At 35.1% G+C, this 142,084-nt stretch overlaps 5 protein-coding genes and 2 pseudogenes across 7 annotated transcripts; 4 read left to right on the forward strand and 3 right to left on the reverse strand.

The window, feature by feature from the left end:
* Positions 1-7,536: 7,536 nt before the first annotated feature.
* On the forward strand, positions 7,537-18,336 carry NECAP1 (NECAP endocytosis associated 1). The gene is made up of 8 exons (XM_016121327.2): positions 7,537-7,668; positions 12,287-12,387; positions 12,535-12,639; positions 13,326-13,407; positions 14,194-14,302; positions 14,402-14,585; positions 16,034-16,136; positions 16,451-18,336. The coding sequence occupies exons 1-8, from the start codon at positions 7,574-7,576 to the stop codon at positions 16,497-16,499; spliced, it is 828 nt and encodes a 275-aa protein (XP_015976813.1). The 5' UTR covers positions 7,537-7,573; the 3' UTR covers positions 16,500-18,336.
* A 17,469-nt stretch (positions 18,337-35,805) lies between these two features.
* LOC107498332 (C-type lectin domain family 4 member A) lies at positions 35,806-50,593 on the forward strand. 2 transcript variants are annotated; one of them, XM_016121326.2, is made up of 7 exons: positions 35,806-36,675; positions 36,995-37,188; positions 38,734-38,850; positions 40,392-40,493; positions 47,035-47,186; positions 48,282-48,397; positions 49,403-50,593. In XM_016121326.2, the coding sequence occupies exons 2-7, from the start codon at positions 37,107-37,109 to the stop codon at positions 49,542-49,544; spliced, it is 711 nt and encodes a 236-aa protein (XP_015976812.2). In that variant the 5' UTR covers positions 35,806-36,675; positions 36,995-37,106; the 3' UTR covers positions 49,545-50,593. The 2 variants fall into 2 exon arrangements, with proteins under 2 accessions (XP_015976812.2, XP_015976811.2); XM_016121325.2 differs by having other exon boundaries at positions 35,806-37,188.
* Positions 50,594-50,775: 182 nt separating this feature from the next.
* LOC118614224 lies at positions 50,776-50,894 on the reverse strand (annotated as a pseudogene).
* Positions 50,895-56,317: 5,423 nt separating this feature from the next.
* On the forward strand, positions 56,318-72,610 carry LOC107498336 (C-type lectin domain containing 6A). Its single transcript, XM_016121335.2, has 6 exons — positions 56,318-60,858; positions 61,627-61,719; positions 62,011-62,112; positions 64,507-64,658; positions 70,030-70,145; positions 71,242-72,610. The coding sequence occupies exons 1-6, from the start codon at positions 60,828-60,830 to the stop codon at positions 71,384-71,386; spliced, it is 639 nt and encodes a 212-aa protein (XP_015976821.1). The 5' UTR covers positions 56,318-60,827; the 3' UTR covers positions 71,387-72,610.
* A 13,841-nt stretch (positions 72,611-86,451) lies between these two features.
* On the reverse strand, positions 86,452-87,197 carry LOC107498328 (annotated as a pseudogene).
* Positions 87,198-99,437: 12,240 nt separating this feature from the next.
* Positions 99,438-108,685, forward strand: CLEC4D (C-type lectin domain family 4 member D). 2 transcript variants are annotated; one of them, XM_016121340.2, is made up of 6 exons: positions 99,438-100,781; positions 102,312-102,401; positions 104,533-104,655; positions 105,371-105,522; positions 106,574-106,689; positions 106,944-108,685. In XM_016121340.2, the coding sequence occupies exons 1-6, from the start codon at positions 100,754-100,756 to the stop codon at positions 107,098-107,100; spliced, it is 666 nt and encodes a 221-aa protein (XP_015976826.1). In that variant the 5' UTR covers positions 99,438-100,753; the 3' UTR covers positions 107,101-108,685. The 2 variants fall into 2 exon arrangements, with proteins under 2 accessions (XP_015976826.1, XP_015976825.1); XM_016121339.2 differs by having other exon boundaries at positions 99,439-100,781; positions 102,309-102,401.
* A 2,327-nt stretch (positions 108,686-111,012) lies between these two features.
* Positions 111,013-116,579, reverse strand: CLEC4E (C-type lectin domain family 4 member E). The gene is made up of 6 exons (XM_016121321.2): positions 116,435-116,579; positions 115,476-115,568; positions 114,772-114,861; positions 113,689-113,840; positions 112,913-113,028; positions 111,013-111,326 (listed from the first exon to the last, which is right to left on the reverse strand). Exons 1-6 carry the CDS (start codon positions 116,469-116,471, stop codon positions 111,140-111,142), a joined length of 675 nt encoding a protein of 224 aa, XP_015976807.2. The 5' UTR covers positions 116,472-116,579; the 3' UTR covers positions 111,013-111,139.
* Between the last annotated feature and the right edge of the window lie 25,505 nt (positions 116,580-142,084).

A 142,084-nucleotide genomic window follows, 5' to 3' on the forward strand; every position in this document is an offset into this window, starting at 1 on the left:
AATGTGCATAGGTTATATGCAAATACTATGCTATTTTATATAAGAGGCTTGAGAATCTGAGGATTTTGGTATCCTTAGGGGGTCCAGGAACCAATCCCCTGTAGATATCGAGGTATACAACTCTACATCCAGTCCCTGGATGTATGTTTGTACCTAGTGTATATCTGCAGGAGTTGCTCTTCTTAAATCCTGTGATAAAGTTTGAACATGTTCAACTTCACTAGGTACTGCCAATCTCCCACCAGTTCCCATTGCCCAACATCCTTGTCAACAGTGGGTATTAACAGATTAAAAAAGTTTTTCTGACCGTCTGATGTGTGAGAAATGTCCTCTAAGACTTTCACTGAATAAGGAGGTTATTCTAGAAATCAAATATTTCCTTAATAAATCATCCACAGACTCAAGTAATTACAGTAGGGAGTAGAAATTCTTTGTGTTGTGTTTGCATTTGATGATGTAGTAGAGTAGGTCTTGGCAGAGCTGGGAGGGAAAGCGGACATCTTTAATTCTAGTGTTCAATTTTTCTCTTAATTACATCAAACACCTGCCACCTGCTACACGTCCTCAGGATGGGTGAATATTCTCAAAAGATGAGTTATTGCTACACATTACACATTCATTCTAAACAATACATATTCTGCAACTCACTTATAGCCTTCAGTGATTTATCAGATCATTTCTTCATTATTTAATTTTTAGTTTTTATCTCTTGGACTCTCATTTTTCACTTTTTTTATTATGAAATATTAAGAACACACATAAGTATACAAAAATATAATTTACATCAGCTTTATCAAGTTATAACCAATCAGCTTTATTAAGATCTTAATTTATTATTCGATGTATTTACTTCAGATATTTTTTTAAAGCCATATACTCCTTTCTCCAATTTTTTATCTCCCTATTTCCCCAGAGATACTTTTCTTTCACCAATTGCTCTATACTTTTACTACATATGTATGACTCCATAAGCAATAGTTTCATTTTCATGCTTAAAAATTTTATATGAATAGTTTTTGATTTGCCGTTACAAGTTATTACTGTTATTATAAGAGTAACATCAAGAAAGGTATGAGTTTCCCTTCCCTTCTCCTCTCTATTTTCCAGAAGTAACAGCCCCTGTTAAGAATCTTAGCTAGTCTCATAACTATTTTACGCCTATCAAGCCTATTTTATATTCATTTTTTATACAAATGACCTAATATTATATTTTTATTCTGTACTTTACAGTTATCACTTATCAATTTACCTTTTTATATGAGAACATAGTGATAAATCTCAATTTTTAACAGGCACATAGTACTCCATTGAAAGATACACTGGTTACAGATTGATGGACAATTAGATTATTTCCATTTTTAAGTAACAAATATACTACAATAAATATTCTGCATATCTTTGTATACTTGTGAAGCTATCTATATGGTTTATATTAAATGAAAAATATATAAATGTGCATACAAAACTACACAAGTATGTTACTTTTGAACCAACATCTTGGTGTTTCCTGTGTTAGATAGTGCGGTGTGGTGAAAAGAGTGTTTGTAAATCACAAGACATGAGGTTCCAATTCTCACTCCATCACCAACTGTGTCTTTGGACATACGATTTAAAAAGTCCAGGGTTCAAACCTCCCACATGTAAAATGTGGGATTTCAACTACAAGGGCACTAATGTTCATTCTAAGTTATAAAGATCTGTAAACTATGATTCCAATCTTTATTACATTTCTTATCACTGCATTTGTAGAAATACCAGGATTTAGAAAAATACTTTAACAAGTATCATTTTGATAGATAACAATACCTTACGCAAAGGTAAATCAGAATTTTTAAATCTGTGATAAATAACTTTGTGTATGTGAATAAAGAAGAGATGGGAAATACATTACCATTTCATACTACTACTATTTCATATACATACTCGAAATGTATATGAAAAATACATTTCATATACATCTCTCATCTGTGGAGATAAGTCAAGAAAACCATTACTTTTTTTTAATGTTTAAATTATATCTAAAAGTAATCAAAATTTGAGACAAATGAGGCTTCTGTCATTTCCAACAAAGGTGCTTTTATTGAACTTGGTTAAATCACATTAACTTAGTCACAAGTATGAGAAAATTAGCTTAATTTAATCTATTCTCCAGGCCAGAACTTTTGAATTGTGTAGCTGCTACCACCTAGTGGTGAGCAGAGGTGAATAACTATTATATTCTGGAAATTGTAATAGACATTGGGGAAATTAATGTTTCTTGTCCTTGGAATACAGTTGAATGCAATGTAATAAGAACTGAAACCAAAGTATTAAAAATGTGTGGGAGCATAGAGGAGGGACTTACTAGTTCTATCTAGGAAAGTCGAGGAAAGCTTCTCAGAGAAACTGATATTTAAATTATATCTGAAGGCATTTTACCAAGAAATGAGTGGGAAGAGCATTTCATCATGTGCAAATATGTGCAGCGTGAACAAAGATGGTGTGTTTGGAAAATTATGGCAATGTGATCAGTTAAGTTAGAAAGGACATTGTGGCTAAGAGTGAGGAAAAGGATGTGAGAGAAGTGATTCTCGGTGAGTCTGGTAGAAGTTGGGGCAAGATTATGAAGAATCATCTAGGTAATGATTGTACAGCCAGAGGAGGGTTTATGACTCTTCTAAAAGCAGAATAAAATGTATATAATGATCTTAGTATGTGATCTAATTATTAGAAATACTTCTGGTCTTTCTTTATTCTTTCTTTTTTATCTTGTAAAATGGTGATCAGTGTTAGATCCCTTTTTATTTTTTCCCTGTGAGTCAAGAGGTACTATTGGGTATTGAAATTAATTTTATGAGTTGAGAACAACATTAGAATAGAATAGAATAGAATAGAATAGAATAGAATAGAATAGAATAGAATGAAAACTAAAAACTGTCATCTCATTTAGTAAGGGTAACATTTTAGGAAACCTTTGTTTCAATTATATGAGTATATATGAGTACATTGAGCTCTAATATAAAATGTGTTCTTACTGTGTGTCATAGTTAAAAAACAAAAAACTTGAAAAAGACTGTATTAATGTCTAAAAGTCTCTCCTAATTCAAAGTTTCTAATCATCTACTATCTTCTAATAATTCTTTGGAAGTAAACATCATTAATTTAATTTACAGGCAACTTGAAAAGATTTTATAGGTAGTCTTTCAATGGAATGTATAAAACATTTTAAAAGTTTGAGGTCTACCTATATGTACTGACATAAAACGGTGTCTATTGTTAAGTAAAGAGCGAAATCTGAATAGTATGTTCATTTGTGAAAATTCATTATACTCATAATACACACACTTATAAAGGCATAATGCACAGAAAATGGGGGAAATATACAAACCATTGATTATGGTAGTTAATTCAATGGAGAATAACAGGAGAATGGATCTTGAGGAGCAGGAAGGTAGACTTAAAATTTTTTTAAAATAAATTTTATTTAGTTATAATTTACATACAATACACCCATTTTAAGTATATAATTTCTTAATTTTTGACTAATATATACATTTTGTGTAACCAACACCACAATCAATCAAGATATAGAACTTTTCCATCACCTACCCAACCCCAAATAGCCTTGTATCTTTTCCTATTCAATCCCTACCTTTGGCACCAACCACTTACCTAATTTATTTCTATAGTCTTTCCCAGGATTTCATATAAATAAAGTCATACAGTATGGACTCTTTTAGGCTTGGCTTATTTTGTTCAGAATGTTTTTGGGATCTATCCATATCATTGTGAGTTTTAGTGGTTCAAATCTTTTTATTGCTATCACTGAGTATTAGTAGTTTAATCCTCTTTATTGCTATCCTATATATTACAATCACATATCAATATGACTCTACCCTATTATGTGGATACACCACAATTTGTTTAGCCATTCATTTAGTGTTTTTAGTTTTTGGCTATTGTAAACAAAGCTTCTATGAACATTTGCATATATGTCTTCTGTGGACATATGTTTTAAAATCCTGTGAGTAAATATCTCAGAGTGGAATGCTGGGTCATATAAATGTTTAACTTTTAAGAAAATACAAAACTTTGTTTTCCAAAATGGTTGTGCCATTTTAGCTCCACATTAACAATGTATGAAAGTTGCTCCATATCCTTGCCAGCACTTTGCTGTTTTCAAGTTCTATTTTAAGCCATTCTATTAGACGTGTTATCTTGTGGTCTCTATTTAATTTATATATTTTCTGAATAGAAGTCATTTGTCAGATACATGTATCGTGAATATTTTCTCTCAGTCTGTGGCTTGCATTTTCTTGTCTTAGCATTTTTGTCAAAAATAATTTGACCATACAGATGTAAGCCTATTCTGGATTCTCTGACCTTTACAGTGATCTATGTGATTTATATGTCAACCCATATGCCAATACATTACACTCTTGATTTATGTATCTTGATTCTTGATATGAAAGGCAAATTCTCCATCTTAGTTCTTAACTGTCAAAGTTGTTCTGATTATTCTAGAACTTTTGTTTTTCCGCATGCATTTATAAATCAGGTCATCGATTTCTAAAATAAATAAATAAATAAAAAGCCTGCTCAGAATTTGATTAGGAGTGCATTGAATGTAGGAGTCAATTCGGCAGAACAGACATTTTAACAATATCTTTCAACACATGAACATGGTATATCTATTTGTTAAGGTCTACTGTAACTTCTCTCAGCAATATTAAATTTATCTCCAGGTGTCATGGTTTTTGATGCTATTGTAAATTTTTAAAAATTTTAATTTCTGATTTATTGCTAGTTATGCAACTGCAATTGATTTTAGTGTATTGACTAACTTGCAACTTTGTTAAACTCAGTTGTTTTCTTTTTTCTTTTTCTATGTCTCAGCATTCTCTTTGTACGTAATGATGTCATCCATGGGTCAAGGCAGTTTTCTTTCTTTCTTTCTAATCCATAAACTTGTTCTTTTTCTTGCCCTATTGTATTAACAAAGACCTCAAGCATGGTAATTAACAAAAATGTTGAGCGCATAACTCTTGCCTCATTCTTCATTTTAGCAGAAAGGCATCCAATATTAAGCATTATGTTAGCTGTAGGTTTTTAATAGATGCCCTTTATCAGACTGAGGAATTCCCCTTCTCTTCCTAGTTTGCTGAGTTTTTATTATGAGTATTGAATTTTTTTCATATAAATATATTTTTGCTTCTTTGGAGGTGATTGTGTGATTTGTCTTTATACTGTTAATTTGGTGTTATATTTATTGATTTTTGAATGTTAAACTAACCTTCAATTCTTAGGAGTAAATCCCAATTAGTCAATACATTGTGTCCTTTTTAACACATTATTGCATTTAATTTGTTAAAATTTTGTTAAGATTTTTTGCTCAGGAGGAAAAATTAGTATATAGTTTTCTTGTAACATCTTTGCCTGGTTTTGGTATCAAGGTAATGATTGTCTCATAAAAATTGGTTGGAATTTTGATTTTTCCTCTTCTATTTCCTTTGAGAGTTTGTATAGAATTTATACTATTTCTTTCTAAATGTTTGATCAACAACAAAGACATCTGGGTCTGGAGTTTTCTTTTGGGGAAGATTTTCAGTTATAAATTCAACTTTTTAATAGATATAGGGCTATCGGATTTTCTATGCCTTCTTGAATTATTTTAGGTAAGTTGTACATATCAATGACCATTTCGTTTATATTTTTGATTTGTTAGCATTAAGTCGTTCATATACAGAGATGTAGACTTTCATTTTTAATTTAATACCCTTCTATACTCTTTAAATTTTTTTGCAGATTACATGTAAGGTCCTGAAATTGGGGGATATGGGGAAATGGCCAAATTAATGTTAAATAATTAGTTTTAAATAGAAAGTTTGTGTATTCAACAACAATCATTGTCTACTATGTGAAGGGCATTGTGCTGGGTGCTGAACAAGCAAAGTTCTTGTCTTTATGGATTTTATGGCATAGTAGGAGCTGTCTGAAGTATAATATCACATTAGGTATAATAAAAAGGTATACCAGAAGCAAGTGGAAGCATTAGAGAAAATTCGTCTAAAGGACCTAGCAAAGTCACAGAGAAGGTATTATTTGAGTTAATATGTGAATGTATCAGTTTGCCAAATTGACAGGCTAGGGGAGAGCACTTAAGGTAGAAAGCATAATGCATGCAAAGGTATGAAGAACATGGACAATTTAGGGAATCAGAAGTAGCTGAGGATACTGAAATTTTAAGTGAAAGTTTCCTGGAGGTTTTTGTTGGTATTCTTTATTTGTTTTAAATCTTGGATCTCTTTCTATAGCTTTAATATTGAAAATATTATATATATAATACATCTCAAGGTAATAAATATGCCATTAACCATTTCTTATTGATAGTCATTCACGTTGTTTCCATTTTTTCACTATTATAAACAATGCTATAATAAACATAGTACATATTATATGCATATAAGAATATCTCTAAAATATCTATTAGTGAATTTGCTAAAATTAAATTTATATGCAATATTTTGGTCAATTGGGCTAAATTGTCCTAAAAAATACTGTACCGATTACCATTCGTGTAAACAATGTATGAGAGTGGCCAATTCCCCACATCCTTGCCTTAGACAGATATTTTAATTCTTTTTGAATTTTAAGATATCACAGAGCTACCTAGATAAATTAGAGACAGGTTTTTCAATAGACAGTATAATGAAGTGGTGAAGATAGCTACCGTTGGGGACAGACATACTTGTGTTTATATTTTGGTTTTGCCATTTTATCTGTGCTAATTAAATCGTTTTACGTGAGTGTCGTGCTAAGTTTACATTTGGAATATACAGTAACATATTTATAGAACGAGTTCAGTAAGATTTATAATAGAACTGGAAAAAATAGCCATTAAATAGTTCATTACGCTTCCTGATTTTTTCAGTAATTGGGTAATCCCACTTAAGAGTTTAAAAAGGTCAAGTTTTCCAAAAGATAACCAGCATACACAACTGAAAGTGAGGAATACTATTTTAACAGGTGCTGTTGTGGAAAATATAAGAGAGAAAAAGGTGCTATTAGGCAACTAATCAGGCTGGGAACTTTTAACTTTTAAACTCTGAAGGGTTAAAAATCCACCATGTCTATGACTTGATCACACATTTCCTGTGTGATCTCAGTTCCAGATTACCGACGGATGGAGACTCCTTTTCTGCCAGGAAACTACGGTTAAGAAATTACTCTTGGAAGAAAAAAACTTCGCCAGATTTTAAGATGGTCCTCGTCCCCCCAGGGCATCGCAGGAACTTGCCGGGAGCAAAATGGCGGCTTTCTCTCTACCTCTCGGGGATGGAGATTTCCACAACGTGTGTCAAGCACTGGGATGGCATCTTTGCCATTACCCAAGATGGTGAGCCGCGTAGGCTCACCGTTTCCAGGTTTCAGTATGGCTTCCCCAACCCGCGCCACCCGAGGTTAATCTCAGGAACCAAGATAAACTGGAGCGGGAGCAGCGAAAGCGGAAGTTGTCGTGCCACGCAACAGTCCGCTCCACGCCCCGCCCCCGTTTCCACGCCCCGCCCCCGGCGGCGCGGAGAGCAGAGCCAAGATGGCGGCCGAGCTGGAGTACGAGTCCGTTCTGTGTGTGAAGCCCGACGTCAGCGTCTACCGGATTCCGCCCCGGGCCTCCAACCGCGGTTACAGGTACTAAGCCCGAGGCACTGCAGCGTGTGCGTACCCGGTCGGGGATGACAGTTTCCTTCTCGAGTAGCAGCTGCTCGTTCCTGCCACTGCCACCTCTGGGTTGTCACCTTGCTAGCCTCCCCACCTGGGCTGTTATTGCCCTGTCCTCCTGCTCTTCCCCCACCCTGGCTGCCATCATCCTTGTTTCCTCCGCTTTAAAAAAAAAAAAAAAAAAAATTACCATCCTGCATCTTGCCATCCCTCCCCCGCTTCCTCAACTCTCTCTAGGTTATACATCTCTGCTCTCCATCATCCACATCCATTCCGCCTGCTCTTTCGTTAGTCACCTTTCCTTCGCCCTTCCCTGCGTCCTTCAGTTTGTCACCCTCATCCCCACTTCCACATTTCCAGTACTCCGTGCACGTGTGAGGCTAATCGTTGTGTTGTTGGCCCGTCTCGGGATGATCTAATTTATCTTTGTGCTGTTGTCAGCCTTGCCACCAATTATCATCCTCCATTGGGTTTTCCCTTCAGCTCTTTTGTCAGTGGGCAAAGGTTATGATTGCAGGTTTTCCAATGGTTGTCCATTCTTTCTTTTTAATATATTTTCTTGATGATGATATAGTATTGTCTATCTTCCTTCCCTCCCTCTCCTCTTAATCTCCCCTATAGCTTTTCCCTCCAGAGTTGATGCAGCATTTTCTCTGTAGGGCTAACTAACCACCTTGTAATTCAGTGACCATGAGGGTCTGAGGATGCCATAGGAAGTCATGAAGTCGTGTAGTGAGTGGTAAGAGTTAACATGTAACTCACTGGGTTACATGTTAACAAATATGAGTATTAATTACCCTTGGCAACTTAACAGTTGTATGATTTTGGACGAATCTATTAAGCTCTCCAAGGCTCAGTTTTCTTATCTGTAAAATAGAAAAAAAAAAAAAGTTAATGATAATAAAACCCGCTGTAGTTACGTACCTCACAGAAGTATTTGAAGGGTTAAATGAGATCATATAATAAATGCGAAAGCATTTAGGAAACAATAAAGCAGTATATAAATATATGATACTGTTCTTATTCCCCTTTCTGACCTATATCATCATCATGATTTTTCTTTTGGCAATTATTACTACGTTGGCCGAAAGTTTATCCTCTCCTTATGTCCATTATTTTGCCTATTTACCAGAAGGTTATTCCTCACTAATCAGTATCTTTGTGCTTGGTGACCTGAGCACTAGACCCTGTGGGTTGTACCTTTTGGCAAAGAGGTAGTCCTCATTTCATCCTTTCAATCAGACCCAAAATTGAACATGAGTGAAAATCTACATGCTTTTGAATGGTAGTATTATTTGCGTGACTCATCTGAGACGTTACTTTCTTTGGGAAGCCCTCCTGGACCCTTCCACTCTGGCTCAGGTATATTCTCTGTGCTTCTACAGCACCTACGCTTGTCTCTGCTACAGTGCATCTCGGTATTGTTATTGATTGTTTTGTCTCCTATTTCTCCAGACTAGACTATGAACAACTTGAAGTTTTTTTAACTTTATATTCTAGGGTCTAGCATAATGTCTGACACACAGTGGACACTTTGTAAATATATTTCTGAAAGAAGAAATTAGTAGATTATACTTCATCATGTAAATTAGCATCAATCTGTTAAATAAGGAAAATAGCTCATGCCTTTCAACTTTAGGTGTTAAGACTTCCCAAGGGATGTGATACACATTGAAGTGGAGTTTTGTTCTTTTTCTTTTACTTCAAGACCTTCCTTCTCTCACTCATCTGAGTTCTCTACCTTCACTTACTTGTTTATCCACAGCCTTTATCCTTGTCAGTTAAATACACTGAGCCATCAAAGCAGTTTCTTAATTTTTTTTAAATTCTTTTTCTCTTTGTCGTTCTGTTTTCTATGCTTATCATTGGTATTTTCTATCCTCCAAGAGGCATTTTATCAACCACTCTTTTAGTATAGTGAGTGAATAGAGCAAAACTAAGTTTGAATAGTGATTCTCATTTGTTTTCTGGGTTACCTTTGGCAAAACACTTAACCCTTTTGAGCTTTAGTTTCCTCATCTATAAAAATGGATATAATACTACTTACCTTACCAGATCCTCTTACTTAATTTTCACACGAATGGGCATAATACCTGGCACATAATAGATACCTGATAAATATTGCTTTTCTGTTTTTTTTTTTTTTGTCTGCATAATCTTTTCTTTTTATTTACCAGAACTCATTTTACATCATAAGCATGATTTCTCTGGGCTGCCATTAGGGAAAAAACTGGGCTTTTTAGGAATCAGGAGAAATCCTTTTTTTTAGTGACTAAGAATGTTAGAGGGAATAAATGACTTCGATTAACCTAGTGTAAGCTGTTGCTTCCCAGACTTTTACTGACCATACCAGTGGAAGGAAAATTGATGAGAAACTTATAAATAATTAGAAAATGGTTTCTCAGTCTCTAAAACTTTTTTATTCATTACTACCCTTCTGCCCAGCTTAATTAATATTAAATTCCATAGTGTGTTTTAATGTAATGAAAAGAATGCTAGACTTTGATGTTAGGCATATTACTGTGTTATTGTCCTTCATTTGGGGTTGAGGTGGAGAGAATAGGCTTTTCTTTCTATTTTATATGGCTATTGTAAGGATTTATTGCTAAGGTAAGTGAAAATTTGTGAGCTCAGTTTGAGTGTTGTCTGAAGACAAGCAAAACTAAGAGTTCTTCAGGCTGGGTCTTGGAAGTGGGAGAGGAGCTAAGGCTGAGGGCTGAGGATTGAGGGAAACTGCTGCCATGAATTTGTAACTGAGAATTTGTTAAATATTAGCCAATAGACTCACGATAAATAAGACAAGGAACCTGTCCAAACAAACACATCTAGTAGGCTTGTTCCTAATATTTTCAGTAGCTAATTTTACTATGTCTGGCTCTTTGTGGTATGGTAGCATCAGTAACAACTCATTTAAAAAATTTTTTAATAGATAAGGAACCTCTAGAGTGCTCTATTCTGGATTAGATTCAGGTACTTGAGGGTTTTTGAGAGCAAGGCATCAAGAAAGAAGGGTATGACAAGGTTTATCTTTAAAATCCTGTGCAAAATCTGTACTAATTTAAATTTTCACTTTCCTCCTTTCCACCTTTTGTTTACCTGGTTGTTAAACTCATTCTTGTTCAGATTCCTGTTGTTACCTTTCTCACTTGGACATATTAGTCTTCAGATTCCTAAGAAATGAGTTATTAATAACTTTGCCCTCCTTTTTTATACTCCTGGCAAAAGAAAATCACAAATGCAATGTTTTTTAAAATTGGCCATATTTAAATAAAGTCTTAAATTTCATTCAAATTCATTTATAACACAGATTATAAATATTTAGTGTTTTCTAGCGTTTCCATGGACATTTTGATCTTTACCCACACGTCTTTCCTGAACTCTAGACTCATATATTCAACTGTCTATATGTTGTCTTGAAATCTGTTAGACATTTCAAACTCAGCATAACCAAAACCAGACTCCTGATCTTTCTTACCAGTCATGCCTTCCTCATCTCAGTTATTGGCAACTCCTTTGCTAAGGCTAAACACCTTGGAGTTATCTTTGACTTTTCTCTTTCACCTCACAGCTATTCCATTAGAAAATCCTGCTGCCTTTACCTTAAATATATCCAGAATCTGGCTGCTTCAGCTACTTCGGCTTCCTAGTCACCATCATGACATTAGTATCACTGTAATAGTCTTTTAACTAATCCCCCTGCTTTAGCACTCGTATCCTTACATTTCTTCCACACACAGAAGACAAAGTAATTCTTTTAAAATACAGTGGAGACCATGTCACCCCTCTGTTTAAAACCCGTAATGGCTCCTCTCTTTCACTCAGATTAAAACCCAAAATTCTTACAATGGCCTACAGAGCCCTGCATAACCTGGCCTTCTGTTAGCTCTTCCACTTCATCTCTTTATTCTAACTACAATGGCCTCCTTGCTTGAGGGCAGACATTCCAGGAATGCTCCGACCTTAGCATCTTTGCACTAAGCTGTTTCCTATGCCTGGTATGCTTTTCCTCCAGTATCTACGTGGGCAGCTCTCACTTTCTTCATATTTTGCTCACATTTCACCTTGTTGATAAGGCCTACCCTGACCAACCTCTTGCATGCTGCAACCTGTTCACTCTCCCACTGCCTTCCCGTCTTCTTCTGCTTCTGCATTTTCTTTTTACCTTAGCACTTAACACCTTCCAAGATACTAATTATTTTACTTATTTATTATGTTTCTTTTTTATTGTGTATCTTCTATTAGAATGTAAACCTCACAAGGGCAGGAGTCTTTGTTTTGTTCACTGAAGTTATCCCAAGCACTCAGAACAGTGCTGTGATTTACTGTGTACTCTGTAGTTATTGGTTGAGTTCACTGAAAGGTAATATTATTGGAGTCCAGAATCCTCAAATGGTAACATTGTCTTCTGTTTTGGACTGTCTGCTACATGAGTTATCTATATAGAGGGGATCATGAGTTATTATTTAATAGGTTAGAATAAGTAATCCAGGACAGGGAAATAGAAATATGGCAAATGATTTTTTTGTAGGTTTTTCATAGATTAAAGACATGGACTTGAGGCCTGAGGCTTCCCGTTTTCCTATCCTAGGGCATCTGACTGGAAATTAGACCAGCCTGATTGGACTGGTCGCCTCCGCATCACTTCAAAAGGGAAGATTGCCTATATCAAACTCGAAGATAAAGTTTCAGGTAATCTGTGTGGGTGGCTCTATAACATATTAAGGATATTGGCGTGGTGTGCTTTTGTAAGAGGGGGATTGAAATGGAAATAGTTGTTAATTGGAGTTTTAGAATTTTACTTCCTTCACTGACATAAGTCTTTGTCCTATCTGTCAGGTGAACTCTTTGCTCAGGCACCAGTAGAGCAGTATCCTGGTATTGCTGTGGAGACAGTGACAGATTCTAGCCGCTACTTTGTAATTCGTATCCAGGATGGTACTGGTAAGGGAGCTGGGCCTTGGAATGGGATTAAATTAGGAAAATAGTTAATGCACTTCATTGTGTCCTGACTACATTTATCTTACTTCAGTTTACTAAATTTTTCCTCCCCTTTCTCCAAAGTTAACTATAGTAGCTAAAGAGAAGGATTAACGTAATTTGTAATAGATTGGAACACAAGTTTAAGATGTAATTAATAGGTAGGTGTAAATAAATCAAAATGTACTTTTAACAAAGGAGTTTACACATATCGCCATTCGTTGTTTTGGTGGCTTTTGGTGGGACTATCTTAAATCATCCATATCTCGTTTAATCATTATCTCTTTTCCATAGTCTGGGTCAGAGGTTGGCAAACATTTTCCATAGACAGATAGTAAATATTTAAAATTTTCCTGGCCAGCTGGTCTCTATTGCAACTATTCAGTTCTCTTATTGTAGTGTATAAGCAGCCCTAGATAATATGTAAACAAATTGGTGTGGCTGTGTTCCAGTAAAATGTCATTAAAAAAAAAAAAAAAAAAAGGTATGGCAAAATTTGGACCATGGGCTGTATGTAGTTTGCAGGTCTCTGATCTTTGAGAAAATGAGTCACATTCCCAGACTTCAGATAAGGTAATTGTTAGATTTTCATTAAGTAGAACTTGCTCTGGGACACTTCCTATTCTGAGTATTCCTGTCTTTTTCCTTAGGACGTAGTGCTTTCATTGGCATTGGCTTCACAGATCGGGGTGATGCCTTCGACTTTAATGTCTCCTTGCAAGATCACTTCAAGTGAGTGAAGCTTGTCCTAGTAACTAGATTAAATGGTTTGGGGAAAGCTGCTTCTTAGCTGAGTGGGTGCTATCTCTTTTACCTCCTGGTTTCTTTATTTGGTAAACTAGTTGTACATTATCTTTGTATCTATTTTATTTTTTTCTTATAGCCCAGAATGGGTTTTTGATCCCTTGTTCAAGGGTTTGAGATGATACTTTTGTTTATGCCTCTAGAAAATATGTCCTTTTTTTTAGGTGGCTGACCGAGGCATACAGGAATAGCAGGGCTGTATGTGAGCTATATGGGGAGTTACATACCAATTTTGTTACTTCATGTTGCTGACATGCTTTGTGCCTGTCGCAGCATTTCTTCAGCTCACCTGACTTTGGTGTAGCCTGTGGTGGACAGCACCATTCACACTGTCAGCTTCCTACCTTAAGGGCACACATACCTCTGCTTTTCTGCCTTAGCACTCTCTGAAATTGAGGAAGGCCACTCAGCACAGGGGTGCAACCTGGAAGGAATGAGGAATTAACACCTCCTCGGGGGTAGCCCTCAAACAGGGGGAAGTGAATTGATGGCTAAATGTACTCCTTTGAAGGGCCTAGTTTAATACACATTCTGTTAAAGCCCAATTACCCTGTTTCTTGATACCCTCCCCCCACCCGCCCCCTCAACTCTTCATATTTCTTCACTCTACTTTCTGGAATCCTATTTTATATAGATTAGCTACATTCAAATTTGTGTGTCAAACTCTGCTTTCAGGGAATCCCAAATTAAGATAACTTAACTCTTTTACTGAAGGTGGGTAAAACAAGAATCTGAGATTTCCAAAGAATCTCAGGAAATGGACACTCGTCCCAAGTTGGATCTGGGCTTCAAGGAGGGACAGACCATCAAGTTGAGTATTGGGGTAAGTATGGTTTTTTCCCTCCCTTTGCTGTATTTCCATAAAGCCTGTGACGTCTCTTTTTTTCTCTCACGCTCATTCTTTTTTCTTTTTCTTTCACAGAACATCACAACGAAGAAAGGAGGTGCTTCTAAGCCCAAGACTGGAGGGACTGGGGGTCTAAGCTTACTCCCACCCCCACCTGGAGGCAAAATCACTATTCCCCCACCATCCTCCTCAGTTGCCATCAGCAATCATGTTACTCCACCACCCATCCCAAAATCTAATCATGGAGGTAGTGATGCAGGTAAATCTCTCTAGTACTTTTAACTTTCAGAAACCATATCTTTTGTTATAATTGGATAACACCTGTTTGCTAAGGAGAGTGTTGATTTTTTTTTTTTTTTTTTTTTTATTAAATAGCACTTGATATTGACAGGGTGATTCTGGCAGCCTCTAGCAAGGGATCAGAGTTTTTCTAGTGGATTGAGAGTCATGGTGTCTGGTAGATTCTTTGGCAGAAAATGGATGGGTATTAGACAGACTCTTTTCTTCATTGTACGTTGGTTAGATGCTGGTAGCCCTGAGAGTCAGATGGACCAAGATTTCATTCATAGCTCTGCTACTTAATACCTGAATATATTTGGTAACATTACTTTAGTTCGTCAAGTTTCAGTATCCTTATCTGCAAAATAGGCAAAACTACCCCAGGATTGTGAAGGTTAAATGATGTGAGGGCGCCTAGCACAGTACTTGGAACGTAGTGGCCATTTAGTAAATGCTCTTTCTTAATTTTCTTTTCATTTCTTTATGAAGGCATTTGGGAAAAAATGAGACATCTGGTTTGTGAATGCATTTTTATTCTTCTTAACTGGTGGAAAAAAGAATAGATATATTTACATTTAAAGAATGAGAACATTATAACTCGGATAGGAATTTTCCTAGGAGTTATAAGTGTCACCAGAAGGTACTAGAGATTATATCTAAGATTTATTTTTTATTTTTTTAATTAAACTTTTTATTTTGAGGTAATTGTAGATTCACATACAGCTGTAAAAATAATGCACAGAAATCTCTTGTGCTCTTTACCCAGTTTTCCTCAATGATAATGTTTTGCAAAAGTATAGTCTAATATCTCAATCAGGAAATTGACATGGATACCATCACTTCTCTTACTTAGATTTCACTAGTTTTACGTGTTCTCATTTGTGTGTACATGTGTATTTCTGTGCAGTTTTGTTGTGTGTAGGTTCCTGGGTCCACCACCATGGTCAACATACAGAACAATGTTATCACTATAGAACTCCCTTGTGTCTCCCTTTTATAACCACACCTTCCTCCTTCGCAGCCTCTTGCTAACCTACCCACCTTCCCAATCCCCCGAATTCCTAACCTTTGGTAATCAGTAATCTGTTCTCCAACGCTATAATTTCGTCACTTGAGGAATGTTATATGAGTGGAATCATATAGTATATAACCTTTTGGGATTGGCTTTTTTCACTCAGCATAATTCCCTTGAGATTTATCCAAATCGCTGTGTATATCGATAGTTTCTTTCTATTTATTGCTGAATAGTATTATATGCTGTGGCTGTACCACAGCATGTTTAACCATCACCCATGTATAGACATCTGGGTTTCCAGTTTTTGGTTATTACAAATAAAGCTACTGTGTATAGATTTTTGTGTGAATATCACGTTTTTATTTCTAAGATTTTTCTTCTTCTTCTTTTTTATTCTTTCACATTGTATTCAGATATCCTTTTAGATTTGGATTCCCCTGCTCCTGTCACCACACCAGCATCAGCTCCAGTTTCTGCAAGCAATGACTTGTGGGGAGATTTTAGCACTGCATCCAGGTATGAGCATAATGAAATCAATATAGATGATATGTACAGTCAGGTGAAATCTTTGATCTGGGAAAGCAGGGTGTCTATAGGTCATATAGAGTCTTTGGCAGGGATTTTGGGAATGGAATTATAGGAGTGCTGGGGTTGGTAAGATAAGAAAATTATAGGGTGAAGTTTGAGTGGGACATTTCAGGCCTCAGTAAGTAGAATTGCTGTGAAGTTTCAGAAATTCTGGGCAGCAATTTCTTTGAAATTATTAAGTAAAGAATAGAGTAGCTCTCCTAATATTATGCCTTTGACTTTCTCTCTGTTATGTCTTGCAGCTCTGTTCCAAATCAGGCACCACAGCCATCTAACTGGGTCCAGTTCTGAATAGCATTGGCAGGACAGTAAGGACAGACTTGAAGAATGAAAATGACCTTGAGGGCACCAATCTGTGAGGGAAGTTAGGAATCCCTTCTCTCCCCAGAACCAAAATTACTGGACAATCTTTTTCATAGTTTCTTCATTGCATTCAAGCAGGTTTATGTCACTCCCCTATGTTGTTACTTGCTCTACAGCCAAAAAAAAAAAAATAAAAATATCTCTTATCTCCCCTTCACTGTCAAGGCAGGGGAATAGTGGGTCTTTATTATACTTGTGGCTGACTGTGCAGGGCTTAAAAGGCCAGGGTCTCTGGGGAAAATGACCTCTAACATCTGTGGAATTTTTTTCCATTTTTTAAATTCTTTAACATATTTCAGAATCATCTCACGACCCTTGTGTGCCTCTTTGGGAAGCTCTTTTTAGCAATTTTAGGGGAGACAAAAACTTTGAAACTTTTTTTTTTCGCTAACCCAAGACTCTGAAAATGGACAGACTGACCTCAGTGTTTACAAATTCAGAATTTCGATAGGGATAAGAATAAAGAAAGACCTGTTTCTTGGGTCTCTGCTCTATCTCCCTTTTCAGGCTTATCCTATTGAGTGAATATTCAGTGCTGCGTCTAGCTCCATTACCCTCTCATGTGTTTACATGTCTCTTCCTATAAGAGGGTTGTTTTGGTGGCACCTCCACTATTCTCGTTTGTTGAATAGTGCAACGTCTTTGATCAGTGGGTGTCTCTTGGATGAAGGAGGTTCAAGGAGCTGTGTTTTCCAAGTTATATTCTAGACAAGTGTTTACAGTAAGCCCTCACTTAATCTCGATAGGTTTTGCAACTTTAAGCTACACGACTTATGACAAAACCAGTTTTATCATAGGCTGATTGATATAAATAAGAGTTAAGTAAGTTCCTCAATGGTATAACAAAACGACATTGGAGGACCTGCTGTACTTTTTTGCAGCTCCTTCTAGTTGCTGCATTTGAAGCACAGCGTTACCTTAGATTTGTCCCATTATTTGACCTAAAGTTGAGGGTTTAGAGTTTTTAACCTGCTTTGTAGGCAGAGGTTGAAAGCACTTAACTCTTGTTCCATACCCACATTGCCTTGCTGCCTGGGTATCTGGCCCCTTTCCATAAACATTTATTTTTCAGTCCATCTAATTCTTCAATAGAAAAGCTGCTATTACATGTATCCTCATTTAGAAGGAAGCTAGAGAGTCACAGTTTGAGCTGTGATAGGTTTTGCCCAGGTGACAGCTTTGATACCCTTCACCCTGGGTATCAAAAGCAAGTTGTTCTCCCACTACTTTCCTTTCCTTATGCCCCACCATTCCTTTTACAATGCTGTGAAGAGTTCCCTTTCTTGGATGATTGGGCACTGTCTATTTTGTTTGTTAATGAGCAATTTTGAGGATGAAATGGGAGGATATCATTTCTTCCCTTAGCACCTGTTTGGATGTGTTCAGTCTGGCTAAAGGGAGTCCTTATGTTCAGTTTCAAAATATATTCTCTCTCCTGGATTTCCTTCCTGACTCTTTTTAACTTTGGGTCCATTTTTTTTCATCGCCTCCCCTTCCAGGCAGCTCTATTCTTACAGAGCCATGGCAGGGCATTTTAAAATTTCAGTAGAAAACACTAAAAGGAGAATCTCTAGAACACTAGTGACTAAACTATTGGGAACCTATTTTCTCAACCTTCCTTCATGTTGTGTTCTTTGTATTCTTAAGATGATAATATATTATGTATTCGAATTGCCGAAAAATTGATAATGAAGTTTAAGATATATGTATATAAAGTGTATACTGTATTGGTGCAATAATGGAAATTAAAAATATGGAAAAAGTAGTATCTCTTTTACTTTTTAATTTGCCAATTTTATTACCTTTTTCATTTAATTGATCCAATATAAATGGGCCAGTAGGTAATAAAAGGACATTTTATAGCTATTCTTCTTCTTCAAGCAATAGAGGCTTTTAAGAAGTTGAGGCTACACCTCTACTCATGGCTCTAAACCCACAGAGCACTCCTTATAGAAATTATGTTTATTATTTATTTGCTGGTGTGGTAATTTCATTTGCTCCAAATTATCTTCATGATCTAGGCCAGCAGTCCCCAACCTTTTTGGTACCAGGGACCGTGCTCCTATGAGAATCTGACGTCTGATCATCTGAGGTAGAGCTGAAGTGGTGGTGCTAGCGCTGGGGAGCGGCTGCAGATGCAGATGAAGCTTCACTCGCTTGCCCACCACTCACCTGCTGTGCGGCCCTGTTCCTAACAGGCCACAGGCTGGTACTGATCCATGGCCCAGGGTTTGGGGACCCCTGCTCTAGGCCACCTTTAACATCCTAGAACTATAATCAACATGAATGAAGGGAATCAGTGTAAGAAATAGAACTAAAGTCAGAGTCATAGACTAAGTCAGAAGGAACTTAAGAGTTCACATTGAGTGATTGTTACAGGAGAAGAATCAGATTGATATGGGTACTTTTATTTTTGTAAAGTAACACTGCTCTCTCCAGATATTCTGATATACCTCCCCGCTTGCCCTCCCATGGTAGGGTTAGGTGGCTCCCTAGCTGTGGACTTTCTTACGTTACTGAGGTTGAGAGGCACTGTCATTGATAGAAATATATCCTAATCTTCAGGGTTTTTAAGGGGAGAAAATGTAGACAATTGTTTTTCTAGCTCAACCTCCTCAGTTATACATTGGCATCAGTCTTCACGGTTGAAAAGTGAACCTTTATTCACTTCCAACATTCTGATAACCTAGGTAGTCAGGTTACCTGTAGCTTTCTTAGCTCCAATTCAGTTTACACGTTGCCACCAGAATAATCTAAAACCAAGCCCAGTTCATGCCATTTTTTCTTCTGTTCATTGCTTTTAATGATTTTCCTTCACTTATAAAATCAAGTCCAAAGTATTATTTCATCCTCAACTTTCAGCTTTCCCTTTCATTCACAGTATGCTCCAGCAAATCAGAGCACTAGCCATTCTTCAAATGCCATCAGCACTGTGAGCACCGAATACTTGCTGAAATTCCCTTTGCCTAGAATACCTTCCCCTCTGTGCTTGCCTGTTAAAATCCTTCCCATCCTGTAAAATAACTCAAATAACTATGAATCGTTACTTATCCTCCCACTCTGTGAGATGATTTCTCTTTTGTCGTCGTTTTGGATGTTTATTGGATTTCTTATTAGTTTATAAGCTTTTTTAATATCTTCATTTTTATCTACTCACTACACTTCCCATATACCTTTCTAGATAGTAGGTGTTTGTTAACTACTTGACTTAACAGTGATTTCAATAAAGAGGGACTAGAAGTCAGTAAATTGGGTATTTTCCTTCTTTTATTCATTCTCATTTGGGTTCTAGCTACATGATAAAAGTGTTTCACATATGCTTTGTCAGTTATAGAAAATCTCATTTATGTGCTCCAGAATCAGTCAGTATTAGGGATCAAGAAAGCAGTGGTGAAGACAGATTTTACTTTGATACATAGATTCTTTGACCAAGGAAAAGGATAATTGGATATTGTGTAGCACAGCTGCCAATTAATGTGACGGGGCTAAAGATGACATTGTGCTTTGGTGGTATTTTAGTCATTTTCTAGCTTTTTAAAAATTTTTCTGTTCTTGCTTCTTTAATTATACATGAAGAAAATAATACACCATTTATGACTATACAACTCAAACTCAAGCACTCCCCTTCAACCACGTTCTCTTGAGAAAGGCAAGCAGAGTTATCTTTATTTGCAGGTCTCTTAAGCTTGGGTTTTTCACAGCAATTTTATGATTTGGCATTTATTGCAAAAATTTGCAAGAATTATTATTTTTGGACCCCTTTTGAAAGCTATCAAGATGGTGTAAAAAGCTTTGTCATACTTGAATTGAGTGAAGAGTAAAATATTTGTCTATTGCAACCTCATGGTACTAGCTAAGGATAGTGTTCACCCCTCAAACACAGTAATGCATTAAGACCCAATATGGATTTTTAAAAATTTGCTTTTTAATATATATATATATATTTTTATCATATGCGCTCTGCCACTGAACCTGTAATAGGAAAGAAATGTCATTGGAGCACTTTCTGTGAATGTTTTATCTAGCTGCATATCAGCTTGGGGCCACTAGAGGGCGTGCTCCCTATAACAACTAGCATAACTAGGAAATCCTCAGATTTTCAGGAGATGGGAAGCATTTTTAAAAAAAGGTATAAATGAAGACTGTCAAGATATAAGTGAAGATATTTCATCTCTGGAATCTGAATGTGCACCTGATCCAAATTTTGTTGGGAATGTGGACAAATAGCTGTTTAGATAGGCAGAAAATGAAGTGCAGAATAATAAATATTTAATCATGCTGGCTACCCTCATTTTTAGTCCCTGTAGGTGTTAGCAACAGTTTTGGTAGTGTTTGCTCAGATTCCCCTGGGGCTCCGTGGAGTTCAGGCTCGAAGCGTATAGGGGGAGAGGCGCTCTGAGTTGGGGGTTGGGGTCTGTGGCTCAGTCTTGGTTTTGCAACTCCGGCTGGTAAAAATCAACTTGTTTTTCTGCCGTCCCACTTCTCTACCTTCAGCCCTGATGACTAGACCCTACCACCAGCTGTGTGGAACTCACAGCTCTCCCTCCTCTCCCCCTACAGATAGCTCCAGCTGCTGTGAGAGGCAGCTTCTTTATTTGTCCTAGTCTACTACCCAATACTCAGGGTTCTGACCGGTGGTAGTTCTTATGCACAGATCCCACACTCAGACATGCTGGTGTGCAGTTTGGGTGTTTTTTGTTGAGTTTTAGATGTTCAGCTTATTGTTGTTTCAAGGGGAAAGATCTGGGGATGTCTCTCCACCATGTTTCTGAAAAATGAAGTGCAGAATAATACTTTCTTCAGAATTGAAAACTTAAATATTTGATGGGGAATAAATGTGTTAATTTTAATGACCTCCCCCAGGTCCATCAAAATAAATGATTATTGGACAGTAAAGAACAGTGATTATGAGTATGGATTTGGGAGGAGACAGATTGCCTTGGTAAAAAATTTTACTCTGCTACTTATTAGCTTTTCGATGGATAAGTTATTTAACCTTTGTTTACCTCAGTTTCCTCATATGCAAAATGAGGATAATAGTTCCTATTTTATAGGATCATGATGACAATAAAATAAGTTAAAATTTTTAAGTGCTTAGAACAGGGCTTGGCACATAGTAAACTATATTACTGCTACTACTGTTGCTCCTCAGCTTGGCATTCTAATTCTGGCTATCAGAGTGTGCAATAAGATGGTGAGTATAAGGGAAAATTATGAGAGTTCCTTCCCTTTTTTTAAAAAAAAAATTAAGTTTTGCTGCATCCAGCAAGTGGTAAATTCTGCCACGTCCAGCACGGCCCTGGAAAAAAATCCTGAGTGGGACCTGTGAGAGACTGAGAAAAGAAAGAAAACAGAATGCTGGGATCAGGAGGCCCAATATCCACTGATGATGGAATAGAGAGCGATTTTATTTTTGCAAGTTGCTTTGATACAAGAGCATACATTTGCTGGCTAAAATGAGATTATCCCCACCCAACCTCCACATCCTACTATAATCATTTGCATTTCTGTAGGGTAACCGCCCCCCTTGCCCCTACACTGCCTGCTAAAATCATTTGCATTTCAACACTTGCGTTGTTTTCCTATTCCCATTCTTAGGAGGATTTGTGGAGGTGTGGCAACCCTTGGTTGGCCTCACAGATTGCAAAGACCTTGTCAGTTTACAACTCTGCTCTCCACAAATTTTTGAGATAAAGCTGACATAACATCGTATACATTTAGATGTTGATTTGATAAATTTATATATTGCAATATGATTACCATGATAGTCTAAGATAACACTTTTATCACATCATATAATTATCTTTTTTTGTGGTGAGATCAATTAAGATCTAGTCTCATAGTAACTTTGAAGTCTGTAATATGATATTGTTCGTAATGACTTTGCTGTACTTCACATCCCCAGGATTTATGTACTGGTTGCAAATTTGTGCCCTTAAACCACAGATCCCCAATTCTCCTACCCCCCACCCCACCCCAATCTACTCTGTTCCTATGAGTTTGACTTTTTTAGATTTCACATATAAAGGAGATTATATAGTATTTGTCTTTTGGTGTTTGACTTATCTCACTTAACATAATGCCCCCAAGGTCCATCCATGTTGTTGCAAATGGCAGGATTTCCTTCTTTCACCATGGCCAAATAATAATCTTGTATATGTATATTTTATCTTCTTTATCCATTCATTGTAATGGACACAGGTTATTTCCATATCTTGGTTATTGTGAATTATACTTTAGTAAATGTTAGAGTGTGTATATCTGTTTGATATCCTTTTCATCTCCTTTGAGTATATACCCAGAAGTGGAATTTCAGATTTTATTATAGTTCTAGTTTTAATTTTTTGAGGAACCTCCATGCTGTTTTTCATATTAGCTGCCAATTTTCATTGCCACCAACAGTGTACAAATGTTCCCTTTTTTCCACATCCGTGCCAACACTTAATCTCATGTCTTCTTAATGATCGCCATTCTGACATTTGTGAGGTAGTATCTCATTGTGGTTTTGATTGGCATTTCCCTTTGATTAGTGATGTTGAACATCTTTTCATGAGTCTGTTGTTCTCATCTGTATGTCCCTTTTTCAGTTGAATTCTTTTCTTGATGTCAAGCTGTATGTGTTTTATATATTTTTTGGATATTAACCCCTTATCAGATATATCATTTGCAAATATTTTCTCCTATTAAGTAGGTTGCCTTTTCATTTTGTTGATGGTTTCTTTTGTGGTACAAAAGATTTTTAGTTTGATGTAATCTGATTTGTTATTTCGCTTTTGTTGTTTTTGCCCTAGGATAGCAGTCCCCAATCTTTTTGGCACTAGGGACAGGTGCTCCTATGAAAATCTAATGCCTGATGATCTGAGGTGGAGCTGAGGTGCTGATGCTAGTGCTGGGGAGCAGCTGCAAACACAGATGAGCTTGCCCACCACTCACTTGGTGCTGTGTGGCCCAATTCCCAACAGACCATGGACTGGTACCAGTCCACGGCCCAGGGGTTGGGAATCCCTGTCCTGGGAGGCATAACCAAAAAAATACTGCTAAGACCAATGTCGAAGAATTTACTGCTTATGATTTCTTCTAGTTTTATCATTTCAAGTTTTACATTTAAGTCTTTAAACTATTTTCAATTTATTTTTGTGTATGGTGTAAGAAAGTAGTCATGTTATATTTTTACAAGTATCTGTCCAGTTTTTCCAACACCATTTGTTGAAGAGACTGTTTTTACTCCATTGTATATTTTGCCTCCTTTGTCATAGATTAATTGACCACATAGGTGTGAGTTTACTTCTGCTCTGCCCATTTTTTAAAGTGGTTTGTTTTTTTTTTTCTACTGAATTGTATGAGTTCTGTATATATATTGGATATTAACCCCATACCAGATCAGATATATACTTTGAAGCTATTTTCTCCCAATCTGCATATTGCCTTTTCATTTTGTTGATGGTTTCCTTTATTGTACAGAAGCTTTTTAGTTTCATGTAGTCTTATTTTTACTCTTGTTGCCTTTGCTTTTGGTGACAAATAACTACTATATTACATACTTGAACGTTAAGAGAGTAGATCTTAAATTCTATCACCACACACACACACACAAATGGTAATTATGTGAGGAGATGTGTTGACTAACTGTATTGTAATCATTTACAATATATCAAATTACTTTGTATGCCTTCAACTTACATATGTTATTGTTAAGGGTGGAAAATTTTCAAAGTGAGCCAACTAGCTAAGTCAGCTACAGGGAAGAAATATCTTTAGATACCAGAAGTTGTCCTACTTGCTTGGGTGTGGGTTTTAGGAAATGTATAAGATATGAAGATGGCCAGTGTCTGCTTCTGTAATCTGCTCACTTATTAACCAGCGTGTGTTGGGAGCTGCGCCCTTGGTTTCTCAAGCCCTCAGGCTGTGAGAACCAAACCCATGATAAACAAGTCTTTCCGAGAAGCTGGCTGACCACCAAAGGTGCTGATAGTCTCCTGCTCTCCCCCCCACCTCGTACTTCCCCCTGTCCTTACCGCTCCTCACACCACCAGCTGAAGACCAATCATATTGCAACAGGTACCCTTTGCCTGCCCCCCTTTGTTCTTGCCGTATAAATATGTTTGTTATCCAAAAATAAAATTTGAGGCTTGATCAGAACACTGTCTTGCCTCCACTCTTTTCTCTCGTCCGTGTCACCCCTCTTTTCTTTAGGTTGGGTTCTCCTCGGTTCTCCCACCAAATAACCGGTCCCGCTGGCGGGGCAGGTGGCGCCCAACGTGGGGCCCGAGTGCAGAACCCTTACCCAGGCGGACTATGAAATAACAGAGGCTGCAGCTCGTTAAGGAGAAGTTTTTCAGAGAAGAAGTTTTTCAGGGAAGACTGCCTTTCACCGCTCATGGAAGGTCCTCGTCTTCGGCTCACCGGAGATCGCCGTCTTCGGTGAGTGTTCATCCGCCTTAGTTTAGTTTCGGCACGGACTGCTAGGATCATAAGTAACGAATTTTAAACGGAGAAAAGAGTTGAGCATAAACTCCCTCTGTCTTCTCTAGGTCCTCTTGTCTTTTCCTTTTTTTTTTTTTTCAAAGGATTTGGGACTTTTCTCTCTAGCCCGCTTCTCGGCACAAGCCGTCCACCCCTGAGGTTAGAGGCTGCTTTTTCTGAGTTGGGAGAATACAGTGTGTCAGTCGACTTTAAGGCAGAAGTCGTCCACTCAGAGGGCATCCCGGTCGTAGACCTCTCCCTCCGCCCTGGAGAGAGCGGTAGGTCTGCGATTCGCCTCTTGAGAGCCGTGTTGGCGGATTATACCAACCGACTGCCCACGTCGAGACCTCTGGTATAATCCCTCCTCTGCCGCCTCTGTAAAAGAGCCTTGTCTATGCCCAAAGGCACAGCCGGCGGGACGTCCGTAGGCAACGCACCCCAGGGGGTCCGTGTTAGCGGATTGTACTAACCGGCTGCCCACGCGGGAGAGAAGTTAAGTTCCCTTCTCCTCCTTTTTGCCTTGATACCTATGTTCACTTCCTCAGTTCCTATCCCTCTTTCTTTTTAGATAAATAAAACAAAAAGATGGGACAAACCTTGTCCAGAGAAGCGCTATTCATAAAAGACTTAAAACGCTCATTCAAGGAACGAGGAATCCGAGTAAAAAAGAAGGATTTAGTCAAATTTTTTCTCTTCATTGATGAAGTCTGTCCCTGGTTCATAGTAAATGGCCCCCGCCCTCGAACGGGCCCCCGCCCTCGAACGGGCCCCGCCCTGAAAAATGGGCCCCAAGCTCTCTAAAGAAGCGGTCTTTATTCGAGACCTAAAAGAATCTCTTAGGGAAAGAGGAGTTAGAGTTAAGAAAAAGGATCTTATTAAGTTTTTTCTTTTTATAGACAAGGTTTGCCCTTAGTTCATTGTTAATGGACCTGAAATTCACCCTAAAAAATGGCAGAAAGTAGGTCGTGACTTAAACGATAAGCTCCACAGGGAGGGGCCCGATGCGGTCCCTGCCACCTCCGCGGAGGCTAAACAGAGAAGATTCCCTTCTGCACTCCTCGCCCAGACCACTAGCGCCGCACTCGGAGCCTGGAGGGCACTCCCCATTTCAGGGGCTGCTACTACTCCCCTGACCAAAATTACACAGGGCCCTCAAGAGGATTATAGTGAATTGGTCAGTAGACTCCTAGAGGCGGCGGAAAGAACCCTCGGGGGGGCGAAGCCTCTAATGACAGGCTCGTTAAACAATTGACCTACGAAAATGCCAATGCCTCTTGCCGCGCGGTGCTGCGCGGAAAGACGCGAGATAAAACCCTTGATGAAATGTTGCGCATGTGCCGTGACGTTGATCCCTTCACCTCTAAAATGTCCCAAGCCATGCATCTGGCCATAGACCCCCTTGCCTCCAAGGTATCTCAGGCTGTTAATCTCGCGGCGGGAGTCAGCCTTAAAACTCTTTGGGGAGTCAGCCTTAAAACTCTTTGGAAAGGACCCTGACACTATAACCCTCCCGTATAATACAGCTCAGGTACAATGGCTAATTCAAAACGATGATGACTGGGCGATTAGTTGCACTTCCTTCCAAGGAACAATTGATAATCATTATCCTGCTGACAGATTAATTCAGTTCTTACAGAAAACCCCCATTGTTTTTCCCCGGAGAACCAAAGCCACTCCCATTGCGGGAGCCACGCTCGTGTTTTCTGACGGCTCCTCTTCAGGCATAGCAGCCTTTAGTATTAATGGACAGGTTACCCGTATACAGACAGCCTTTCAATCTGCACAGCTTGTTGAACTAACAGCAATAATTACAGTCTTTGAACTCCTAAGCGAGGTTCCTTTCAATCTTTATACTGACAGCGCCTATGTAGCTGTCTCTGTACCCCTACTTGAAACAGTCCCCTACATACGTCCCTCCACAAATGCTTCCCCCTTGTTTTCCAAATTACAAAAACTAATCATTAATCGCAATGCTCCGTTTTTTATTGGACACATTCGCGCTCATTCAGGCTTACCTGGGCCTCTCACAGAGGGAAATAATATAGTAGACCAGGCCACCCAATTGATTGCTGCCGCCCAGGAAGACACCCCCTTTGTTGCTGCACAACGAGCTCACGCTCTACATCACCTCAACGCACATACCCTTCGCCTCAAATTTTCCATAACCAGAGAACAGGCCCGCCAGATTGTCCGTCAATGCAAGGGTTGTCTGACACTTTTACCTGAACCTCACCTGGGAGTAAACCCCCGGGGAATAGTTCCTGGAGAACTCTGGCAAATGGATGTTACTCATCACCCTCCCTTTGGAAAACTTAAATATATCCATGTCTCTATAGACACCTATAGTGGATTCATTTATGCCACCCCCCAAACCGGGGAGGCCACCAAACATGTTATTCAACATGTCATAGCTCTTTTGGCCGTCATCCCCCAGCCAAAAGTTTTTAAAACTGATAATGGGCCAGGCTACACTAGCGCCTCCTTCCGACAATTCTGCGCGCAGCTCGGAATAAAATACATCACGGGTATTCCCTATAACCCCCAAGGACAGGGCATTGTTGAGAGAGCTCATCAAACGCTAAAAAATATGCTCTTTAAAATACAGTCCGGAAATACTGCCCTTTCTAACACAAGAGCCAGCCCTAAAACCCTAATAAATCATGCCCTATTTGTCCTTAACTTCCTAACCTTAGACGCCTGCGGCAAAACAGCTGCTGATCGTCTCTGGCACCCGGCCACCGCTTCTGATTATACACAAGCACTTTGGAAAGATCCCCTCACCAATAAATGGCAGGGCCCTGACCCTGTCCTTATCTGGGGAAAGGGACACGCTTGCATCTATGATAATCAGGCTCAAAACGCCCGGTGGTTACCTGACCGGCTACTAAAACTTTATAATCCGCCCAGGGATCCACAGCCCTGAGACCTCGCTTCCCCTCTGTTCTCTTACAGATAATCGCCTCGTCCTCCGGAGATGCATTGCAGAGGATAGTCTCCAGCCCCTCTCCTCCTCACGGGAATTTTGCTCTTCCTCCTGTTTCTCGTCCTCCTCTGCACTGACTCTAATATTCCCCTTACCCACAGATTAGGATTGCTGTTCTTTACACTTTCCTTCTTAGGAGCGTGTACTCTTTGCACCTGCATATAATAACGTACCTACTCCTGCTTTGCGGACTTTTTGCCTCCGTCCATACTCATCAAATATTTAATTACACATGGCAAATCATTAACGAGGCGGGCGATGTTGCCCTTTCTACGTCCTCTTTGGCGGCCACCACACCTTGGAATTCACTCACCCCAGACCTTTGTCGCCTAGCTGCAGGGGCGTCCCAAGGTTGAGGACTGCCAGACACTTACCTCCCCCTCTCCCTACGGGGACGACATAAGGGACAGAGAAATGTCTACCTTCACCTTTGATAGACCAAGGGAAGGTATGGGCATCGAGATGGGTGCAGATGCAAAGCTACTGCAAGGGAAGACCCACTAGACGGTCCCCTCTGTCCTTCCCTGAGAACATACCTGGTTTGCATAGAGGTTGGTATCCAAATCACAATCTAAAACCGGCTCTGCCTCTCCTCCCCAAAAGATACCAAGAGCCAACAATAGATGGGTGTATATAGCCCACGGGAGGAACCAGGTCAATGTTCCCCCACTCGGTTAAGGCCCACCTTTCTAAAATAGAAAGGGAGGAGATGTTGGGAGCTGCGCCCTTGGTTTCTCAAGCCCTCAGGCTGTGAGAACCAAACCCATGATAAACAAGTCTTTCCGAGAAGCTGGCTGACCACCAAAGGTGCTGATAGTCTCCTGCTCTCCCCCCCACCTCGTACTTCCCCCTGTCCTTACCGCTCCTCACACCACCAGCTGAAGACCAATCATATTGCAACAGGTACCCTTTGCCTGCCCCCCTTTGTTCTTGCCGTATAAATGTTTGTTATCCAAAAATAAAATTTGAGGCTTGATCAGAACACTGTCTTGCCTCCACTCTTTTCTCTCGTCCGTGTCACCCCTCTTTTCTTTAGGTTGGGTTCTCCTCGGTTCTCCCACCAAATAACCGGTCCCGCTGGCGGGACAAGCGTGGTGCTCAGGTGATGTATTTGTATTGTGTTAATGGTCAACTTCTGCTTCTGTTATCTGCTTACTTGTTTGATGTCGTTTTAGGCTTTATGAGCTGCCTCTTTTGAGAATGTAAGGGTAAAGACTTCCCAGTAAATCAGTAACAAGGAGGTGATTCCTCTAGGCACCAAAGCCCCAGGAAGAGGCCCAACATTCCAGGATACAGATAATAAGACTGTCTACCAGGCTATGTTTGATTTAGCAATACCCCAGATACATTTATCTTTGTAAAGAACATTAACGGTTAACTTCTGCTTTCTGCAATTTCCTTACTCTCTTTGTTCTAGGATGTAGTCAGAGGCTTCATAAACTGCCTCAAACAAAGACCCCGGGCTAACCCTGCGTGGTAGAGTCAGTTGCCAGCCGGCTAATAAAGGCTCATAATCTCAATTGGCTCCGTGGGTCTTAGATTTGAACGCACCACAACATTATATGTCAATAATATCTCAGTTAAACTAGCAAAATTGACAAATACTGTATAATCTCACTTACATGTGAAATCTAAAGAAGCTGAACTCAGAAAACAAAGTGGAACGGTGGGTGCCTAGGACTGGGGAGTTAGAGAAACAAGGAGATGATGGTCAAAGAGTACAAACTTCCAGCTCTCAGATGAATAAGTTCTGGTGATCTAATGTACAGCATGGCTATTATAGTTAACGATACTGTATAATATAAGTAAAATTTGCTAAGAGAGTGGGTTATAAATGTTTCATCACGCGCACACAAAATGATAATTATATGAGATCATGGAGGTATTTACTAATCCTATTGTAATCATTTCACGATATATATGTGTATCAAATCATATCCTTGTATCCCCTTAACTTATACAGTGTCATTTGTCAATTTTATCTCAAGAAAGCTGGAAAAAGAATATAAATAAAAGTGACTAATTCTACTAATTTATATTCAGGAGCTTAAATATATTTTGATGAAAGTTAATATGATTTTTTCCCCGTTTTATTGAGAAATAATTGACATATATCACTAACGAGTTTAAGGTGTACGACGTGATGGTTTGATTTACACATAGTGTGAAACGATTGCCACAATAGGTTCAACTAACATCCACCTTCTCATATAGATGAAATAAAAAGGAAAGAGAAGAAAAGAAAAAAGGAAAAAAAATCTCTTACGATTTTACGCTCTTAACAACTTTTCTATGTATTATAGAGGAGGTCTGCTGATGTCACTGCCATTTTAGCTGCTTTTACCCAAGGTATGCTTTGTACCTGATGTTCACAGGTCAGCCTGAAATTATTCATTAAGGAACTGATTCTTGACAGGAGGAGTGTCTTTTAGCCATTGCCACAGCCTATATATTTAGCTGCATGGGATTTATGTAAAAATAATATTCAGCAGGGGGAGGCTGGAGACCCACATCTCTTTCCATTTCTCACCAGCCACTACATAAACTATTTTTTTTGATGAAAATACTTAATATTCTTTTAGACTCCAAGGAATTACAAAATCTTTAATTTGAAAGAGATTTAGTGACAATTTTGCAGAAAACTTCCTTTTCTGTAATATACTTGAAAAACAATTTTCCAATATATGCTTGGATAGCGCTCACTCTCTGAAAGTTAATCTTTCGGAATGCAAACAAATTTGGGTTTTGGAATTAGGCAGGCCTGGGTTGAAATTAAAAGTTTTTTTATTGGATGTGTGATCTTGGCCAATTAGTTAACTGAGTTTTCTCGGTCAAATGCAGAATAACAATGCATATTTCTCAGGATTATTTTGAATATTAAGTGAGATAATGAAAGCAATATATGTATCAACGTGTATAAGACATAATAGGCTCAGAAGTGTTAACTGTTAACTATTGATGACTCTACTAGAAGGAATATTTGCTTTTAAGTGGAGGACACCCATGTTGATTCATAACAATAAAAGAGAATTTTTGATTCACATTGCCAGGAAGGTCAAGGTTAAAGATAGCCTTTAAAGTGACTGGTACTAAGAACTTCTTCATAGACTGATACCAGTCCTTGGATTGCTGTCATGTGGCTATTGGATGATATGAATTGTGTTTAGAAGCCTATGGAGTGTTGATTATTATTCTTTGTGTGAGTTTGATAGAAGTATCATAAATCAGCAATGAAAAAACAGAAGTTTTATTTTTCCAATAATTAATAATATCAACTCATCCCTTCTTTTAAAAATTGGGTCAGAAGAAGAAAAATATGGCAGTCAGTCAGTTCTTTCTGATAAACACTAATCCTTTCCAATAATTGATTGTTCAGTCTAGTAATTAAAATGTCAGGAACTTTCTATTAGTTGCTGGTCATATGCGGGGCTTTTGATGCTTTGTTACCTGTTTGCTTACCATACTTTGTGTGCTTCTACTTCTAAAGAGTGCCTGGTATATGTAAAGTATGCTCTCTCTGTGTGCTGTCCTCGTCTCTGTTTCAAGTTACACTGGCCCCTCAGAGTCCTCTAGTATCTATTCAGTGATTTCATCTCACCATTTTTTGGTATGTTTCCTTATACTTAAGTGAGTTCTCTCTCACAGGCCAGCCCACTGATACCTCTTTTTGACTATCTCAGTGTCCTTAGTAGCATGTATCAAGGAGGATTTCTAAGTCTCTTTTTTTTTTTTCTCTGCTACACCAGGGGATGGTATAGATATCAGGGCCTATCAACATTGCCATTTCAGCACAGGACACTTCTGAGAGCAGCGAGCCAAAAGAAATCTTAAGGAGAATGGGCACTTCACCTTGCATTCCAAATTCACTCAACACTCTGAGAGGGATTGATTGCAGCAACAGATCTAATTTATCCACATTTTGTAGTTTTGTCTTTTCTATACTGACTCTGGTTTTGACCATGTGAAATGCTTTGTAGATATTGTGATGTCAGCTGAGATTTGGAGCACATGTACACATCAGACTTATACTGTTGCTCCTCTTGGAACCCTGCTGTCCTCGTGTGCTTCCAGTTAAGCCTACTGAGCGATGAAAGACCACATGAAACAGATATATGCCGCCCCAGCTGAGGCCATCTTAGATCAATTCCTATCAGTCTGGCAGCTGACCGTAGTTATATGCACAAGCTGAGCTAAGATCTGCCACACCTGACTCAAACCAGAACTATCCTACTGAGCCCAGCTCAATTTGCCGAAATCATAGGATTTTGAGCTACATAAATTGTTCCTGTGTTAAGCTACTAAGATTCAAGGTGGTTGATTATATAGCAAAAGATAACTGATACTACTATCACAAGTAATTCTATTATATATATATTATAATAAATGGAAATTTAAAAAATGATAAAGAGAAAGTAATATTTTAGACAATTTTAAGCTTAATGTTACTTATTAATAGAATAATATATACATCTAATTACAGTTTGGTTTATTTCAATATATCTGTCTAGTTATAGTTTGCTTTTAATAGTTATTGTTTATAAAACATACCTTACAATTATATGGCTCAAAATGGTTAAGTATATCATTAGCTACACTTAACAAATTATGATTCTCATTTTTCAATTCTCTTCATAAATCTTTTTGTCGAAACTAGCTAGTACATACCTTTTTAAAGATATTAATTTAGCTGTTCTTATAGACTAATGAGATATGTTACATTTTAAACTCATTATAATAAATAAAATAATTTCAGAACCCACCCACTAAAACCCTTCATTTTGAAGATTTCAAAAAGGAAGTTATATACAAGCCACCTCCATACATAACTTTTGGCAAAATAATCACAACATGGTAGAAATATTTCTTTTCTAAGCATCAGTTTTCCAAATGCTCTTTCCATAAAACAAGTTTCTCTTAAAAGTAGTTGTCACATAGGGCAAGGTCTAGAGGGTTCCCAATTGTGAAGCTTCCATTGTCCCCAGGGACGTGTCATCTTTCCTGATTATTAATGTGTGGCAATACACAGAGTATTCTCAATCAGGGGCTCTTTCTTGAGCTTTGGTGCCCAGAGTTGGGGATGAAGAAACTTTACTTTTCTAGGTTCTTCCAGCTGGTCTAATAATTAAAGCTACATGAGATATTTTCACAAGAGAAAATAACCAAATTTAATTATATATCTATCTTTGGGAACCCTGGATATACATGAGATTCAGAGACAGAAAATAAAAGTGAGGCAGATATGGCATTTCGAGCTAAGGATGAGGTAAGGCACTGTGGGGCTTCAGAGGTGAGGAAGGTCATTTGCAGGGCAATTAGAAGGGTAGATAGATATTCAGTAATTAGAAGTTTGCCCTGCCCTGTATAGAGGTCATAAAAAGTTATATCTGACGATAATTATTATGGAGAAGGCCCCTAACTGAAATTGTTTAAGGGAGAAGTGAAAGTTTCTCATGAGCCCACAGTCTCAGTTGCCTTCAGCTAAAAATAATTCACATGCCAAAGTGTCATCTTGGAGAGACTTATATTGAATCCCTTTGAAGGCATGCTTGATTAAATCATTTGACCCAAGGACAAACTATCTCGAGCATCACTCTCGTGTCTGGGCTAATATGACTCAAAGCTCCAACCGTCTGTCTAATCTCATGGTTGGTCTTTCTGGGTTGGCCAGTCCCCAACTTGAATTATCTTGTTAGCATGAACTATCTATGAGTGACTTCATTAACATCAAATATCAAGGCTCACCATCAATAATAATGACACTCCTATTACTCAAGAAATACCAAGGATTTAGAGGCTACCTCCCAGGAACCGGGTACAAAGGCCAGCCAAATTTTTAACTGCACCGATGTGACGCCACATGCAGAAAGTGAATGAACAAGTAGAGGTACTCCATCAACTTCTCAGAGTTGTGGAACCTCCACTCTTTCCTCATAATAGATCCCTTACCCCACATGATATACAGCCAACACTAAATCCATATGATATTAGTACAGCTTATTTTCCTTAACTTTTTAAATACATAAAAATTTTATTTCTGTGCCCTCAAGGATCCTCTAGTATTTTATTTCTGTGCCCTAAGGGATGCCCTTTTATATGACATGAGGTACTTTCTGCTTCATTTTTTAGATTATTGCCCTTGAAATCCCTTGGCTAAATAATTTAAAGAATGCTATGGACTGAATGTTTTTGTCCCCTAAAGTTCGTATGTTGCCATTTTAACCCCCAACGTGATTGTATTAGAAGATGGAAACTTTGCAAGATGATTAGGTCCTAATGAATCAGAGGGTGGGGCTCTCACAAATGGGATCAGTGTACTTCTAAAAGACCCTGGAGAACTCCCTTGCTCTTTCTGTCATATGAGGGTGCAGTGAGAAGATGACCATCTATGAACTAGAAAGGGGGGTCTCACCAGACATGGAATTTGCTGGCACCTTGATCTTGGACTTCCCAACCTCCAGAAATAAATGTTTGTTGTTTAAGCCACCTTGTCTATAGTATTTTTGTCATGGTAGCCCAGATGACTAAGATAAAGGAATTGAGGTAGATTTTATTATTGATTTCAAATGTTTGTTTTTCCCTCTGTGAGAATATTAAACTTTATTGCCCTTAACATGTCTCCCTGTAGGTAAAATGTACGTCCCTGTCCTATTCACAGGCTTGTCCAGGTGACTTGTCCTGGCTCATGGAATCAGAGTGAATGTAATGTATACATTATCTGAATAGAGAATTTGAATGTTACTATACGTTTCAGCTCACAAGGAGCTGCCCTCTGATCCTAGGTTCCAGAATAAGAAAATACTAACTAAAGAGCCAAGCAGAGTTACAGTCAACTTTAAGCAGACCCTAAGTCCACGTGTAATGTGAGTGAGAAATAAATATTATAAGCCACTCAGATTGTGGGGTTGCTTGAATACAGTGTAATCCAGTTATAATGTGACTTACTCCACAGAAAGAGTGATGCCTTTAGGAAGAATATATTTTGCTTTCTCCTTACAAGCTTAGATTGTTAAGCCTCTGACAATTAATGATTATTATTGGGAGAAGGGTAAGTGCATGCACATCTGTCCACATGCAAGTGCTTATTAGGTCCAGTAGTTAATTGCTAGAAAATGTGTAAAAATTAGCTCTTCCCCTTCTCTTAGTGGTGAGGTTCTTGGAGGCTGAGCAGGATAAAGAGGCTGTCCATGGGGTGGAGCAGCCCAATGTAGGGAGTCCGAGCCCAGACAGGGTGAGGAGGGCTTACGTACATGAGGGTCACCTTGCGTATGATGTTAGAGCCTAAGTGGGGTAAGGATGGAGTCCAAGTGGAGATTGAGCCCTGCATCCAGAATCAAGAGTGCAGAGAAAGTAAGGAGGCCTTCTTATGGCAGGTGTCAGACTTGATCAAGGTGAGGAGGATGTCCATGGGGGTTGGCTATCCTTGTGCCAGAACACCAAAGCAGAATGAAGAGGCATCATGAACAATGGAGGCCCTGACTGGGGAGGCAGAGCGTAATCAGGGAGAGAAAGACATCTTAGGGAGGGCGTGGCAGCCAAGATGGAAGATAGGCTCTATTCAGGGGATTGATCAAACATGGGATAAACGAACAAAACAGAAACAGAACAAACTGATGGTTGCCAGATGGGAAGGGGGATTGGGAGCCTGAGTGAAAAAGGTAAAGGGATTAAGAAGTACAAACTGGTAGTTACAAAATAGTCAAGAGGATGTAAAGTACAGCATAGGGAATATACTCAATAATATTGTAATAACTATGTGTAGTGCCAGGTAGGTACTAATCAGGGGGATCACTTCATAAATTATATAAATGTCTAACTACTATGCTGTATACCTGAAACTAATAAAATAGTATTGAATGTCAACTGTAATTGAAAAAAATTTAAAGGATAATGGAAGCAAATTTCTTATTGTCACACAAGGGAGTTAGAAGTGTGGAAAGGGAGAAAACTAGATAGAATAAACTCTTTTGTGTTGGAATTAGAGATATTAGTATGAACTTATATTTTAATATGTTTAGATATAGAAATATATATAACGTGTGTGTGCACACACACGTATGTGTGTGTGGATATGTATGTTATGCAGCAGAGGGAGGAGTTAGGTGGGAGAGATTAAAAGAAGGAGGATCATTTGGGGAGAACTGAATTGGGTGTGAGCTGGGAGCATGTCTGTGGAAAGTCTACATGAAGGATTTAATTTTTGGAGTCTTTTTCTTTTGGCTTTTGGGGGCGGAAACCATATCTAGCACTCAGTTTATCTCCTTGTAAATTCCGATTCCATTAAGTTATCCTAACTGTTAAAAAATAATATATACCTGTATAGCTTTTCGTTGTGGTGTTATGGGGGTTAAAGGGACAGAGAAGGCTGAAATAGAGAAGGGTGGCTTACTCTTCTAACATCCGATAGAAAAAGCTGCTTTCAGGAGTTGCTGGAAATGAATGGAGATTCATGACGTAGGTAGAAAAAGCAGAAAAGCAGAGAGCACTGAGGAGCAGCTTCAGAAAGCATGTGATGTAAACTTTTATTTCCCCACTATGTTAGAGGACGTCAATTCTCGAGACTGAGAAGTTGACATGCAAGTTTTTGTCAAAGATCCTTTTAGAGTGTGGTCCCCAAAAGTTTTCTGATCAGCCACAAATGATGGGGAGAATGCAGTATAAGTGAGTACATGCCAAGATTGGTTGGTCTACAAATAATTATGTTTACATGCAGATGCACACAAATATTTAAATTTTATTCTTGCCGATCAGTTTAAATAACAGTTCTCAGAACAAATTTCTCTAATTGCTTAGTTCCTTTTTCCTTCCTGTTTCTTCATGTTTTGAGTTCCTTCTTTTATTACCCTCGCTAGTATATGTTTAAAGGCTGTGATTTCCAGTATGCTGGTCTTGGACACGGGTCCTTTGTCTTGAGGTTTTCAGTTTTAATGAGATTGTTTTCATGGCTACTTGCCTATCCGGGGCCTCTTTTCTCATTTAGTTTCACAGTCTGAAGTATGACAAGTTACTGTGATGTCTGGTTTTCATTTGAAGACATTTTAAGGAAGAGATGAAAATTATTTTTTGAAGAAAGAAGAAGGTTTCGTCTCAATATGACTTCAGAGATTACTTATGCTGAAGTGAGGTTCAAAAATGAATCCGAGGCCTCAGGCACCAAATCAGAGCCTCTTGCAGGTAAGAAACACTTTCTGGTGGTCAGAGTTAATGATGAGATGAAGGGTGAAGAGGGAATACTGTAAACAAAGTGTAGGTGATAGTAGCTGGTTTTTTTGACTGGTTACAGTTTGGAAATACAGGGTTCTCAGAAGATTGAGTTGCCTGAAGATAAACATTGAAGGTTGTACAGTTGTACTATAACAAAACTGAGGTGTGAGAAATCCACTACAGTCCTGAGCTAAATAGAGTGCTAATTATGCAGAAAAGTTGTCCTGTGTCTTCTGAGGCTCCGTGATACTGCAGTCAAGAAATTGGGCACAAAAACAAAGCCCACTAAATTATCCATAGCCCCTGCAGATTGATGAACTAGTGGGCTTTGTTTCTTGGTCAATTAGAGGGGAAGAGTTTGGGTGGAGAGTGTTGTGGGTGTATTTGTTAATACTGGACTAACGTGGAACAAAAGATCATTGCAGATAAAAGACTAGAAAGTCTTATAAAGAAAGTCCCTTATATCTTAAGGGAAAATTGCTCTATAATCAGAACATCCCTTGCATATTGTATCTCTGAGATGGATTCGACTAAGGTTGGGACTAGATAAAATAACTTGAGTAGCACATATGATATTTCAGATATAGAGCAAAAGAGAGGAAAAAGAAAAGCACGTAGATTATATACTATAAGAAGCTGTAAGAAAGGGGTTTTGATTGCTTATGTTTTCCAAAACACTTCTGTAGAGATATGGAGAATGCTCAGGAAAAAAAATTTTCCCCTTAAAAATTGTATATAACTTCTTTACTGTATTTTAAAATGTTTCCTGTAGAAAATATTAAAAACTAGAGGTACATAAAAATTTGAGTTTTATTCTTACCATGTAGAGATAACTATTACTTACATGGTATTTTATGTTCTTCCAGATAGAAATATATATAAATACATATCTGTATTTTTTCTAAAAATGAGATCACAATATACATTACTGAGGAGGGTTTTTCTCCGCTACTTGGCAATATATCATAACTTTGAGAAAATTCTTAACCATGAAATGGTGACTAAAAAGTTCTGACATTATCTTAAGGATGTGATGAGAGATAATTATAAATATTTATCTGCTCTGGCATTATTTAAAGTAATTAGAGTTGGAAACAACCTGGAAAATTATTTAAGTATGTAATTAAATACTACATAACCATAATAGAGTATAATAGAAGAAAATATGGTGGTATGAATAATGTTCATTATATAACATATAAGAAAATAATAGGTCAAAATCCAGTATGTTCAATGTGTCAATCATGTAGGAAAATGTGTGTGTATATATACTCTAACAATTGCTGAAAGGATATATACCCAGAATATTAATAATAGTTGCCCTCAATGGCAGAAATTTGTACTTTTATGTATTTTTCAAAGTTTCTACAATGAACATCATTATTTCCTTCCTATTTTTGTATTATTTCAAATGTTATATTGTTAGTAATAAGTATGTCATCCAAGAAGAGGAAGAGAAGGAAAAAGAGTAAGTAAAGGGTATTACTGAGTAAACTAATTTAATTTTTCCTTCAGCTCTTAAAGAGAAGACCAGCCCTCAGGGAAGTAACTTCAGTTATTCCAAGGTACTTTTTCTCTCATTGCTGACACTTCTGCTGCTATTGGCAATCTCATTTGTTATCGCTTTTATCAGTAAGTACCCAAATGAAACTATAAGGAATGTCTGTCTTACCCAAGGAGAGGATATTCATTAGATACTGATATTTAACAATGGGTTTATCCAGAAATCTAGGAAAAAAGTCTTTTCTTGGTGGTGGTGGTGGTGGTGGTGGTGGTGTGTGTGTGTGTGTGTGTGTGTGAGTGAGTGACATAATTAGTGGGAACCCATTGGAAATGTTCTTTATTTGAATTTAGTTATTTTTCTATAAAAATAATGGAATTCACTCTCTTTATAGAAATTGAAGAATATATGTGCATGTATGTGTTTGTGCACAGATACTTAGTTTGGGATGAACATGTGAAACAAGAGATGGGAAGAAATATTCCAGGAAGAGTTTCTCCTTAAATTTTTTCCTTAATTATTTCTCTTCTGCCCAAGACTTGTGAGATCTAAAAGCCACATTAATAGATAGGTGGATTTCTGCAGGTCTTTAGTTTTAAGAATTTATCAAATTGTTAAAAGATGTAAAAACTAGTTTACACATGGGTAGATATTCCGTTCATTCATTTGGTCATTCAATAAGCAACGATGGCCATCTACTTTATGTCAGACACTGTGCCAGACAGAGTCCAGACAGAATCCTTGATCTCAAAAAGTTCAGAGAATGGTGGTAACGGGTCGCATGAACCAGTGGTTACAACATTGCACTGTTGTACAGGCAAGAAGCACGGGAGGCTGAGATAGACTTCCTGAAGGAGGTGACATCTAAAACTGTGTGTACCAAAAACGACACAGATGTGAGATTGCATAGAAAAATGTGGAGATGAAGAGTGATATAAGTATAAATGACTGAAATATATGGTGCTAAATGAACAGTGAGAAATGAAATTGTAAGTGGGAGAAATAAGCAAGGCTTTGATCATGAAGAATGTTGTGCACAATTCCGAAGAGTGCAAACTATTTCCCTGAAGATTATTGTATCAGTTATCGTCTGATGTTTAATAAACCAGTCTAAAGCTTAGTGGATAAAAACAACAACTACTTATTTAGCTCATGATTTTGTGATTTGACAGTCTGGACTGGGCTCAGCTGGTCCTGGCTGAAACCAAGAGTTAAGGGAGATGAGAACTGGGGTCAAGTATTACAAGAAGTCAAAGAGGAAGAGAACTAAGAAGGAGCCTTAGGATATTACTGATGACTATTACAAGGGTAGTTTTACTGGAGTGGTGGAAGCAGAAGCCATTTTCTCTCTATTCTTTTTTCTTCACAGCTTAGCTTTTGCATACATTGAAGGAGTATATGGATAAGTCCCTTTAGACCCATTATAATGGCATTGTCATGTCTTCTTTCAACTACTGATCTTATAGCTATTCCTAGCGAAATCTATGGTTTCAAAATTAGTAGTTTTAGGATTACATTGAATATGGGGTGATGGAAAATTTTTTCCATAGTCAGGATCCTTCTACATAATTGGGCATTTGTAGATTTTGTTTCTATAAGGAATGCAAGAAAGTAATAAAGACCAAAGTCATAACATTACCAGGAAAATGAATGGTCTTACTTTCTTTTTCAGTTTTCTTTCAGAAATATTCTCAGCTTCTTAAAGAAAAAAAGACTTTAACAGAATTAACTCACACAGCATTGGAATGTATGAAAGAAAATTTGACCATGGAAGGTAAAATTAATGTGCCTACAATTTATTTGTTGACTATATTCTGTAAGTACCCCCAATATTTCTGAAAAGAATCACAGGTAGATCATACTAAGAAGTTGAATCTCATGATCATTTTAAGCTGTAAGTGTAAAAATATATAAGATCTAAAGTTCTTATGTGAATATCTTTAATTCGTCTGTGCAAGGTAACAGTGTGAAAAAGGTTATATTGATTCTGGATTTCTTCAGATTTCACTTCTTTCTGAACTTTTTGTACACACTTGGTCTTTTTTTTTCACATAGTTAAAACTTACTCTTTCAAGAGAGATCTAATCCATTTGTGTTTTAAGAAAACACATTGCATGTACAAAAAAACATTTCTGGGAGAATACATAAAGTACTCTTACAGAGTTTTACCTATGGAGTCCAGGGCTGAAGATGCTGGAAGAGAAAGTTTTAGTTTTGTTTGATGAAGATGATGATGATGATGATGATGACGACGATGATGATGATATAAAATGATTTTAATGTGGATGTGAATTATTTAAATTAGAAAAATGGACTATTTTTAGTTTTATAGTTATAGCAAAATTGAGCAGATAATAGAGTTCCCATATTACTCCCTTCCTCTCTGTACACAATTTCCCCAATTATTAACATCTTACATTAGTAAGATATATTCATTACAGCTAATGAACCAGTATTGATAAACTATCATTAAAGTTCAGCATTTATTCAGCTTTCCTTAGTTTTTCCCCCCTCTTTAATTCCCACCCTCCCCCCTCTCCCCCCAACCTATGGATGTTGTTGCTTCCCCTTAAGAACTGGATCTCTGAAGGCGGGGTGTCCCCTCCCACACACTCGTGGGATGCACCCATACTCCCAGGGCCTGGCACCCCCGGTGCACTTGGAGGGGTTTGGCATACTCAGGGAGCAAACCCGGAACCTTCTGCGTATAAAGCAGATGTGCTAACCACTACACTGTGGAGCCGCCCCAGAGTTCTTACCTAATGTTATTTTATTTGTTCTAGGATTCAGGATACCTCATTACATTTAATTTTCATGTCTTTTTGGACTCTCTTGGCTGTGATAATTTTTCTGAATGTTTTTGTTTTTGATGACTTTAACAGTTTTGAGGAATAATGGCCAAGTATATTATAGGCTATTCCTCTATTGGAAATTGTCTGATATTTTTGTAATGATTAGATAGGGGTTATTGGTTTTTTGGAGGAAGATCACAGACACGAAGTACCATTTTCATCACCTTATATCAAGGGTATTTACCAACATGATTTTTGACGATTAATTATCTGTCTGAGGTAGTGTTTGTCAGATTTCTCCATTATAAAGTTATTCCCCCTCCTCCTTTTCATAATGTACTCTTTGGAGGGAAGTTGCCGTGTGCAGTCTTCAATTAAGTATTGAAGAATTATAACCCCTGTGTTTAGGGTGGAGTATTATGTTAGTCTGCTTGGACTGCCATTCCAAAATACAGGTATTCCTCGCTTTTAGAAAGTTTGCATTATGCCACTTCACTTTCACAAAAGACCTAAATTAGTACCTGTTTTTGCTAACCAAAAGAAATTTGAAGACTTTTGCTTTTACAAAAAAAGTCAAAAAGCAAAACAAGTACTTAGCATTTAATTTACAGTGAGCTGTTATAGAGGCAGTGTGCCCCCTGAACAGCGAGCGGGGCCCCACCAAGCTTTGAGCTGTGTCTGCGAGCATCTGTGCTTTATCTTGATTTATTTTGTGCATCCATGAACAACCAGATATATCCTAAGGTATCAGAAAAGCCTAAGAGAGGTTATTTTTGTTTTGGATCTGGGAATGCTCGAAAACATTTCCATGTAAATTAATGGTAATTGCTTCTTTGCTTTATGCCACTTTGGCTTACAAAAGGTTTCATAGGAACTCTCTATTTTTGGGTAGTAGGGGGAATCTGTATCACAAACTGGATGGCTTAAACAACGGACCTCTCTTCATCAGCACTTGCTGCTTCGCCTTGCACTTTATGTAATAGAGATGCTTTGTTTACTTAAATTTTATGAACCAACCTTTACTAGCTTTAAACTTTTCTTCTGCAGCTTCCTCACCTCTCTCAGTCTTCATAGAATTTAAGGGAGTTATGACCTTACTCTGGATTAGGCTTTGGTTTAAGGGAATGTTTTGGCTTGTTTGATCTTCTAACCAGACCACTAAAACTTTCTCCATACCAGCAATAAGGCTATTTTGCTTTCTTATTTATGTGCTCACTAGAGTAGCACTTTTAATTTCCTTCGAAAACTTTTTCTTTGCATCACAGCTTGGCTAACTGTTTGGGGTAAGAGGCCTTGCGTTCAGCCTGTCTTGGCTTTCAAAATGCCTTACTCACTAGGCTTAATCATTTCTAGCTTTTAATTTAAAGTGAGAGATGTGCAACCTTTCATTTCACTTGAACAATTAGAGGCCATTGTAGAGTTATTCATTGGTCTAATTACAATATTATGCTGTGTCTCAGGGAATAGGGAGATCTGAGGAGAGGAAGAGAAATGGGGAAATGACCAGTCAGTGGAGCAGTCAGAACACAAACATTTATTTATTAAGTTAACTATCCTATATGGGCACGGTTCGCGGTGCCCTCAAACGATTACGATAGTAACATCAAAGATCACTGATCATAGGTCACCATAATATATATAATAATATAATGATGAAAAAGTTTGAAATACTGTGAGAATTACCAAAACGTGACACAGAGACACAAGTGAGCAAATGCTGTCGGAAAAACGGCACCAATAGACTTGCTTAATGCAGGATTGTCACAAACCTTCACTTTATGAGAAACACGATATTTGCAAAGCCCAATAAAGCAAAGTGCAATAAAACGAGGTATGCATGTACTATGTTTATTTTGTTGCTCAAATAGTTCTATCCGTGCCGTTGGGAGCTCATTCAGTTGGCTCCTCTGCGCCTTTGGCTACCCCATCAATGTGTTGTCACATTTTGTTTTTGAGCACTTTCTTCATTTCTGGGGCTACAATATGCTCTGAGTTCATATTGTATATTTTCTTTCCCGGTCTTAGAATCATCTATTTCTCTGAGAGGAGCCATGGCGCCCATTATTGAAGAATAGTATTAGAAACCAAAATCCAGACTAGATATGCTCATTGCTGCTGGGGTGTCATTTCTTTAATACCTTCTCAGCTGACAGAACAACAACCACCAAATATATGTACACACACACATATATATATATATACCTGTGTGTGCTAACTTGTATACGTTTGTGTGTATATTTCTATATGTGTAACTACTTGTATCTATAATAAGTCTAACATCAGTTTTTACTGATATCTCCAACTCTATAATCTATTACCACATGCATCATTCTACCCTATTCCCCTTGCTATCTTTAAATGACCACTCCACTAGTGGGAAATCTGGTTCTTTTTAAAAATTTAATTTTCTTGTTAGTTTCAAGTGTACAGTACATTGGTTAGACATTTATATAGTTTATAAAATGATCCCCCTAATTGCTCTTTAAAGTTTTAAAAATCGAATACAATAAATATTGTATTGATTTTTGACAAATACGTAATGTCATGTATCCATTCTTATAGTATCACACAGAGTAGTTTTACCACTTAAAAATTTCCTGTTCTCTCTCCTCCTCTCCAAACTCTTGGAAATCACTGAAATGTGTACTGTCTCTATAGTTTTGCCTTTTCCAGAATGTCTTATCTTTGAAATTATACAGTAGGTAGTGATTTTACTTTGGCCTATTTTACTTAGCAATATGCATTTAAGGTTCCTCTATGTCCTTCCATGACTTGACAGTTCCATTGTACGGTGTACCAAAGTTTGTTTATCTACCTGTTGAAGGACATCTTGATTGCTTCCAGTTTTTGATGCTTATAAATAAAACCACTATAAACATTTGCATACAGGTTTAGTGCAGATATAAGTTTTCAACTAAATTGGGTTAATACTTACAAGCATAATTGCTGAATCCTATGGGAAGACTATTTTTAGTTTTGTGAGAAACTATCAAACTGTTTTCCAAAGCGGCTGTATCATTTGGCATTTCTACTGCTCAGCATTAGCACTTGGTATTGTCAATTTTTCCGGTCATTCTGATAAGTATGTAGTGGTATCTCATTTGTTTTAATTTGCAATTCATAAATTGCAATGACATTTGATGCCGAGCATCTTTCCATATGCTTATTTATCATCACATCTTCTTTGAATTGGTGTCTATTTAATTTTTGCCCATTTTTAATTGGGTTGTTTGTTTCCTTATTGTTGAGTTTTCAGTGTTCTTTGTATCTTTCAGAGATAAGGCCTTTATCAGATATATGTTTTGCAAATATTTTCTTCTAGTCTGTGGCTTGTCTTTTTATTCTCTTAACCATGTTTTCCACATAGCCGAGACTTTTTATTTTGAGGAGACTAATGGAATTAATTCAGCTGGTTGGATCAATATTTCATGATTGCAGAATCTTAAGTTTGAGATCAAGACACTCATTTCCAAAGAGACAACACAGATACACAAGATACAGGCACACACTCATAGATTATGTTTGATTAGTTTTCTCCATGTAGACAGAATATCAGATGACTGAATAAAGGGAGTTAGTTACTTCAAACAACGAAACATCTCCACTTCAATGATTCAGATAGATTACTTAAAAATAATGGTACACATATTTGTGTGCTAATTTAAACCTCAGAGTTTTGTTTTTTCACTTAAAGGTGCAGAGAATATATTTGATCAGATTCAGTTGTATACATTTCTTTCCAGTATGAGGTCTGCATCACTTGCCTGAATCACATTCAAGTAGGTGTGATCCTCAGGATGACATAATGCCATTTTTCACTCCACTGAATATTTGAGTCCAAATGGTCATAACATCTTAAAGATCTGATGCTTGTTTTATAATTGGCTTTGTCACCCTGAACTGATGAAGGTAAATTATAAAACAATAAATAAATAAGCAGCAATTATCCTAAGGGTGATATAAGTACTGCTTCTAATTACCTTAAAGCAAGCTTTTTAGAGGCAACAATGTGAACTTGTTTGATTAAATATACTAGAAGAACAAGAACTCTCATTTTGGCTTTTTATAAATTTATGAGGTTACATTAATGGAAGGCCCTAGTTATACAAAGCCTGCTATAATGGGATTGTGTCATCCTGGAGATAACTATATAATGATAGCAATAACTCAGTGGAAATATAATGTAGTGCTTATTTAAATTGCTTGTCTTGTAGTGAAACAACATAAAATGCAGTAAGAACTTTGATAAATGTGTTTTGTAAATTCTGATCCTGAATTCCAATCATCCAGTCTGAACAAGGACAATTATATTAATAAGGTTTGTATGTAACATATTCACTTTAATGAAAATAGAACAGCTTTTATGGCATTACTTAATTCAGGTGATGTGGATCAAGTACTATACTCAGTCTCCTGTCTAGCTCACTGTTTGCTTGCAAACTAACCCTCCTACACAGAGGGCAAGGAGAGACATAAGAAAAAAGCAGACCATTCTAAATTGGTAGGTGGTAATTTTAAGGATGTTTCTCCTGGGTTGCTGCAAGAGAAGTAAATCTCTACCCCTAATTGCTAGAATCTTATATTTATATAAAGGCTTTAACTAGGTTCAGTCAGTATACGATGCAAATGGTCTCAACACCACATAACTATCTCAAGGGTGCCTTAAGGCAGCTTCTGTCAAGGAAAAGGAAGTGAAATGCGCATTCCAAAGATAGGAGAGTAGGTGAGGAGCTTTTGATGGACTGGCTTCTGCTTGCAGCTCAACAGGCAGTCATATTCTCTTGATGACCTTCTTTAATGAAGCTTCCTACGTGTCAGAGTAGAAACTGGAAGTCTATTTATTTACATTTTTCGGTCTATTTTGTCTCTGTTGTTCCACTGGGTTATTTCTGTTATTTTGTCTTTCAATTCACTGATTTCTCTGGCCTCTCCATTCTGCTGTTGAGCCCATTCACTGAGATTTTTATTTTTTTGGTTATTATATTTTTCCATTGTAAAATTCCATTTGGTTCTACTTTGTATCTTTAATGTGTTTGCTGAGATTTTCTATTTTTTTCACTAGGTTTAAACATATTTGTACTTTCTTGTTGAAGCACTTTCGTCCTGGTTTCTTTAAAATCTTTGTCAGATAATCCTAATATTTCTGTTACCTTGGTATTGGCCTGTATTTATTTTCTTTTATTAGATTAATTTTGAGAACTTGTGGTGTTTGATATGATAAATACTTTTTCATTGAAACCTGACATTTTTGTATTATGTTTTGGGCATCTGGGTCTTATTTAAAATTTTTGTTTTAGCTGGCTTTTCCTGACATTACTCTGGCAGGGGAACAGGGGCTCTGCTTTGTTACTTCCTGATGTAGGTAGACTTGACCTTGACAGCTGATGGGAGGGACTCCTTGTTATCTCTGAGTGAAGATGGGAGTTCTGGTTTCCATATGTTCCTCCTCAGTCTTTAAGTTTTATACACACTTTGAAAATTACTTGTCTTATATTGCACCTATATGGCCTTCTGTCAATACAGGGAAAGATTGGACCTGCTGCCCAAAGAATTGGAAGTCATTTAGTTTGAACTGCTACTTTATTTCTACTGAAGGGAAAAATTGGGTTGAGAGTGAGAAGAACTGCTCAGGAATGAAGGCTCATCTGTTGGTGATCAACAGCAAGGATGAGCAGGTATCTTCTAATAGAAAATGGAGTCAGGAATGTCACCTGGATTTTGCATTCCTCTCTTAGCTGGGGAGGAGGTTTTTCATTGTTTTGGGATATTGGTTCTGTGGCAAAAGGCTTTCAATGAAATAGATAAGAAAAGCTACCTAAGCTCTTCCATTTCATACCTTCTCCCTGCTTTTATAAAACTAACTGCCCCAAAATAAATGGGGCTATTTAAAATATAACATGTGGCGTTGAGTAGAAGGATAGAAATAGTTCAGCCTGAAATATCAGTTTATTATTTTAACATGTAAATGTTTTTAAAATTATTAACTATTTAACAGAGAAGGAGTTTTAAGTCAAATAGGGAAATAAAGTTCAATCATAGAGAGTCACACTCAACAATCAGAAGTGAAGTAAAAGAATCTCTGAGGTTGTGAAAGAAAAATGATTTAATCTGCAAAAGTTTTCTCAATCCTAACTTTGAAGAATACCATCTCTTAGTGAAGAAAAGAGGGGAAGCAAGTCTGAGATAAGAATTCATTATGATCATGGAAAGAAATTGCTTCCATATGTATTGAACATTGCTATGATCTTAATGTTTGTATCCTCTCCAATTTATATGTTGAAATTCTAATTCCCAAAGGTTATGATATTAGGGACCTTCAAGAGGTACTTAGGTCATGAGGGTGGAGACTTTGTAAATAGATTGGTGTTCTCATAAAAAATACCCCAAGAGCTACATTGTGCTTCTACCATGTGGGGACACAGCTATGTGCTGGCTATGAATCAGGGAGAGGGACTTATGCAATGAACCATGCTAGTTCATTGATCTGGGATTTCAGCCTCCAGAACTGTGAAAAATATATTTCTGTTGTTTCTAAGCTACCCTATCTGTGGTAGCTTGTTATAGCAGTACAACTAGGTTAAGACAAACATCATGCTCATAAGTGATGTATACAATCCTGCACTGCACAGCCAGAGAAGGCCTAGACTCCTGGGCAGGGTTCCCATGCCCAACCTCTCCTTTTCTTCTCTTCTCCCTAAGGCCATAAAGAACTCAATTCAATCTGCAGGCTATACTGTAAAGGTTATAACTGCTTTCTTTTCTTCCCTCAGGATTTTATCACTGAGAAACTGAATAAAAAAGCTGCTTATTTTATGGGGCTATCAGATCCAGAGGGGACAAGAGACTGGCAATGGGTCGATCAGACACCATACAACAAAAATGCCACGTGAGTAGAGAATTAGACAAAGGAATTCTGAGTTTTGGATCATCAGGCGATTCAGAAAGTCCCAACTATTAGCTATTAAAATAAAATAGCTCACTCTTCTTTTGACTCTTGGGCACTAGGTTAAATCATTTTTTTATTATCTCATTTAATTATCACAAGAACTCTATGAGGCACACATTATTTTTCTCATCGTAGAGCTGAGGAAAAGGGGTTTAGAGAGTTTAAATAACTCAGTAAATGTTATCTAGTGACAATGGTCCTGAAACCCGGGTCTATTTGACACCAAAGTCTGTGCTTTAAATCATTACATTTATATCTCTAAATATAACAAATATTCATGTCAGTTAAGATAATAACCAATTTTTACTATATTGTATCTCTCATAAAGCAAATAAACTAAATTCTGATACTTTTATATCATATTTATTTATATGTCTTTTAAAACTCAAGTACTTTAGAACATTTTAATCCTTATATCATCTATGTGAAATATATAGGGATATTACTCTATTCTTAATTTTTTAGATATGTAAATGAGGGAAATTAAATTACTTGTCTAAGCTAATAGGAATAGTAGCAGATTCCGAGATTTTAACTTCTTCCCTAGACTCTAAAAGCAGAACATCATAAAATAAAAAAAAACAAAAAACTACATTGATGCTTGGAATCACAGTGAAAACTTTTCATCATTTAAGGGATCCTATAGACTGACATTTTTCAAGGAACAGGGCATATAGATGACAAATGGAAAGGGAACCTCTAGGATATCTTATGGGAAAATGTTTTAATGCAATAAGATGACACAATGCTGGATGATGTAGGCACAGTTTTCAAGGAAATGCCAGAGACACAGATGGAGAAAATAACTTCACGAGAAGTGGGGGAGAATGATTTGGGCACATCTGCCTTGACTTCCACACAGTTCAACCCCAGCCTTCTCCCTTGCTCTTTCTAACCCTGCTCACTGTTTGAAGACACATCCTCGTCTCTTTTCTCCCCTTTCAGATTCTGGCACCGAGGTGAACCCAGTAGTCCTGATGAGCGTTGTGTTATCTTGAATGCTCCAGTAAGACAATGGGGCTGGAATGATGTCCCTTGTGATAACATTCAAATGTCAATTTGCAAAATGAGAAAGATCTTTTTATGAATGGAACATTCTCCACGAACATCTGGTTGAAGTGGCATCCACCAATAAAGAGATAGCTAATTTGTTTTCTAAAATTCATGTGTAAGTCTTGTATAAGTGATAGAAGTTTTCAGAAGGCTGTCACCTATTCCACTTAAGATAAAACCAGTATATATATGTTCACTGATTTATTCATTCATAAAATAAATATTTATTGAGCATTTGCCATGTGCAGACACTAGACTGGATAGCCTATTGGCAGACAAATGGAGGGAGCATGAGCCTTCTCTCCCAATTTTTGTCTAATTGCTAAGAAGTTAGATACTGATATAATGATTTGATTTGATTATAATTGCTAAGAAATTAGATACTGATATAATGATTTCATCTATCTGGATTTTCCTTTTTATGGGTTGGTCAAAAGCAAAATAATATCAACCGTTACACTCCATTTCTCTCAGACAGATTTATTATTTTCACTGAAAGCATGTTATGTGACAGTTGGAATATAATATACATTAATTGGAAGATAATTCCAGCTTCAGCCCAATAGGCTCTTGGGCTTCTTAACATTCTCTGTTTGGTCTTAGACTGTCATTTAACATCAGACTACAGGCACAGGATAATCAGAGATTGAGCATTGGATAGTTAGAATTAGAAAATTATTATTTAGAATTAAAATTAGAAATTATTGCTGGTGTGAAAAATAATATAAACAAACCCACTTTAAAATCTCAAATCTTTGGAATGTTAAAACTTGGCCAAATAATCTTTGGACTGGGCCTAAAGCAGCATTGTATCCCAAACAACTGTTTGCAAAGATAACAAGAAAAGCTGATGGTATGACTGCCTGACTGAAAATTAAAGACATTCTTTAGAATTAGCATTGCTGTGTTAATCTATCTGCACCTATAGAAAGCCCTTTCTTCTATTCATGTGATTGTTCCCCTTACCTTTCTCAGAAGTAACTCTCACCTTCAACTCCTCGTGGGAACACTATTTGGGTTTCTGTCTGAATCAATGCTTCCAGAATAGTTTTTGGGTCTCAAATAAATGTTCATTGCTTCTCACTTTGGCATTTTATTTGGCCTTTTATTTTCATGTTAACACTGGTGACTTAACATAGATTTATATTCATCAGGTATTCTGATACCTTTTTTTGTTTTTGTTTTTTAAGCGAGGGAACCCTTGGTCGACCTCACAGATTGCAAAGACCTCGTCAATTTATAATCCCTTATATTTTTATTTTTTATGCCTATAGCACCTGGTCTTCCTAGGTGGTCTCCTATGCAAGCACTAACCAGGTCCTACCCTGCTTAGCTTCCGAGATCAGATGGAATTGGACTTGTTCAGGGTGCCATGGCCGTAGACCTGATATGTTTTTTGTTTTGCTTAGTTTTATGGTTTCTATGTGTGGATTACCACCCAAAATGGCCCCTTGTGTATTTATGTTCCCTCTTTTACGAAAGTTCTTACAGAGCAACAGATCGTTTTCTTTCTACAAGGCCTATAATTAATTGCTTTAGTATATTAGTTAGTTATAACTGATCATGATAAAGCTAATTCTCATCACGGCTATTCCAATATGACTTGAGATTATACTCTGTTTTATTTTTTTTCTCTCTTTCTCTTTCTCTCTTGCTTCTTTCCTTCCTTTCTTTCTTCCTTCCTTCCTTCCTTCCTTCCTTCCTTCCTTCCTTCCTTCCTTCCTTCCTTCTTTACTTTCTTCCTTCCCCCACTTCTTTTTTTTTTTTGCACAGAATGTTTTTTTATGTTAAACTCTTCATATTAAAATAAAAATGACTGTGATCATGTCACCCTGAATAAGCCCTATCCTGTCTGATCTCAGAAGTTAAGCAGGGTAGGGCCTGGTTAGTACTTGCTTGCATGAGAGACCATCTAGGAAGACCAGGTGCTATAGGCATAAAAAGTAAAAATAAAAAATAAAGGATTGTAAGCTGACAAGTTGATCTGTGAGGTCAACCAAGGGTTGCCTCGCCTAAAAAAAAATAATAATAATAAAATAATAAAATAAAATAAAATAAAATAAAATAAAATAAAATAAAAATAAGTCAAAGACAGTAATTGTCTTTTCAGGAAAAAGAAATATCAATACTCACTGACATTAGTTAATACCTTCAGTAAGAGTCTGTCATATCATTAAGTATTATCCCCTGGTATGATGAGAAAAGACAGTCCTATCATCTTTATAGTTGATCATTTTACATTATAGCCAGGACTACAATAATTATATTATTCTAGTCTCAATTTTTTTTTCTGGTTCACATAATTTTAGTCGACCGATTTTTCATGTTGAGGAGGTGTTGTTGGTTATGTCAAGTAAATTATTAAGAGCAAGCACTTTAAAAAAGCAGTAATCAAAATTTTAAGAGTTTCTGTATTAGTCTTTGCATACTGCATTAAGGATTTGTATTCTTTAGTATACATGCATGGATGGGGGAACATATCAGAAAGTCACGATGTGTATTTATTTTGGTAAATATTTTCAGTTTTATACCTGTACAGTAATTTTTTCTTTCTTTTTTTATGGTGACATTGGTTAATGAAATACCAACATGTATTTTTTTTAAATCAATTAATTAATTAATTTTTATGGTGACATTGCTTAACAAAATCTGTAAGTTTCAGCTGTACACTATAACATTAAGGCATATATACGTTTACACTGTGTGTTCATCTCCCATAGTTAGATTTCTTTCTGTCACTACATATTTGGCCCCCTTTACCCTGTCTACCTCCCCATCCCCTCTCCCCACTCCCTGTGGTAACCACTAGTCTATTATCCATGTCCATGAGTCTCTGTTTGTTTGTCCTGTTCGTTTGTTGCTTTTAGGTTTATATCCCACATATAAGTCATATCATGTTGTTTTCAATTGTTTCTGTCTGTCTTATTTTGCTTAGCACGATTATCTCGAGGTCCAACCATGTCGTTGCAAATGACAGTATTTCATCTCTTCTTATGGCTGAGTAATATTCTATTGTATGTATGTTCCACGGCGTCTTTATCCAATCATCCTTTATAGGACACTTGGGTTACTTCCATGTCCTGGCCACCGTGTACCCGGATTTTCTTGATGCAACTGAGTAATTACATTTACCACTCATTTCCTAACTATATCTAAAGTTGAGTTATTTTTATATGGGTCTTATGTTATCCACTGTCTAGAAAATTTACAATTTATTTCCTAGAAAGCAACTTACATGACAATTCTGAGGAAACTTCATTTACAATGAGATTTTCCTGTTATTACTTTCATCATATGGGGGTAGAATGTAGGACAGGCAAAAAGAACCACTTTACTAAATGCCTTTGCTTGTCAGAATAGAAGGTGTGCTTGTACTGGAGTGAAATGGAGAATGGTGATATTGATCAGTACTGGAATTTTTCTCCTCATTCCACATTACATTTATGAATGTGGTTCAGAGCCTATTTTTAAAAATTTTCACAAGAACATCATTAAATCAAAATCGTGTATAATAGATTTTATGTAAGATTTGTGTTTATAGAGTGACATTTAAGTGAAGCAGCCTCTGGCTGGTAGTTTTAAGATACTAAGTTTTGGGGTAGCCTATTCAACAATGTACAACTGAGACACCTTCGAATTGTATCACACTTTTGAACTAAGTTTCTGAAACATAGTCAATCACACTGTTGTCTCTGAAAAGATTAGTAACAATTTAGAAATTAGAACAGATTAATTTTACCATTACTGAACAAAAGGCGAAATTAAAGTGTTCATTTTTTAATATCATTTAATTCCTATTCTTTAGAGTGGTCATATTATACACATGTGGTTCTTAAATAAAAAATGTTTACTATAATATAAGTTTTTTTCTATTATTAAGGATGTGCAATCAAAAATTGTTTTGAGATCATTATTCTAGGAGATGGATCTTAAAATGCTTGTCTGATGTCTAGGCAAATGTTCTCTCTAAGGTAAAAGAAAAAGACAAGCTACATACAGAACTATTTGAAGAAAAAAATGTGTTTATGTGTCAGTTTTATTTGGCAGATGTATTTAAGTCTATAAATAAAATACATATAATTTTTGGCTCTATATTCATCTCTGTAGTTGTTATTGAAAACAAATAAACATATAAACAAGTAAACCTACCAATGTTTTAAGCACTTTTGGTCAAATTGCCACTTAGTGAATGGAAGAGGAAGCAGAAAATCTGTGGAATATCTGGTACTAGGGAGAACACTTTTGCCTATTGGGATTGAAATGATCGACCCGGATGATTTCTCTGAGGTGGGAATCTCCTAAGACCTGACAACTTCCAGGGCCTGTTCAATGTTAATTTTCTTTAGATGACCTTAAAACGGAAACATGGATTAATAGTTTCATCTTTGCCAATATGGAAATTATCAATGTTGTACACTTTGTCAAAGATAAATTTAATGATTCAAGGATGGAAGCAATAATGTGACAATTCAACTGTATTAAATCAAATGTTCAGTATAAAGGTTTTTGTTTTGTTTTGTTTACTAGTATAAGTGTTTGATTCATCACATCTTCACAATGAAATGCTCGGTGTCAGGTAAACTTGTTACAAATGTGATTTTATAATAAAGAACGAGTGTTTGAGACCTTGGCATATATTGTTGGTCTATTTATTCCTTCTTTATTACAATAAAAGCTTAAATGTTATTTAGAGAATCACTTTCCTTCATGCACATGGGATGCTAACCTCATATTCAGCTTTGTGGGTGGATACTAATGAAACCAAGGTGATCAAAACTATCACCTTGTAGTTTGTACGTATTCCTAAACTGGTTTGTTTAGGAATAGGTACAAACTACAAATCATTCCAATGAACTGCCTCGCCTTGTTTTCAGAGGGAGCTTATGTCCCTCTCCCAAATAATATGCTTGCTACAGATGGTTATTCTATGACCATCATGAGAACTAGCCTTAGGATGACAGGAACACTGTAGATTGTAGAGTAGGATGATGGAAAAATCTGTTTTCTTAAGTGTGTTGTCAAGCCACCAAATCAACTATTCCTAAAGCATGTTCTACCCTGAAATTTTGATAATGAAAGCTACTAAATTTTCTAATTATTTAAATCTGATTGAATCTGAATGAATATAGAGTCAAAAATTCTATGTATTTTATTTATAAATTTATAAGAAAGTATATTGCTTTTAGTGACCAAACCTCACTGAAGTTTTAATTTACACAGAGGAAAAACTGGTATCTTAACAATATTGAGTTTTCCTATTCATGAATATGAAATATTATTCCATTTTTTAAGATCTTTGGTTCCTTTCTTCAGAGTTCTGTAGTTTTCCTCACATAGATCTTGCACATATTTGGTTTAATTTATACCTAACTATTGTCTCTCTTTTATTTTTATGCTAATATAAATGGTGTTTTAAGTTTCAAATCCCAATTACTCATTGCTAGTTTATATGAAAGCGACTAACTTTTGTATGTTAATCCTGTATCCTTCCACCTTGCTTCAAGTACTTATCAGCTCCAGGAGTTTATTTTGTTGATTCTTTGTTTTTTATCCTACATAGACAACTATGTCATCTATCAACAAAAACAGTTTTATTTCTTCATCCTCAATGCATAATTATTTTATTTTATTTTATTTTTGCATTAGCTTGGACTTCCAGTAAGATATTGACTAGGAGTGATAAGAGAGGAATATTTTACCTCGTTTTCAGACTAAGGGGAAAACATTCGATCTCTCATCATCAAGTAGATGTTAATGGTCTGTTTTGTACATTTCTCCAAGTTGCAAGTTTACTCTGTTCTCAGTGTGCTGAGAATTTTTATCGTGGATATGTTGCATTTTTCAAATGCCATTTTTGCATCTTTGGTATGATTATATGCTTTTTCTTTAGTCTTTTGATGTGATAGAATATATTAATTGATTTTTAAATATTAGACCAGCCTTACATACTTGAAATAAGTTCTACTTGGCTGTGTGGTATAGGATTCTTTTTATACATTGTTGGATTCAATTTTCTAATACTTTGTTGTAGATTTTTACACTTAAATGTATGAGAGACATTGGTCTGTAGTTCTCCTTTTGTGTAATGTGTTTGGTGTTGGTATGAGGGTACTGCTGGCCTCATAGTATGAGTTAGGAAGTGTTTCCTCTGCTTTTATTTTCTGGAAGAGATTGTAGAGAAGTTATACCATTTCTTCTTTAAAAGTTTGGTAGCATTCACCAGTTAAACCACCTGGGCCTGGTGCTGCTTTGATACATTATTAATTATTGACTCAATTTCTTTAATAGATACAAACCTATTCAGGTGATCTATTTCTCTTTGCGTAATTTATGTCTTTGGTAAATTATGTCTTTAAGACATTGGTTCATTTTATGTAAGTAATCACATTTGTGGACATAGAGTTGTTCATAATATTCTTTTTATAACTTCTCTTTTACTTCTGACATTAGTAACTTCTGTCTTCTCTCCTTTATTCTTGGTTACCCAGGCTTGGGAGTTATTTATTCTTTATGTTTTCAAAGAAAAAACATTTGCTTTTATTGACTTTCTCTGTTATTTTCCTGTTTTTAATTTTATTGATGTCTGCTTTCATTTTTATTGTGCTTTTTCTTCTGCTTACTTTGGATTTAATTAATTCTTCTTTTATAAATACCTGAAATGGAAGCTTAGATTACTGATTTTTGGGTTTTTAAATTCAATATACGTATTCAATAGTATAAAATTTTCTCTAAGTACTCTTTTTACTGTATTTCATAAATTTTTGTAATTGCATTTTTATTTAGTTAAAAATTTTTAAATGAGGGAATTATTCTTTCACTTATCTGTTATTTAGAAGTGTGTTGTTTAATCTCCAAGTATTTTAAGGTCTTCCAGCTATCTTTTTCTTATTGGTTTTTAGTTTAATACCACTGTGGTCAAAGAACAGACATTGTAAGATTTCTTTATTTTTATTTTTTTATTTTTAATGTGTTCTTTATGGCTCAGAATGTGGCCTATCTTGGTGGTGTTCCACGTGAATTTGAGAAGAATATGTATTCTTTTGTTTAGGATGAAGTAGTCTATAAATATCAATTAGATCTAGTTGATTTATGGCACTGAACAGTTAATTATCTCCTTATTTCAGGCTTATGTATCTGTCGGTATTGAGAGCTGAATGTTGATTTGTCTAACTATAACAAAATGGATTTCTCCTTGCATTTCTATCAATTTTTGCTTCATGTATTTTAATATTCTAGTGTTAGATGCATACATGTTAAAGATTGTTATGGCTTCTTGGAGAATTGACCCCTTTATCATTATGTAATGTTTCTCTTTATTCTTAATAATTTTCCTTGCTCTAAAGTATGCTTTGTATGATATTATTGTAGCTATATAGTTTTATGTACAAATATAATATATAGCTAATTATTATAGCCTTTAAAACTATATTAATTTTTAGAGTATTTTTAAGTTTGCAAAATAATTGAGAAGGAGTTACAGATTTCCTATATTCCCATATCCCTACACATGTATAGCTTCTCCGTTTATCAACTTTACTCACCAGAATGGTCCATTTTTCATGAAGGATAAATCTATATTAACCCATCATGATCACCCAAAGTCCATAGTTTATGTTAGGGTTCACTCTTGGTGTACATTCAATGGTCTTGGACAAATATATAATGATACATCAATCATCCTAAGATACTACAGAGTATTTTCACTGCTCTTATATACCTCTGTGCTCTCCTATTTATCTCTCCTTACCTTACCCTAACAGCCATTGATCTTTTTATTGTCTCCATAATTTTGACTTTTTCAGAATGTCATGTAGTTGAAATCATAACAGTATGTAGCATTTTCAGATTGGTTTCTTTCACTTAGTAATATGAATTTCAGGTTCTTTCATGTCTTTTTGTGGCTTGAAAGCTTATTTTTATTTCCCTTTTATTTCTTTTATTCTGTATTTATCTATTAGGTACACTTTATATAATGTGTAGTTTAATTCCAATGTTCCCGTATTGATTATCTGTCTGGATGATGTATCCATTGTTGCAAGTGAGGTATTAAAGTTCCCTACTACTATGGTATTGCTGCCTGTTTCTCTCTTCTGTTAACTTTTGCTTTATATATTTCGTTGCACAAATCTGGGGGTATATATGTTTATAATCATGATATCTTCTTGATGTACTGACCTTTTTATCATAATATAATTGCCTTTATTTCTTGTGATAGTTTCTGACTTAAAATTTCTTTTGTCTGATAGAAAAATATCCACTTCTGTACTGTTTGGGTTACTATTTGCAGAGTATATTTTTCCTCAACCTTTTACTTCCAACCTATGTTGTCCTTCAGAAAAAGTCTATCTTTGTAGGTGGCATGTAGTTAGATCTGGTTTATTAGTTTTGTTTTGTGTTTTCAGTCAAATTAGTCACTCTGTCTTTTGATTTGGGAATTTAATCCATTCCCATTTAAAGTAAATATTCATAGGTGAATACTTGTTATTGCTAATTTGGAAAATGTTTTCTGTTTTGTAGTTCCTTTGTTCCTTTTTTTTGCTTTTCTGTCTTTTGCGTGTGTGTGCGATTTCATGATTTTGTGGTGGTGGTATCATTTGATTACTTTCTCTTTATATATTTTGTGCACCCACTATGAGATTTTTATTTGTGTTTTCCATGAGGCTTATATGAAACAACTCGTTGCTTTAGTAGTCTATTTTAAGCTAATAACAACCTAATGTGGCTAATAAAATCTACACTTTTCTCTCCCTTTCACACTTTATGTTATGGTATCACAATTTTGATCAAAATAATAATTTATTTTTTGTCAATACAATATGGTCCTAATTTATTTATTTTTAAGAAAGGGCTTTAATATTACAAAAAATATTATAGACTTTTTGCAAAAATTGTTTGTACTCTTTATGTCAAGGAAATTAATTTTCAATAAAAATATCATGTATAATTTTTACATCACTGTATTTAAGAAAAAAAATCTGTTAATTGATCTTAGGCTTTTATCAGAATCTCAAATGGGTCAGTGGCCTAGAAAAGTTTGTCATTATTTATCTGGGTTGCTATCAACTACCTAAAACCTTAACTTCACTATCATAGTCCTCTGGTAAAGAATAAGGGAAGAAAAATTATTTAGGGCTACACAAATAAACCATTCCATTTCTAGTAATGGTGAATTATTTTATTATAGACCAACCCTTGAACTCAGTAAAACTAGCAGGACAAAGTTGATTCCAAAGCACGGGAGACTATATGGCACTGAGTACTTGAGGTGTATGATGCTACAACACAACCAGCATGGATTCATGAGCAAAGATCAGCTACTCTTTTCCACTTCAATTTCTTGGGATCAGAATCTTGATGGAATCTCAGGGACAGAGGATAGTCCCAAGAAAGACTTACAGGGAATTTCTTATCAGCCACTAAGAAGAGGAAATAACAATAATCTGATAAGTTGAAAATAATGAGATGCTCCATATCTTGTACATCTGAATCTATAGACCAAGAATATCTTATGCACATCTATGTGGATGAAATATGTAAATCTAAATATCTCTCAAGGGTAGTGATTGCCACCACCGATTGATCTGATTGCCTAAATTCTTTATTATCTAAATTCTTAAACAACAAAAAAATCATATTGGGTCTACTTAGTTTAATCATGGACACTAATTTTCAAAAGGGTGACCTAATGCTGCTTCCTTGAAAAGTGTTTTGGTTGAAACTGCTGATTCACTAATCCTTTAAAAGAGGTCAAGCCAAAACAGAACAATAAATATCCACTTCGACTCTGTCTAATAGTATATGATTTTATCTTCTCCTTCGCTAATAGCTATATCCTCTCCATCACTAGGGTTTGCATTACACCTTGGTCAGACCCAAATATCCTACACTTTTTGCACATCTCACCTGAACCTATCCACAATTCGGCTTTTGCTCTGATTTGCCATTCTCCCTATCAATTTTTGTTTTATTTTATATCATTTTTTTTCTGGTGCATTGCTCCTTTCTGACTTTGCTACTACCATTCAAAGGTCACTAGTAATCTAGAAATGTGTATGGAACAAAGGTACGAAAGAAAGTGAAGAGAATGGAGCACAAGGTTGCCAATGGTGAAGGGGTTGCCACTGGTCAAGAGCAGAACATAATTAGGACAGCATGTATTAGAGATGGACAAAGAAGCTAAGAGGTCTTTGAATTGCTGTCCTTGTGTATCGCTAAGGAGTAGGTTTTCTTCTCTTGGATCAACAAATTACTCAATCATTCGATTGTGTTTCTTCATCTCTGAGGGGAACTGGAAACAGACGGTCATATAACTACTTCCTTTTCTCCTCTTATGAATGACAACTCAAACCAACTGGGGACAATTTTATGGGTTTTCAATCCTGTCCTAGATATTTATTTCATTATTTACTATGACTATTTATTTAAAAAGCTTACTGAATTCAATATTCATATATCCATGGTAGTTTTTTCTTGTATTCAAGACTGCTCACTTGAGTAGTAGAGGTATTTTTGATGTTAATAGTCTATATCCTAGAGACTTCATGTTAAGAAGGATCTACGAGCCCTTGAGTAATGATAAGGAATTCATGAAGCCTGACTATGATGTTATACCACTTCGAGCTTTCCCTACCCTAATCAAGGAGATTAAAAAATATTACTAACCTCTGTTCAATATTGGTATTGATGCAATAAGAAAGTTTAATTACTTTTGTAGATAAATTCCAGAATCTTCCATTTTGGAATCACATTCTTGAACAATGTCCATGTGTCTTTCTGTGATTTACATATTAACAACTTATCTAAGCCATATCTATTCAATCAGACTTTTGTTAACTTCCTAGGACCCTATTCAACACATGGATTAAGTCTTACATAAAATCCAATGTAAAGGTCAGCTAGGGAGCACTTAAATTAATTAAGACATACAAATAAACTTCTTTTAGGGCATATAAAATACTCTATTTTGCATACCAGAATGAATGGGAATCAGAGAAATAGAGATTTCATGTCAGAAACTGAATAAATGATCTGAACATTTTTGTCAAATTTTTCATGAAGTTTTAAGTATGTTTCTCAGTTTCTTCTTTTTTATCCCTGATACTTTTAAATCACTGGAAATTTTAGGCAAAACCACAACTTCTTTTTTCTGAGGTACACTTTATAGTGGAAGTCTCTTAACGTCATCAGAGTGCTCAGCTGTTTGTCTCTGGTCTCTGACCTGTCTGAATGAAGCCAGGGCTCTGGGTTACGCCTTCAGTGAGAGAAGCACAAGAGGCTCCTAAACCTTCTAAACACAAGGAGCCCACTGATTCACACAATGGTGCCCGAAGGGCAACCTCAAGGTAGAGGTAAGCATTCCTTTTCTTAATCTTGGGGAGAAAAGTAGAAGTGTATGGTGAGATGAGTCCTCTGGAAAGAAGAGGTGGACAATGGACAGATGGAAGGGAGAGAGATTGGACCACTATAGCAGTCATGAGGAATTTAAAAAAAAGAAAAGAAAAATTCCCCAAATAGGGGAATTTCACTAAGTGAAATAAGCCAGACAGAAAAGGTCAAAAATCACTGATATCACTTATACGTGGAATATAAACCTAAAAGCAACAAATGAACAGGACAAACAAACAGAGACTCATGGATATGGACAATGGATTAGTGGTTACCTGAGGGCAAGGGGGAGGGGGAATATGAAAAATAATAAAATATTAAAATAAATAAATAAGAAAGAAGAAGAAGAAAGAAGAAGAGAAGAAGAAGAGAATTCCCCAGAGCCAGTACTTGAAAGAGTCAGAAACCAAATATTAATACAGTGGTATGAGAAGTGGGAGACAAAATGATGTTTTAAGAAAGTTAGGAATCCATGGATATATGTAATCTTTAAGAAGAAATTAAAAGAAAGTGGAAATGATAGTTGTCTGAGGATGAGTTTTGCCCAAATTGATTAGGATTTCAGAGCTACTGCCTGGCCATTATTCTGAGGGAATTTCTAAGCTCTCTTCTTGTTTTAGGTTTTTAATTAATCTGAGATTCTCCATCTGGTTTCTTCATTGCTCTAAGCTTCTTAGGAACTCTGACTTCCTAGTCCCCTGGTAACTGCATTTGTCTTGCCATTCTGACAGAGAAAACAGTGTGGTGCTCCCAAGTGAGGCTCTGGTCTGTTGCTGTGATTTGCATAGCACTCCTCAGCACTTGTTTCATTATAAGCTGCGTGGGTAAGTTGTGCACTGAGGTGCCACTCTCTTTATACCTTTCTCTATCCTAGTCTATGAGGATTCCTTAGGGTATGTTCTCCTTTACACCGTTCATGTGTTAGCACCTCCTTGGCATGCCATGCTTTTTTGATAAATGAACACAAATAAGCAGTAATTCAACATGGTCTTCATTGGACTTGCATAGAGGAAAAGTTGGAAGTTGGAGGAAAGCTTGCTTGGCAAAGATTTATAGAGCATAACACTTTATAGCGAAAGAATGAATGGATGCTAGTCTCTTTTCTTCCTTCACAGTGACTTATCATTTTACACATGGCAAAGCTGACAAAAGGCTGTCTGAACTACACACATATCATTCAAGTCTAACCTGCTTCAGTGAAGGGCCAGGGGTAACAGGTAAGGTGTTACAATTCTTAACCAGACTTTCTCTTTTCTCAGAGAGAGGTCAGAGTTGAGCTCAAGTTTCATTTATTCTTCTTCTTCTTGTTTTAAAATATAATCTCTGCATGGATATCTTTAAAATATCTCTAAACTTATATGCTCAAATCAGGCTCCAGATTTACCCTTAAAAAAAATTCCTCCTCCAGACTTCTTAATCTCAATAAATGCTGTCAACATACACCACATAATTTGTTCAAGCTAACCCTGGAAATTACTCATAAAAGTTCTGGTTTCAAATTATTCTGATCCTTATCATTTGGATAAAATTTTTTCTCTCTCTCTCTCTCTCTTTTTTTTAAATCTAAGTTTCCTAGTTAATAAAACCCTTCTCCACCCCAAGTATTGGCTTTATTCCAAGTCAATTTGGATGTTGGAACATGGCTCAAGATGAGACTGCCCTCACTTTAAAATGTAGTTCTGGTACCTTCATATGTAGCGTGTTGGGGAGTTGAATTCAGAATCACAATTTGCCTTACACTATGTCTAGTGAGAAATGCCAAAGAAAGGCAAAGTGCATGTTTGTCTGAGTTTGTATGGCCTTACACCTTCCAACTAATGAAATATACAAATAGATGTTAGACTCTTGGTATTTCAAGAACTAAATAATTCACTCCCCTGCTTTATGAGAGGTAAAGAGAGGACAGAAGTTTATTTGTATTTCTATGAGATGTTGGGATTTTTCCTTTTGGAACATTTGGCAAGAATGTGGTGCATGAAGGGATGGTGAGAGATGATTTTCTTTACTCTTTCTGACATGGTTTTCTGGTCACATTGGTGTTTTTTTTGGGGGGGGGTCAAACAATTGTAGAGCTGGCTTTTCTGGGGTGAAAAAAAAATAGTTCCATCAGTATCTTTTCCCTCCCACCTTTTGGAGACACTCCTGTAACAACAATTAGAATTGTAAAGAATGCCTACCTAGAAACAGCAATGGCACATTTAGCCTTAGCCATCAGAATCCTCCGAAATAAGATATAGATTTAATTAAATTATTCCCACATCCATCTGTCAGAAGAGACTGCAAATTTACTCTCTAAATATATCTAACCTAACATTGTAGTCAACCAGGCTGTGCAATACAATTAATTCAAGTTACAGATAAGCTTATATGATAAAATTATTTTATATAATCCTGTATCAACAAATGAAAGTTCTCAGATTTTAACAATATCATTTCAAATTATCATTACGATGAAAAGGAAAAATAAGAGTCCAAACACAAAATTTCCATTTTGATTAAAGTTAAATAATCAAAATCCACATTGTATTTTCTCCAATTTGTTTTTCTACTCAGTCCAGGTCATAGCTTTTGAGACAGTTACAAGCATGATAACATAATAGTTTCTTCAGTAAGCCTGTGCTCTGCTTACACCTGCGGTCTTTGACTTCTTTTGCTTGCCAACCACCCAGAAAGATTTTTGAAAACTATGTACCCCTTATATAAATTAATTTGACATCTAAAATTTTTCATCATGTAATAAAAGCAAGAGGTTTAATTTATTGAACACTGTAAATGTTAAATATAAAAACAAAACTTTTACATCTCTTTTTAAAATGTATTTACTGGTGTCTAAATACCATCACAAAGTTTTATGTCTACTCCCGTCGCGCTTATAAAATAAAAAAAAAACATGTATTATTTAACAGTCACATGTTTTATATCACTCTTTTTATGAGCAATTATTTCATGTTAAGCTCCTTTTAAAGTGCCTTACACATATCATGTGAATCAGTTTCCCTTTGAGGTTGGCACTATTATTATTTCCATTTTAAAGATGAACTAACTGAGGCTCAGGAAGGTTGTGTAATTTGCCCAAAGACTTACATAGTAAATGGTGGGGCCAGAGTTCTAATAAGGCATAATTCTAATTCTCATTACCACCCTGTGGGTAATTATCATCTTCATTTTAAAAACCTGGGGCTCCGTGGCTTGCCCAAGATTGTTAAGTAGGACTGGCATTCCAGATTAACTTTTGTTAGCCATATGTAACTGCATCTAATATATAAGAAATATGAAGAACAAAAATAATTTATAGTCATTTTTGGAAAAAGAAAGAAAGAAAGAAAGAAAGAAAGAAAGAAAGAAAGAAAGAAAGAAAGAAAGAAAAAGAAATTCAGAGGAATTCCACAGGTAAACCTCAGTGAATATTGAGGACCTAATGTTAAAAATGTTTATTTAAATATAATTCTATGGCCCCAAGTTATATAATTTAGGAAACAATAAATACATGAATTAAGAAGCCCATCTCTAGAAAACAACCTCAGATCCTTGAAATTTTATGTGCATAGAATGTACCTCTTCAATCTTATTTGTCTCATCTTGCACTCACTCTTCTCTTTCATACAACATAGGAAAGGTCTGGGAATGTTGCCCAAGTACTTGGAAGTCTTTTGGTTCCAGCTGCTACTTTATTTCTACTGAACAGAGTTTTTGGAGTAAGAGTGAGCAGAACTGTGTTAGGATGGGGTCTCATTTGGTTGTGATCAACACAAAAGCGGAGCAGGTACTTGTATTTTCCTTATTTTTCATTTTTTAGAAAAAAATTTAATTGGGGGAAAAATAACAAAAATTATCATCTTAACTGTTTTTAAGTGCACAGTTCAGTAACGTTAACTATATTTGCATTGTAGCAAAAAAATTTCTACCATTTTTTCATTGTAAAAGTGAAATCTATATCCATTGAACTACCCTTTTTCCCCTCCCTCCAGCCTTTTGAAACCACCCTTCTATTTTCTGTTTTCTTGAGTTTAACTACGTTAGATACCGCATATAAGTAGAATCATACAGAATTTGTCTTTTTGTTATAGATCACATATTACTTATCCATTCATGCATTGATGGATATTTGGGATGCCTCCACTTCTTGGCTATTTTGAATAATGCTGCAATGAACATGAGTGTGTAAATATCTCCTTGAGATCTTGCTTTCAATTATTTAGGATGTATACCTAGAAGTGAGATTGCTGGATCATAGAATAATTCTAATTTTAATTTTTTGAGGAACCATCACTTGTTTTACCCAGCAGCTGAACTATTTTACACTCTTTTTTTTTTTTTACTTATTTATTTATTTTTATTACGATGACATTGGTTAATAAAATCCAGCTTCAGATGTACAATTCAACAGTAAGGCATATATATATACATATATATGTTGCATTGGATTTTGCACTCTTTAAAGAGTGCACAGGGTTTCTCTAAATCTTTGACAATATTTGTTATTTTCTTTTTTTTCATTTGATAGTGGCCATCCAAATGCGTGCGAAGTGATATTTCATTATGATTTGATTTGCATTTATCTAATGATTAGCAATATTAAGCATCTTTTCATATAGTAGTTGATCATTTGTATACCTTCTTTGGAGAAATGTCTATTCAAGTCTTTTGCCCATTTAGAAAATTATTATTGTTTTTATTGAAGTATAATTGATATATAACATTATATTAGTTTCAGATGTATAACATAATAATTCAACATTTATATGCAGTGAAATGATCACCACAATAGGTCAATTAAACATCTATTGCCATACATAATTATCGAATATTCAAGTTCTTTGCCCATTTTTAAAATTAGGATTGTTTTTATTGAGTTTTAGGAGTTTTTATATATTCTAGATATTAACCCCTTATCAGATATATGATTTACCAGTGTTTTCTTCCTTTCTATAGGTTGTCTTTTCACTCTGTTAATTATTTCTTTTGATGCACAGTTTAAATTCAGAAGTTATATTTTTCAATTTTTTCTTTTGTTGCCTGTGCTTTTGGCATCATATCTAAGAAATTATTGCCAAATCCAATGTTATAAATATTTTCCATTATGTTTTTGATAGGAATAGCATTGAATCTGTAGACCGTATTCATTAGTATGGACATTTTAACAATATTAAGTCTTCCCATGCATCAACATGGGATGTCTTTCCATTTATTTGTGTTATCTTTCGAAAACGTTTCGTAGTTTTAAGATTACAAGCTTTTAACTTTCTTAATTAAGTTTATTTCTAAATATTTTATTCTGTTGATACCACTGTAAATAAATTGCTTTCTTAATTTTCTTTTCAGATTTTTGTATATTGATTTTGTGTCCTATAACTTTGTTGAATTTATTAGTTCTAACAGCTTTCTTTCCAGGCTTAAAGAGATATAATTAACATATAATGATGTATAAATTTAAGGTGTACAATGTACTGATTTGATACATACATATATTGCAAAATCATTAACATAAAAAATAACACCTATGAATTCACATAATTACCTTGTGAGAACATTTAATATCTACCCTGTTATCAACTTTAAAGTATATAATAGGACTGTTAACTATAGTCAACATGCTGTACATTAGATCCCCAAAACTTATTCACCTTATAACTGGAAGTTGGTACTCTTTGACTAACATCTCCCCATTTCCCCCACTCCCAGCACCTGGACTATCATTCTAGTCCCTGTTTACATGAGTTTGGTTTTTTGAGATTCCACGTATAAATGAGATCATACAGTATTTGTTTTTATCTGTATGACTTATTTCACTTAGCATAATCTCTAAGTTCAACAGTGTTGTTGCAAATAGCACATTTCCTCTTTTTTTTATGGATGAATAATATTACATTATATATGTACACTGAATTTTCTTGATCTATTCATCCATCTATGGACACTTAGGTTTTTTCCATATTTGGCTATTGTAAATAATACTGCAATGAACAAGGGGATATAGATATCTCTTCAAGATAGTGATTTCATTTCCTTCAGTGTATGCCAAGAAGTGGGATTGCTGGATCACATAGAAGTTCTATTTAAAATTTATTGAGTAACTTCCATAGCATTTTTCATAGTGGCTATACCTATTTACATTCTCATCAATAGTATTCATGGGTGTCATTTTTACACATCTACAACATTTATTATCTCTTTTCTTTTGATGTTCGCCATCCTAATAGTAGTGAGGTGATATCTTATTGTGTTTTTGATTTTCATTTCTTTAATGATTAGTAATGTTGAACATCTTTTCATACACTTACAGTTTATTTGCATGGGTTGTTTTTTTTTTTTTTTTAATGTCTGTTTATGTCCTTTGCCTATTTCTTAATCAAATTATTTGTTTTCATGTTTTATTTATTTATTTATTTATTTATTTATCTATTTATGTTTTATTTATTTATCTATTTATTTATTATTGTTGAGTTGTATGATTTTCTTATATATTTTGGATACTAACTCCTTATCTGGAAACTAGTTTACAAATATTTTCTTTTGTTCTGTAGGTCACATTTTCATGTTGTTAACTGTTTCTTTTATTGTGCAGGGCCTTTTAGCTTGTTGTAGTACTACTTGTTTATTTTTGCTTTTGTTGTCTGTGTTTTTAGTGTCGTATCCAAAAATTATTGCAAAGACCAAATTCAAAGAGTTTTACCTCTATGTTTTCTTTTAGGAGTTTTATGGTTTCAGAGTCTTACATATGTCTTTAAACCATTTCAAGTTAATATTTGAGGGAGGCATAAAATAGTGATCCACTTTCATTCTTTTGCATGTGACTGTCTAGTTTCCCCAAATCCATTTATTGAGGAGACTATCCTTTCCCCATTGAGTATTCTTGGCTCCCTTGTCAAATATAGTTGTGTTAATTTTAAGGTATCATCTAGTAGACATAAGCATCTCAAAAAAGTCATCAATATTTGAAGAATGTCTATTTTGACAGTGTTAATTTATATTCTAGTAAAACAAAAGTTTAAAAAAGCCCACATAGAATATTGCAAGTAGTATCCTCAGTATTTAATAAAGCTCAGTAGAAAACATTGGCCTTTTTTTTTTTAAAGTATTTTTCAGGATCTATTACAAAGCACTCTGTTTTCCCTGGAGTTCTCCATAGCATATTTTTGACACAAAACAATGGAATAACTCTTCATTTGACTTCAGCGCTCATTGCAAAATTAAGAGTTATAAATAGAAAACTTAGAAATTGCATTCAAATTATTTTTTATTTTCTCTCTTCTCCTTTCTCAGCCTCTAAAATGAATATCAATCATCTCATATTACTAATATACTAGTTCAAAACTCCAGGAACACATACACTATATTTCTAAAAGCATTGACTTTATTTGAAATCATTGCATCGTTTGAATCTCAACAAACAAAGCCATTTTTCATTAGCTGTTGATTTTGACAAAAAGCCCAGATTTCCTACATCAATGATAAATAAAATAATTTGAAGTAAAAGGTATTTGCTTTTAATAATAAGGTACTTTGGAACTAAGGTACAATATAAATATCGCCTGGGTAAGTGCTTTAGGCTATAATGTTTCTTGTCTTTTTAGAAGTCTTTAAAATTAGTCTTTTTTTTAAATGCCCCTTTTATCTGAAATTTGTACTATTCACTGGAATAAAGGCATAGAAATGATTTTTTTCTGCCTAGGTTAATGTATTCACACAACAGGTGCCTAAGCTGAAGCAAAAATGTCAAATATCTGAGAGATAGCAGTGTTTGTGATTACAAGTTCTTTTAAACAAAAGAAATCACTAAGACTGTTTTAGTAAAAACTCAAGTAATACCAATTTTGGGCATGAGTACCAACACATTTTATAATAGTTAAAAGTCTGAGCTCTTTGCAAAAGGACGCCATTTTAAATTTACTTGCCATCTAATTTACCCCGACATACACATGCATATTTCACTGGAGCAAGCAACTTACAAACATAATTCCATTATAGTTGTGTCATTAAATAAGAAATTTTTCAACTGAATGCATCTTATACTTTTTTTGTGGGAGATCATCCATTCTGATAGCTGAAATGTGCAATGAAATGATACATTTAGAAGTGTGGAAAACCTGTGGTTTCCTACATAGATGTTTCATCTTCAGAAGACTGGGACTGTTATAATTATCATAGGAAATTACTATGTCTCGCATGTTATAAACATTACCTGTAACTACTTTTTAATCACAAAAACATCACATTGAAAATGTACATATTCTTGTTCTCTAAAATTAATTAGAATATTTGGGAACAAAAACAGATTCTCTTCTTTTAAAACTCCTCAATAAGCTGTTATAGTAATACTAAAAAGGGAGATAGGTGTTTTTTGTTTTTTTTTAATTATTGAAATACATAAAATGCTTTGGCAGATAACATTACTATTCCATGATGAGCAGAATACAAAAATTAATGTCAGGGAAATTTGTGTATTGTGTAATACCATTGGCTGAGAAGCAGCCTCCCTCCACTGGAATATTTCCTTTATGTCAGAGAATCTCAAGACAATACCTGGGAAATTCTTAAGCCTACGTGTTCAATTTAAATTAATTCAAAATTAATTGCACCTTATCTCAATAAAATTACCTACAGAAAAACAGTCTAGATAGATTAAAAAGGGAACATAGAGGCCCAGATGGAAAAATGAGACTAATAATTTTTAAAAAAATAATCACTACAGTTACAATCTAGTGATACTAAATTGTTTAACATTTACAAGTAATTTACTACTTCTTGGAGAAGTACTACTTAGGAGGGTAGAAAAACAAATTTGAATTTTGGTAACTCAAATACAGTTTCACTGATAAACAAATAAGAAATAAGATGGAACACATCTGAACTTATAAAATTAAAAAAACTATTGAAAGCACGAAAACTGATACATATATTTTAAAAGAATTATGTCTCTCAGTGAAGAAAATTCTGTCTGAGATGGGAATTCCTGGGTTATAACTCCCACCTTCCTGTAATGATGTTGGTGTTTTGGCCTATTCTCTTATCCAATGTGCTGTCCTGAGACTGTTTCTTACAACTTGCATTTTCTTTTTTCTTTAGAGCTATAAAGAACCCTAACTATGTTCCATCTAAAAACTTCAGCCTATGACTTCTTTTTCTTTATGCAGAATTTCATTGTCCAACATCTGAATACATCATTATCTTATTTCCTGGGACTCTCAGATCAACAAGGGAATAACAACTGGCAATGGATTGATCAGACACATTATGAGGAAAATGTCCGGTGAGTGCATACTCAGATTAATGAACCACAGGGCTTTGTTTACATAGAAAATGTAAGGAAATTTTGTTAGCAACAACTATTAATGCTAATACTAACCATTATATTGATGATAACAGATTCTAACAATTATTAAGCTCTAAGAACATGCATTATCATACTTAATCTTCACAAAAACTTCTTTTTCAGAACTCATTTTACTAATGAAAAATGGAACAACTTTCCTAGGGTCGTACCTAGTAAGATGAGAATCTACATCTCAACTCCATGTCTATCTAGATGACATGCTCTTAATTGTTCCAGTTTGCTGCTTCCAAACATATGGAGACACTCCAAATAATTTTTTCTCTGATTAATAAGATTTAAAATATATGGGTTAGGACTATGTTCAATTCTAATAGGATAATTATATAATAATACTATTATATTATTTGTGGCTTTGAAAAAAACCAGAATTTAAGTATACATTATTTCATTGATTCTCATAACATCTTGTGACCTATTTGAGGACCTCATTATGATTTTTATTTTTATAAACAAAGAATCTAATGCCCAAGATTAAGTTATGTGATTAAGATCTAAAAAAGTCAGCAGCAAAATTAGTTCTCTTAATTTCAAAAATGAAGTCCTGCTCCCTCATCCTTACCATAGATTGTATTCCTTGGAAGCAGGGTAAATTCTCATGTCCAGACTCAAACACCCTGACACTTGTTTAGGGTAGCTCCATAAGAATGGAGGAATTTAGGAAGGTGATAAAAGTACCCAAATGAAGGAGGCAGCCTCTTTATTATTACATAACACTAAGAAAGGAATTGTTTAACAACTCATATTAGGATTAGGACTCTGTATAAAAGAGGAAGTAAAGATCAGATTACAAGGAAAAGGTCCAATGTTACTGTATTTCGTAAAAATTTTGCCAGAATGTTAGAGGAGCAATTATAAAAGTATGCATTCACACTTGGGGTTTTTGAGGAGGGCAGTCTGAGAAGAGGGATGTTCTTTTACCCTGAAACCTATTCTCTTCAACACTAACCCTACATACTTCATAATCAATCACTATGCATTCATTGAAGTGTTTTTATCCTTTGTTTCTTTTTAGATTGTGGCATGAGGGTGAGCCCAATTTTTCTGCAGAGGAATGTGCTTCAATTGTTTTCTGGGATTCTAGAGGATGGGGCTGGAATGATGTTTTCTGTGATTCTAAAAGGCATTCGATATGTGAGATGAAGAAGATTTATCTATGAGTGAAACTTTATTCATAGACACCTTAAAATTGAGACCTGTCATAAAATGATTTCCTCTTGTTGTTTATATATAATTCTTATCATAATAGTTCACGGAAATATCCAAATGCCCTTCTCCCTTCGATCATCCTTATCATTTCCTTTTATCCACCAATGATAAAGTAAGCTCTTCCTTGTTTTTCTTTTTTCTTTAATTTGTTATGCCTCATCTTCTTTACTTTCTTTATACTTCTTTTTGTAAACACTCCCTGTGCCAGAGATAGTACTAGAAGACTATTAGAAAACTTATAAGGACATACGTATTGAAAATTATGACTGATCTTCCTCAAAATGCCATTGAGAAATCCTTTTGGTCAAGATGGTGACTGGGACTGAAATCATCCGAAGGCTTGGCAAGAGCTGAAGGATCTACTTCCTAGATGTCTCACTCTTGTGGCTGGCAACTTGGTATTGGCTATTATTAGAAGGCCTTAGTTCCTCACCTTAGGGGACTCTCCATAGAGTTTCTTGAGTTTTCTCACAATATGGTGGCTGGCTTCCACCAGAGCAAGTAATCCAATAGAGCAAGTGAAAACAGCAATTTTTTTTTATGCTCCAGCTTTAGAAGTCAAACAGTAACTTCTGGTGCATTCCATTGGTCACGTAGTCCAAACCCCCAAACCCGATATACTGAAGAAGGGGATTACGTAAAGGCATGAATAGCAGATGAAAATTACTGAGGGCTACCACAGCAGGATTTATTTTAAAAGATACAAAATATATGTGCCAAGAAGGAAAATAATTAAAAATAATTCTACATTAAAATTATGAACTTGTGTTCATTAAAATAAAGGAAAAATTTTAAGGTTGAATGGGAGAAAATATTTCAAATACTTATAACAAACACAGTATTGATACCAAGTACTTATAAATAATGGTCACAAATAAATTAGAAAGACAAAAAATGGGCAAAATATTTGAAAGGCATTTTACGAAAGAGGAAATACCTAATCCACTAATGTTTTATAGAGATGTTCAGCTTCACTCATAATTTGAGAACTGCAAGTAAAAATAGTAATAGTATATCATTTCACATCCATTGCATGGCAAAAAATAAGAAAAACATAATACCAGGAGTTGGAGGAAATATCTGGGATTTCTTTTTTTGAGAGAGAAGTTTTTTTTAGTTTTGAAATTTATTTATTTTAATTTATTTGTTTTTTGAAATTTATTTTTTGATTATAGTTGATGTACAATATTATATTAGTTTCAGGTGTACAATTTAGTAATTAGACATTTATATATCTTACAAAGTCATCACCCCAATAAGTCTAGTACCCATCTAGCACCATTTGTAATTATTACAATGTTATTAGCTATATTCTTTATGGTGTACTTTATACCTCCCATTATGATTTTTATAAATGTCTATCTGTACTTCTTATCTTAGTCCCTTTCACCTTTTTTGCTTATTCCTCACCCCCTCCCATATGGCAACTATCAGTTTGTTCTCTGTATCTATGAGATGAATTTTCTTCTGTTATGTTCGGTCATTTATTTTGTTTTTTAGATTCCACATATAAGTGAAATCATATTGTATTTATCTTTCTTTGTCTGACTTATTTCACTTAACATAATACCCTCTAAGTCCATCCATGCTGTTGCAAATAGTAAGATTTCATTATTTTTTATGAGCCAGTAATATTTCAAATATGTACCACGTCTTCTTTATCCATTTATCTGTCAATGGACACTTATGTTGCTTCCATATCCTGGTGATTATAAATAATGCTGCATGCAATAAACTTAGGGTTGCATATATGATTTTGAATTAGTGTTTTGGATTTATTTTGAATAGATACCTGGAAGTGGAATTGCTGAGTCATGTGGTAGATGTATTTTTAATTTTTTGATGAATTTCCATACTGTTTTCTACAGTGGCTGTACCAATTTAAATAGGATCTCTTATACACTGTCAATTTGAGTTTATATCTGTACAACTACATTGAAAGTACATAAATCTATAAGTTTTCTATATAAACATCATCCAATAAATGTTGTATTGAGAGAGTCTAAGATCTATGAAATGTGGGTATTAAAATGAGGAGTTGTTTCATGGGGATAACTTTAACTAAGGAGGCCTTCTGCATAGTATACTTATATTATTTAGGCACACATATGGTAAAAGTGAAAACAAATCAAGAATTTAATAAACACAAAACATCAATATAATGGTTACACTTGAATGGTAGACAGGGAACAGAACTGGGAGGCGCATGTAGGCATGTGGTAAAGTTTTATTTTTTGTATTGGGCAGTGGTGTTCATATAATAAACATCAACCACAAGAAAATCAAATAATAATGTCAAGAAGATAGTCTATATTAACTCTCAAATTATGATTAAAATGTTCTTGCGCATCTATAGTCCATATTAGTATGATATCACTTCTTTTAACTTTATCAATGCCTTTGGCTTTAGTTTTTCTCTTGTTATTAAAATAGATACCCAAATTCCTTTAAGTTAGTGTTGTGTGTTCTGAGGTATTTTTGACTTTTATTTTTGACTTTTCTTGACCCTTCTGTTTTAGATGTGCTTCTTGTAAACAACACATAGTTAAATTTCTAAAAATTCAGTCTGACAACTCATTTTTTAGGTGACAAAATTAATGCACTTACACTTATGACAATTATTTATGATTTTTAAATCTATCATCGTACTATGTGGTTTCCACTTTTCCCATGTTCTATGTTTCTTCCCACTCCTGCTATTCGTCTTTTTTTAGATGGGTTATTTTTAAATTGTTCTTTTCTTCTTTTGTTATTTTGGGAGTTATATATGTTTTTACTATTTTATTAGCGGTTACTCTAGAAATTCTAACATGAAGCAAATGACCTATCAAATCTAGTGTTAGCTGATGCTTTGCTGTCCTCCTGGATACTGTAAGAATCTTAAAACATGTTAACTTCATTGCCACTCCTCTCTACTTGTAATCTATTCTGGTCATGTCTTATAATTTTCCTTATTCTTTATATCTTAAAATTTTTATTTTACTTGTTTGATACAGTCAGTGTCTGTGTAGACTTAGCTACATATTTACCACTTTTAAATTTCTCTCTACTCATTCCTTCTTCTCAAGCCTTAAACCTGGAATAGTTTTTCTTATTTCTGTATAATAATCTTTATATTTTAATTTATATCAGTCTTATGATGGGATTTTTTTTTCACTGTTTATTTTACTGAAAATGTTTTTATTTCATATTTACTCTTGAAGATAATGTTTGCTGGGTATAGAATTCTATGTTAGTAATGGATTTCTTTTGCTCAATAAAATTATCATTCGACATCTTCTGGTTTTCATAATTATGCTTAAGAAATTAGCAATTTAACTAAATTTTGATCCTTTGAAGGTAATTTTCCTTTTCTTTTGACCATATTTTTAAGATATTCTTTTTGTCCTTTCTTTCCCGCAGTTTTATCATGATATGTCTAGATACAGATTTCCTCCTTTCCTACCTCCCTCACCTCCTCCCTTCTTATTTTTTTTTCTTCCTTATTTTCTCTCTTTTCTTCTCACCTTCCTCCCTCATCCCCCTCCTAACTTTTCTTCCTTTTTCTCCTCCTCTTTCTTCCTATTGTTCTGTTCTGCTTGGGATTCTTTGGGCTCCTTGAGCATGTTGATTGATGTACATTTTCGGTGTTAAGAAAATCTTCAGCTATTATTTCTCTAATTCTCTTTTTCTTCTTTTTCTGTCATTTCATTTAAATATATGTTAGGACTTTGTATCATCTTCTGTGTCTCTCATTTCATCTTCTGTATTTTTTTCATTTTTTTCTCATGCTTTCTTCTCTGTTTTTGAAAGTGTATCCCATATAGTAAAATATTCATGGATCTCACTGTTATTTGTTTTCTTCCTTAAACTCTAAAACACATCTGCAAAATTATGATGTTGCTCATCTTTCTGGGTAAGATGACTTATGTTTCTTCCTAAGACATTATTTACTTCACAGAAAAACTTCCAGTGAAAATTTACCTTGAAACAATGTAGATGGACCTTTAGATAATTATTTTAAGTGAAATAAGCCAGACAGAAAAATTGAAAACCACATGATATCACTTATATGTGGGACATAAACCTAAAAGCAACAAATGAACAGGACAAACAAGCAGAGATTAATGGATATGGACAATAGACTGGAGGTTACCAGAGAGAGAGGGGAGGGCAGATGGGGAAGGTAGATGGGGTAAAAGGAGTCAAATATGTAAAATTAGAAGTTATGTAAATTATATCAAGTGAATTTTAAAAAAGTAAAAAAAGAAAAAAGAAACTTAACTATAAAGACTAGCAATAAATGTACATGCTTGTTCATATTTCGATGGCGTATAATCTAATTACTTTATGTCTCACACATACTTCTCATTTGCATGACCTGACATAGTAATCAAATAGTGAAACTTCATGTGAAACACCAAGCAAATAATTTAACATATTTGGAGAAGCCCTTAACATTCTTTTGTTTTTAAATGTACTTTTGCTAGTATTTTTCTCAATATAATGAAAAAGGCTTTTAAATCTTTGAGAACTTTATCCCTTAACAATACTACTTCTTCTGAAGTGAATTTTACACTTGAATTTTCTGACTAGAAAACTTCAGAGTGACTAAGGTCTAACTTCTCTGAATAAATTCATGTTTCCTGGATAAAAATTTCATGGAAACAGACATAAAAAGCCCCCTCACTTTGGGGGCACACATGCAGTGTTTCTAAAACAATGACCTCAACGTGGAAGTGAGAACTTATTTTCTTTCCAGTTTCAGATAGGAAAGCAGAAGTAAAAACAAGAATGGAAGATTAAGAAGTATAATGTTCTATAAAGTAAGTAAACAAACAAGTGAGAATTATAACAGATAATTTTAGTACTGAAATAGAGATTAGAACACAATAATAGTTTTGGAAAAGGTGAAATTAGAAAAATAACACAGACACGAGCAATTGAAAGAATAAGAAAAACATATATTATGGTTCAAGATGGTGATGTAGGAAAATCCTGAACTCACTTCCTCCTCACTGACACACTGAATCTACATACAATTTCCTAAAAAAAAAAAAAAAAGTCCCCAAACTAGTTGAACAACTCCTAGACACCAGGTGAATGAGGAAAAACTCATATGAATATAAGTAAGAGAGGCTGAGGAGACACAATCTTGCCATGAACCTCACCGTGGTCCGGTGACCCACAATCGTAAGGGTCCCAGCTTCTCCCTGTTGAGTGAAGGGCTTGAACCGTACATCTTGCATCTCAGTTTATAAGACCTGCACCTGAAAGATGGGCCCCAAAAATGTCTAGCTTTGCAAGCCAACGGAGACTCCCAAGTCTATAGAGAACCAAGAAACAGTTCTCAAGGGGCTTGAGCAGGTTCATCATGGCTAATCTCCCATGCACAGCACAGAAGCAGCAGACTGAAAAGCGCCTAGTATTTCTGTAAAAGAGATTTATTTGAGTATTTTAAAAGCTTCAGCCTGAGGGGCAGTCATCTAATTTAACACACATTGTAGAGGCTGACCAAAATACTCTCCAAAGACCACAGAGACTGTCAGGCGCCATCTTTGTATTCTCCCTTTGCCTTACTCCAAGTTATAATGATCTCCTAAAAAGGAGCTAGTGCACATATTTCGGACCTCTGTTTTTGTGGCTGCCACCCAGGAGACATCTCTTGATTACCTGGCTCTGGCGACCATTGGGGCTTATATTCATGATTCCCATAGGAATATAACAAAGAGAGAGTTTTTAACTGGCTAACTCCCAGGGCACAGTGCAGAGGCAATGAACTAGAATAGCACCCAGTCTTTCTCTGAAAGAGGCTTATAGTTTATTTTCATAACTGCAGGTTTCTAGTTACACATCAAAAGTCTAATCGTAATCTGCTACAGAGACCTCAGAAGACAGGTGCTATCCTCATGCCTTCCCTCTGCCTCACTCTAGCTCACTGGTATCTCCTGGAAAGGAGCTTGTGCGTATATTTGGCATAACAATTTTTGTGGCTGCTGCCCACAGGACTCTACTTGATCACCTGGCTCATGTGTTTATGTGATTTCCCCCCCACCTCGTTCAGTTAATATGGTATATCATATTTATTGATTTGTCTGTGTTGAACTATCTTTGCATCCCAGTTGAACTATCTTGTATTCCAGGAATGAATCCTGCTTGATCATGGTGTGTTGCACATTCAATGTGTTTTTATTTATTTATCGAATTTTAAAAATTTATTTTATTTGTTATTTTTTTTTTATTAAATTTTTTTTTATGTTGACATTAGTTAACGGAATCCAGTAAGTTTCAGGTGTACAATTCAACAGTAAGACATTGTGTGTTCACCACTCGTAGTTAGATTTCTTTCTGTCACCACATATTTGACCCCTTTTACCCCATCTACTTCCCCCCTCCCCACTTCCCCACTATACTCTGGTAACCACTTGTCTGCTGTTCATGTCCATGAGTCTGTTTCTTTGTTCTGTTTGTTTGTTGCTTTTAGGTTTATATCCCACATATAAGTGATATCATGTTGTTTTCAACTTTATCTGTCTGGGTTATTTTGCTTAGCATGATTATCTCAAGGTCCATCCATGTTGTTGCAAATGGCAGTATTTCATCTCTTCTTATGACTGAATAATATTCCATTGTATATGTGTGTCACAGCTTCTTTAGCCAATTAGTTATTGTAGGACAATTCAGTTGCTTCCATGTCCTGGCCCCCATGAATAATGCTGTTATGAACATTGGTGAGCAATTATCTTTTCAGATATGAGTTTTCAAGTCTTTGGAGTAAAGACCCAGTAGAGAGAATGCTGGATCACATGGTAGATCAATTCTTAGTTTTCTGAGGAACCTCCATACTGTTTTCCATACTGGCTGTACCAATTTGCAGTCCCATCAGCAGTGTATGAGGGTTCCTTTTTCTCCACATCCTCTCCAGCATTTGTTATTACTTGTCCTGATGATAACACTATTCTAACAGGTGTGAGATGGTGTCTCATTGTGGTTTTGATTTACATTTCCCTAATAGCTAGTGTGGTTGAGCATCTTTTCATATGTTTGTTGGCCATTTGTATGTCTTCTTGGGAGAAGTGTCTTTTCAGGTCCTCTGCCCATTTTTAATTGGATTGTTTGTTTTTTTTGTTATTGAGTCATATGAGTTCTTTGTATATTTGGATATTGGGCCCTTATCAGAGGCATTGATTGCAAATATATTTTCCCATTCAGATGGTTGTCTCCTTGCCTTATTGATGGTTTTTAGTTTGATATAGTCCCATTGATTAATTTTTGCTTTCATTTCCTTTGCCTTAGAGGTCAAATTCATAAAATCCTCTTTAAATCCAAAGTCCTTGAGTTTAGTTCCTATGTTTTCTTCTATGCATTTTATTGTTTTGGATCTTATATTCAGGTCTTTAATCCATTTTGAGTTAATTTTGGAAACTAGACAACTAGTTTCATTCTTTTGCAGGTGGCTTTCCAGTTTTCCCAGCACCATTTATTGAAGAAGCTTTCCTTTCTCCACTGTTATGTTTTGGCTTCTTTGTCAAAAATTATTTGCTCATATAAATATGGGTTTACTTCTGGACTCTTGATTCTGTTCCACTGGTCTGTGTGTCTGTTTTGCTGCCAATATCCTGCCATTTTTATGACTGTCACTTTGAAGTATAATTTAAAGTCGGGAAGAGTGATGCCTCCAGCCTCGTTCTTTTTTCTTAAGAAGGCTTTGGCGATTCAGGGTCTTTTGTGCTTCCATGTAAATCTGATGATTTTTTATTCTATTCCTTTAAAAACTGACAATGGGATTTTGATGGGGATTGCATTGAATCTGTATCATATAAGGTCACTTTAATTATGTTGATTCTTCCAATCCCAAAACACGGAATATCATTCCATTTCTTTGATTTCTTTTAATAGGGTCTTTTAGTTTTTATCATGTAGGTCTTTCACATGTTTCATTAAATTTATTCCTGGGTATTTTATTCTTTTCATTGCAATTGCAAAAGGAATTATTTTTTCTACTTCTTTTTCTGGCACTTCGTTATTAGAGTATAGGAATGCTATGGATTTTTGAACATTGATTTTGTATCCAGAAACTTTACTGTATTTGCTTATTGTTTCTAAGTGTTCTTGTGGAGTCTTTAGGGTTTTCTATATAGAGAATCATGTCATCCACAAATAGCGACAGTTGACTTCTTCATTTCCTATTTGGATGCATTTTATATCTTCCTTTTGCCTGATTGCACTTGCTAGGACCTCCAATGTTATATTGAATGACAGTGGTGATAGTGGATAGCCTTGTCTTGTTCTTGACCTTAGATAAAAGGTTTTCAGTTTTTCACTATTAAGTATAATGTTGGCTGAGAGTTTATCATATATAGCTTTTATTATGTTAAGGTACTTTCCTCTATACCAATTTTGTTAAGTGTTTTGATCTTAAATGGATGTTGTCAAAGGCTTTTTCTGTATCTATTGATATGATCATGTGATTCTTATTTTTTAATTTGTTTATGTGGTGTGTCACATCAATTGATTTGTGTATGTTGAACCATCCCTGTGCTTCTGGGATGAAGCCCACTTGATCATGGTGCATAGCCTTTTTAATGTATTGCTGTATTCAGTTCACTAGTATCTTTCTTAGGATTTTTGCATCTGTGTTCATGAGAGATATTGGTCTGTAGTTTTCTTTTTTTTGTTATTTTATCTTTACCGGGTTTTCTTTTTTTGTTATTTTATCTTTACCAGGTTTTGAAATCAGAGTAATATTGGCATCATAAAATAAGTTGGGAAGTAGTGCCTCCTCTTCAACTTTTTGGAAGAGTTTGAAGAGAATAGGTATTAAATCTTTGAATGTTTGGTAGAATTCACTGGTGAAGCCATCTGGTCCTGGACTTTCACTTTTTGGAAGGTTTTTGATGATTGTTTCAATTTCCATACTGCTGATCCATCTATTTAGATTTTCCAGTTCTTCTTGATTCAGTCTAGGAAGGTTGTATTTTTCTAAGTACTGGTCCATTTCTTCTAGTTATTAAATTTGGTGTTACATACTTTTTCATAGTATTCTTGTATGATCTTTTGTATTTCTGCAGTATCTGGGATGAAAGTTCTCTTTCATCCCTGTTTTTTTATTTTTGTCCTTTCTCTTTTTTCTTTAGTGGATCTAGCCAGGAGTTTGTCAATTCTATTAACCTTCTCAAATAAACAACTCTTTGTTGCATTTATTTTTTCTATTGTTTTTTGTTGTTGTTGTTGTTGTTGTTGTTCTCAATTTTATTTAATTCTGCTCTAATTTTCATGATATTTTTCCTTCTTCTGACTTTAGGCTTCACTTGTTCTTCCTTTTCTAGTTTTTTTTTTAAGATGAAACATTAGGTCATTTATTTGGGCTCATTCTTATTTTTTGAGATAGGCCTCTAATGATATGAACTTGCCTCTTATTACTGTTTTTGCCATGTCCCAAAAGTTTTGATATGTTATACTATCATTATCATTCATTTCTATATATCTCCTGATGTCTCTTTTTATTTCTTCTCTGATCCAATAATTCTTCAGTAGTATGGTGTTTAATCTCCATGTATTTGTGGTTCTTCCTGATTTCTTTTTACAGTTGATCTCTAGCTTCAAAGCATTATGATTAGAGAATATGGTTGGTATGATTTCAACCCTCTTATATTCGTTGAGGCTATCTCTGTGTCCCAGTATGTGGTCAATTCTTGAGAATGTTCCATGTGTATTAGAGAATGTATAAGCAACTCTTTTGGGATGAAAGGCTCTGTAAATGAAAATTATGTCAGATGGTCTAACGTGTCATTTAAGGACATTATTTTCTTATTGATTTTCTGTTTGGATGATCCGTCCACATCCAACAGTGGGATATCTAGATCCCCTACTATGATAATGTTTTGGTCTGTTTCTCCCTTTAGCTCTGTTAGTAATTGCTTTACATATTTCGGGCTTCCTAATTGGAAGCATAGATATTAATAAGTGTTATGTCTTCTTGATGTATGATACCTTTTATCATTATAAAGTGTCCCTCAGTATCTTTCTTTGCCTTTTTTATTTTGAAGTCTATTTCATCCAATATTAGTACTGCTACTCTTGCTTTTCTCTGAATGCCATTTGCTCAAAATATCATTTTCCACCCTTTCACTTTGAGTCTATATTTGCCTTTGGAACTGAGATGCATCTCCTGGACATAGCATATGGTAGCGTTTTGTTTTTTGATCCATTCTGCAACTCTGTGCCTTTCTATTGGTGAGTTCAGTCCATTTACATTTAGGGTGATTATTGAACAATGACATTTTCCTATAACAATTTTATCTTTTGCTTTCTGGTAGCTCAGTGTTTTCATTGCTTCCTTGTCCCTGTTTTTCTGGAGGTTTTGTTCGTTCGTTTGTTTGGTTTGGTTGGGTTTGCGGATTTTCCCTCTGGTCCTTCTTGTTTTATGTTATATACTCCAGTCCTGAATCTTTAGCATGTGGTTACCATTACAAATATGTAGAGGATAGTTATATGTATATAGTAGTCTATTTTCTTCTGCATGTGCCTTATCTCCATTCTTCTTTGCAAATTTGGATATTCGAAACCTCTCCTTTTCTGTTATTGTTGTTTCAGTTTTTCCTTATGCATGCTGAACATTCATTACCATCTTACTATAACAAATCTCTTCTTATTGTTTAAGCTTCTAATGCCCTCTTCTTAGTAAAGTTTGTAATACTCTGCTTCTAAATGCCGGCTAGTCACCTTACTCATAATTATGTATTTTTTTGTCATTTTGTTTTAGGTGAGCTGACCTCTTTCAGTATCTCCTGTAGTGCAGACCTCATAGTGGAGAATCCCTTCGATTTTTGTATGTCTAGAAAGGTCTTAATTTCTCCTTCATATCTAAAGAAGAGCTTTGCTGGATGTATTATCCTTGGCTAGTAGTTCCTTTCATTTAACAGTTTGAATATGTGATTCCACTCCTTTCTTATATGTAAGGTTTGTGCTGAGAAGTCCGACGATAATCTAATGGCTTTTCCTTTATAGGTTATCATCTTCTTTTCCCTGGCTTCCCTGAGAATTTTTTTGTCATTGATTTTGCTTATTTTAATATAATGTATCTTGGAGAAGGCCTTTTTAGGTTGAGATAATTGGGTGTTTTGTTGACTTCCTGAATTGCAAGCTCCAGTTTATTCTTTAGATTTGGGAAATTCTCATCAACTATTTGTTTGAAAATGCTCTCTAATCCTTGCTCCTTTTTCTCCCCTTCAAGAATGTCCATTATTCTTATGTTTCTTTTCCTGAGGGTATCAGCTAGTTCTTATATTTCTCTTTCACTATTTTTCATTCTTTGGTTTCTCTCTTCTTCCTTTTGATTTATTTCTAGATTTCCGTCTTTGATATCACTGATCTTTTCTTCCATTTGGTCAACTCTATTTCCCAAGCTTGCTATTTCATTTTTCAACTCTTGCAGTGTGTTCTGCATCTCCAGAAGTTCTTCTTTTTTTTTTTGAGGGTTCCAATCTTCTTGCTAAAGAATTCATTCTGCTGATCTAGTCATTTTTTCAATTCCTGAAATTGTTGATATAAATTATTTTGGATCCCATTGAGTTTTTTCAGAAGTACCATCCTGAATTCTGTCATTTAAGTCACATATTTCTATGTCTGCAAGCTTATTTCTGAATATTTTTCTCTTTCTTTCTTAGCTGCCTTGTCATGTTGGTTGTTCAGGGTGGTTAATGGACTATTTTTCTGGCTGGGCATTAATGGAAGTGTATTTTTTTTTCCAGAAAGAAGATTTATTATATAAAGGTTTTTCTTTATCCAATTGCTAAGAAGACATTTTTCTTTTGGTTTCCAGTAGATGGATTCTCTTGGATCCCTGCTTTATATAAAGTCTTACTAATGCCTCAAATCACGCTCATTACCCTCAGTTTCAGTCCCTGTCAGTGTTAGCTACAGTTTTGATAGTAGTTGCTCAGATTCCCCTGGGACTCCGTGGTGTTCGGTCTTGGCGAATATAGGGAGAGGTGCCCTCTGGGTTGGAGGATGAGGGCTGCAGCTCAGCTTCATGTTTTGCAACCGCAGCTGATAATAATCAACTGTTGCTTCTCTGTCATCCCCACTTCTCTGCTGTCCCTACTTCTTCTCTGTTTTTTCCCCTGGGTACTGCCGCTACATGGTTCTCACATCTCTCTCAGGCAGGATTGTTCGGGAAACCCACTGCATCTTCTCCCTTCCCTCTCCTCCTGCAAGGAACTCCAGCTGGGAGAGGCAACTTCTTTGTTTCTTCCAGTCTGCCACCAGACTCTTGCAGTTCTGACCCGTGGAAGTTCTTATTCACAGATCCCTTGCTCAGATGTGCTTGTGTGCAGGTTGGGTGGCAGTGTTTTTTTGTTGTTGTTTGTTTGTTTTTGTTTTTGAGTTTTACATGTTCAGCTTATTGTTGTTTCAAGTGGAGAGGTCTGGGGACATCTGTACTTCCACCATGTTTTTTATCTCTAATAATTTTTAAAAATGTTTTCTACTTCTTTGTTTGAATTCTCATTTAGTTCCTGAATTGTTTTCCTGGGTGCATTGTGTTATCTGTGTCTCTTGAATTTTGCTGAGTTTCTTAAAATAATTATTTTAAATTATTTTTTTAGATAACTCACTAATCTACATTTCTTTGGTGTCACTTAATGAAATATTTTTGGGTTTATTTGGTGGTGTTATTTTTTTTTTTTTCCTTTTTGGTGTTTCTGAATGCTTTGCATTGATGTCTGCACATTTGTGGGAGAAGTCACCTCTTCCAGTCTGGCTTTGATGGGCAAAAACTTTCACCTGAAGTTAGCTGCAAGGATACAAGCTGGGTCGGGTGCAGTTTCTTTGGTTCCTGTGATGGCACAGTGGAGTCTCTGTAAAACTCCATCAGCTGAGGTCGACATTGACTTGGGAGTATTCTCTGCCAAAGAACTCAGAGGCCCTGAGGTGGCAGTGGCAACCAGGCTTATTGGGATACTCAGAGGTGAAGACCACTGGGGTCCTTCTGTTTTCCTTTTTTCCCTTGGGAGAAAATTCTAGAAGAGAGGATCCCTCTTGACACCTTGTCTGGTGTTCTGACATTCAGAGCATTAACAGAGCCAGGGTCCTGGAGTCAGGTGCAAGTGGAACTACCAAAGCATGTGAGTCCTGGGGCACAGGTGCACTTGTTGTGACAGCGACACTGGTCTCAAAGGTGTGGGCATATGTAGGTCTCTCAGGCAACTAGGTTCTGGATCTCTTGGACTCACTGCAGTGGCATGAGTGGCTTTCGGGTAGGGGGAGGCAGATGCAGCAGTAGTACAGGTTCTGAGGTGACAGGATGGAGTCGCAGCTTGAGCCCAGGGGCAGGGGGCAGTAAAAGCACAGCCTGGGGGGGAGTGGGTCGAGTCCCAATTCTGTCCCCAGGGGAAGTAATGGGATGACAACATGCCCCTGGTGGTGGCTCACTAAAGTCATGTTGAGACCAATGAAGTAGATTACAAAGCAGCGACAGTTTGGCCTTGGCAATAGCAAGTAATAGCCAGCCTGGGATCCAAGGGCGGGTCTCAGAACAGCAGCAGTTTGGTCCAGTAATGGTGGTCGAAGACTTACTTGGGACTCAGGGGGCGGGATGCAGAGAAATGGCAGTTCCGGTCCCATATTTAGTAAGGTGCAGTAGCATCTCAGTCCTGGAAAGTGGGGCACAGCAGCTGTCTCACCACTGTGGACAGCTCCAGTCTCAGGTAGAAGATGCCACAGTGGGGACTCTGGGCATCTCCCTTATCTGGGATCAGTGTTGGTAGACTGCGGTAGTCCTTGGTATCAAGGGCTGCAAACATCATAGCAGTGAGTTTTGCGGAGGTTTCCTGCTTTCCTTTATCACCAGGGTGAAATACCTCTGAAGTGATAACTCCTGATGTTGAGTTTTTCTGTACTGGGGAATGAAATGATACAGTTAAAATGTTTCTTATGCATTTCTCTGCAGCCATCATTGGTTTTTGCTCTCCACTGCTTTTTCATTGCAGCCCAGAGCTTTCCCAGAACTATTTTTGTCAGTCTGTACTTGCTTATTTATTGTTTTTTTGTTTTTGTTTTTGTTTTTTTTTGTGGAGAGACTGTATCGAGACCTCCTAGCCCTCCATTTTACTAATATCACCACCCCAATTTTATTCTGAAGTCATCTATATATGTGTATCAAAGGTACCAACTCTGTAACACACTATGTCCCAATTCCAGACTTGCCAGTGTTCATGGTTCAAAAGAAGTACACTAGGTAATTAGCATCTTTCTGGATTAGTATCTTTAATCTTTTTTTCCCCCTCTCTTTAATTCCTCCACCCCCATTTCCACCCCTGACCTACGGATGTTGCCTTCTCCCCTTAAGAACTGGATCTCTAATGACAAGGCATCTGCTCCCACATGCTCGTGGTGCACCCCGGGGCCTGGCACCCACAGTTAACTCAGGAGGCCTGGTGCACCCGGGGCCTGGCATACTATGGTTCGTGGCTCCACCTTGGGCATGAAACTGGGGTGCAAACCCAAGACCTTCTGTGTATAAAGCAGACGTGCTAACCACGACACTATGGAGCCACCCCTAGTATCTTTAATTTTAATGTGAGAATTTTCCAAATTATGAAAAGAAAATGCATTCAAAGGATTAATTTATAATAATTTAATACTAAAATGTATTATTCCTGCATCCTACACCATTAAGCCAATATTTAAGATTTACTATTTTGAGAGGCAGTAAGGATTTCTCATCTTTCCGCTTTGCTATTTTATTTTTTTTTAATTTGGAATTTTAATGATTACATAAATAGCAATATGAGAACAAGGGGTTCTAAGGCTTGTCCATTATCTCCAGGTGAGAGGATTTCAGATTAGTCCCCTTGTAGTCTGACATCACCCAAGATAGCAAAGAGGCCTACCATAGTTTTTCCTGAAGAAGAAATTCAGTTTACTACATTAAATTCTGACTTCTCTGCCATTTTTCTGTAGAAATACTGGATTGCTGTATGATGTTTCCAACATTTACCTATAACTGATTAAAATGGATGGGGCATGGAGTATTCTACTTATTTCTGGGTGAATTCTTCACATTTTCTGGCTTTTGAAAGTTCTCCTTCCACAAATCTTCTATGATTATGTATCCTCGTAAACCCCAGTCATATCATTTCTCTCCCACTGACCCGGGTAAATACTATGGCTTGTGGATAATAAAGAGAGGCAGCTAATCCCATGAAACTAGGTGGATACAGCAACTTCTTTATTTTTGAACCTCTGGCCAAAAGGAGTCCAAAAACACCAGCAAAACCAATAATACCAAGTCTTGGAAGAAATCCAGGAGGTGCCTTTTGGAGATATTCATAGCTGTCTAATCCCTACTGAACCAAACTTTGCATCTTGGGCTCAGTTTGAGAGTCTATTTCCTGACACCAACTTGTATATGGCTCACAATACTGTCTGAGATGTGGGATGCTTTCTTCAAGTTGGGTCCTTGGTTCCTCCACATATTTAGATTGACCCTCAGGAACAGAGTAGAGTGAGAGCTCATTAATCCTCATGGAAGTTTTGTGAGGTGAGTCCTCTTTCTGTGATCCATACACTTTGAAGGTGAGCAGACTCAGGCTGTCCGGCCTGTTGAACCTCTGAATTACCTTGAATATTTCGCTGGCAGTGGCAGCTCTGGCAGGGTGCCCACTTCGTTATTTATCTGATATTTAAAATACATTATTTTCTAATAAGATGATAAATAAGAAGATAATGTAAGTATAGGAGAGCAACTCAAACTTGCCTTCTTATGTGAACTGGGAACATGTTGATTTAGATAACCTGAAAGTTTCTTGAATGTTAAAAATCTCTCAGACTTTAGTGTAATCCAAAAAATAGCATCATCACTAAAGTCAGCTCCATTTAATTTTTTTAAGGTCAAGTGCTAGAGAGAAATGGGTTTAATTAAGGATAAGTATTTCATTAATCAAGTGGAAGCAGATTAACAGTAATGTTGAGAAATTGGATTGAGTTGAATCTCCACAAATCAGAAGAAAATAAATGAAAGGAGTGAAGAAATGAACTGAAGAACTAAACTGTAGTTCCTATATTTTAATGGGATGGACACTGAAAAAAAAATGTAAACCTATAAATAAAAAAATTTAAAAAATACAAGCAAGCTCTGAGATAGTTTTTTTTTGTTTTTGGTTTTTTGTTGTTGTTTTTCTTGTAGTTAAGTGCAGAGAAAAGTGAGTATATTTAGGCGGACTGGAGAGAGTTGGCATTAAATTGTCAGAATCAGGATGACATATTTTAATCTTAAGAAACATGAGAGAAAATAGATGAGAGAGAACAGGAGTAAGATAATCTGTGAGAGGATGGTGTCTGGTGGTTTGTAAAAACATGGAACTCTCTAGCCTGATAAAGATGTAATAAACTTTAAGGGAACTAATCCCCCTTCCTCTTTCTCAATGACTTGCCAAAATTCTGCATAATGGAAAATTGACAAGGATTTTTTTATGACCCACTTGTGAAATGCTGTCCTGATGAAAGGTATCACTTTGCCATGAGTAATCAGACCTCGTGTTCCTTTTTTATAATTAATTAAGTTTTTCATGGTGACATTGGTTAATGAAATCCAGTAAGTTTCAGCTGTCCATTTTAAGAGTAAGGCATATATATATACACTGTGTGTTCACCTCCCATAGTTAGATGTCTTTCTGTCACCACATATTTGACCCCCTTTATCCTGTCTACCCCTCCCCCAACCCCTTCCCTCTGATAATTACTAGTCTATTGTCCATGTCCATGAGTCTCTGTTTGTCCTGTTCATTTGTTGTTTTTAGGTTTATATCCCACATAGAAATGATATCGTGATTTTCAACTTTTTTTGTGTGACTTATTTCGCTTAGCATGATTTTCTCGAGGTCTATCCATGTTGTTGCAAAGGGCAGTATTTCATCTCTTCTTACAGCTAACATTCCCTTGTAAATATGTACCACAGCTTCTTTATCCAATTATCTCTCCAGACTTCCTGTCAATATTCAAATTCCTATTCAGTCTGACCTCTATTCTGAGTTCCAAATGAGTAGATCCTGCTGTTTCACCTGGAGATTATAAATAGGCATTTCAAACTTTACATGTTGAAAGGAGGTCATAGATTTCAAACACACAAACAAAAACTGTCTCTTCTTGTACTGCCCATTTCAGTAAATGACTTCAACATATATCCGGATATCCAAACTATAAATCTAATTCTAAATTCTCAACAATTTTCCTTTCTTTACCCCCTGTTTTGTGCTGGTGTCAGCCATCAATAATGATGCTATTGTCTAGATGTCCCTGAGAGTACTCACCTAGGCCCTCACAGTGAGCCCTCCACAGACTTCTTCACTTTTGGAACTATGTTGTGGGTAGAACTGCCCTTGTGATTCTTATTCTGATTGCAAGACACTCTCAGGAATCTTTGATAAAAATAATAAGGTTTATTACTCACAAGTCCTGGAGGGTGCACAGTGAGGGCTACACAGTGAGGTCATGTGTAGAGAGAGAAGGAGCATAGGCCTGGGGTTTTTCTTTTATGGGGTTGAGAATTGGGGAGCTAGGGTTTTATGGGTGTATTTTTATTGGTGAATTTAAAACATAAGAGCAGGAATTAAAGTGTGGAAAGGGAACATGTTTATTTTTCAGTCTTTTTTCTCTCTGGCCTAAATTTTGGATAAATTTTATTTCTGTATCTTTGAGTTTACGTATCTATTCTTCTTTATTATCTAATTTCATATGTTTTATTTTTTAATCTCTAGAATTTCTAGTTTAAAAACCTTCCAGTTATCTCATAATTATCATGTTTTCATTAGGATACTTTTATCTGATATCCGTTTAATATTTTCTCCTTCATCCTTTCTTTCTGTACTTAAGACTTATCTGTAAGGGAAAAAAAAATGCATTATTTGTCCTATAGAGTTTCCTCCAGATAAAAACTGTATGCTTTCACATTCATGAAAATTCAGCCAGGTGGGTTTTCTCCCATGAGCCATTAGTTTTCCCTTTCTCTAAAGGCCGACCCACCCATTGTTGTCTCTCCTGGTGTCCCATTAGCATAAACTTCCTTTTCTGTATTTTTTACTTTTGAGTTGTGGGTCTTGAATTTGGCTTGGCCTCTAGAATCCCCTGAGGAGGTTTTTGTTAGTTTGTTCGTTCGTTTGTTTGTTTGTTCGCTTTAATTCTGAAGTCCAGTACTCATTCTAGACCAATTAAATCAGAATTTGCAGGGGTGGCACCCAAACATTGGTACTTTTTAAAGCTCCTCACTTGTTTCCGATATGCAATCAAGTTTGAGAACCACTCCCTTTGGCACTTGATTCCATATGTTTCCCATGCTTATTTCCTCAGGGTGTGTACAATATATCCATACTCCTTAAATACACGTACTCTTTGAAATTTTCCCTTGTAATTTTTAGAAATGCTCTATGTTTATCTTTTCATCCTCCTTGTCTCCAATTTGTCTTTATGGTTCCTGAATCCAGGCCTATGGAAAGGTAACCATTTATATCTGATCTTGTGACCTTGACTTCATTACTTTGTTAGGTAACTGAGTTTCCTAATACCCTGCAGCAAAATTTTCTGTTCTTCCCCTTGAAATGTGGTAACTTTATCAATATATCGAATCTCATATACATAACTCTAGACATTTTCCATTCTGTTCCATTGACCTATTTTTTGGTACTAGTAAAATACTGTTTTTTATTTTCCTACGGATTTGTAGTAGCCATAAAATTTGGTAGGACATGTCCATATCTATCTACTTAAGGCTTCTGTTTATATTTTAATATTTCTGCCTAGGACTTTTTCCACTTCACCAATTTTTAATAAATATACTAGCAAATAGTTACTTCAAAATGATTTTATATTTTGAAATCTCTATTTGCAGTTATTTTTTGTTTATTCTAATTTTTAATTTAGTTTTTCACTTTCTCAATGAGTCTCACTTAACTTCTACTATCTTGTTAATATTGTAGATAAATAAGCTTTTAGTTTTATTATTTTTAATATATTGGCTCCTACCTTTATCTTTAATGTTTTTCTTTCCTTTCCTTTCTCTCCCTCCCTTTTTCCTTTTTTCCTTCCTTCCTTTCTCTCCTTCCACCTTTCCTTTCTTCTTTCCTTCCTTTCTTCCTTCCCTTTTTCCTCCTTCCTTCCTTCCTATATTTTTTCCAACTTCTTAAGATGATTGTTTTACTTAATTTTTGAATCCTTTGAATTTAATAGTGAAAGTATTTAAGAAAATTGTTCATGGACACTCATTAGAGTCAAGGTTGTTCAGTTAGTGGCTATCTGGCTGCAGATTATTTTCTTACTCATTATGTTATAAATTTCTCTTAAAGAGTACTTTATGCACTTTATATATTTTCCTTTAAGTACATTTTAGTTTTCTCTCATAAATTTTGATATGTACTGTACTCAGTTTTTTTATTTTAAAAATTAAAAAAATAATTGTGGTAAAATAAACATAAAATTTGCTCAACTTAACCATATTTAAAATATTTTTTTAACTTTTCAATTACATTTGACATACAATATATTAGTTTCAGGTGTACAACATAGTGATTAGATATTTATAAAACTTATGAAGTCATCACCCTGAGAAATCTAGTAACTATCTGACACCATGCATAGTTATTACAATATTATTGACTATATTCTTTGTGCTGTACTTTACACACCTAAGATAATTTTGCAACTATCAATTCATATTATTAATATCTTCCTTTTTTTCTTCAATTCCCAACCTCTCTTTCATCTGGCAACCATCAAAATATTCTCCGTATCTATGAATTTGTTTCTGTTTCATTTGTTCATTTATTATATTTTTTAGATTCCACATATAAGTGAAATTACGTGACATTTGCCTTTCTCTTTTTTACTTGCTCCACTCAGCACAGTATCCTCGAGGTCAGCGGTCCTCAACCTTTTTAGCACCAGGGACAAGTGCTCCTATAAGAATCTAATGCTTGATGATTCGAGGCGGAGCTCAGGTGGTGATGCTAGCACTGGGGAGTGGCTGCAAATACAGATGAATCTTGGCTCACTGGCCTGCCACCCTCCTGCTGTGTGACCTAGTTCCTAGCAGTCCATAAACAGGTACTGGTCCGTGGCCAGGAGTCAAGGACCTCTATTCAAGGTCATCTATGTTGTTATAAATGGCATGATTTTATTTTTTTTTTATGGCTGAATAGCATTTCTTTGTATATATATATATATACCATTTCTTTATCTATTTCTCCATTAATGGACACCCAGATTGCCTCCCTTTCTTGGCTACTGTAAATAATGCTGCAATGAACATATTGATGCACACATCCCTTCTAAGCAGTGTTTCAGGTTTCTTTGGATAAATGCCCAGAAATGGGATTACTGAGTCCTTCTTTGTCTCTTATTTTATTTTTTGTTTTAATGTCTCTTTTGCTTAGTATAAGTATTGCTACCCAGCTTTTTTGTTTGTTTGTTTCCATTTTCATGAAATATATTTTTCAATCTCTTTACTTTCAGTCTGTATGTCTTTGATTCTGGAGGGAGTCTCTTGTGGGCAGCATATGTAAGGGTCTTGTTTTCTTATTCATTCAGCTACTGTACGTCTTTTGATTGGATAATTTAATCCATTTACATTTAAAGTAATTTTTGCTAGATATGTAGTTATTGCCATTTTATTATTCATATTTTTGTTCTCCTCCTCCTCTTTCTCCTCTTCCTCCTCTTCCTCCTCCTCTTCCTCCTCCTCCTCCTCTTTTTCCTCCTCCTTCTTTCTTCAAAAAGTCTCTCTAACATTTCTCGTAATACTGGTGATAAACTTTAACCTTTTCTTTTCTGGGAAGCTATCACTTTTTTGGTTCTGAATGATAGATTTGCTGGGTAGAGTAATCTTGGTTTCGTGCTTTTTATCACTGAGAATATTTTGTGCCCATCCCTTCTGGTCTGCAAAGTTTCCAATGAGAAGTCTTATGGCAGCTCCTTTGCAGATAACTAATTACTTTTTTCTTGCTGCTTTTAAGATTCTATCTTTGTCTTTAATCTCTTGCAAGTCTCAGGGTGGCTTCTCCTGTGTATCCTAGTTAGAGGATCTCAGTTCACTAGATTTCAGGCCATTTTTAGTGATTGTTGTTCTGTAGTTTCATTATAATTTTGATGTGGTCATGGAAGGATGCAAACACAGAGTTAACCTACTCCTCCACCTTGATTGGAAACCCATCATTTTAATCATTTTTACACATACTATTCTATGGTATCAGATGCATTCACATTGTTGTGTAACCACTACCACTACCAAGCTCTAGAACTCTTGATCTTTCAGATTGAAAGTATATACTCTATGAATAATAACTCTTCATTTCTTCCACTCCCCAACCTTTGGCAATGATCATTTTATTTTTGCCTCTATGAATTTTACTAGGTACCTTATAAATGGAATAATATGATATTTGTCTTTTCTTGACTAACACTTCATTTAGTATAATGTCCTCAAAGTTCTTCCATGTTGTATCATTTGTCAGAATTTCCTTCCTTTTTAAGGCTGAATAATATTCCATTTTATGTATATACCACAACTTATTATTCATGTATTTATAAATGGACATTTGGGTTGATTCTACATTTTGGTCTTTGTGAATATTGCTGCTATGAGCATGGGAACACAAATATTTCTTAGATATCCTGATTTCAATTTTAGGAGGTATATACAAAAGTCAAATTGCTGCACAATATGGCAATATCATTTTTAAGTTTTTGAGGAAATGTCATACTGTTTTTCATAGCAGCTGCACTATTGTACATATCCTCCAATAGTGCACAAATATTCCAATTTTTCCACAACCTTGCTAACACTTATTTTCAGTTGGTTTTTAAAAAAATAGTAGCTGTCCTAATAGGTGTTGAAATGGTATCTCTTATTTTAGTTTTAATTTGCATTTTTCTAATAATTAGTGATTTGAGCATCTTTTCATGCACTTATTGGTCATTTGTGCATCTTCTTAGGAGAAACGTCTATTCAAGTCCTTTGTCCATTTTTAATTTTTCTTTGTTTTTTGTTTTTTGTTCTTGATTTAAAGGAGTTTTTTTATATTCTTGGATATTAACCTTCTTATCAGATATGTGATTTGCAAATATTTTCTCCATTACATAAGTTGCCTTTTTACTCAGTTGATTATGACTTTTGATGTATAGAAGTTTTAAATTTATCTATTTTTATTTTTGTCATCTGTGCTTTTGGTGTTTTATCCAACAAATCATTGCCAAGTCAAATGTCATGAAGCTTTTTAATATTATTCTAAGAAGTTTGTGGTTTTAGTTCTTGTTTTTAGGTCTTTGATTTATTTTTAAGTAATTTTTATTTTTATATATGATATAAGGTAAAGATTCAATCTCTCTCTCTCTCTCTCTCTCTCTCTCTCTCTCTCATCCATGTGTATATCCAGTTTTCCAATACCATTTGTTGAAAAATTGCCCTTTCCCCATTGAATCATCTTGTCACTGTTGTTGCAAATCATCTGATTATACATACAAGGGTTTATTGCTGGACTCTTTGGAAGATAGTTTGGAATTCTCTTACAAAGTTAAACATAATGCAATAACTATACTCTAAGCTACCTACCCAAATGAATGGAAAACTTACATGTACATGAAAATCTTGAAACAAATTTTAATAGCAGCTTTGTTCATAATCACTAAAAACTGAAAGCAGCCAAGATGTCTAAGTGAAAGAAGTCAATCTGAAAGACTACTGTATAATTCCAACTATAGGACATTCTGCAAATAGTACAACTTTAAGGAGAGTATAAAGATCACTGGTTGCCTTTGTTTCAGAGGGGTGATAAGGATGAATAAGTAGAACACAAAAAAGTTTTAGAGCAGTGAAACTATTCTGTATTGTAATGATGGATAAACATCATTTTTTGCACTTATCAAAACCATTAGAATATATAACATAAAGAGTGAATCCTAATATAAACTATGGATGTTAGTTGAAAAAAAATATGTCAATGTTGATGCATTGATTTTTAACAACTATGCCACACTGGTGTGGGGCGTTCATGGTGGGGCAGTCTGTATGTGTCTTCCAGAAAGGAGTATGTGAGAACTCTGTATTTTCATTAATTTACCAGTGAAACTAAAACTGCTCTAAAAAATAAAGTATATTAAATTATAAAAGAATTCTTTGCTGTGTGTGAATAAGCTTAATGGTTTGTTTATTACTTTTATATTTTTAGATATTTGATATCTCCACTTATTTTCAGTGTGCTTAATCTACTGATCGTTCCTAATTCTTCCATTGCTGCCTTTCCAAATCTTAACCTTCTCTCGATTTCTTGGCTACAGTCTCCATTTGATGACTGAACCAAGGTTAAAAAAAATTTTAAACAATTTTAATATCTTAATTGTCTTTGTTAAAGTTGTGTATTTCTTCTGTAGTCATGATTTTTTACTTCTTGATGTTAAAATGCAGTTCTGCTACCTTGGTTCAAACTCTTGTGGGAGACCGTTCAGTAATTTCTTAGTTTCTATAAAATGCATGAGTAGCCTTCTCATACATTTATTTCTCTTTAGAAGTTTTTAGTAGACTTATTTCTATCATTTGCAAATGAAAAGATTTAACTTAATGCACAGGTTATGTAGAAAACAAGAGGTAGGGCAATAACCTAAAAAAGATTATAATGGAATCTAAAAATATAATGGTTCAGGGAACAGCTAGAGTCTTAAAAGAAAAGTTAAGTATGCCCTTGACTATGAAAGAAATATAGATTAAGTCTCTAATCTCTGTTTTCTAAGGATTTCATCTATATATAAACCAGTCAGTAGCCTGGAAATATGGGTACTCTTTGGTTAATGTCTTTGACTACAGTCTGGCTCCTATGATGCTTCAGCAGCACTTATGGAAAGGAAGACAGACCTTCATTGCTGGTATAGACCTATTCACTTGTAAATGTGTCTGGTTTCTGTCCTGTCTGACTTCTGAGAAGCATATTATCCTCAGATCAGTGTTCTTTACTTGCTCCACCAAAAAAGGAAGTTGTGGGTCTTGTTGAGTCATTGGACTGTTGCTGTGGTTGTATCCTGTTTGTCTTTGCTGATTTCATCTTCACCAGTAGTTGATGTACAAATTTCTTTACTTTGTCTCTTGCACAGACTCCTTTTTTAGGGTAATCCAGTCATGATTACCTACTAGATATGTAATTATTTCCTGTTAGTCTATGTTTTTAATTTATCTGCCAGTTAGTCTTTATTTTATCAGTGGCATTTTACCTGATAAAATGTTTTTTTATTCCTCAGAGGACTATAAACCACTGGTTAACAGCATAGGCAGTTTTCATAATGCTCCAAGGTTATAGCTAACATCAGCTGGCACTCATATTGTCCCAGGTTTATTGCTTGGTTTATTACTTGTATTAACTTTTTTTTTGACCAAGAGGTGTCAGAGGTGGGGTGGGTGACATACTACAGATCCAACAAAAGATCTGGGTAATGAATCAGAGACAACCTTTAAGATCCCTTTGTCAGGAATCAGTGTACAAAACATTTGTAATGGTCAGCCACTTCTTTCTCCAACCTATTTCAGCTGTAATCACCAATGTCTCCTTGTCTTTTAAGTTTTGACACTTCAATTATAAAAACTTGGTTGGGTCTCTTTGAGTTTATTTGAGTTTATCTTTTTTTTTTTTTTCTTTTTTAATTCTCTGGGCTTTCTGCATCTGGGTGTTTGTTTCCTTTCTCAGGTTAGTGAAGTTTTTAGCCATTGTTTATTCAAATAAGCTTTCTGCCCCTTTCTCTTTCTCTTCTCCTTCTGGGACTCTTATAATATGAATGTTGATCCACTTGATGTTGTTCCGTAAGTCCCTTAAAGCTATCTTCACTCTTTTTATTCTTTTTCCTTTTTGTTGCTTAGTATGAATTCCACTTCTCTGTCTTCTAGTTCATTGATCCCTTCTATACTTGATTTAGTCTGTTGTTGAATCTTTGTATTGTAATTTTCAGTTCAGTTACTATATTCTTCAGCTTTGTGATTTCTGTTAGGTGCTTTCTTATATTTTCTTTTTCTTTGTTGAAATTCTCACTTTGTTCATGAATCGTTCTCCTGAATTCCATGAGAATTTTTACGACTATTATTTTGAACTCTTTATCAGGTAAATCACTTATCTTCATTTCATTAAGTTCTGCTTCTGAAGCGTTATCTTGTTCCTTCATTTGGAACATGTTCCTTTGTTTCTTCGTTTTTCTTGACTCTGTGCAGGTTTCTGTACATTAGATAAAGCAGCCTCCTCTCCTCTCCTCTCTCCATTTTGAAGGAGTATTGTTGAATAGATGAACCTCATTGTTCAGCCTGGCCTTAGCTCTTGATTGTCTCTCAAACCTTTGTATAGTCCAATTCACCTTCTTTGTTCTTAGTGGCTTCCAGTAGATGAGAGTACACCAAGACTTGCCAGTGTCCCAAAAGGGATAATCTTAGTAAGTGCCTCGATGTAGGCTAATCGAAAGCCTTACCCTCAAGCAGCAGCTTTAAAGTGTGCAAGTAGACCTCTTTCACAAAAAGAAGATGTCAGATGGGGTTTCTGTCTTCTTCTATCCTGAGTCATGGGAAGATAGCTGGTTGAGAAGTGTTTCATTGTTTTCTACAGTTCTTGAATTCAAGTCCCACTGGCCATAAGAACCAGGCCATAAAATGATGACTATTCCCTGGGTTGCAGTGGCAAAAGTCAGGGTGCCAGATGCATGTACATATTCCAGGGAGACATCAGTATCCTGGAATGGGTCAAAGGGAGAACCCACTGATGGAGCCCCTTGGCCTCCCTTGCTTCTAGGGAGGATAGCAGTCTGTTTCTAGATGTGTGATCAATTAGAAGCCTGACCCTCAGACAACACCTATTAAAGTATGTAAATAGGCCTTTTTCAAAGAAAGACTGGGTAGTAGGAATTTCTGCCTTTTTTCTCTGCATTGAGTCCTGGGGGAGTGGCTGATTAAAAACTGTTCTTTTGTTTGCTACAGTCCTTCGGGGCCCAAGCATGAAAACCCCACTTACCATCAGAGCCAGGTGACCTAGGGGTATATCCTCTAGTTGGCAGCCAAAAAATCCAAGGCACCAGAAGAGAGCACTAGCTTCTTTCAGGAAATACAGCAACCTTGAAAAGATGGAGATGGCTTTTGTTCGCCTCCTTGGCCTCTGGGGAGGATCACAATTGGCCTGTAGATGTGCACTTAATTAAGGCTGTAGCTTTTAAGATACGCAAATAGGCCTTTTTCAGGGAAATACTTGAAGATGCATATTTCAGTCTGCTACCTCGGTGCTAAGCCCTTGGGGAATAATCAGGTAAGTCCTCAAGAGCCCAGTAAGAATTATTTTTTTGTTTGCTGTAGGCTTATGGGTCTCATGGACCAAGCCCTATTAGCTTTCAGAGGTAGGCTTTTTGGGGACCCATCCCTCAAATGGTAATCTAAAAAGTTTGGGTGCTAGATGTTGAGTCCAAATCCTTCACTCCTTGTGGAGAAGCTGGGAGTTGTGAGTTTCTTCTGAGTTATATATTGCTGTGCCAGGGGTGGGGTTTATAGAAGTGTGTCTCAGCCTTTCCTATGCATTTTGATGCAGGTTTTTCTCATTCACTCAATGTGTAGGAGTTGTTTAATTAGTTTCTGGATTTCTTTCAGAAAGAATTGTTTCATATGTACCTGTAGATTTGATGTATCTGTGGGAAGAACTGAGTTCAGGAGCCTCCTGTGTCACTAATTTGGATCAGGACCTGATAATTATTTTCATTCTTCACTTGTGACATCAGTCTATTCTAGTCTATACTTTTCATATGATTTATTTTTTTGCAACCAGGTGTCTCTCCCAGAAACATTGTTCTTCTGATATCTTGTTGGCTAGTGTTCCATAACTCATTGGCTTTATCTGTTAGCATTATTCCAAAACCATGTATTCCTTATTTTGTCAAAGTCAGTAAGTCCATGTTGGGGTTTCACCTTCTAAAATGTAAGTGAGTCTGCCCTATTAGCCCCTTTGTTTAGTATATCTGATTAATTCATGATTTAAAGCACATGAGCTTTCTTTCTACTGTTACTTTATACAAACTTTTGGATTCCCTTTCCACCAGGTTATTAAAGTAACAACTAATGTACATTAGCCCTTCCTATTGTTGGTATCAAATAGAATTTTTCCCAAAAGTTACTTGTCTTATTATTTCAGATGTCCATTATTTAGTTTTCCAAAACAAAACAAGGAAATACCCATGCTTAGAAATGTATATATTTTTACTGAAAAAAACATATAGTCATGTATTTAATGTATATATCATAATAATTCCTTTGTTTACTAAATCAGTTAAAAATAAACAAAGACATAATATTTACCTTTTTTATATTTTTGTATTACAAATACTAATTATTTTTTTGGATCATTGTGAATTTGGATTTTATACATTCTAACTAATATTTTTAACTAATCATAATAATAATAAATATATTTATACTCACATTGTTTAAACTTGTCTTTGGAGTCCTTACAAGTTAACCACTTTACAGTTCAGTACATTTTATCTGCGATAAAGATGTTACTTTACGAAAGAATTTTACATTTCCTTTTCCTTTGCTTAACAAGCCTGCGTTCTCTCATGTAGGAAAATCTTGGGGTTTAATCAATAGCTCTATCACTATTTCCTCTACTCCAAAACATAGGTTAATAGAGCTTTTGCTCATTGTTCATGTTGTCTTTTTGCAATTCTAACTATATTTTGGACACAGCTTCTCATTTAGCTTAGATTTTTTAAAAACAGAGTTTCATTTTTTTTTTTAAATTATTCTTACTTTTTGGGATATACCAAATGTGCTAAATCTAGTTTCTTTTTTTCTGGCTCTAAGCAGGATTGATATATCCCCTAGCAGTCCTGGATCCTTTTAATAAATAAAGAATAAATATTACTTTAGACAAAGATCTAGTTTATAGCATTGTTTATGAGCATTTGTGGGTAAGTGCTGCTGTTGCTGTGAGAATATTTTTGGTTGTGACAGTGTTGGAAAAGAATATATTGTCAAATTTATAATTTTATCCCGTCCCACTCCCAATTTAACATAGTAAAGTAGTAGTTCATTAAAGATCATTACACACACACACACACTTAAAGAAACATTGTAGTTTAAAAAAGAATATAGGGAAAGAGACGCATTCTGGAAGCTTAAATTTAAGACTCTAAGCTGCTAGGTATTTTTTGTCATCTTTAGCTGCTATAACAAAATGCCATAGACTGTGTGGTTTAAACAATAGATATTCATTTCTCACAGTTCTGTAGGCCAAAAAGTCTGAGATCAGGGTGTGGGAATGTGGGTCACAGGACAAACATTCAGGTCATGACAGTACTGTAAATGAAGTCAGAGACCCTGATGGTGTCTTTATCACAGAATGTCACATTTCCATTTCCTTTGCCTTAACAAATCTGTTTTCTCTCATCTATGAAAAATTTGAGATTTAATCAGCAGTTCCACTATATCTTTCTTAACTTCACAGCCAAGGTTTTCATGTCTTTGCTTATGATGTTCACATACTGGGAACATTAAAAGCTTTTGCTCATGGGTCACATTTCCGTTTACGATTCTGCACACAACTTACTCAGTTCAGAGAACTTTCTAGTGCAGAGCTTACCTCAAGCATATAGCTGCCTTTGAAAATATAATACCCAGGAAAAGAGAAAGATGAGGGGAGATTAATTAATTTTTTTCACTTGTAAACTTGTATTTTTGACTTTTCTTTGGAGTAAAACAGTCTCTTCAATTGTTTACCAGGTAATTTCTGAGTTGTGAAAACTCCTTGTTTTTTTCACTATATTCCCCCATTCAATCTTGACAGTCACAAACAGACAGAAAAAGAGAGAACACTTTTTACTTGCATTTGCACTGGAACCTTAGCAGCAGACAGTAATTTTTCCAGGTCTGTCAAATTAAATTTTTATTAGGTATAATGATTATTCTTTTAGGATATTGTTAACTTTTTTCGTTGTCGTTAGAATGAATAAAAACAAAGTGCATTAATTCCATGTGACACCCTGATCTAGTGATCTCAACATACTTATGGAAGTTTCTACTAACTTTTCTGGTGTTGCTTTCTCAATTTCCTTTTTTCTTTGCTCCATCTCCAAGAGTAAATAAAAAACTCCTTTCTTTGAAAAGACTTCTCCTTTTGAGCTGTCTTTTGTATTGGGAACTTTATAGTCTTGCCGCAATAGGTAAGACTGTGTTAAAATCTCAAGTATTTCTGAATATATCCTTTTATACACAGAACTAAACCCTGAGGAAAAAATATAAGAGGCATCTGGTTCTCCCAAACATTGGACAACAAGAGAGATAACCCACAATGGGGCAAGAAAAACCTCAAAATAAACGTGAGTACTTCTCTCTTTTCAGTTTTAAAGAGACAGGTAAAATTATGACTAAGATTTAAAAATTTAAATTGATGGTAGTTGTAGTTTTGAAGACTGAATATGATGATATGGAGATGAGAACGTAGAGGAAAATGAGGATGACTTTGGTGAAGAAGAAGGCCATAGATAGATTCAAATACGTTAGGTAACAGAAACTTCTTCATGAAATATAAATTGGGCCAAGAGAGGAGTTAAAGTATATATATATTATATATATATTTATGTATATATTATATATGTTGTATATTTTATATATATTATATATTTTTATATATAGTATATATTATTATATATATATAAAATAAGATAAAACAGAGTAATTTGGGAAGATTCTTTTAAGGGCAAGAGAGAGAAGAAAGACACAGAAAACACACAGGCTCACAGTGTTCCTGAGGCTCTAATTTTATCCCTTTTTATGTTTTATTTAAGAGACACACAGATGAATTTGTATTAGGAGAACATTAAATAATATTTTAAGACATATATGGAATAATACAGAAATATATAATACTAAAATTAATGTTTTACTTTATCTCATCACCCCACCATGGCAATCTTCAATGAACCCACAATATACAATGGTCCTGAAAAAAACCTTTTCATGAAAAATATGTCTTAGAGATTTTTTATGGCAATACGTACTGTTATATATGATTATTTTAATTGCCATATAGAATTCACTGTATGTATTCACCATAATTTAGAATCTCTACTATCGATAATATTTATACAAGTATTAAGTTTCAGCGTTCTATTTCCAAAAGTACTATAATGTATATTCTTTAATATAAATAAATTCAGTTATTTTCAATAGGATTAAAATTGTATGGCAAATGTAATGTGTTTAAAAATTGCTAAATGCTGATCTGTCTAAAAGGCTTTCTAATTTACAGTTTAGTAGTAACATTTATTTTTCTCACCAAGGGTGTTATATTTTAATTTTTAAAAAATCTGATATATAAAGAATCATACCAAATATTTTAGTCTACATTTCTCTGAACATATTTTTATATGTTTAATGACAATTTGTAATTCAGCAAATTAAATTTTCAGCATATTTCTTGCCCAAGTTTTGCTGTTTTCTAATTGATTTTTTAAATTCTTTATACAGTCTGGATGTTAATATTGTGACAAGATTTTTCTTATGTTCCTTGTATTCTAACATTGTATATGTTATACAGAAACTTTAATTTTTATATGCCCAAATTATCAATTTTTTTATGACTTTGGGGTTTTGTGTCTTCTCTGTTAAAAGCCTTTTTTATTCCAAAAAAATAAAAACCAATTGTTTATAGTTTTTATTTATTTATTTATTTATTTATTTATTTATAAGCTCTAGAATGGATTTAGTCAGGGGAATTCTTTAAGCTCTCCTCTAGATCTAAAATATTTTGGATGATTGCATATTTAGCCTGCTCCTTGGTAGAATTAACTTCCACAGCTCTTGTGGCTTAGGAGATAACCTATTTATCTTCCTATTTGCTCCAGTAGAAGGAGACCTGAATATCCAGCTGATCCCTTGGGCCATTGCTTTTTTTTTCATCTCAGTTCTCAGTGCCTGCTTTATTGCAAGTTGTTTGGGTAAGTTACTAAAAAAGTGGAGCTCTCCTTGAATTATTTCCCCAAACAGTTTTCATAAAGTTGCTCTAAACATTTGGTTGTCTTGATTTTCCCTATTAATCTATAATGCCTTCAGCATCTTGGATTTAAAATTCAGAGATACATACTTGACCTGCTATTCTTTGATGATGTTGCCTTCTATCAGGGAGTGAAAGCTGGAATCTAGACCCTTTTCTGTACATGTAAAGGTTGGTGACTGTAGGAAATCACCCCTCATTTTGGATTAAGATTTTAAAAAGTTGCCTCTTGTGAATAAAGAGTACCGGCAAGAAAAAAAAAAAATTCATATGGACTGCAGAAGAATAGTTGGATACGGAGGTTATTACAATTAAATTAATATAACATAAGCACAAGTATAGGCAAATAGACCAGAGAAAAAGAACAAAGAGCTTAGTTACAGATCCTGCATATATAAACTCTTTCTATAAAACAGTAAGGCATATTGAAGAGTTATGGAGAAAGGATAATTTTCTTCAATTAATAGTGTATTAGAGACCACTGATTATCCATATTTAAAAAATGGAATTGGTCTCCTATCTCATATCATGTACAAAAACAAACCGATGTGACTTATTGGCCAAAATGTGAAAATTGGATTAATAGCTCTTTTTAAAAAATAAATGGAGACTATCTTCATGATTTTGATTCAGAGATTTCTTAAACAAATTATAAAGTGTTCTAGCCAATAAAGAAAATATTGACAAATTATACTACATTAAGTAAAAATTACTGTACAACAAAAAATACCACTGATTGAAAACACGAAGCCAAAGAAGATATTTATAATGCATATAATTAATAAAGAATGGGTGTCCAGAATATATAAAAAACTTTTTCAAATCAATAGGAAGAATACTGACAATATAACAGAAAAAGGGGCAAAGTCTTGAATAAGTACAATAGAAAAGAAAAAAATGGAATGTCTAGTAAACACATTTTTAAAATCAATCATTAGTTTTTAGGGAAATGCAAATTAAATTTACAATGAGATAGCACTGAAAATATACCAGGATGGCAATAATTAAAAAGCTTGACATTATCAAATATTGATAATGCTGTGGAGAAACTAGATCTCCTATGAATTGCTGCTGGTAGGAGTCTAAAACAGTACACTCACTTTGGAAAAGTTTGTTGCTCTTACAGTTGACTATACATACATTTCTTATTACCAGCAATTTCACACTTAGCCATCCATATACCCTACAGAAATGCATGATTATGTGGTCTAGGATACATGATCAAAAATCATCAGCATAGCTCACAATAGGCAAACACTGAAAACAATGCAAATATCCACCAGAAAAAGAATAGATAAATACATATTCTTGCATTAAGATGATAAATCACTTAACAGCAATGATATGAGTTATAGTTGCATAAAATAATATACATAAATCTCAGAGACAACTCTGAGTTGAAGACAAAACCAAAAAAATACATATTGTGTGGTTCCAATTACATAAAGTTCAAAAACAGAAAAATCTGATCTATGTGGTTTAGGAATATATTATTAAGTAGTAAAAGTATGAAGCAAAGCACAAAATAATTAAAAGCCACAGCACAGTTACCTTTAAGAGAAAGGGGATGGGTTGCATTTTGATGTGAAAGCTACCGAGATGTTGGCAATATTATGTTTCTTCAGTTGGGTAGTTGTTACCTGGAGTGTTCACTTTACAATAATTTAATAAACTGTAAATTTGTTTTTTACTTCTTTACATTTGATTATATTTCAAAGTAAAAGTATTTAAAAGATAAATAAATGTGTAAGACTCTTAAACTTTGCAGAGCAGTGTTCACTCAAAATCTCCATACTGATACAAATTCTGATAGAAAAATGTGCTTAAAAGTACACGCACATAAAGGTTTGCAAAACTACTCTCATAAAGCACAAAAGGTACAATATGATGACAATTAATTTTCAACAATTTCTTTTAACCAATTCACCTAAAACTGTAACAAAAGAACTGTATAGAAAGAAAAGAGAATGTGGGAGCCTTAACTATTAGGGTTAAGAAAGGTTAAAGCAGTTGGTCCCCATTTCTTTAATGAAGTGGTTATATAGGGTAAGTAAACTTTTTTTCCTCCTTGACAGTGACTCATCACAACTTTCTACACTGTAAGAGAAGCACAGGCTTGTTCAAGTTATCAGAGCACCACATGAAGCTGACATGCATCAGAGAAAAATCAGAACTGAAAGGCACAGATGGCAGAGAGCGTAAGAGAATTTCTTTTTCAATTCCATTTCCATTCAAATTCATAATTTGATTTAAACTATATCAGTAGTAAACCAAGAGAGATTAAAATAACCTAAAATGAGAATCTGGCACAAGAGTGAACATCAGTAAATTAAGATAGAATTATTTCTCAAAACTGTAATCTGTTGAATAACTGGAGGATATAGCAACACATATATGGGCCACTTTGGCATTTAAATCATAGTATTAATTTAATTCCATTTCTACTGATTCAGACATATCATAAAAACTATTTCCTCCTGGAATATAAGGCTTTGCTGAAGCATCTTTATCTCTTTTTTATTCTGGACTTTATAAAGTCTCATTTGGGAGAATGGGAAAATGTTTGATAGTTTAGCAGTTTCTTTGACTCCTTCAGATTAAATGTTCTGCGAAAGGTTTTGTGGGAACACTAAATACAAATGTAAATAAATGTGGGTATGTTGGAGACGATCATCCCTTCTAAGAGAATACTTTGTAATTTTCTTATAGTCATTATGTGATTCAGATACTTCTGTTTAGAAGATATTTAGAAATGTAATTTTCAGGATATTTCAAAGGGAGGAACAGAATAATGATAATCCTGGTATTATTCCCTTAAATTATAACTGGATACTAGGTAGTAGAATAGTTATGTAATCTGTTGCAGATGAAAATGCTCCTTTATAACTAATTTTCATTTCAATTTTCACTGAGGGAGCACCTGGAATTGCTGTCCTGTTGGCTGGAGGGCCTTTCAGTCCAACTGCTATTTTCCTCTTAATGACAACAAGACATGGGCTGATAGTGAAAAGAACTGTACAGGCATGGGGGCTCACCTGGCCACTATCAGTACAGAAGCTGAGCAGGTATGCTGGGAGGCTCACATCATTTTCTCTGGTGATTCTAATCTCTTTGCCGAGAAAGAGGAATCTTTCTGCTTTGCTATGCCTTTATGCCTTTGCTTCATTTGTCTGGAAAACCTTTTCTTCTCTCTCATTTTCTTCATATGACCAATTTCTTTGGACCTTTCTAGATTTAATTCACATATTATTTCCTCCAGAAAACTATCCTCACCATCTTCCCTACTTTACCTTTTGTAGTCTAAGCTGGAGGTACTTCTGTGGTACTCTGCATACTGTGTGATTATGGCACTTACCTCAATGTCCTGCGATTGTCTATTCAATACTCCATCTCTTCTAAAGACTCCTTCTTTGCAGAGGGTTGGGGCCATGTCTTACTCATCTTTGCGTCTTCAGTGTCCTGTACAGTGCTAGACGCACTGGCTAGGTCCTAATAAATGTCTGGTGAGCAAGTGAATAAATGAATAGTTAATTGAGACTAAATCAGCTACTCAGGATAAAGTATAGGAAAAATAATTTGGATATATGGTTGTCATTCTAAATTTAAAAATCTTAAGGTAAATTCAGTCCTTTTAAAGTTGGAATTTATTTCTTCATGTAATATATTTCTATGTATGTACCATGACTCATATTCTACTCTTTTATTGATCGTCAGGGCTTCATGGAGGATTCTGTTTTCATGACTTTGCAACTTACAGGTTCACTGATTCTTTCAATAAAATGGAATTTAATAAAATAAAGAATTAAAGAAGGCAATTTTAAAAATAAAAGTTTCCGAAAATCTGATCCCTTTAAGCATTTGCTAAGTGGTTTGCAAGTGTGATCTCAGTTAATCTTCACAATTACTCTAAAAAGTAGTGGAGTTGTCCCTTTTGAAGATAAGAAAACTGGGTTTAGGTGAAATTAAAGCATTTACTAACATCACACAATAAAATAGCAAAAGTAGGATATGAAAGCAGATCTCTTTATTGCCAAAATTTTTGCGCGTAACTACTAATATACTTGACCTCTTTCCTCTTTTCCTAATATATTTATAAAAATTTACATTTTTATGCAGAACTTCATTATTCAATTTTTGGAAAGACAATATTCATATTTCCTGGGACTTACACGTGAGAACCCTAAAGGCCGGTGGCAGTGGATAGATAAGACACCATTTAACCCAGACATGATGTGAGTATATTGACCAGGTTAAATGTGATTTACAGGCACAGATGAGAAGGAGGGAGCAAGCACAATTTATTTTGGGGTGGAACATACTAATGTAAAAATGCTTACTTAGCACTATGTGTTGAGTCACCTCTATACTAGTACACTACTATACTTGGACAGTACAGCTTTAATTTTTTTATTTCAGGGCATTTTCTCTGCATTGTCTCCTGACACCCTCACATATATATATATTTTTTTCTTTTTTTTCATTTTAGATTCTGGCATAAGGGTGAACCCAACAACCATAAGAAAGGAAATTGTTTTGTCCTTGTTAATGACCAAAACAAATGGGCCTGGAATGATTTTCCTTGTGACTTCGAAGCAAGTAGGATTTGTAAGATACCTGGAACAGCATTTAACAGAAACCTGTGAAGAGATCCTTGTAATGAGGACAGAAGAGAAGAACCCATTAGACTAGTGCAGAATACACATGCATCGTTGGGATAGAGAAAACGTGCTGGGCCATAGAATATTTTCAGTCATGCTGTCTTTATTTATTTTGTTCAGTTCATTCAAAATAATGTATTCTTGTGTGGTGTTTCAGTGTAAGGAATCATCGTTTCTGTGAAAATCAGTTGTCATAACTTTGCTTTCTTGATAGTCTTTCAAAGTATTTACCTTTCAAGTAGCATGCATTTATTACACTTCTAATAGAATGGCTTAAATGGTACGAAGTCTTAGTCATTTCTTCCTCTGCTCAAAATCTTAGCTCTTAGAATTCAAAAGCAACCTATTCCAACTGGTAGTGGTACATTATTTTTTTAATCCAAATATCACAAACCCTTTAAAGTTCTGAACAATATTTTTATTGTTTGATGCTTTATTTTCAGACTTTTTAAGAATATGTCATTAGCTTGACATTTCATGAGCAAAATATTTTCTGAACAACAGTATAGAATAGTTCTGAATTATGATATTGCACAGGTAAAAAAAAAAAAAATCTACCTACCTTTTAAAAATTCACTTCTTACTCCATTCTAATGTCTTCCCAAAGCAGATTCTCAAGTTGACTTATTTATTTATTGTTTTTGAATGGAAAAATCCCATACGGGCCACCTTAACCAAACCTTCAATTCTATAGCCAAGGAAACAAAAACCTTGTGAAGCCAAAGAGCCCACCCTCACATTACTAGTTCATGGCACAGCCAGAACTAAAGCTCAGCTCTACCTTCCATAAGAGGTAAAATGTACTCCCTTTGTTATTACAGGAAAGTTACGAGGCTGACTGGGCTTCTTGGCTAATAGACAGTTAACAGTTTCTGATTATTTGAAAACACATTGTATTGGTGTTTCTACATTTTTAATTTGAATCAGAATCATGTTTTCAAACAGAATCTATAGACAAAGAGTTAAAAATCGAAAGAGTTTAGCAATGTGTCTGGATAAAATTATCAATATAGGAAGATCAACAATATTTCTATATAATATCTGTAAAATATAGAAAATGCATTTTTACACAAAATATTACACTTACAATAGAAATATGACTATAAGATATCCAAGAACAAATCTGACCAAATGTGCAAGTTTCATGAAGAAAATGATAAAACTTGATTGCAAAACCTGTAAGCCAACCTGCTAGGACTTGGCTATCTGACCCTCTTCACCCCATCATGTGAACTATGACTTTTCTATCTGATCCTCTGACTTGGGCTCAGACACCCATGCTCCTCATATTAACTTAGCCTTTCACACTTTGGGCTGGTCTGCCACTCTACCAGGATGCCCTCTGGAATCCAGTGAGGCTCTGACACTCTGACTACCCTTTCCACCCCCATCCTTCCTGTTACACAGAATCACCCTGGTCAGGCTCTAAATTCCTGTGGGGGTAATTATGCACGCCCTGCCCCCCCCCCATGCGCACACATGTAAAAACTAACTTTCTTTGCATCGTTTGATGAATGACTTTAGGACTGTATTATTAGGAAAGGAAAGAGGGGAAAAGGGCTGGGAAAAAGAGAAAATAGAAGAGCAAGAACATTTTACATAATTCTTTTTATTTTTCCTTTACTTCAGAGGGTCTTCTTAGGAAATAATTTTATGTGGTAACCTATAAAGCCAAAAAACTTCTTGAAGTACCAGAATTTTAAAATTTTACTTCAATTTTTCATTTGTTAAAGTCAAGCAAAATTAAATTTAATATTTTTTAAAAGTATCATCTGGTGTATGATTTCTTTCTGAATTTGTATGTGTATGTGTGTGCATACACACAACAGTAGTCCCTCCTTATTCATAGGGATACTTTCCAAGACACCTGAGACTGTGAATAGTACCAAAACCTATATATACTATGTTTGTTTGTTTGTTTATACATACATAACTTTTCACTTAAAAAACACTTTATGGCTTCTCTTTGGTATATCTGAATTGCCAACATCACTACTCTCATGCTTTAAGGCCATTATTAAGTAAAATAAGGGTGCCTTGAACACAAACACTGAGATATTAGGACAGCTGATCTGATAACCTAGACAGCAGCTAAGTGACTAATTGGCAGGTAGTGTATGCAGCATGGAGATTCTGGACAAAGGGATAATTCATGTCCTGGGAGGGATAGAGTGGGATGGCTCAAGATTTCATTATGCTACACAGGACAGCGAACAATTTAAAGCTCACGAACTATTTCTGAAATTTTCCATATAATATTTTTGGACCATGGTTGACTACAGGTAACTGGAAGCACAAAAAACAAAACCTCGTGTAAAGGGAGATATATATTATATATAATATTCATCTTGCACCCATCTTGCATTTTCTATATTTTTGAAGTCATAGAAAGTTTTCTGGGGTGAGGTTCAATCAATTAATGTTCATGAAAATTACTTCTGCAACTTGGGATTTAGATTTTTTTCACTTTCATTTTTATATAATTTGCTCCATAAAATTTTAATAATGAATATGTATACTTTTTATAAAATGTAGTAGAGAGATTTTTCTTTTAAAAATATTGGGGGCCCAAATAGTAATATTTAAATCTTAACTGTGATTTATTTTCGAAATATGGTAAAGATAACTGGAACCTAAATTATTTATCTGGAAAATTCTTGTTTGAGAAGCAGATCATGTGTTGAAACTGTTTTAAAATACACAAATACTTAAGTACTAGGAAACCCAGAAAGTTAAAAAATAAAAGTGTAATTACTCATCCATACTCCCAAGACTAAATCCTTAGCAATTGTTTTTTTTCTTGCCAAACTTTGATGACAAAGTTAGTTACATAACTTAAATTATAAATGTGGTGAAATGATATGCACTGACATTTTCATATGTCCTTCAATACTGAAATAAACTTTAAAGTAAATTATAGCTACCTACATGGAAACAATGATGAACAAAAACATCTTTATATGTCTTTCAATGTTTTCTCATTGATGTTTATGATTTGAAAAAAAGGCATTAGAAAATTGAAAATATATGTATTGAATTAGTTTTAAGTTGGATGACTTTTAGTTTAAAGGCATATTAGTTTCAAAACCACAGATTGTCACCTATGCCTAAGAGAAATAAACATTTGTAAAGAAAGTCAATATTTTATATTTACTTGTTTGGTTGAATTTTTCCCTTCAATAATTACACATTAATTCCAATGTATGAATTTTGAGGGTTTCTTATGGTACCATGTACAAGAAACATGGTTATAAAAGCTACCATGTTGCTTACATATTCTTAAATAACCTTATCAGTATTGATGGAATAAATGGATAGGCTTGAGAGAGAGAAATGTAAAGCTAAATGTTCTCTTAAGATAATTCAAGTACTGGATTCTGGCCGTGGCTGAGCAATAGATACAAATTCAGCTAGGATCCAGTTAGTTAGTGGAAAAGAACAGAAAAAAAAGGGAGTTCCCTGGATGAGTAGGCAGTCTTTTTGGAGCTAAAGATTAGCATGTCCTTTCCCTGAGGAGGGCCTTTGGCCAGGAAGTCCACACCAGTCTTTTGAGCAGGAATGTTGTATGATTGAAGAAATTTCTTATTCATTATACAGAACATGTTGAGGAGTAAAAACAGTATGAAATCAAGAAGAAAACATAAACTTTTTAGGAGCTAGAAATAAGAGGATTTGACACAGAGCCTGAATTCAGGAGATTGTTCAAAGGAACTTTCCAAAATCCTCTTTATTGAACGCTGTACTTACTCTGTGTCCTTAAATGAAGCAAATTTACCAAAAGGAGCATTCTTTTCTTCTCACAGCATTTGCTAGAAAATTGCTTGGAAAATTCTGAGATGTTCTGGGACCAATATAGAGAAAAACACACTTCAGTCAGTATGTGAATTATAACATTCAAAAGTACTTATTTTTATTTATATCAAAGCAGTAAACACTGATGAAATCCTTATGAAATATAATGCACACTTTTCTCATGTTGTAGTTGTGGCCGCGTTCACACTCTTGTTCCTCCTCATTTACACATTTAAGTTGTGCCTTCTCTTAGAGATTTTTCTTTGTTCAAAAGATTTTTTTCTGGCATTTCACAAATCCAAAACATGTTGAAGAAACAGGGCACATCATTCCAATTTTGCCTAGGATTTGAAGAGTCTCGTATGGTGGCACAGTCCTCCACTGTAGCTATGTTATTGGGCTCCCCTATGTCCCAGAAGCTGAAAGAAAAGGACACAGGGGATTTTAAATCTACAAGAGATAAAGTGACCGAATATACTAGGCAAATTACATTTGTGTTGTTTAACTTAGCAAAAATTTCGTGAGGCAGGTATTATAACCTGCATTGTATTGATGAAGAAAAGGAATCTCAAAAAAGCTAAACCATTTGCCTAAATCATAGAGTTTGTGAGTAGTGAAGCTGAACTGGATCTATTCTGTCATGCTGCCTCATACAGTTAGATCCAGAATGAGAAGTTATGGGAACAGATGTCCCGATTGATTTGTTTGTTTGTTTGTTTGTTTGTTTGTTTTTGCACTCATACCTTGCAGTAACTTAGGTGCACACTTCAACAGTGTTACCATGCCATAGTAAAGTAACATATAGCCACTATGGAAAACATTATGGAGGTTCCTCAAAACATTAAGAATAGAATTACCACATGACCCCGAAATCTCTTTTCTGGCTATCTACCCCTAAAATTTGAAAACATGTATCCATAAAGATATATGCACCTCAATGTTCATTGTAATACTATTCACGGTGGCCAAGACATGGAAGAAACCAAAGTGTCCTTCGATAGATGATTGGATAAAGATGTGTACATATGTACAATGTAATATTACTCAGCCATAAGAAAAGATGAAATAGTACCATTTGTGACAACATATGTGGATCTTGAGGTTATCATGCTAGGTGAAATAAATCAGACAAAAGTTGAGAACCATATGATTTCACTCATATGTGGGATATAAAAACTGAAAGCAACAAATGAAGAAGACAAACAAAAACTCATAGACACAAACAACAATTTAGTGGTTACCGGAGAGAAAGGGAGACAAGGGTGAGGTAGATAAGGGTAAAGGGAATCAAATATGTGGTGGCAGAAGGAGATGGACTTTGGATGGTGAACACACAATGCAATGTACAGATGATGTATTATAGAATCGTACACTTGAAATATATATAATTTTATTAATCAATGTCCCCCTGATAACTTTTCATTAAAAACAAAGTATTAGAACATGTAGGCTATACTGTCAGAGCTAATTAATACCTCCTGACCTTTAATTTTTTCAAAGGCTAAGTGAAGATTAATAATATTGATGTATCTCAGAAAGGTGTAACAAGTTAAATGAAAAAATGAAAGAGATAAAAACTTCGAAAACTCCAAAATGTTGTGCTTTAATGCTATAAATCCATTATTAGGAGACTATCAAGGGGATTCCCTTTTTTACTCCATAAGAATCTTATCTTTTTGAAATCACTGTTTTTGTTTCATTTACTACAGTTTGGGGGCATATGACTCTGAATTCCACTCTTTGTCTCTGCTGCATTTCCAAAGAAATAGTTTTCAATTCTAATCCTCTTTTCATTTTCATGTTTTCCTTTTATTCATGAAATAGTCTTAGAAAATGAGATCAGTAGAATCTCATGCTTCTCTTTTCTCTTCTTGCATCTAATATCACCAATGATGGACCTAAGTATTTCACACGGAACATAAAGGAGCTTCTGAGAACTCCCCTCGACAATGGTTTAATTTTAAGATTTGGGTAGTATTAAATTCTTCTACAAGAAAGAAATTACCTTAGAGACTGGATTAAAGGTGTGCCATCTAGCCATTCCCACTGCTTCTCAACCACCTGGTCTGTCAGTCCAATATAAAACTCTCTCTTTCTAGGTTTTGCACGGAAAAGGAATTCCTGATGGAAGATACACAATAAAAAAAAAAAAATAGATCAATGATTTCAATAATGAACAAATGTTGAAGATAATTGTCATTAGAAGACATAAAATAGGATCTGGTCTAAAAATGACAGATAAATGGCCCTGAAATATTAAGATCATGGGAGATTATCTTCCAATTTTTTTTTTAATAAAAATACACGAAACATAAAATTAAACCAGCAACAACAAAAAAGCCTTCAACAGAGGAGTTACTCAACAATGCATTCAAAGTTTATCTACTGTTATTTGTAGCAAAATCTACTGCATAGATTAGCAGAAAACATTATTAACCATTACTTTTATTAGCTTAAAAGTAATGGACAATATTTGCTTTCTCTTTTTCATATAGGTTTATAAACATAATCGTCACTCCAAAATGGACTCCCAACCTCTTTTTTCCCCTGCCTCACTAATAAAGGAACTAAAATAGAAATTTCTTTTTTCTTAGGCTATTCTAGTAATGAAAATAAATTAAAGTAGGTATTCACTTACAGAAAAGTAGGAATAGCATCTGTTCAGCACATTCATTTAAAAAATATTAATAGTGGTCCAAACACTGCACACATGTATGGGAAAAGGCATAGACTGTATGAAGAACGTTATAGTGATACTGAGGGAGGCTGTACTTCAACTACCTGCTCCTCCTGTGTGTTGATAACCACCAGATGAGCTCCCATGTTCGAGCAGTTTTTTAAACTTGCTGTCCAGGTCATGGTGTTAGTAGAAAAGAAGTAGCAGCTAGATTGAAAATGTACCCAGTCTAAGGGACAGCAATCCTTGACTGAACCTAGGAGGAGAGAAGTTTCCATGAGAGTCCCACATGAACTAAGTAAGAAAACAAAAGTTTTCCTCATGAAGTCCATTATTTATAGTCAGAAGCCTTGGAACCCCTTGCTCACTACCCCTCTCCCGGCACCCCACATCTTACTATCTAAGACTTTAGATAATTCCTATGTCAATAAACATGAAACAGCAATTTCTTGTCTTTTGAGACACAATCCTTATTTTATAGGTGTACCAGTAAATGTAACCATATATACAATCTATTTCAGTTATGCAATTGATATAGGACCCTGTTGTTTTTAGACTGCCAAGGTCAAAGGAAGTTATGCATTTTATCTGAGTGACCTCTAAGCAACCATCTTTCATGTTGTCCAAACAATGTACCCTCAACAAAATCTCCAAACTGGTTCTACGGATGGGATAAATTTCTAAGAATTATAGAAATTAAGCCTTAAAATTTTATTAAAACCAAACAGTCCAATCTCTCAATGTAATGGTGTCATACAGCATTTTTCTAAGACTAGGAACAGGACTATAGATGAGTATAGAAAGTATATTTCTGAGTTTTTCTGAATTCCCTATTCTACATATTTTTTTCCTTCACTCCATTTTGAAAGCAGGTGATGAATGAGAAAAAGTGCAGTCTGGGGATAACACCTTCCACTTTTAGATTTACTGTTTAGACACATACCTCAAAATTATTTAAAGTTTGCTATAATGTCCCTAAGCTTTCCCACCCCAAAGCTAATTGCATTTCCAAAGGTCTATTTCTGTTCTCTTAATCAACTTATCATTCTTTTACAGCAGAGACAAGATTTTACATTTTGTTTTTGAAACAGGACCTACTCCACTACTTTACTTATCTCCAAATCAATCTAGAAGCCAGAAAATGTTGATATATAAATTTTGATGTTCAAATTTGAGGACTGTTATACCTGATCCATCATTGTAGCAGGAGAGTTCCGTGATATCTTCATGTGGCTGAAAGTTTATCTCACCACAGAGTTGAAAGATGCGATATGTCACTGTAAGGAGAGGGGCATAGTTAATGTTTATTACTTTTTAAATAAGAAAATAAGTTTTATCATTTCTGTATTTATAACAAAAGTGCCAACAGTTATTATGATAATTTTTTACTATCTACTTTTCCTTCTGCATGGAGAGGCACCGAGATTTACTTAAAGACAGAAGAAGGAATTCATATTTTATGGTTTTCCCAATTTATGAAGAAGAATGTACTTTATTTCAGGTCCAAAGGCCTAGAAAGAACAAATGTGTTGCATTCTTTCTTATGCTAAGTCCAACCCTCTCTACCCTTCCTTCCAAAAAGTGATTTGTTATATTTCTGGCTAGGATCACATAGAAAAGGTTTCACTAATGATGGGTGTACCTAGGGGAGGACTCAAGGCCACCAAGGAGGTGAAAAATGTTTATCATGAAAAATGTGTCAGAAGTCAATGAAATTTGGTAACAGCTCTATATTAGTTGAGGTTTCTGGCTTGAGGAAGAACCTGGAGGTAAATAGAGGGGAAAAGTGAAATAGAAATATCCTTTGTGGGAGGAGAGAACACACAGGCAGCAAGGAAGAATTTACTCCAAATATTCTCCAGGGAGATTACATTTGACCTTCAGAACTCACCAACACATCTGATGATAAAACAGGCACTCAGTAGTAGAATGGAGACCCCAGCAACAGTCCATAAGAACACGTGGGAAGAGAAGCATCCCCTCTCTGTAGAAAGATACAAATATGGTCAATCTTCCTTAAGTAAGCTATGAAAGAAATCTAAATAATTCTTCTTCAGTCTTCCTTATTTCTTTCTACTTGCATTACCTATATTGAGTAGTTTTTAAACTTCAGCATGTATCAGAGTTATTTGGAGGGCTTATTAAAAAACATACTACAGAGCCTTAACCCCCAGAGTTAAGAATTCACTAATGTAATATCGTATGCCAATTGTAATTGAAAAATAAATAAATAAATAACAAGTTCCTAGTTGCTGCTGATACTGCTGGTCTGGTATGAAAATTTTAGAACCACTGGAGTGAATAATCTATTATTAATTTAAGATTGATTCATAAAGTTAAACGGATGTGCAATTTTCTTTTCTAAGACTTAAAATTTCCCCCTTTCCTTGCCTCCCTTTCTCCTTTTCTCCCTCTCTCTCTCTCTCTGTTTTTCTTGTCTCTCTCCTGCTCTTCTTTTCAGTGTCTCATTTTCCAAGCCCTTCGTACATCAGATAAAACACTAACAATCATCCAGTAGTTCTTCTCCTCCTTCCCAAAACACATTTTATAGACAAAGAACTGAGTTCTAGAGGAGTGAAGTGACTTGCCCAACTCGACACACCGAATTATAGAGAGGGTAGAAACAGCAGTGGTAGCTCTCCCTGAACTCAAGTCCAGCATCTTTCCAGCATAACATACAGTCTTCTAATCACTTTTTTATTTTCCTCTTTTTCATTCCCTGTTTTTCTGTCTGTCTCTCTTCTTTTACTTTACTGCATATTTTTCTATTGTCCTGTCCTTCAAGTATTTGTCACCTCTTCCAAAAAAAAAAAAAATCTATGAAAGAAAAAGGAGAACTGCAAATTTTACCTGTGTATTGTGATGCAGATGATTTGGGTGAATTCATTCTTTTTCTATTTCACTTTTTTGCTCTCTTTTTCTCCTCAGTTTCTGAGTGTTTTGTTGGTAAGATTCAAGGAAAACAAACCTTGAAGAACGAACATTTAACTGTATTTCAGGAAGTTCAACACTGACATGAGAATATTGACTTCTTCTGTGGCTGTGTGCCAGGTCAGAATTTCCTTTCTTGCATAAGGGGGACAAGGGAGTTTCCTGGGCAACCAGCTGTCCTCACTCCATGCAACAACAAAATGGGGAAACGGTGAAGTGGTAAGGTAAGTATCAACAGGGGAAGGCTGACCGTGGGGAAATATGAGAGACTTCGAAAATAATGTTTTATTTTGGTGGATAAAATTTCTCTGCTTTCTTCCAGGCCTAACTCATCCCTCAATTTTTCCTTGACACTTGTGGGGCCACTTCTGCACTCCAGATCTCATTTTCAATTTTTACCACCACAGTTAACAAGTCAATTGTTAACTGAAAAGGAGACAAACTTCAAACCTTCACAACACTTAACACAAAAGTGGGGCAAATAACATATGTATTGATAATTTTGCAACGTGGATTTCTTTTCATCTTTTATGTTTTCTCTTCCTCCTTCATCTGCAGCTCTTGAACATTTTAGATTTGTGGATTTATATTCCCTTTATCAAAGCTCTGCTTACACCTGACATCTCCCTCTCAGTCTCCCTTTCAGCTTGATGTAGTTTGACTACTTTGAAACTCAGCCCAATTCCTTACATCTTAACACAGCTCCTGAAGGCTAGAGACTCAGTAGGTAGTTTAATCTTATTGTTATAAATATTTGGGGATTTTAGTTTTATATTGTAGCCTACATTAGGAGAAATAAATTTGAATGTCAGAAGAAACAACTTCAGCTAAACATTGGAATGTGCTTCTCCGGAAGGTTAATTAGGTATGTTTCATCTCCTCCCTTAAAAATACTTAAGAATAAGATTAAACTAAACTCAGTTGATTTAAAGTCACAAGTGTCAAGAGGCATTATTATGTATACATATGACTTGGTAACCCCCACACCAATGACTCACAGACTTCCTATGCGTTAGAAAATATCTTTGTTTTCAAAAAGACTTTTTATTGTTTTCATGTATTGATCAATTTCCTGTGCATTCTCCATTCTACAGTTACATAGCTTTGTTAAAGAATGTTTAAAAATTATAAAAATTATACATTTATATATTATGAAATATAAATATATTTAATATTTGTATTATCAGCAAGTGGCTTTTGATCAGTAAAAAGAGGAATTATCTAGTGGATGAATTATATGAATTATTAAGCAATGAATCATAATAATTAAAGTCATTTATTTATTATGATCAATCAGCAATAATTAATATTCATAAACAATTATGCTAATTTTATAAATATACAATTAACTAGATATTGATAATTAATAAACACACAATATTTTACAAGCTAAAATATGTATATGTTTTTATCCTTCATTTGATCACTTTTTCCCAAATTATAAAAGTAATATTTTTATAGTTAATGATATGAAAAGAATGTGCCAAGTGAAAAAACCTCTCTATCCTTAGTGCCCTTCTTTACAATCGCACTTAATGATTTCTTACATATACCTTGAGACATTTTCTAAGCTTCTGTAAGTGCAGTTCGTATAACATTGTTTATCCATTTTTATGCAAATAAGATCATACTTTGCATGTTTTTTTGTTTTGAAGATTACTTTTATATTCATCAATGTATTGGACATCATTCTTCTTAATATTATGGTTTAAATTTTTTCATAATTTACACACCAGGCACTTCTGAAGGACATTTAAATCATTTCTAGTTTTACTCCCCCTCTGACAAATGAGGCAATGACTACCTTTATATATATTTGCAGGTACACACTTTTTGGCTCCCTTAATCTCTTCCCCTGAAATTCTACCTGCTAATCTCTATCTCCTCTAGTCTCTACCTTCTCTCCTTCAGGATATATAACAGATTGTCTTATTCTATGCTTCTTAAAGTCTATTTCTATTTTTTAATATCTAAAACTCTATGTTTTTCATCAATGAGAAAAATTATGTTATATATCTCCATAAAAATGCCTTTGTTTGAGACTCTTGACAAAATTTAATATTTATTCCTAATAAAAACAGTAAAATTATTAATTGGCCATTTCTTAAGCCAATATCTAACTTAATAGGGAAACACTGCAATTTCTGCTAAAGCTCAAGAGTGAAGCTAGAATGCTCACTATTTCCATTACTATTTAACACTGTATTAGAAGTAGGGGCCAATGCAATTTTTTTCAAAAAGAAAATAACTAGGAACATAACAATTAGAAAAAAAGACATAGAACTATATCTATTGGCAGATGATACAGTAATATACTTAGTAGATATATTAGATGATTCCAAGAGAATCAATGACACAAACAATAAAACAAGTTTAGTAAGGAAGTAGAATAGAAAATTAATATATAAAATCAATGTGTATACAAACAATAACCAGTTAGAAGATAATGGAAGAGAAAATCTCATTTACAATAGCAACAAATAAGATACAATTTCTAGGAATAAATATTACAAGATATGTGAAAAAAAATATGAGAAAAACTTTTGCACACTTCTGGAATGGAAATGGAAAGATAGCCCTAGTTTTAAATGTCAGTCCTTATAAAGTAAACATAGAAATTTAGCACGATCTCAACACAACTAGCATAATTTCTTCCCTTGAATAAAACAAATTGACTCTAAAGTTTATATCGCAAAAAAATCTACTAGACTACATATGAATACCCAGAAAAGACTTATGAATGAAAAATAATCCTTCCAGATAGTAAGGCACATTATAACAACTCTGTATTTAAAACACTATGGTACTGGCACAAAAGCAGACATACAAATGAGTAGAATAAACAAAAATTCAGAAATACAAGTACATAAAAATGTAAAAATGCTGTCTCAAAATGGAATTTTAAACAAATAATATTGGAACAATTAACTAGCCATTTTAACATAGGGAGGAGGCAAGAGAATTAAAAATGTTAATCAAGCTACTTTCGGAGACTGCAATATTCTGATCAGCCCTGCAGCCAGGCCTGGAGGATACCTTCAGAACAATGGAAGATTTCTACTGGGATGCTAACAATCCATTCCCCACACAGGAAACAAGAACCAACAGTTATTCTCTGTGGCTAAAACCATGAGGAACACATGGATTAAAGGCTGGGAACTGCCAGCAGGCCTTTCACTCTACATATTCTCATCTTTTTCACACTACATACTCTTTCCCTTCCTCACTTATTTCATATCAAGGGAAATGGGAACTAAAGAATGACACGTAAATTGAATTCCCAGAACACTCAGGGCCCCTCTCAGTGCCTTTACTCTGTCTCTCTCTCTCACTGTCTCTCATTCTCTGCCTCTGAGAGGAGACCACACTTTGTCTGCAGAGTGTTATCTAATAAACTTTCCTTTTGATCCCAACTTTGTTATGTGTGTTGAAGTCTTTCTACACTCTTTGCCAAAGGACCCTCTTTATCTCTCCGTGCAGGGCTTGGTCTCTCCCCCACTCAGGAAAATTTGCCCTGTCCTCCATGAGAATCACAGGCAGAGGGAATAACAAGCAGTTATGTCTAGTGGCAGTAAGTGGGATGTGAATGACGCCAAAGAGGCCGTAAAGGAGGAATAGAGTGAGGACAGGGGCGAGGAGAAGGAAAAGAGAAAATTAACTGGCCAGATTATGTGGAGACTTAGAGGTCATTATGACTGGCTTTTTGTCAGACTAAAATAGGGGCGGGAGGTTATAGAGTTTTTAGCAAAAGAGTAATATAAGCTGACTTGTTTCAAAAACAATGTCAATTTTAGAATAGTCTGGATGGGGATAGAAAAAAAAGAAGAGAGACCTGTCAGGATGTTATTGCTGTCATGCACAGGGAATCTGAATAGTAGTCCTGTGTAAATATGAGTATAAACAGAATGTGGTGGTTAATTTTATATGTCAACTCAACTGAGTCATGGGGTACCCAGATGTTGGCTAAACATTATTTCAAGTGTGTCTGTGAGTGTGTTCAGAGATCGCATTAACATTTGAACTGGTGAACTTAGTACAGCAGATTGCCCTCTTTAGAGTGGGTGACATCCCACCTATTGGGGACCCGAGTAGAATAAAAGGCAGAGGAAGAGAAAATTTAGCTTTTTCTACCTGATTTGGTAAGCTGAGACATCGGTCTTTTCCTGCCCTGGGACTCATACCAATGTCTCCCGTGGTTCTCAGGCATTGGGATTCAGACACCAACAGCTTTCCTGGGTCTTCAGCTTACAGATGGAAGATCATGAGAGTTCTCACTTTCCATAATTGCATGAACCTATTCCTTATAATAAATCTCAGGGTTTTCGGGAGAACTCTGACTAATACACAAAGGGACAATTAATGGCAAAGAACAAATTTTCTTTGTATGATTTCTGAACAATGCACATGTTGAGAATAAAAAGCAGGGTATAAATTTTGGAAAATTATACATTTAAAATGTTTAAAGAATGACAAGAAATTAAATCTTCAGGTGTGAAAAGAGTTTAATAAGTAAATAAGTTTGCTTTCGGGGGGATAAAATTTCCAACTATTATTCAATTTTATACCAATGACAATCTTAAATCCATCTCAATACTCATGCTATTTCACATATTATACTACTACATTTATCTCAAGAAAGAATAAAGTTTTATAGGAATTGCATCAGGAAATAAGATGAGAGAAAAATCAAATATCTCAAGCAATCAGAACATACAAAGTGAAATTTTAATGAGATACCATTGACATTACTGACAATTACTTTGTGATTATTGTTGTTTTTTTTTTTAATGTTTTATTTTTCCTATCTTTTTTTTTCTTGGAAGTAAGAATGTACTTTATTTTTAGTTATTGCATTTCATCAAATAGTAGAATAAAATTTCAACCATAGTGATAATCTTAAATTTTTAACACATCCAACAGCTTTCTTGCAAATAGGCGAAATGTGCTTTGATGCCTTGATGGGTACAGATTGTGTAAAAGGAAAAATGCACAGAGAGTAGGTTTCAGCAAAGATAAATGGTTAAGAATCATTATACTGGTAGCTAGAGCACTTATTTAGAATTCTAATCCAATACCAAACATGCCTGCTTTTCTCCTGAAACACTAAGACCTGAATGCTTCAATCTTTGTTCCAACAAACTTCAAGCAACAATTTAATATTTTATGTGGAATGATTTTCTCATCCACTGTGTTGTTGTTTTTGTTTGTTTTACCATTTCATTTCGTAACTTCAATTTACAAAAACATTTAAGAAATCCAAAATTATTTATGAAAAATTATCTCAATGGTAGACATTACCAAACACAACATGCTGCAGTCTCTCCTAGATACACAAATTTTATTTGTGATGAGAGCATATAATAGGCCATTAGAGAAGAAAAAAAAAATAACTAGATTGATTAAAACAATTGTATAGTATAATGGTTTCATCATTATCAGTTCACTGACTTGTATCTGTGACTGTATTGAATCTGTTATTAATTAAATAAGAACATCATAGGAGATAAAACATCTGGACCAAAATCATGGCTGAGGTACTCATCACAAACATTATCTATTCCTCACACCTTGTTTTCACTTGACAAGGTGTCATGATAGGGTATTTTTCTTCCTTAAACATTTCTGAAACAAGATTATTGCCATAAATATCTGTTATCCATTTCATTCTATAAATGGGGTATTAAAATATGGATAAATATTTGCAAATTAGTTCTGTTAAATTTTTTCTAATAATTTAGAAAATTAATATTTTATCATATCTACTTCTGGGGACAACATTGAGCTTTTTCATATTTGTAATTCCTTTAGCTCTTCTTATAATTTTTTAGGGGATTCTTCTCAGGTCATTTCTTTGGCACTCTGGTAAAACAAATACAGTAAGTCCTTACTTAATGTTGTTAATAGGTTCTGCAACTGTAAGCAGAATGACATATAACTAAACCAATTTTACTATAGGCTAATTGATATAAACAAGTTAAGTTCTTACAGAACCTCTCAATATTATAACAAAAATGGTGTTGAACTAAATGATATTATTTGAGGAACTGCTGTTTCTTACAGAATTCTCAAGTGTTTTTAAAATTGTCTTTACTCAGCAATAACAACTTAGAATATGTTTCTTTTTTTCTTTTTATAAAGACAACAAAAAAACCAGCTTCATTTTTTTTGACTTTATTGAAATAGACAATTAGTTGCTCGTATTGACATTGTACAACTCATTGAGGATTTTTTTCAATTATAGTTGGCATACAATAATACATTAGTTTCAGTTGTACAGCATAGTGATTACAGATCTACATAACTCACAAAGTGACCTTCCCACTATATCCAGTACCATCCTTCTCCCTCACATATTTATTACAACATTATTAACCATCTTCCCCATGCTACACTCTACATCTCCAGGTCTATTCTGCAACTATCCATTTGTACCTCTTAATCTCTTTGCCTTTTTCTTGTCCCCCTTAATCCCCCTACCATCTAGTATCCCTCTACATATTCTCTGTATCTATAAGTTTATTTCCGCTTTTGTTGTTGTTGATTTTGTTCTTTAGATTCCTCATGTACGTGAAATTATGTGATATTTGTCTTTATCTGAACCAATTTATTCAGCATACTATCCTCTAGGTCCATCAAGGCAATATCTTTTTCCATCCCCTTTTTTTTTGTCTGTGTGTGTCTTTTAATCTAAAGTGAGTCTCTTGTAGGCAGCATAGGTAGGAGTCTTGTTTTCTTATCCATTCAGCTACTCTATCTTTTGATTGGAGCATTTAATTCTTTTCCATTTGAGGTACTTGTTGATAGGAATGTGGTTATTACCATTCTTTATTTCTGATTTTGATACATGTTTTTCTCTTCTTAAAGAAGTCTCTCCAACATTTCCCATAATACTTGCTTGTAGTGATAAATTCCTTTAGCTTATTTTAGTCTGGGAGGCTCTTTATCTGTCCTTCAACTCTAAATGATAGCTTTTCTGGATAAAGTATTCTTGGTGTAGATCTTAGGTTTTCATCACATTGAATATTTTGTGCCATGCCCTTCTGTCCTGCACAGTTTATTTTGAGAAATCAACTGGCAGTTTTATAGGTGCTCCCTTGTAGATAATTAACTGCTTTGCTCTTGCTGCTTTTAGGATACTCTCTTTGTATTTAACCATTGGCATTTTAATTATGATGTGTCTTGGTGTGGGCCTCTTTGGGTTCTTCTTTCTTGGAACTCTCTGTGTTTCCAGGGGTTATACGTCAATTTTCTTCACCAGGTTAGGGAAGTTTTCTATCATTATTTCTTCAAATAGCTCTTCATCTTCCTTTTTTCCGTCAGGTACCCTATGACACAGATATTTTTACATTTAATAGTGTCCCATAGACTTCTTAAATTATTATTATGGTCTTGACTTCTTTTCTCTTGCTGTTCTGCTTGAGTGTCCTTGGCTTCCCCATCCTCTATATTGGTGGTTCAATTCTCTTTTTTATCCGACTGTTGATTCCTTCTAATATACTCTCCATCTCAGATAATGTGTTCTTCATTTCAGACTGGTTCCCTTTTATAATTTCCATTTCCATTTTTATGCTTTTCATCTCTTTGTTAAAGTTCTCACTGAATTTATCTACACTTTCCTTAAGTTCTTTGAGCATCTTTATAATGAGTGTTTTGAACTCCGCATCTGTTAGATTGCTTAACTCCGTTATTCCTGGATCTCAATTCTGTTCTCATATGGTTTCTGCTTCTTTGTCTTCCCATCTTGGCTGCCTCTCTATGTACTAAGCAAATCTCCTAAGTCTCTCACTCTTATTAGTGCAGCTTTATGTAGTAGGTATCCAGTGGCATAGTCCTGAGAGGAGTTCAGCTGCAGGCCAAGTTTAGCCCCACCCTGTGCCCCTCTGGGGCCGCCTGTTAAGATTCAGCAAGCAATCCACAGATGCTGTGCTTATAGTTGCCTCAAGAGACCACACCAGAAACTGACACCCAGCTGCCACCAGTGTGAGTCTTGGTGCTGCTCAGTAAGGAGCACCTGACTCACCGTGGATATACTTGGATGCGGCTTGGGTAGGGCCACGAGTTGGGGGAGGCAGAGTTTCAGTGAATCCTCTGGGCAAGCACATCTGTTATTCAATCTGATAACACTTCAGCTATTGCAGTGCTGCATCTGCACACTGGAAGGTGGAGACGGCTCAAAAGAGGAAAAATGAATGACACAGGCACTTGTGCTCAGGAAAGAGCCTCACCTCCAGCCCCCACTCTGACAATTCAGTGTTCCACTGTAAGTCCCTGGTGCCCCTGTGCAGCCAACCAATCGCTGGTTCTCAGAGGGAGCAGGTCTGTCACTGCGAAACTCTGCTCATGGACACGGTCTCTTTAAGAGGCATGTGCAGCTGCCGGCTGCTGCTGCCACAGCCTCCGTCCCACTCAGCTGCTGGGAACTAGGCAGCCTGGTGTCTTCACCTCCTCTTGCCTTCTGTTGTTGTAGGTTGATTAATTATGTCTCTTTCTTAAGGAGTTCACATTCTAGCTGAGGACAGAGCTAACTAATAAATAAAAAAGTAAAGCGGCAATGTAATCCAATGAGAGAAAGGAATTTTCTTTGTGTTATTTTTCAGAGATTTATGGCTAATATTGAATTTCAATAATAATTACAATCATTTATATTTTGTATACAATCCCTGAACAAATAAATATTTAGAAGAAGTAGGCAGATAATGTAATTATGTTCATTACCCTTTGAAATGAAATGTTCCATTTGGTTTCCACTCACAGTTTTAAGTATTTTTGTTTTGTTTTGTTATTTCTGAAAATATAACATTTTTTCAAACTTTATTGAAATATGATTGACAAATAAAAATTGCATATATTTAGAATTTTAAAGAGACTTCTTACTTATTGAAGAGATGAGAGATAACAATTATTCCCATATTTTACAAAGAGGTAGAATTAGCAGGCTGCTCACGAGTCCACTGGGGATATGTGCAGGGGTTGTGACATGGGCTCTTATCTACTTCAGTGTACACACACACACACACACACACACACACACGCGCGCGCTAAAGTTAAGAGCTATTGTTTCATTCAACAGACACTTATTGAACCAAGTGTTATTATGGCTTCTAAGAATAATTAAGTAACAAAGCAGACAAAAAACTCTGCCTTTATGGTAGACATTTTCTAGTCGGTGAAGAAACAATTAATAGCACCACAAAAAATTTAAGTAAACTATGTAGTATGTCAGAAAATGATAATTATTGGAGTGACGTCAGAAGCATGGCAAAGTGAGCGATGTCCTTGAATCTCTCCCTTTGAAATAACAGTATGTTGAACATCTAAAACTCAACAAATAACATCCAACCTGAACACAAGTGTCTGAGTGAGTAAACTGTGCACACGAGCTTCCAGAGGTCAGAAGGCAAGAGTCTGGAGAGTAGATTGGGAAGAACAAAAAAACTGCCTCTCACAGCCTAAGCTCCTTGGAGGAGGGAGGAGAGAAATTGTGGCCAGTTCCTGGAATAGCCCCGCCTAAGGGATCTGTGAGCCCTACGCAGTAGAGTCCGGGGATCAGAACAGAAAGCAGAGCAGAAACTAAGGGCAAAAAAGCGACAGCTGGATCTTAGCAGCCTGTGGTTGTGAAGTGCAAGGCTGAGACAAAGAGGCTAGCAGCAACTCCCACCCACCAACCCAGAGCACACCCTACCCCCACCCCATATCCTCCAAAACTGAACACCGCAGAGACCCAGTGGAATTTGAACAAATGCTATCGCTAACACTAACAGGGACTGAGACCCAAAGTAGTGATCATGATTGAATATTTATGAGAAAAAAAAAAAAAAAAGGCATAATTGAGTCTCGATGCAGAACTTGGACGCCACCTACTGGAAATAAAAGAAAAACACCTTTTTAGCAAAAGCTAAGGAAAAACATCTGTGTAATAAATATTGTCTGGGAGGTGGGGGAGAGGGAGGGGGAAGCAGAATACATTCCCATTAATGCCCAGGCAGAAAAAATAGTCCACTAACACCATGAACAACCATGGTGACAAGGCAGAAAGAAAGAGAAAAATATCCAGAAAATAATCTTAAAGACATAAAAATATATGACTTAAAAAACTAGAAAAGAAAGAGCAAATGTAGTCTAAAATAAGCAGAAGGAAAGACGTAATCAAAATTAGAGTAGAATAAAATGAAATGGAGAAAAAAATAGAAAAAATAAATACGACAAAGACCTGGTGCTTTGAGAAATTTAACAAACCCCTGGCTAGATTCACTAAAGAAAAAAGAGAAAGAACACAAATAAAAAAAAAATAGAGATGAAAGAGAAGTTACAACAAACACCACAGAAATACAAATAAAAAGAATATAACATCAGGAGTGATGCCAGAAACATGCAGCAGTGAGAGACGTCCCCAGATCCCTGCCCTTGAAATAACAATAAACTGAAGATCTAAAACTCAGCAAAAACACTCAAACTGCATACCAGCACGTCTGAACGAGGGATCTCCGAATAAGATCTACCACAGGTCAGAACCCTGGGAGTTGGGTGGTAGACTAGGAGAAAAAAAAAAGAAGCTGCCTCTTGCAGCCAAGGCTCCCTGTAGGAAGATGAGGAAGGGGAGCTGGTGCAGTGATTTCCCTGAACAGCCCTGCCGGAAAGAGCTGTGAGCTCCACACAGCCAGCAGCAGTGCCCAGGCATCAGGGCAAAAAGCAGGGAAGAGGGGGCAGCAGTGAAGCAGGGACGGCAGAGAAACAATAGTTGGTTTTTACCAGCCACAGTAACAAAACTGAGGATGGACCGCAGCCCCCATTCCCTTACACAGAGGTCCCCTCCCCTCATACCCTCCAAAACTGAACACCATGGAACACCAGGGGAATTTTAACAAATTCTACAGAAACTGTTGCTAATATTAACAAAGACTGAGACTGAGGATAGTGAGCATGATTATACAGCTATAAGAAAAAAAAAAGGCATTTTTAAGGCTTTATATAAAACAGTGATCCAAGAGGCTTATATGCCAACTACTAGAAACCAAAAAAAAAAAAAAAAAAAACAGAAACAAAAAACAAAAAACCACATTCTTTGCAACAGGCTAGAGAAACCTTTATATAATAAATCTTTTTTTTTTTTTAAGCAGAATACACTTCTTATAATGACCAAGTGGAGAAATAGTCCATTAAACACCATGAACAACCAAAGTGACAAGGCAGCGCAGAAAGAAAGAGAAAATTTTCCAGAAAATAAACTTACGGATATAGAAATATGTGACTTAAAAGACAGAGAATTCAGTACTTCTGAAAAAACTCAATGAGATCTGAAAACAAATCATATCAACAATTTCAGGAATTGAAAAAAAATTGGTGAGGAGAATAAATTTTTCTGAGGATGGAAACCCTCAAAAAGAACCAAATAGAACTTTTGGAGATGAAGAACATACTGCAAGAGTTGAAAAATAAAGCAGCAAGCTTGGGAAATAGAGTCGACCAAATGGAGGAAAGGATCAGTGATATCGAAGACAGGAATCTAGAAATAAATCAGAAGCAAGAAGAGAGATACTGAAGAATGAAAAATAATGAAAGAGAAATTCAAGAACTACCTGATACCATCGGGAGAGGAAACATAAGAATAATGGACATTATTAAAGATGAGGAAAAGGAATAGGGATTAGAAAGTATTTTCAGACAAATAGTTGGCGAGAATTTCCCAAATCTAAAGAATGAGCCGGAGCTTAGAATCCAAGAAGTCAACAGAACACCCAATTATCTCAACCCCAAAAGGCCTTCACTAAGAAATATTGTATTAAAATTATCGAAAATCAACAACATAGACAGAATTTTCAGGGCAGCCAGAGAAAAGAGGATGGTAATCTATAAAGGAAAACCCATTAGATTTTTGTCTGACTTCTCAGCACAAATCTTACAAGCCAGAAAAGAGTGGAATCAAATATTCAGACTATTAAGTGAAAAGAACTACTAGCCCAGAATAATGTATCCAGCTAAGCTCTCCTTTACATATGAAGGAGATATAAAGACCTTTCCAGACATACGAAAATAGAGGGAATTCTCCAGTATGATGTCTGCACTACAGGAAATATTGAAAGGGGTCAGCTCGACTAAAACAAAATGACAAAAAAATACATAATTAGGAATAAGGTGACTAGCAGGCTGATAGAAGCAGAGGAGTGCAAACTTGACTAAGAACAGGGCATTATAAACTTAAAAATAAGAAGAGAATTGCTATAGCAAGATCGTAATGAATGTTTAGTATACATAGGGACAAACTGAGACACAATGACTTAAAAGAGGAGGATTCAAAGATCCAGATTCACCAAGGGGAATGAAAATAAGGCACGTGCATAAGGAAATGACAATTGTGAATATATAACTATCCTTTACGTATTCCTAATGGTAACCACATCCTAAAGATTCAGAACTGAAGTATATAGCATAAAGCAAGAAGCAGCAGAAGGAAAATCTACAAAACCCAACCAAAATAAAGAAAACAGAAACACAAGAACAAGGAGGCAATGGAAACATTGAGCAACCAGAAACAAAAGATAAAATGGCTATAAGAAGACCTCATATTTCAATAATCATCCTAAATGGTAACAGACTGAACTCACCAATAAAAAGGCACAGAGTTGAATAATGGATCAAAAAACAAAACCCAATCATATGCTGCCTCCAGGAGACACATCTCAGCTACAAAGACAAATGTAGACTCAAGATGAAAGGGTAGAAAATGATATTTCAAGCAAATGGTATTCGAAGAAAAGCAGGAGTAGTGGTACTAATATGAGACAAAATAGGCTTCAAAATAAAAAAAGTAAAGAAAGATACTGAGGGACACTTCATAATGATAAAGGCAATCATGCACCAAAAAGACATAACAATTATTAATATCTATGCTCCCAATCAGAGAGCCCCAAAATATGTAAAGCAATTACTAACAGGACTAAAGGGAGAAACAGACCAAAACACTATTGTAGTAGGGGATCTAAATACCCCACTGTTGAATATGGACAGATCATCCAAACAGAAAATCAATAAGGAAATAATATCCTTAAATGACATATTAGACCAACTGGACATAATTGACATCTACAGAGCTTTCCATCCCAAAACAACTGGTTATACATTCTTCTCTAGTGCACATGGAACATTCTCAAGAATCAACCACTTGCTGGACACAGAGATAGCCTCAACAAATATAAGAGGTTTGAAATCATACCCACCATATTCTCTGATCATAATGCTTTGAAACTAGAGATCAACTGAAAAAGAAATCAGAAAGAACCACAAATACATGGAGATTAAACAACATGCTACTGAAAAATAACTGGGTCAGAGGAGAAATAAAAAGAATAATCAAGAGATACATAGAAATGAATGATAATGATAGTACAGCATATCAAAACTTTTGGAATATGGCAAAAGCAGTCATAGGAGGAAAGTTCGTATCATTACAGTCCTACCTCCAAAAACAAGAATTAGCCCAGATAAACAACTTAATGCTTCATCTTTAAATAAACTAGAAAAGGAAGAACAAATGAAACCTAAATTCAGCAGAAGCAAAGAAATCATCAAAATTAGAGTAGAAATACATAAAATTGAAAACAAACAAAGAAAATAGAAAAAAATAAATGCAACAAAGATTTGGTGCTTTGAGAAGGTTAACAAAATTGACAAATTCCTGTCTAGACTCATTAAAGAAAAAAGAGTAAGGACACAAATAAGCAAAATGAGTGATAAAAGAGGGGAAATTACAACGGACACCACAGAAATACAAAAGAACATACAAGAATACTGTGTAAAAGTATATAACACCAAATTCAATAATCTAGAAGATATGGACCAGTACTTAGAAAAATACAACCTTCCTAGACTGAATCAAGAAGAACTAGAAAGTCTAAATAAATGGATCAGCAGTGTGGAAATTGAAAAAATCATCAAAAACCTTCCAAAAAGTAAAAGTCCAGGACCAGATAGTTTCACCAGTGAATTCTACCAAACATTCAAAGCAGATTTAATACCTATTCTCCTCAAACTCTTTCAAAAAACCAAAGAGAAGGTAATACTTTCCAATTCATTTTATGTGGACAATATTACCCTGATACCAAAACCTGGTAAAGATAACACAAAAAAGAAAACTAAGTACCAATATCTCTCATGAAGACAGATGCGAAAATCCTAAATAAGATACTAGCAAACCAAATAGAGCAACATATTAAAAAGATTACACACCACGATCAAGTGGGCTTCATCCCAGGGGTACAGGGATGATTCAACATACGCAAATCAATTAATGTGATACACCACATAAACAAATGAAAAAATAAGAATCACATGATCATATCAACAGACGCAGAAAAAACCTTTGACAAGATACAGCATCTGTTTATGATCAAAATACTTCACAAAATCAGTATAGAAGGAAAGCACTTTAATATAATAAAGGCCATCTATGACAAATCTGCAGCCCATTTATACTTAATGGTGAAAAACTAAAAACCTTTCATCTAAGATCAAGAGCAAGGCAAGGCTGTCCATCGCCACTGTTATTCAATATAATATCGGAGGTCCTCACGAGTGCATTCAGAAAAGAGAAATATATAAAAGGCATCCAAATAGGAAACAAAGATCATGTGGATGACATGATTCTCTACATAGAAAACCCTAAAGACTCCACAAGAACACTAGTAGAAACAATAAGCAAATATAATACAGTTTCTGGTTACAAAATCAATGTTAAAAAATCCATAGCGTTCCTATACTCTAACAACAAAGTATCAGAAAAAGAAGTGGAAAAAATAATTTCTCTCACAATTATAATGAAAAGAATAAAATACCTAGGAATAAATTTAATGAAACATGTGAAGGACCTATATAATGAAAACTACAAGACTCAAAAGAAATCGAAGCAGATACAAAGAAATGGAAAGATATTCCATGTTCTCGGATTGGAAGAATCAACATAGTTAAAATGACCATATTACCTAAAGCATTATACAGATTTAATGCAATCCCCATCAACATACCATCATCAGTTTTTAAAGAAATATAACAAAAATCATCAAATTTGTACAGGAGCACAAAAAACTCCAAACTGCCAAAGCAATCACGAGGAAACAAAAAGAAACAAAGCTGGAGGCATCACTCTGCCCTAGTTCAAATTATACTACAATAATCAAAACGGCATGGTATTGGCAGAAAAACAGACACATGGATCAGTGGAACAGAATCAAGAGTCTAGAAGTAAACCCATATTTATATGGGCAAATAATTTTTGACAAAAAAGCCAAAAACATACAGTGGAGAAAGGAAAGCCTCTTCAATAAATGGTGCTAGGAAAACTGGAAAGCCACCTAAAAAAGAATGAAACTAGACTGTTGTCTATCACCACACCTCAAAATTAACTCAAAATATTTAAGAACACGAATATCAGACCTGAAACAATAAAATATATGGAAGAAAACATAGGAATGAAACTCAAGACCTTGGACTTAAAGAGGATTTTATGAATTTGACCTCGAAGGCAAGGGAAGTAAAAGCAAAAATAAATGAATGAGACTACATAAAACTAAAAAGTTTCTGCTCAGCAAAAGAAACTGTCAACAAGGTAAAGAGACATCCTTCTGAATGGGAAAATATATTTGCAAGCAACACTTCCGGTAAGAGCCTAATATCCAAAGTATACAAAGAACTCATACAACTCAATAACAACAAAAAAATAAACAATCCAATTAAAAAATGGGCAAAGGACCTGAACAGACACTTCTCCCAAGAAGACGTACAAATGGCTAATAAACATATGAAAAGATGTTCAACATCGCTAGCTATTAGGGAAATGCAAATCAAAACCACAATCATCTCATACCTGTTAGAATAGTGTTATCAGCAGGATAAGTAATAACAAGTGTAGAGGATGCAGAGAAAAAGGAACCCTCATACACTGCCGATAGGAGTGCAAATTGTACAGCCACTATGGAAAATAATATGGAGTTTCCTCAAAAACTAATCTGCCATGCGATCTAGCAATCTCTCTAGTGGATATTTACCCCAAAGACTTGAAAATTCATATCCAAAAAAATATATGCACCGCAATCTTCATGGTAGCCATATTCATAGTGGCCAGGGCATGGAAGCAACCAAAGTAACGATAGTTGATTGGCTAAAGAAGCTATGGCACATACATACAATGGAATATTACTCAGCTATAAGAAGAGAGATGAAATACTGCCATTTGTGACAACATGAATGGACCTCGAGATAATCATGCTAAATGAAATAAGCCAGACAGAAAAAGATAAATAAAAACCACATGATATCACTTATCTGTGATATCAACAAAAAAACAGGATAAAGAAACAGAGACTCATGGACATGGACAATAAACTAGTGGTTACCAGAGGGGGGCGACAGAGTAAGGTATATGGAGTAAAGGGGTCAAATATGTGGTGACAGAAAGAAATCTAACTATGGGGGGTGAACTTACAATGCAATATATATATGTATATATGTATATATATATTGCATTGTAAGGTATATATATATACACCTTACTGTTTAATTGTACCCTTGAAACTTACTGGATTTCATTAACCAATGTAACCATAAAAAAAAAAAAAAAGAAAGAAAAAGGCAGAAAGAAAACTATACAAGCAACCAATTATATATGATTAGAGACCAGAGACAAATAGAGTTCTTTGAGTTTGTAAGATCAAAAATAGTTATGTAGTTGGAATATGGAACTCCAGATATTGGAGTCACATTTTATAATACCTATCTGAAGTAAGATTCTGATAAAAAATATTGTTTGTAGTGGTGAGTCCAAGGGTCAAACCAAAGCAAAAGTGAGATTCACTCAAAGAAGCCAGAGACAGTGTCAGTGAGACAGAGAACCAGAAGCAGTGGAACCAGAATCTAGAGAAAGTTAGAGATTGCTGAGAGAATGAAACTGTACCTTGTTCCAAGACATGCACCCAAATTCAGCTTCTAACATTCTAGCTATATGAACTTGGCAAATTGCTAAAACTCTTTAACTGTAGAGTGGAAATAATTCTTTAGGTGAAACATCGTAAAATTTAAATGATGATAAATATGTACATATACATATATGTATATATAATCAGTTTGTAGAGTATTTGGAACATAGCAACTATCATGCAAATTTAGCTACTATTATTACTTGGCTTATAATGTCTTCAGTATAATACATAATTTCTATTTATGTAATTATATTTGGAAATATCTATAGATATATCTCTAAATATAATTTTATATATAATTTTATTGTGATAAAAACATTTAACATGAGATCTACCCTATCAACAGATTTTAAGTGTACAATATAGCATTATCATAAAAATAGAAATAATTATTTTATGTTAATTTTGTATTCTGCAACACTAATGAATTTGTTTATGAAAAACTCTTCGTTTCATCGATCTTTTCTATTGTTTTTTTATTCTTTATTCATTTATTTCTGCTCTAATCGTTATCTCCTTCCATCTGCTACATTTGTGCTTAGTTTGTTCTTTTCTAGTTCCTTGAGCAGTAAAGTTAGGTCGTTTATTTGAGACCTTTGTTTTTCTTGATTAAGTTTTTATTATTATAATCTTGTTTCTTAACATTTCTTTTGCTGCATCCCATAAGTTTTAATATGTTGTATTTTCATTTTCATTTGTCTTAAGATATATATATTTTTTGTATTTCCGTTTTTTTTTTCAACCTACTGATTGTTCAGGAATATATTATTTAATATCCACTTATTTGTGAATTTTTGAGTTTTCCTCCTGTTATTAATTCTAGTTTTATCCCATTGTGATAAAAAATAAAAAAAGATACTTGGTTTATTTCAGGCTTCTTGAATTTCTTAAGACTTATTTTGTAAGCTAATGTATAATCAATCTTGGGGAATATTTTGTATGTACTTTAGATCATACCAGAGAGTCACTCAATTGACTCCACGAATGACACACCCAAAGGGTACACATGGCAGACACCAGGGCCCCGCTAAAGCAAATCTCCCTCAATAGGGTCAACCTCTACATAATAGTTCATTCACTGTAGTCATTGCCAGGCCTCACAGCCAGTCAGTCTGCAGGTCATTCCCACCCACTTATGTGTCAAAAGCAATCAAAGCTCAAGTACAACAGGAGACCACATACAATCAAGATAAGGGATACCCTTGAAACACTAGGCTCAGATGACAAGGGAAACTGTGTCACTAGAACCCACGGGACATCTACTATATAAAGTCGCACTGCCAAGACTAAATAGCAGATCTACTTAATACACACACACAAACACAAGGAGTCAGCCAAAATGAAGAGATAAAGAAACATGTCCCAAATGAAAGAATAGAACAAAACTCCAGAAAAAGAACTCAACACAATGGAGGCAAGCAATATATCAGATACAGAGTTCAAAAAACTGATTATAAGGGTGCTCAATGAACTTAGGGAAAGACTAGATTAACTTAGTGAGAACTTACATAAAGAGATAGAAAACATTAAAAAGAATCAGTCAGGAATGCAGAATAAAATAATTGAAATAAAGAATACAGTAGATAAAATAAATAGCAAATTAGATGAATCAGAGGAATGAATCAGTGATTAGGAAGACAAGGTACCAGGAAACAATCCGAACAGGAAAAAAATGAATTTAAAAAATAAAGATAGAATTAGGGACTTCTGGGACAACATCAAGAGTAACAATATTTGTATCATAGGGATACCAGAAAGAGAGGAGAGAGAGCAAGGGATTAAAAACCTATTTGAACAAATAATTATGGAAAACTTCTCAAACCTGGCAAAAGAAATAGATATACAAGTCTGGGAAGTGCCGAGTCCCAAACAAGATGAACCCAAAAAGGCACATCGTAATTAAAATGCTAAATATTAAACACAAAGAAAGAATCTTAAAAGCAGCAAGAGAAAAGCAGTTCATTACCTATAAGAGAGCTTCCATGAGACTGTCAGCTGATTTCTCAACAGAAACTTTGCAGGCCAGGAGGGACTGGCACCAAAGTAATGAAAAGCAAGGGCCTACAACCAAGATTACGCTATCCAGAAAGCTATCATTTAGAATCAAAGGACAGATAAATAGCTTCCTACACAAGAAAAAACTAAAGGAGTTCATTACCGCCAAATCAGTATTACAAGAAATATTAAAGGATTTATTTTAGAAGAGTAACAAAGTAAAAATACCCATAATAAAATAGCAAAAACAAATATCTATCAATAATTTATTTTAAATGTAAATGGATTTTTTTTAAAAAAAGTCCCACTCTAAAAACATAGGGTGGTGGAATAGATAAGAAAACTAGATTCGTACACACGTTGTCTACAGGAGACCCACTTTAAACTGAAAGATACACAGAGACTGAAAGTAAAGGGATGGGAAAGATATTTCATGCAAATTAAAATGTACAAAAAGTTGGGGTAGCAATAGTTATAACAAGATCCAAAGAAGGACTTTTCATAATGATAACAGAACCAGTCAAACAAGAAGATATAATCTTAATAAACATTTATACACTTAATGTTGTAGCACATACACATATAAAACAAATATTGTCAGATATAAAGAAAGAGATAGAAAGGTACACAGTAATAGCAGAGGACTTTAATACCCTATGTCATCAGTGGATAAATCATCCAGACAGAAATTTAAAAAGAAAACAGTGACCTTAAATGGCATATTAGACCGGATGAACTTAATTGACCTTTTTAAAAATTTTACCCCAAAGCAGCAGAAAATACATTTTTTCAAGTGTACATAGAACATTTTCCAGGACAGTCCATGTGTTAGGCCACAAAACAACTTTCAATAAATTTAAAAAGATTGAAATCATAGCAAGCATTTTCCCCAACAACAATGGTATGAAAACAGAAATTAATTACAAGAAGAAAGTTTAAAAACACCCAAACACATGGAGGGTAAATAACATACTACTAAACAATGACTGGGTTAACAATGAGAGACCAAGGAAGAAATCAGAAGGTACTTTCAGATAAATGAAAATGAAAACACAATGATCTCAAATCTATGGGACACAGCCAGTGCAGTTTTAAGAGGGAAATTCATAGCCATACGAGCCTACCTCAAGGAGCAAGAAAAATCTCAAATAAGCAAACTGAATTTACACCTAAAAGAACTAGAAAAAGAAGAATAAATAAAACTCGAAGAGAGTAGACTAAAAGAAATAATAACGATCAGAGCAGAAATAAATAAAATAAAGTTTTAAAAAGCAATACAAAAGATCAATGATGCCAGATCTATTTCTCCATAAAGATAAACAAAATTGATAAAACTTTACCCAGACTTATCAAGACATAGATAGAGAACTGAAATAAAATAAAGAATAAAAGAGAAGTGACAACTAACACCACAGAAATACAAAGGATTATAAGAAAATATTATTGAAAGAGTTACATGCAAACAAATTGGACAACCTGTAAGAAATGGATAGATTCCTACAAACACAATCTTCCAAGACTGACTCAAGAAGAAACAGAAAATCTTAACAGACCAATAACTACTAACAAAATCAAACCAATAATAAAAAAACTCTCAACAAACAAAAGTCCTGGACAAGATGGCATCACAGGCAAATTTTATCAAGCATTCAAAGAATTAATACTTGCCTTTTTCAAACTAGCCCAAAAAATTGAAGAGAAGGGAAGGCTCCCAAGCTCATTTTATAAGGCCAGCTTTATCCTGATTCTAAAACCTGACAAAGACATTACAAAAAAAGAAAATTATAAGCCAATATCCCTGATGAACATATATGTAAAAATCCTCAACAAAATATTACAAACCAAATACAGCAATAATTTAAAAATATATACCATGAGCAAATGTGATTTTTTCCTGGGATACAATGTTGGTTCAATATCTGCAAATAAATTAACCAGATACACCACACAAACAAAATAAAGGATAAAAACTTTATGATCATATCAATAGATGCAGAAAAAGCATTTGACAAAATCCAACATCATTTATAATAAAAACTCTCAGTAATGTGGAAATAGAGGGAACATGTCTCAATATAATAAAGGCCATATAAGACAAACCTACAGCTATATCACCCTTGGCAGTGAAAACCTAAAATAATTTTCATTAAAATCAGGAATAAGACATCAATGTGCACTTTCACCTCTTTTATTCAATATAATATTGGAAGTCTTAGCCACACAATCAGATAAGGAAAAGGAATAAAAGACGTTTAAATTGGAAAAGGAGAAGTAAAACTGTCATTATTTGCCAATGATGTTATACTATACAGAGAGAATCCTAAAGATTTTACCTAAAAACTACTAGGACTGATAAATGAAGTCAGTGAAGTAGCGGGGTGAAAAATTAATTCTCAAAAATTGGTTGCATTTTTATGCACCAATAACAAACTAGCAGAAAGAAAACATATTTTAAAAGCCCATTTACAAGTTCATCAAAAAGATAAAGTACCAAGGAACAAATTTAACCAAAGAGACGAAAGACCTGTAGTAGGAAAACTATAAGACATTAAATTAAAAAAATTGAAGAAGACAGAAATAACTGGAAGGATATACTACACTCATGAATAGGAAAAATTAATATTTTAATATGTCCATAATACCCAAAGCAATCTATAGACTCAATATGATCCCTATAAAAGTACCAATGACATTTTTCACAGAACTAAAATAATTCTAAAATTTATATGGAACCATAAAGACCATGAATAGCCAAAGCAAACTTGAGAAAGAAAAACAAACCTAGAGGTATCATGCTATCTGATATCAAACTATACTACTAAGCTATAGTATCAAAACAGCATGGTACTGTCAAAAAAACAGACTCAGAGATCAAGCACATATCTCGAAAATAAAAACATAGTATTTTCTCTATTTCTAGACAACTTTAGTGCCTGCACAGAAAATAACAAAAAATTTACAAAAATTTTTGGAATTTATAAGTTAATTTAGTGAGGTCACATAATATAAGGTCAATCTGCAAAATTACATATGCGTATATAGACAGATATATGCAATAAACAGTTGTAAATGAAAATTTTTGAAATGGTCATTTATAACAGCATTAAGGAATATGAAATATTTAGGTAAAAATATAACAAAATATGTGTAAGATCTTCATGCTGAAAACTACCAAACATTAATGAAAGAAATAGAAGGAGACCTAAATAAATGGAGAGAGAAATTATGTTTGTGAATTGGAAGGCTCAATATTACGGAGATGTTAATTCTGCACAAACTGTTCAAAAGATTCAAAGCAGAGTCAAAATCTCAGAGATTGCAACAAGCTTGTTCTAAATTTTATATAGGAAGGCAAAAGAATTAGACTAGCAAAAAATATTTTTATAAATAAGGACGAATTTGGATGGCTCACACAACCTGATTTTAAGGCTTATTTTAAACCTACTGTAATCAAGAATGTAAGATAATAGTGAAAAGCTAGACATATAGCTCATGGAACAGAGTAGACAGAGAGTGCAGAAATAGTGTCTCACAGATATGGCCAATGATTTTTCACAAAGGCAGAAATACCATTCAATAGGGAAAAAACATTCTTTTTAACAAACTGTGAAAAAAATTAGAATCCATATATTTGAAAAATGAGGCTCTAATCATACCTCATGCTTCATATAAAAACTAACTCAAAGTCAATTATAGATCTACATGTAAATTCTAAAACTATAAAATTGTAGACAAAATCATAGGAAAAATTTTTGTGATCTTGTAATAGGCAAAGAATTCTTAGATACAATGAAACATAAAAGAAAAATTTTATAAACTTAATTTTATCAAAGCTAAAAGCTTTTTCTCTATGAAAGACTATTAAGAGAATGCAAAGACAAGCCAGAAATTGAGAGAAAATATTTGCAAATTACATATCTGGTGAAGAATTTGCATCCAGAATATGTAAAGAACTCTCAAAACTCAGTGTAACAATAAACAAATCAATCCAATAAAAAAATTAGCAAAAGATTCTAACAGGTGAAAAGATAAACAGATGGTAAATAGCTCATGAACAATGCTTGACGTCATTAGTCATTAGGAAAATATGAACTAAAACCATAGTAAGAGATCACTATACAGCTATTTGAAAAACTTAAGTAAGTAAATAAGTAAGTAAGTAAGTAAGTAAGTAAATAAATAAATAATAGATAAACTAATAATTTCAAATTTTGACAAGGATGCAAGGTAACTGGAATTCTTAAATATTGCTGGTGAGAATTGAAATTATTTAACCACTTCGGAAAACAGTGTGGCGATTTCTCATAAGTTAAACATACATTTATAATATGACTCCATGATCCCATTCCAAAGTAGTTGCTATGAAAAACGAAATTTCTGTTCACGCAAAATCTGTACATGAGTGTTCATGGTAATTATAGTGGCTTTATTCATAATGGCCCAAAGGATAGAACTCAAAATGTCTTTTAACTGATGAATGGATAAATGAAATGTGGTACATTCATATAATGAAATATCACTTAGCCCTAAAAAGTAACAAGCTTGAGACATATACATGGTGTAGATGAATTCTAAATGCATTATGCTAAGTGAAAGAAACTCAACTCAATGAAATACTTTGTATATTTCATTTATATGACCTTCTAGAAAAAACAAAACTATAGGTATAGAGAATGGATAGGTAATGGGTTAGGTGTTTTGGGTAGAAGATAAGTTAACTACAAAGGGACAGCATAAGAGGAATATTAGGGTTAATGGAACAGTTCTTCTTTAAAATCCAGAACTGCATATCAAAAAAGAGTGTTTTATCATATGTACATTAAAACAAATAAAACAGCATAAACAAGCAATTAGGTTCTAGATATGACCCCTTCCATGCCATATAAGTGTAGCTTGGCTTTTAAGACCTCAGTATTCTAAATGGGAACATGAACTTAAAAAAATTCTTTTACCTCCTAATACTTCTCTAGATGATATACTGGTATTTCTAAAGTTACTTTTATCACATAGGCAACAGTTATGTTTCATTTAAGAATTTTTTCCACAAATAGTTTTCCAACATATATGATGTGTTTTTGTCTTAGGTATAAATTAGGAAGCGAATTAGACATATTCTATCATGAAGAGGTTGTATCTCAGTGGATGATAATGGCAAATAAACAGGCATTGTTATTAAGGGCTATAATTAGGTAAGTACACAGAATAAGACCTCTTAATTCAGACTTGGAGGATCATAGAAGTCTTCTTGCAGGGAATGGCATATAAACTGAGAACTAGGTTATTAGTAGAAGTTAGGTAGATGAAGAGAGGTGGAGGGAGGGTTGTACTGAAAATGATCACAGTTGGAAAGTAAAGCATTGTGTAAAGACTGAGAGGTCAAAGGGAACATTGCATGTAAAAGGTACTCTAACAGTTGGAAGGAGCATGAAGTGTGGAGTGTTGGGAGGTCACGGTCAAAAGTGAAACTGGATTGTTAAATAGGAACTTAACAAAGTAAGGTTTCGTAAATAATGTTAATAGAGTTTAAGTTTTTTCTTAGAACAATGAGCCTAGCATGAAAATGGCAAAATGAAATTTGACACAGAAAACCTGTGACAGAGGTGTAGATTATGGGGGCAGTCGACATTAGGCAGCTGTTATTGAAATCCAAGTGAAATATAATCACATAATAGTAAGGAGTGAGTGATGATGGAGAAAATTAGGTAAGTATTAGACCTGAAGATAATTTATCTACAGATACTAAATTCATAACACTACAGGTATTTAATTTCTACTGAGAAGAAATAATCTGAATATTTCTGAAATTGGTCATAGAGATCATTTTGCCTGTGTCTTGCATTGTTGTGTCACACATTATAGACATCTGGGGTCATCTAAAGTATAATCTGTAGTTTGCATGAGAGGAGGCGCTTAAAGAAGGAGCACACCAATCACTAGAAATTAATCCTGCCAATTCACTTCATTGATTCTGGATGGAGTTCAAAACAAGATGTATTAAAAGGGATTCTCAGGCTGCCATTCAAGTATTGCTTGTCAATGTCTGACTCTATAAACATGTATATCATTTAATCTCACATTCTAAGTTGCTATTTCTTTTTGTGATGAGCCACCTTGATTCATAAGGAACCAATTTCCTTGCTCTTTGAAGATTCATATGAAACTCCGCTGGCCCCTAAATGTATCCACATCTCACTAATAACAGCTGTGGCTGCATTTACAATTTAAGTCTTTTGCCAATTTAGAACCTTCAATTGTTCTAAGAAGAATTTGCTTCTCAAATTTTAATTACTTCTACATATATTAGTTCAGCTTGATAAAACTAAGCTAGAAGTTGGTAATAATGATATAAAGTGCCAAAGGGAAATAGATAAAGTTCAAGTACGTAAGTGTAATTGCTGCTTCTGATTTTCTTCTCCTGTTCTTCATACTTATCTGAAATTCAATCATTTCTTTAGAAACATACTATTTCCCTTTTTTCTCATTAATTTATCTTCTCTACTTATACAAAATATTTGGTATTAACCTTCTTTGAAACATCTGCATTGAGGTTTACTTCAGTAGGAAAGCCTAAAAAATATTAAGAACACTGTAAGCAGTAAAGAATATT

Source organism: Rousettus aegyptiacus, unplaced genomic scaffold (assembly GCF_014176215.1).
Source record: "Rousettus aegyptiacus isolate mRouAeg1 unplaced genomic scaffold, mRouAeg1.p scaffold_m13_p_2, whole genome shotgun sequence".
NCBI lineage: Eukaryota > Metazoa > Chordata > Mammalia > Chiroptera > Pteropodidae > Rousettus > Rousettus aegyptiacus.

Bases quoted from the DNA above. Each gene is read 5' to 3' on its own strand.
- NECAP1 (XM_016121327.2), top strand. From the start codon at position 7,574: ATGGCGGCCGAGCTGGAGTACGAGTCCGTTCTGTGTGTGAAGCCCGAC. The intron at 7,669-12,286 runs GTACTAAGCCCG...TTCCTATCCTAG, and splicing joins GCCTCCAACCGCGGTTACAG to GGCATCTGACTGGAAATTAG. The intron at 14,303-14,401 runs GTAAGTATGGTT...TTTCTTTCACAG, and splicing joins CCATCAAGTTGAGTATTGGG to AACATCACAACGAAGAAAGG.
- LOC107498332 (XM_016121325.2), top strand. From the start codon at position 37,107: ATGACTTCAGAGATTACTTATGCTGAAGTGAGGTTCAAAAATGAATCC. The intron at 37,189-38,733 runs GTAAGAAACACT...TTTTTCCTTCAG, and splicing joins CAAATCAGAGCCTCTTGCAG to CTCTTAAAGAGAAGACCAGC. The intron at 38,851-40,391 runs GTAAGTACCCAA...TTTCTTTTTCAG, and splicing joins ATTTGTTATCGCTTTTATCA to TTTTCTTTCAGAAATATTCT.
- LOC107498336 (XM_016121335.2), top strand. From the start codon at position 60,828: ATGGTGCCCGAAGGGCAACCTCAAGGTAGAG. The intron at 61,720-62,010 runs GTAAGTTGTGCA...CTTCCTTCACAG, and splicing joins TTTCATTATAAGCTGCGTGG to TGACTTATCATTTTACACAT. The intron at 64,659-70,029 runs GTACTTGTATTT...TTCTTTATGCAG, and splicing joins TCAACACAAAAGCGGAGCAG to AATTTCATTGTCCAACATCT.
- CLEC4D (XM_016121339.2), top strand. From the start codon at position 100,754: ATGGGGCAAGAAAAACCTCAAAATAAAC. The intron at 102,402-104,532 runs GTAAGTTACTAA...CCTCCTTGACAG, and splicing joins CTTTATTGCAAGTTGTTTGG to TGACTCATCACAACTTTCTA. The intron at 105,523-106,573 runs GTATGCTGGGAG...ATTTTTATGCAG, and splicing joins TCAGTACAGAAGCTGAGCAG to AACTTCATTATTCAATTTTT.
- CLEC4E (XM_016121321.2), bottom strand. From the start codon at position 116,471: ATGAATTCACCCAAATCATCTGCATCACAATACACAG. The intron at 113,841-114,771 runs GTATAACAGTCC...CTCTCCTCCTAG, and splicing joins CTGCTACAATGATGGATCAG to GTTCAGTCAAGGATTGCTGT. The intron at 111,327-112,912 runs GTAATTTCTTTC...CTTTTCTTTCAG, and splicing joins CCTTTAATCCAGTCTCTAAG to CTTCTGGGACATAGGGGAGC.